This window comes from Lynx rufus, unplaced genomic scaffold, assembly GCF_022079265.1.
Source record: "Lynx rufus isolate CCGP_SWC_20201006 ecotype Redwood Valley unplaced genomic scaffold, mLynRuf1.p SCAF_4, whole genome shotgun sequence".
Classification (NCBI taxonomy): Eukaryota; Metazoa; Chordata; class Mammalia; order Carnivora; family Felidae; genus Lynx; species Lynx rufus.
Genome location: NW_025814856.1, coordinates 134,987,242 through 135,131,420, shown reverse-complemented (window position 1 = coordinate 135,131,420; position 144,179 = coordinate 134,987,242). Strand labels below are relative to the sequence as shown.

At 34.2% G+C, this 144,179-nt stretch overlaps 1 protein-coding gene across 4 annotated transcripts; it reads left to right on the top strand.

Annotated features, from left to right (window-relative positions):
* The first annotated feature begins 50,888 nt into the window (after window positions 1–50,888).
* Window positions 50,889–122,151, top strand: TFEC (transcription factor EC). Of its 4 annotated transcripts, XR_006965164.1 has the most exons (9): window positions 50,889–51,005; window positions 76,392–76,640; window positions 86,350–86,436; window positions 105,164–105,278; window positions 107,452–107,508; window positions 111,142–111,217; window positions 117,540–117,687; window positions 118,570–121,458; window positions 121,654–122,151. XR_006965164.1 is itself a non-coding variant. In XM_047096233.1 (8 exons), the coding sequence occupies exons 2-8, from the start codon at window positions 76,461–76,463 to the stop codon at window positions 118,948–118,950; spliced, it is 1,044 nt and encodes a 347-aa protein (XP_046952189.1). In that variant the 5' UTR covers window positions 50,889–51,005; window positions 76,392–76,460; the 3' UTR covers window positions 118,951–122,151. The 4 variants fall into 4 exon arrangements, 3 of the variants coding, with proteins under 3 accessions (XP_046952189.1, XP_046952191.1, XP_046952190.1); XM_047096233.1 differs by having other exon boundaries at window positions 118,570–122,151; XM_047096235.1 differs by lacking the exon at window positions 86,350–86,436 and having other exon boundaries at window positions 118,570–122,151.
* The last annotated feature ends 22,028 nt before the right edge of the window (window positions 122,152–144,179 follow it).

The window sequence follows — 144,179 nt, the reverse complement described above, 5'->3', positions numbered from 1 at the left end:
TGAAGTCGGACGCTTAACCGGCTGCGCCACCCAGGCGCCCCTATTAATTGATTTTTAAGTGTAGAACCAGTCTTGCATACCTGGGTTAAATCCCAGTTGGTCATGGTGTATAATTGTTTTTATACATTGTTGGAGGCAATTTGCTAATACTACAATTTATTGAAGATTTTTGCATCTATGTTCATGAGAAATCTTGGTGTGTAGTTTTCTTTCCTTGTAATGTCTTTGTCTGGGTAATGCTGGCCTTATAGAATAAGTTAGGATATATTCCTTCTGCTTCTGTCTTCTGGAAGATATTATAGAGAATTGGGATAATTTCTTCCTTAAATATTTGGTAGAATTCACCTGTGAGTCTATCTGGGCCTAGTCCTTTCTGTTTTGAAAGGCTATTAATTATTGATTCAATTACTTTAATAGGTACAGGTCTCTTCAGATTGTCTAGTTCTTGTATGAATTTTAGCAAATGTGAGGATAGAGTTGTTTATAATATTCTTTATTGTCTTTTTAATGTCCTTGGGATCTGTAGTAACATCCCTCTTTCATTTTTGATATCGATAATTTGTGTCTTCTTTCTTTTATTCTTAGTTTCACTAGAGGTTTATTGATTTTATTGATATTTTCAAAGAGCAAGATTTTGGTTTTGTTGTTTTTCTGTATTAATTTCTTGTTTTAAAGTTCATTGATTTCTGATTTAATTTTTATTATTTGTTTTCTTTTGTTTACTTTGGATTTAATTTTGTCTTCTTTTTCTAATTTCCTAATGTGGAACCTTAGATTACTGCTTTTAGATCTTTCTACTTTTCTAATATATGAATGCAGTGCTATAAATATCCCTCTAAGCACTTAATTTTCATTTCATTTGTTGTATGTTAATTTTCATTTAGTTCAAAATATTTTTAAATTTCTATTGATTTTTTTTCTTTGACCTATTGTTATTTACAAGTATGTTGAATCTCTAAATATTTTGAGATTTCATGCTGTCTTCTATTATTGATTTCTAGTCTAAATCTGTGGTCTGAGGGCATACAATATATGATTTCTATTCTTTTAAATTTATTAAGATGTGTTTTATGGTCCAGAGTGTGGTCTATGTTGGTGAATATTCCATAAGAACTTTAAAAAATATGCATTTTGTTGTTTTTGGATGAAGTAGCCTATAGATGTCAATTATATCCAGTTGATGAATGATATTGAATTCAAGTGTGTCCTTAGTTATTTTCTGCCTGCTGCATCTGTCCATTTTTGATATATAGGTGTTGAAGTGTCCAAGTCTAATAGTGGATTCATCTATTTCTCCTTGAAATTGTATCACATCTTATTTCATGTATTCTATAGTTAAATCCATACATATTAAGGATTATTATGTTTTCTTATAGAATTGACCTCCTTATCATTATGTAATGGCTCTCTTTATCCCTGATAATTTTCTTTGCTCATAGATGTACTATGTCTGAAATTGATGTAGCTATTCCTACTTTCTGTTAATTAGTGTTAGTATGGTATATCTTATATTTTTTGTCTTTCATTTACTTTTAATCCATATATTACATAATACATAAATATATGTATATAATTATAATCTTTGTATTTAAAGTGAGTTTCTTGTAAACAACATGTAGTTGGGTATCGTTCTTTGATCTACTCTGACAATCTCTTTTGATTGGTACATATAGACCACTGATATTCAAAATGATTACTGATATAGTTGGATTAGTATCTACCATATTTGTTACTATTTTCTCTTTGTTTTCCTTGTTCTTTGTTTCTATCTTTTTCTTCCACTCTTCTGCATTTTGTAGTTTTCACTAAACATTTTGTGTGATTCCATTTTCTCTTCTTAGCATATCCATTATATAATAAAAAACTTTTTTATTATTTTCCCTAGAGTTTACAATATACTTTAACAACAAATCCAAGTCCACTTTGAAATACCACTATATCACTTCATGATAGGGAATGTACTTTATAATAACAAAATAATCTTAATTTTCTCCCTCTTGTTCTTTTATGATTGCTGTCATCCATTTCACTTGTACATAAGCATTCTCTCTCTCTCTCTCTCTCACACACACACACACACACACACACACACACACACAAGTGTACATAATCAAGTTCATTGCTACTATTATTCTGAATAAACTGTTTTTCTGTTAGATCAATTAAGAATAAGAAAACTACAAGCTTTTATTTTATCTTCACTTATTTATTCTCCTATGCTTTTCCTTTCTTTATGTAGATCCAAGTATCATTTTCTTTCTCTCTAAAGAACTTCTATTAATAATTCTTTTAAGACAGGTCTACTGGCAACAAATTCCTTTATTTTTTGCTTGTTCGAAATAGTCTTTATTTTTCCTCAATTTTCAAGGATAATTTTGCAGGTTGCTAGGTTGTTGTTTTTTTCTTTCAACACTTTAAATATTTCACTCTACTCTCTTTTTGTTTGCATGTTTGCTTTTGCCCTTGGATAGATAAGGTGTTTTTTTTTCCCCGTTGTGGCCTCTTTCAACATTTTTTCTTTATCTTTGGGTTTTTAAAGTTTGAATATAATATGCCTAGTGTAATCTTTGAAGCATTTCCCTGTTTGGTGTTCTCTAAGCTTCCTGGATCTATGGTTTGGTGTCTGACATTGATTTGGGGGAAATTCTCAGTCATTATTGCTTCAAATATTTCTTCTGTTCCTCTCTCTCTGCCTTCTTCTGGTGTTCCCATTACGTGTATGTTATACCTCATGTAGTTGTCGCACAGTTCTTTAATATTCTTTTCTGCCTTTTCCAATCTTTTATTCTTTCCTTTTCAGCTTTGAAATTTTCTTTTTTTTTTTTTTTTAAATTTTTTTTTCAACGTTTATTTATTTTTGGGACAGAGAGAGACAGAGCATGAACGGGGGAGGGGCAGAGAGAGAGGGAGACACAGAATCGGAAACAGGCTCCAGGCTCTGAGCCATCAGCCCAGAGCCCGACGCGGGGCTCGAACTCACGGACCGCAAGATCGTGACCTGGCTGAAGTCGGACGCTTAACCGACTGCGCCACCCAGGCGCCCCTCAGCTTTGAAATTTTCTAATTGTCATATCATTAAACTCAGAATTTCTTTCCTCAGTCACGTCCGGTCTATCAATGAGCCTGTCAAAGGTATTCCTCACTACTGTAACAGTATTTTTGACCTTTAGCATTTCTTTCTAATTCTATTTTAAGATTATGTTAGTCATCTGTTCTTGCATGTTGTATACTTTTTCTACTAAACCCCTTAGCATGTTAATCATCCGTGCCATATCTGACTCAGGTCTTATATGTTACTCTCCTCAAACTGTGGGGTTTTTTGCCTTTTAGTATGCCCTGTAATCTTTTTGTTGAAAAGTGGACATGATGTATTGGGTGAAAGAAGCTGCTATAAATAGGCCTTTAGTAATATAGTGGTAAGTTATAGGGGGGGAAGGGAAACATTCTATAATCCTGATTAGGTCCCAGTCTTTCGGTGAGCCCATCCATGCCTTTGGACTGTGAACTTCACACCTTCTCAATTCTCATTTTCCCATACCATACGTGGGACAAGATGTCTACATGGGGCTGACATTGGGTATTTCCATTTCCTAAGTAGGGTAGGATCTGGTAAAATAGTTTCTCCTGAGAGAAGGTCTTGTTAAGAAAAACAGTGCTCTGGTGTATTTCAAATGGTTGTTTTCCCCTACCTTTTGTTAGAAATAGAAGGGAATTTTTCTCTGATTATTCATTGTGAGAGCCTGGTAGAACTCCTGGAGATAAAACTGATAAAAGTGGGAGGCTCCATATGTCTGGGTACTTCTAGATCTCTTAACTCTTAGTCTTGTCCTCACTGGGCCTCCAGCAATTTATCATTACAGTTTAGGTTTTCCTTCCATGCTACTGGTTCCCAAGAAGTTTTCTGCTTCTGGATTTCTGCTTGGGTAAGTTGTGATTCTCTGTATCTGTTTGTCTGTCTCTCCAGTTTGGAAGGGGGCAACAATTTTCCCTGTGACCTCACTATTCTGACAGATCTCAGAAGAGTCGTTGAGTTTTTAGTTTGTTTAGTTTTTAACTTGATTGTAGGATGAAGTAGCTACTTTTAAGCTCTTTACATTCTGGACCAGAAACCAGAAGTCACACATTTACTTTAGTTTTGTTTTTGCAGTTGGTATAGTAGCATGAGTGAAATGTTTTCCATTTTCAATAAAGCAGAAGCACTTCATAGAGAAAGTAGGTTTTAAGGTGAGCTAAGGCAACAAAGTTTTGAAAATTCAGTGGTTTTATGGCCAAATATTAGACAGCATTTTGAAAAGGTCAAACTCTAAAAGGAATAAGTAACAAACTCTGTATTATAAATTCTGTAAATCTTGGATACCATTTTAATGATATCTTTGCAAGTGGGTATTACACCTGTTAATTAAAGTTGAAAAAATAACCAACATCCTCATTATTAGTATCTATAAGTAGCAATTCATCTGCTGGGTATCTCAGCCATATATATTTAAAGCACAATGTGCTACATAAAATCAGTGATAGTTTAATTAGCATCTGATGGGAGTTAGCAATTTAACTTCAATTTACAGCATAAAGGTTAGGTGTGGTGAACTCATTCTATAATACTATGCTATTGTAATAATGAACAGTAGATTGACCACAGAATAAAAAAATAAGAGTAGAGGAAAACCAAACACAAGTTTGGTAATCTGTAAAGGTACTATGTTCCAACAAAAACCGTACTCTAATTTTTAATTTTTAAATACTTTTGTTATTATGTGTTAGTGCTTATGGGAAGCTAAAACCTGAAGTCTAGTCTAGACCTAGGCATAATGAGAAAAAGTAATCATATTAACAGCAGTTGGTCTTACCCACCTGACTTCAAACTAGTTCTGATTTTTATAAAACTTTTCAGGTTACCAGATGCTAGGGGCAAATTCTTTGTAGTGTTTATGATTTCACACTCAGAAATCAAGATTATTTATGTCCTTTTCTACCTTCTTAATGTATTAAAACTACCTTACATATTATTTTCTTGGTCTTCAACCTGTCTCAGTGGTTTTGATATTTGTTCCTAATGCTTTTAAAGCGTTCTTGTGGTGTTTGTTTTTATAAACTCAACTCACTTTTATAATAAAGTCTATCAATTTGTACAGCCTGGGGAAAAATAGAAAATGAAACAAAACAACAACAAAACCCTATGTACAATGTTTTTGCAAACTGCCTTTGAAAAGTTCTATCTCAGGAATACAAGAAAAGTGAACATAACCAAATTTCTGATACTGATTTTTTTCTGGGGGGGGGGTTATATCTATACAAACTTTTAAAGCTTGCATTTTCTCTAAGGTATATCCACCTATGAATATATTTTTCTAACATCCTCTTAGATCTTTTTTCACTACCAAGGCATCAGAAATCAATGAAGTCATATAGTTGGAAAGGAAGCAGAAATATTTCTATAAAAAGCAAGAGATTATTTTAGCCATAAACAGATGTGAGAAAAAAAAGTATGGGCCTTGAAGTTACAAAGGCAATATGCATTTGGTAAGAGCACAATGACAAAGTAATAAAATTAAACAAAAAAAAAAAAAGCAAAACAAGAGCAAATTCCATCTAAAACTAACAGGGTAAGTCATATATTATATTGTGAATTAGGTAAATTTAATCTTTAGAATTTAAAACCTCAAATTCTGCATTTTTAATTTTTTTGTCCTAAAGCCCTATCTTGCCCATTTTGTTGCCCTGTGCCTTTATAATCTCTCTTCCTCATTGTGTGTCCCTGGGAAATTTTTTTTTGCTTTAAACACAAAAATGATGGCCTCATCTATGAGCTGTACCTGTAGGTTTTTCTACTTTCCGCTTTTCAAGCATATACTTCTGTAGACGACACTGCAGACTTCATGTGTCTCACTGGTTTCATGGATGTCACGTCTTGCCTCTTACTAGGAAACTTTCCCTTGAGGACAAGGCCCAAGACCACTGCTTTCTTTGAAACTTCAAAGTATTCAGTCTGCTGATGTGTTAACTCAATAGATACTCAGTAAATGTTAATTGGTTGAATACAGGAGCCAATGAAAGGAATGCAAATTCTTTTACCTTTGCTAGGAATGGTTAATCTATTCTATTTTAGGAAAGGCTTAAATTGCTGTAAGGGCATTTGTTGGAGCTGTTTATTAATTCAACTTGTTTTGTTGTTGTAGAGCCAAAAGACATTGACTGGCTTTCTGGTAATGATCATACTCATTCTATAGTATACTTTTTGGACACAAGATTAGAGATCTGACAATTAGAGTAATCTGACAATTACTCACTGACTTCTGAGGTGACCTACATTTTCTACATTAAAAAAAAAAGTGAGGGTGGGCTGCCGTAAGGGAGCAGTAGTGATGATCACAGACATCTATCTTGTGTTTTTGGTGGAGATTTTCCAACTTAAACAAATTAATTAAATTTATTAATGTGGTGAGTCTCTCCTTCAGTCATGGCCCTGATTTGAAGTCAATTAGAAGAATACTATCAAGGAAGAATGTATATTGAGTAAACTTTAATTTATACACACACACATCAATCTTTCTTTTTAAGCTATGGGTTTTAAAACTTTACCATAATAGGAAATAATTCTTTAGTTGAAAAATAAAATGTTAAAACACCTGATTATGCTTATTTTGCCTCAGGTAACATATTTATTTTAGAAATGATAAGATACATGGAAGATGTATTTGTCAAGATTTTTGTCTGTTTAAATTTGCAGTTCCAAGGCAGTGTTTCAATCCTATTAAAGCTAATTGAATGGAGTCTGCAGGCTTTGTCAGTTAGGTGAAGTTCAAGTTGTAACTACTATTAAGAAAAGAAAAATGTAAGAACCAAACAGTAACGCCTAACTTCTGCCATTTATCTTTCCACTTGAACCTTAGGGCAATGTGAAAGAATGCTTTCTGAATTCACAGGGCAATTCATTGGAGACATTGGGATGAGATCTGATCTCTGAAAGGACAATTAGCCGGTTAAAAAAAAAAAAGGGCCCCTGTGTTTAGGAGTTTAAATATTTCTTTATGGGGCATCCAGTAGCTCTACTGGAGATTGAGGTTTTACAGTGTTTCCATTAAAATACCACTTTCCAGAGCAAACACTGTCAATAAAAAAATTTGCTCCAGGCTAAAGTTGGCATCAAGATTCTAATCTAGAAGCTATTTTGTTTTAGAAATTCATTTGGACCAGTTTAACTTAATGGTTAAGGGTATGAATAAATGTGTCCAATTGCTTTTTTTTTTTTTTCAGCATAGTCATGAAATTCTTTTTTCAATGTTCTTTCCAACTGGACAATTTTTTCTCTACGCATCTAAAACAGGCATGTGTTTATAAAAAGAGCAGTTTGGAACTTGGCACAGTTTCAATTTTGGATGATTTTGTAAATTGGGTTAAGTGATTAGTTCTTATTTATTATTATTTCAAAATTTCATGTCTAAAATGTTTAGAGATTTTGATATTTATTGAAAGCCAAATATCTTTGTTTATGTAGGGTCTTGAGTCTCTGTTCTTATTCTCCCATAGGAAGATTTTATAAATAAAGAATGATGAATTTTTAATGGCAGTGATACTATAAATGTTTATGAATTGCTTATATTAAAAATCTATTTGTGATGACCTAATTGGGGAAAAATCCTAATTTTTTTTTATAATTTTTTATTTTTTTTAACGTTTATTTATTTTTGGGGCAGAGAGAGACAGAGCATGAACGGGGGAGGGGCAGAGAGAGAGGGAGACACAGAATCGGAAGCAGCCTCCAGGCTCTGAGCCATCAGCCCAGAGCCTGACGCGGGGCTCGAACTCACGGACCGCGAGATCGTGACCTGGCTGAAGTCGGACGCTCAACTGACTGCGCCACCCAGGCGCCCCGAAAAATCCTAAATTTTTATGTGAAAGACAACAACAACTTATTTCACCATTTACACAATATTTGCTTTTTAGGATCTTACATTATTTAATAAGTTTTCAACAATTAAAAGTTCTGTGTAGCCTAACCATGAGATTTCAGAAAAGATATCACTCTTGATTCTAGTTTAGATCTCCAGAACAGCTTCTCCAGTTTTTAACATGGCATGATTCTATTGGTAAAACATTTTTGAGCACCTGCAAATTATGTATGCCTATTACATTTAGAAATTTATACTCATGATATTGTACTAATATATTTTCTGATAAAAATAGTTTTGTATTTGTGAAAAAATAAGCAATAGTAAAATTCTAGTATTTCCTACTTTCACCCCACTGGTAAGACCTCACTTAGAGACCAATATCCTAGATAGCAGCTGTCAGTTTGTATCTGGGAGAAGTCATGCTGGATCTCTGTGGTTGGGGACCTCTTCTCAAACTTTGACACCCTTGGCTTCTGGACAGAGGAGAAGTTCCAGGGATACTGGCAGAAGGACAGAACTTATCCCTTATTTTAAAATCCGCTTCTTCAAATTTTCCTATTTGTGTGCATTTTACTCCCATAGCTAATGATTGACATCTACCTGTTCTTAAGGCCCAACTTCAATGATCCTTCCTCAGAGATAATTTTCTTAGTCTTTCCACCCTCAGTGGGAATTAATATCTCTTTTCCTAAATCATTATTCACATTTATGTTTTAAGACTAGTCATAGCTACCTTTATCAGAGTTTAAAAATATATATTTACATATTTTAATTCACTTATTTATGTTTTTTAGCCTATGAGACTATTGAATATTTCATCATTGTACCCCCATCAGTGCCGATGATTATTTGTGCATCATGGTCATTCAGTAAGCACTTTTGGCTAACCTCTTGCTCATGCCACTGTAAAAATTTTTAAATGGTCCTCTTGCTCAAGGGTCAACCCCTTCCCATCATTTTGCATATTCTAACACATTACATTTCTGAAGTAGAGCTCCACTTGTGTCATTCTTGCACTAAAAAGCATTCATTGGCTACTTTTCCAATTAAATATATACTCTTCATCCTTACATTCAAGGCCTTAAATGATCTGGTCTATTTCCACTTTTTCATTGTTAGTTCTTTACTATTTTTTATGCACCATATTTTCGGGTCCAAGCATTATGCTCATTATTCATCAAATGTTTCTTATGACAAATAATATGGAGTAATTATAGGTCATAAGATAGATATTGTTTCCAGTTACTATAGATTTAAGCAAATACATGCCAATGTTATAGTGAAATATTGACTTAGTGACAATGCATTGTGGTGAATTTATAGTTGGCGAAATATTTATAGATGAAGAGATTTTTAAAAAATATACAATGTTATATTACTTTCAGGTGTACAACATATTTATTCAACAATTCTATACACTGCTCAGTGCTCACCATTATAAGTGTAGTCACCAACTATAGTGTTATTATAATATTATTGACTATATTTCCTATGCTGTACTTTTAATCTCTGTGACTTACTTTTTTTTATAACTGGAAGTCTGTACATTTTAATACCCTTTATTTAATTCAATTATCCCCTCATTCATGTCCCCATTGGCAACCACCAGTTCGCTGTATTTGAGTCTGTTTGTTTTGCTCTTTAGATTCCACAGGTTAGTATACATGAAAAGATTAAAATATAAGACAGTGAACAACTTTTTCAAATTTGTACAATCATTACGTAAAAGAACTGATACTTGGACCCATGATTGACTATGTCCAAAGTTCTTGTATTTAATTAATACATTTCCCTCTCTATATGTCCTGTTTTGTCCCTGTCTTCCCACACCCACCTCTGTCTCTCTGTCTCTGTTTTTGTGTATGTATATGTATAATATGTATATATATATATATATATATATATACACTTCATACATATAAAGCTTATATATTATATATACATACACTATATATACATATATATGTATATATATGTATATATGTCTATTATTTATATCCTTGATGGTGATGTTAAATGGATATATATTTCAGTTATCTGGAACAATTGACAAGCAATAAATTGTTCCAGCTATCTGGAACAATTGAAAAGTAATAAATATAAATGTTAAACTCTTCATTTATATTTAAAAAATCAACACTGTAAGTACAAAATTGCATAGACATAGTTTAACATTAGCTTATGTGAAAAAGTAAGGGTTTTAGTTGACACAAAAAATAATGATCAAGTTTTATTGAAACCTTCCTATATACTAAGGACTTTTCCTAGATTTTCATATATACTGAGTAAGTTGATATTTAAAAAAAATTTTTTTAATGTTTATTCATTTTTGAGAGACAGAGAGAGAGAGATCATGAGCAGTGGAGGGGCAGAGAGAGAGGGAGACACAGAATCCAAAGCAGTCTCCAGGATCTGAGCTGTCAGCACAGAGCCTGACTTGGGACTCGAACCCATGAACTGTGAGATCATGACCTGAGCCAAGGTCAGATGCTTAACCGACTGAGCCACGTAGGCGCCCCATCAGTTGATATTTATAGTAACCTCAAGAGGTGGATACCATTCTCTTTTGCATTTTATGTATAAAGAAACTGAGGAACACAGATGTTCATCATCTTGCCACATTCTTTGGTTTTCCAATTATTTCACAAATATTTAGCTGACTTCTACTATGTGCTCAGTTTTGGAGATGTATCAGTGATTAAGTGAGTTCCTGTTGAAAGAGAGCTGTCAGTCGAATTGGAAACACAGAGGAAAAATAAGTAGAATTACAACACACTATGAAATGTCCCATAGTGGGTCAGCACACATTTCTATAGCAACACTAAAGGTGGAGGGGTGTGGTTATCTAACCCATTCTTTGAGTGTTTAGAGAAAGCTCCTGGAAGAAAGTTACTCCTAGGTTAAGATCTGATGAATGAATGAGAAACAGATAGCCTGGATTAGTAAAGGGTCAGGAAATTGTGGTCCAAGTAGAAGGAACAGCAGGTGCAAGAGCTCTGAAATGTGAGAGATCATGAAGAGCTTGACAACAAAGTCATACAAAGAAGGATGAAAAAGTATGTTACATGTTTATCTCAGAGACTGGATTTCAGGGAATTGTGATAGTATTTCTGAAGGATTGTTATATGGAGAAATAGTCTTAGTCCACGTTATTCCAGAAAGAAGAATGACCTACAGAAATTAACGTGTAGGAGTTAGAATGTGGTGATTTACAGTTTAAGATAAAAAATAAACACTTAAGCTACTAGATTGATCCGACAGCAGAATGGGTTTGGAATTCCTGTTACTGGAGGCATTTAATTACAAGTTGGAAAATCTTTTTTTCATGAATACTGAAAGGTTATTTTTTTCTTTCATTGGGAAGAAACTTAAATTGTTCTCAAAGATACTTTCTACCTTACCCACCACTGAAACCATTACTAGATTATAAAGGGTGATGTTAAGAAAAGATAAACAGTGCAAGGTAGCTTTCCAATTTGCTGAGTACAGAATTTGTAGAAAAGGAGATATATCTGATAATATTTGAAGTTCAATTTGTGAGCAATCTTATAGCTCTTGTGTCAAAACCTTATGTACTTTGGAGAAGTAGTAAAGGAATATAAAATGATGGTCTTTTATTATATACATTTTCAATTTAGATATGGAAAGTAAGGCAGATATATCCCAGGCAATACTAGTCAATATCTCCTAGTATCCTAGATGTTCTATTTTGGTAGGTTACATGTTTTAGGAACCCAAATATTAAATGCAGCAAATTTTATTTTTTAATTTTCACCTGAAACACTTTCTTGAAAGAGAAATAATTTTGTTGAATCTATGAAATGGTCTAGTAAAATATTTAACACCATTTTTAATATCATGTATTCAAAATAGATGTATTTTAAGCAGAGTTTCTTTGGAATAAAGTTTTGGACCCAAGTTTGTGAATTGGTGGCATGTGAGCTTAGTTGGAAGTTTTTAATATTGGCTGAGATATCTTTTATTCCTTGACCTCCAACTAATTGTGGGTCATGTTTCAAACAATTTTGCCATAAAAGTCCCAGTAACAGTCCAGATAGTGGCAGATTAAGTCAGAGAGTTAATAAATTTACCAAAGGAAAACATCTCACTTATTACTGTTGCTGCTTTAAGGATGTCGCTTCGCAACTTTGACAAATTTGGCAGATTTAGAACTATCTCACCTGTAGATCCAGAAGGGAATATTTTAGAAGAATAATTTTGTGAGATATGGTGAAACAAATGTGGGAGCAGAAATTACATAATTGTGTAATTTCCATTCTGTTTTAGTGCAAGCAGTTTACTAGTAGCACAGATAAGGGAGGGAAGTTTAAAATCATGAATGGCAGAACATTCTACTTTTTCTCTTTCCTGTTAAATGCCAAGTAACCATTATTCCAGGATCTGATTCCTAACAGTAAGATCCAACTGTCTCAAAGTATAGTGCCACTTTGCATTTGGTGCAAAATAAACAATTCATCGAGAGAAATGCCGTATCTTGGAGCATTGTAATTTGGGAAACAGTGGGGAAGGTAATGGTAAAGAAATATTCAAGATTCTAAAAAATTAGTACAAGAACAATTGAATGGTCATTTGGAGTGGCTCTTCTCAGATTCCCTGGTCCTCAATATAGTGTCATTATTTTAGGAAAGTGCCCATTATTTGATAGCTAGAAATAGAGACAGATAAATATTTAGTTTGACAAACTGGGCTGGGGGAATGAAGGGGATTGTAATAAAGCAAATAAGTCTTTTGAATCCTTGGGCAGGGGGCTAACATCAATCCAGAGCACTCCTCATTAATGGCGGAATTTGAGTTAAGAGAGGAAAATTATTAGAATCAAGCTACTTTTTTAAACGATCATTTACCTTTAATTTTTATTAAGGAAAATAGCTTAATATCTTAATAAATCATGTGTGAAAGAAGTTAAATTTAAAAAAGAATAATTGTCATTCTAAAAATGAGGAATAGGCAAGCTACAGGCTTTGCAAGATGTATTTTTGCAGATGTTATGTAAGAGTCAATTAATTCATGGGACTATTTTTGCCATCTGAATGTTAATGTTAGAGCATCTTATGAAAGAGAGGTTAAAAGGATACATTTAATAACTTTGGAATCATGGTTGGTTATTTTTGTGTTAGCTTTATCAAAAGGTCAATCTGAAAAGTTCTGTCATCGATAACACTGTGAATGAACTAACCAAATACGTTTAATACACAGTTCCAGCTAAAGGTGATATCTATGTAACTTTGAATGAATGATTGGTCTAACTTCACTGGAACTAATTATTTCATTTTAGCTTCATCTTGGGTTTATTTTATTCTTGTGACATTTAATGAAATCTATAAACAAACTTTTAAAAAATCTTATTCAACAATGACATACTTTGGGATTTGAAACATATTTTTATTTAAACCAAGAAGTTATGGGCCTGTTCCTTTGATATAATTACTTTGTGGAGTATAGCATTCTATCATCTGCTTAATAGAGAGTAATAAATGCATTCCACGTGGTCAAAGTAGTTCTATAATTAGACTTTTAAGTAAAGTTTCATCAGCATATGCAAAAAACTCTCTCTACCACAGAAGTAATTAGAAGATTTATGAAATTTCTACTTAGAAACTGATCCCTGGTTTCATTTCTCTCTGATTTTAAACCTCTTTGGTGTATTCTTCTCAGTAGTGCAAAAATCAGCCACATTCTAAAACACCCTGTGTGATGTGGTTGTTATCTTCTTCATCTAGTTTTAAGCCATTCTTTCCCTCTCCCTATACTGCAAACTGGGCTTATATCAGTTCCTCAAATCATCCAGGCTTACTTCCTATGAGGAGTTTTTGCATATGCTGTTCCTTCTGCCCTACTCTTTGTATGCCTGCCTTCTCTTTCTTCTTGAAGTTAATGATCCTGTTTGTTAATGAGTCTCTTCCTTCTTCAAGTTAGCCTCTGTTTATTAGAATTTATACTAGAGTTTATGTGTTGATCTTTTGACAACACCATTAGACTAAGCTTCTGTGAAGGCAGAGACCCTGGATGATTAATTCACCCTCTATCCACAGCAGCCAGAGAATGCTTGATATTTAGTAGCTGCTCAATAATTACTAATCAATGAAAGCACAACCGCAATAACTGAAAAGAAGTCAAGTACTTAATTATTGGAAAACTCTTGATGTAGATACTTTCAAACAACTGTCAAATGCTTCTTAAAACTGAAATATATTGAAAGCAATGGATTCTTGAAGATCTTTTAAAAACACAAGGAAGTATTAGGCATGATATACCTTATACATCCCAGGAAGCACTGTGAGGCATGATTATTTATTTTTGGAATTGTACTTCAGAAATATAATAATGGCCAAGTATTGAAAATTTCCAGAAAGTCTGGAGACTCACCAGTTGATTCCATTAAATATCCCTGATACTATTGGGCTACAATTTAGTTCATATATTATAGAAACCTTACTAACATGCCATATAAAAACTGAATCTTCTCATTTCAGATCTTAGCTGACAAAAGGGTAAAAAAGTCATTTTTATTAACATGGGCTATGGCTCAGTGTAGGAGAATGGAAGAATAATTTAATATTATTAAATGTTCAGCAACTGACCGGTTAAAATAATTTTATTTGTTATAAATAATATTGTGCTTATGACATAATTAGTACAGAAGAAAATTTAACTGTACTATCTTTAGAAGTTCAGGAAAGATATTATCATGAAGTAAAGCTTTAATCACATCTTAAAGTTGCCTTGGTTTATTGTGTAGGCAACCTAGTGAAAATATTTTAGGCAAAATTTGAAAAGATGCTGGAAGGACAAGCAAAAATGCCAAGAATTGGGTTAATTGGCATAATACAAGGTGGTTGGGCACAGTTGGGGAAAGTGTCAGAGTAGGGAGAATCCCTACCAAGAAAGACGGTTTGTGCAATTAGCTCTCTGAACTTTAACCCTTCGAGAATAATTAATGAGTAACAGAGGGGATCAAGACAAAGACACAAAGTGATATGGTGGGTGCTAGCAAGTAATACATCAAAGAATGCTCGTAATTGGCCCTGTGGCTTTCATTCTTTGCCCTATTTCTTTCAATTCATTGACTCAAAATAATGGGTTCAGGTTCATTATCAACAGGTTTTTAGCTGTAAGACTACAACATTACAACAAAGCTTGCATTGTGGCAGTGTTGATGGCAAAGTAAGAAGTTGTGTTTGGCAACCACTCCTTGAGAAGAGAAAATAGCAGATTCTTTCTGAATGAATCAACAGCATTTAGACACATATTCAGAATCTTGAAAGCCTTATATTTTCAACACTACAATGCTGGAATATGGTTGGTGTGGGCAGGTATGTATATTTCCATTTGAATGATGTGTGAAGCTGTGGTGAAGGTTTATGTTCCCTGTATTATCTTAAATGAAACTGAGTTATTGGCACATGACACATAAAGACACCAAGGATTTTGGCTCTCCAAGCATGTAACTCTGGATTCTTTCTTATATTTTTTAATTATACAGTTGGCAGAAGTTTTGATTCTTTTTATTTACTTTAGATCCTAATGAGGGAAAAAGTGGAAAGTTTCTCAGGAAATTTCTAAGACAAGTGTTCTGAATTCTTCTAATTTAGTAAGCCAAATTTGTTTCATATATGGATATGTCTTAATAACAGCTTATATTTTTGTGCACAAGATATGGAAATATTTTAAAGATTTGTCCTTTGTTATTTAATTTTGTGTGGATATTCAATAAGACAGGGTAAATTTTATATTTTGCACTTGGATACTTGAAAAATATCTTTCTTTGCTGATCACTCCTAAGTCTCTAGAGGAAGTTATCATTGTAGTTATTAATTTACCTTATTTAGTTAGTACAACTAATTTCAATTTTAGAAAATAGACACCATGATGTAATTGAAATATTATAATTGCAAATATCAGTCTAAAACTAATTAATGCATGATTATTTAAAATTTCATATATTTTCATCATACTTAGTATTATCATTTTATCTAAAAAGTTTGTTATATATTTTAAACTAGAATTTTATCAAAAGCTTCTATATTCTTATTATATTCAAAAAAGCATACTGCATATTGGTAAATATACCATACATTTGTTGTTAATATTTCAATCAAATTTATCTCAAACTTTAAAGACAAATGGAAGTCAAATACCAAATATGAGATTGAGTTAGGTCTTTAGTTTTGTGATTTCCATTAATTAAACATCTATTAAAATGTATTGAAAATGATTGATGGGTATGAGGCTGACTGGAAACATATAATTTCATTATCTCACAATAATGAAATCTGTACTAATTACCTAGGATGTATCTGCCAACAAAAAAATTTATGACATCATCACTAATTAATATGAGCATATTGTTGGAAAATTATTATGATTCACTATAATTAATCCATGAATCTACAAATTTAGCTTTTACATTTCCTGGTGGACAGTTTTTAACTTAGCATATTTTCTTTTGTTTTAGATCACAATAATATATTAGATTTTAAATGAAGAAGATACTCTTTTTTTTTCCTCATAAGTAACAGAAAGTCCCCTTTATATTTGTTAATAAATGATTTGTTAATGCATAATATCAGCCAAGTATTTCCTGTGGTGAGTTAAATTTTTTCTGGATTTATAATTTTAGAGTTAAGAGTACTTAGAGAACATGTTCTGACTTCAGTTTACCAACTTGAACTAGCAAAAGGTTCTCCTAATTCTAATATGCTGTGACAAATCTGGGTGAAGCAGTAAATTTAAGAATGAGGCTTTTGAAGGATTTGCCTCTCAGTGTTAATGTCTCCACTTACCCTGAAGCAAATGGGTATGTAGACACACAGTTTTTAAAAATTTCTGTATACATTCCAAACTTTAATAAATATTAGCTAAACATTTCCTGGTATAACAAGAATTGTAACAGATACATTGGAATATCAACGATGATAAAAGCATCATCACTAATCTCATAGTCTCTTGGAGGAGACAGATGTGTAAACAAATAATAACAATATTAGTGTTTAATACCATAATGAAGATATGAATATAATTCTTCCCAGCAGAAGAAAGGCATCACTAAATATGCCTGAGGAGTCTCCTAAAGGACTTCAGAGAAAAGGTAGCATTTAAACATGAGTCTTAATTGATAAATAAACATTAATCAGGCAGGAAAGGTGAAAGATGGAGGGGATGTATTATATGAAGTTACCGAGGCTCAAAGAACATACCGTGTTCAAAAAGCGCAACAAGTTAATTTGCTTGAAAGATTATCTTGAGTACTGAGTACTAGTTGGAAATTTGCAGGGCATCTGGTTAATTTATTGTGTGGGGTCAGGCTGAAAAGTACCTTGCATCTCTGCTAAAGGTTTTGGACTTAATTTTGGGAGCTATGGGGAACTTGGAATTAAGAGTAGGTACTTTAGGAAGACATGTGTGGAGGCAGTGAGTGAGTAGATGGTCTGAACAGAGTAGAGACTGGTGGCTTGCAGGAAGAACTTTGGGGAAGAACTGTGACTCTTTCTAAAATAAACTATTACATACTCAGCTGAGGCAGGGGCAAGTGAGCATGGAGGAGAATAGAGCTGATTCAAAGAAGATGGCTGAGATAGATTCCACTGGATTTGATAGTGCCAAGTGAAGAAGTCGGTGGGAAGGAGTTGAGGGGAAGTCCCAAATTTTAATATTTTTGGTGTTTGGGACAATGTAAGTGTATTAGTTCTTTGTAAGAAGATAATAAGATGAATATTAAAAAGAACAGCATCACTGAGATATCATTCATATACCATTTACCTCACCCACTTAAAATGTACAATTCAATAGTTTTTGGATATTCAGAGTTGACCAAACATCACCACAGTCTAATTTTAGAATGTTTTCATCATTCCCCAGAGAAAAAACATCACACCTATAAGCAGTCACTCCCTTTTATCCCCATTTTCTCAACTCTGGGCAACCAGTACTCTGTTTCTGTTCTTGCATATTCTGACCATTTCATATAAATGGAATTACACAACATACAGCTTTTTGTGACTGGTTTCTTTTGGTTAGCATAATGTTTTCAAGATCCATCCATACTGAGCACGTGTAAGAACTTCATTCCTTAAGCTTTTCTGTTGGCAAGTAATATTTAATTGCATGGACGTACTAATTTTATTTATCCATGTATCAGTTGATGGACATTTGAGTTGCTTTTACTTTTTATCAAATGTAAATAATGCTATTATAATATACATGTATAAGATTTTGTATGGATATATGTTTTCATTTCACTTGTGTGTGTATACATCTAGGTGTGGAATTACTGGGTCATACAGTAACTCTACGTTTAACAGTTTAAGGAACTGCCAAATTATTTTCCAAAGTGGCTGCACAATTTTATGTTCCCACCAGAAATATGTGAAGGTTCCAATTTCTCCACATCCTTACCAATACTTGTTATTATTTTGTTATGGCCATCCGAGTGTGGTTGAAGTCATTGTGGTTCTGATTTATATTTCTCTAATGAATAATGATGCTGAGTATCTTTTTGTGTGCTAATTGGCTACTTTTATATCTTTTCTAGAGAAATATCTGTTCATATCCTATGCCTATTTTTAAATTGAATTCTATATTTTTTTTATTTTTGAGTTATAAGAATTCCCTATATATTTTAGATAAAAATGATTTGTCAAGTATATGGTTTGCAAGTACTTTTCTCCCAGTATGTGGGTTATCTTGTCACATTCTTCATGGTGTCCTTTGTTTTAATGTTTATTTATTTTTGAGAGAGACAGAGAGCGAGTGGGGGAGGGGCAGAGAGAGGGGGAGACACAGAATCTTTTTTAAAAAAAATTTTTAGGGGCGCCTGGGTGGCTCGGTCGGTTAAGGGTCCGACTTCGGCTCAGGTCATGATCTCACGGTCCGTGAGTTTGAGCCCCACGTCGGGCTCTGTGCTGACAGCTCGGAGCCTGGAACCTGTTTCAGATTCTGTGTCTCCCTCTGTCTCTGCCCCTCCTCTGTTCATGCTCTAACTCTCTCTGTCTCAAAAATAAATAAACGTTAAATAAATAAATAAATAAATAAATAAATAAGTAAAATTTTTTTAAATGTTTATTTATTTTTTGAGAGAGAGAGACACAGTGTGAGCACGGGATGGGCAGAGAGAGAGAGAGGGAGAGACAGAAACTGAAGCAGGCTCCTGGCTCTGAGCTCCGAGCTGTCAGCACAGAGCCTGATGTGGGGCTCGAACTCACAAGCTGTGAGATCATGACCTGAGCTGAAGTCAGACACTTAACCGACTGAGCCACCCAGGTGCCCCTTGATGGTGTCCTTTGAAGGACAAACATTTTTAATTTTTAAAGTCTAGTTGACATGTATTTTCTTTTGTCCCTTGAGCTTTCAGTGTCATATCCAAGAAACCATTGCCTAACTCAAAGCGATAAATATTTCTCCCTATGTTTTCTTCTGGGAATTTTATAGTTTTAATTCTTATGTTTAGGTCTATGATCCATTTTAAGCCAACTTTGTGTTTGGTGTGAGGAAGGGGTTCAGCTTGATTCTTCTGTGTGTGGATATCCAGTTGTCTCAGCACTCTTTATTGAAAAGATTATTCTTTACTGTTTTATTGTCTGAGAACCCTTGTTGAAAATCAATTGACCATAAAGGTAAGGGTTTATTTCTGGACTTTCAATTCTATTCTATTAATCTATGTCTATCCGTGGCCAGTGCCACCTGTATTGATTATTGTACTTTTTAAATAAGTTATGAAATTGATAATTATCAGTTCTTCCAACTTAGCTTTTTTTTTTTTTAAAGACTTGTTTTAGCTATTCTGGGTCTATTAAATTTCCATATGAATTTAAGTATCAGCTTGTCAATTTCTGCAAAGACAGCCTGCCAGGATTTTGATAGGGATTTCACTGAATGTGTAGATCAATTGACGTGTAGACCAATTCAATTTTATTGAATCTGTATAGCAATCTTAACAGAATTGAATATTCCAATCTATAACCATGGGATATCTCATCAAATATTTGGATCATTATTTTCTTTCAACAATATTTTGAAGGGTAGGATGAATGTCTTGCATTTTGTTAAATTTATTCCTAAGATTTTATTCTTTTTGATGCTGCTGTAAATGGAATTAGTTTTTTAATTTCATTTTACAGATTGCTCATTATGGTTCATGGAAATACAAATTTTTATTTATCAATCTTGTATTCTGCAATCTTGCTAAATTATTTCATTCATTTTAATAGTTTTTCAGTGGATTTCTTATAATGTTCTTTGTACGAGATTATGTCATTTGCAAATAGAGACAGTTTTTCTTTCTCTCCAATCTGGATGCCCTTTATTTTTCTTGCTAATTCCCTTCGCTGGCCTCTCTAGTACAATGTTGAATAGAGGTGGTAAGAGTAGACATCCTTGCCTTTTTCCCAATCTTAAGGGGAAAACATCCAGCCATCCAGCCGTTCTTCATTAACTATCAGCTTATCTGCGTTTCCCCCACCAAAGATAACCTTCATCAAATTGAAGAAATGCCCTTCTATTTCTAGTTTATTGACTGTTTTTTTTTAATCATGAAAATGTGTTGGATTTTTGTCAGATGTTTTCTCTACATTTATTGAGATGATCATGTGGTTTGATGAAATGGTATTAAAATTTTTTAAATTTAACAGCCAATGGATATGTATCATTACAACATTTATAAGGCTGCTTAAATATTTTTGTAACAAACTTTTATTTTTAAAAATATGTATCTTTAAGAAAAACCTTTGGGACCAACTTCAAAAGCATGCGGTGTATCCCATACTTCAATATCCCATACTCAGTATATATTTTTGTGTGCAAGACTTTAAATATATTCTTTCTATAAAATAAAAATAACTGAAGTTATCTCATACGCACACACAAGTATGCCCCCCTCAGCTGTATTTTTATGCAGTTTCAACAAAGATAAGAATAGGGGATAATCTTTGAGAAAGAAATAAACAATGAATAAATTCACTTCTTAGAGTCATATATATTTCTATTATGAGAAATACACATTTTCTAGTTTAAGTAATACTATATATTTTACTAAAAATGGTGGCATACATGACTAAAAATGGATTTCACATTTGATATGGGTTATTTAAACTTGAGAAAATCTGAGCACATATTGTAGACAGTGAAAATCATAAGCAGATGTTTACACCAGAATAGGAAGTTATTAGCATTCATAAGAGAATTATTTAAAGTAAGATTTGTGTATGATGTGGCAACTACAGAATTTCTGTCACTGTATCCTTTACATACATATAGCAATCAATATAAATAGACTAAAGAAATCTCTTTATATCTAGCCAAATGGACTTTTTAGGAAAAGGAAGGAAGGATATTTTTCAAATTCAGCAGTTTTTCTTAAAATTATGTTATTTCTTAAAAATACTTTTGATTATGTAGTATATTAAAATCTCAGTTCAAGATAAATATTTCTGTATTGCTGCATACCTGAGTTGCCCTTTAAATGCCTAATACTTTGATTCATATTCAGTTTTTTTTTAAACTTTAGTCTGCCTGCTGTGATGAAAGAGTCATCTCATCTTGTATTAATTTCATTTGATATATAGAATATCATTATGTCACAGCTGTTGGGAAGCTTAAATTTCTGAAAATCTCTAAACTCTAAAAGTAATATTTAAACTTTTTTGTGTTGGGAGTGTTTTTCTTTTCATTAAATTGACTATTTTAGCATCCCCTACATATAGTAAAAATGTTAGCTTGTTGATCATAAAAATATATTTTTAAAAAAATTCCCTTTCTTATACAATAACCAAATAAAGTAGCTTAAAATGTGTGTGTATGTATTTTATCATTTGAATCTTTGTCTTTTTTCTTTAATCATTCTGCATAAAGAATTGAGATCATGTTCAGGTCTCAGCTTAGAGGAATATTTTAAATGAATTTCATTATGTATTACTTGAGTATGTGTGTGTCTATGTGTTATTTGGGGGTTTATGCCCTCACTTTTTTTTCTGTCTTGTTCTTCTTAGGGATTATTTCTTCAAATACATTTCTGAAAAAATATTTTTTTCATTCTTCTATGATAAAGGTAATATAGATAGTTACATTATTAAATTTGACTTTAACTATATGATAAAGGTATTTAACTGTTCCATAATTTGGTCATAGGGAAACTTCATTACTTTAAAACTAAGTTTTGTCATTGAAACTTCAATTTAGATCTAATAGAACATGGTGTTTATTGTGATATGTATTAAAAGATGACATTTTAACCAATTACCAAAAAGAATGTTTACAATGAATGTGGTTTTCTTTTTCATATCCAAATGAAGGTATATATAAAATAATATAATATAACATAATATAAAACAATGTAATATTATATTATATTATATTTACATTATATACTATAATAATATAAAATATAATATAAAATAAATATATATTTATATGTATGTTTTCTTCAGATTTACGTTATAACTCAAAGATTCTCCTTTCTAAGGGTATAATATTTATTCTTAAGTACCAAAATACAAAAACATCTAACACTATGGTTCTACATTAGTTGGTCTGAGAGAATTTATTAGTTCAACATTTGTTCATAATTATTAGATTTATAAAAATTCTTATTTTTCAAATAATTACATCACAGATAATTTTGTATAAATAAACATGATCCATTTGTGTTAGGGATTAATGGATCTCTTGCTTTGTTTGGTGACAGAGAAATAATAAATAAATATACTTGACATTTTGCTATAAGAAAGCATATTGAATTTTATAGATTTTGCTAAGAATTAACAAGTTTGGATTTCTTTGGAGATTTTGAAAATGTCTATATCCTCACTCACCTATTTATATTGCTTTATATATGCATATTTTTATGTTTATAAATAAATATATGTATATTTATATTGCTTTAATATGATTATATACATGTTTATATACATTTACATTTTTTTAAAAGGAGGAGAGCTGAGAGTCAGAGTACATATCATCACTGGAGGCTAAAAATGGTCATGTATCTTGACAGATTAAAATTAGACCATTAATTTGAGATAAATTTCTAAAAGTATTTTAAAGTTTATTCGTAGAAAGATTAATCGTGATTGTCAAAAAAAACATTTTGGAAGCTTTCATAATTTTTGATACAAGAAATCATTAACCTATCAACTCAGGCAGGGGCAGTGAGAAGGAGAGAGATTTTTAACTACTGATTAACACATTAGTGGTATAGGATTAATCATTAATTATGACCTCTGGAAAAGGAAGCAGTTCTTGCTAAAAACCTACAAGAATAAATCATGTCAATCTAAAATTATTGCTAAGAATCATGACAGACATCTGTTACATTGTTAATTAATAGTGTTCTCTTAACCTGAAGGTGAGGTTCTAGCAGCATTTCCGAGAACAGAGTATTTGAACTTTTCGCTTCAACATTTTTATCATTAACATGAAGACGGAATATGTATCAAATATGTGTTTAAGATTACTCAAGATCTTCATTTCTAACTGGGTCAATTCTGATGAGACATATTTTTTTGTAATTTGTAAATTTTGCTTTCAAAATCATTGCCATATAGGTACTAATTTTAGTCTCTTATCTTTTTAGTCTCTTCTTTACCTCTTTTATTACATTATGTCTTCTCTGTTGTTTTGATGAATTTTGCCAGAGATTTGTCTGTTTTGTTAGGCTTTTTTTCTTCAAATAACCAAATTCAACTTTGTTGATCTTCTCTAGAGTACTCTGGTTATTATTTTATTGAATTTGAAAAATTACTACTCTTTCTTGTATGTGAGCTCAGCATGTTAGCCAAGAATCAAGTATGGAAAAATGTAATGTATACAAAGCCCAATTTTAACACATGTTAACAAATTATATTTATCTATTTTTTTCTATTTTATTTTATTTTATTTTATTTTTTTTATATATATATGAAATTTATTGACAAATTGGTTTCCATACAACACCCAGTGCTCATCCCAAAAGGTGCCCTCCTCAATACCCATCACCCACCCTTCCCTCCCTCCCACCCCCCATCAACCCTCAGTTTGTTCTCAGTTTTTAACAGTCTCTTATGCTTTGGCTCTCTCCCACTCTAACCTCTTTTTTTTTTTTTTTTTCTTCCCCTCTCCCATGGGTTCCTGTTGAGTTTCTCAGGATCCACATAAGAGTGAAACCATATGGTATCTGTCTTTCTCTGTATGGCTTATTTCACTTAGCATCACACTCTCCAGTTCCATCCACGTTGCTACAAAAGGCCATATTTCATTTTTTCTCATTGCCACGTAGTATTCCATTGTGTATATATACCACAATTTCTTTATCCATTCATCAGTTGATGGACATTTAGGCTCTTTCCATAATTTGGCTATTGTTGAAAGTGCTGCTATGAACATTGGGGTACAAGTGCCCCTATGCATCAGTACTCCTGTATCCCTTGGATAGATTCCTAGCAGTGCTATTGCTGGGTCATAGGGTAGGTCTATTTTTAATTTTCTGAGGAACCTCCACACTGCTTTCCAGAGCGGCTGCACCAATTTGCATTCCCACCAACAGTGCAAGAGGGTTCCCGTTTCTCCACATCCTCTCCAGCATCTATAGTCTCCTGATTTGTTCATTTTGGCCACTCTGACCGGCGTGAGGTGATACCTGAGTGTGGTTTTGATTTGTATTTCCCTGATAAGGAGCGACGCTGAACATCTTTTCATGTGCCTGTTGGCCATCTGGATGTCTTCTTTAGAGAAGTGTCTATTCATGTTTTCTGCCCTATCTATTTTTTTTTAAGAGAGAAAGAGAGAGAGAGGGCTCAAGTGAGTGAGGTGCAGAGAGAGAGAGAGAGAGAGAGAGAGAGAGAGAATTCTAGGAGAGGCAGACAGAAAGAAAGAGAGGGAGAGAGAGAGGAGAGAGAAGTAGGGCTCATCCAAAGAGGACCTTGTGTTTTTACCTGAAGCAGGGTATTTTTTCCTGTTTGTAAAAGTTGTGTTCTTATTTCTATTGTTTCTTTGTGTTCAGCATTTGCTTTCATTTTTATTACTTCAATGTGTTCAAGTTCATTATATTCTATTTTTGGAAATATCCTTGAAAAATATAAATGTTGTAGTAAAAATGAGAGAGTGAGCCTGTGTAAAATAGCCTTCATATAAATTGAAGAACTAGATATATCTAATAGATTTTCTGCAGTTGTTTTATGACCTTGGGATATATTTTTTATCTTTTACTTTTAGATTTATTATTTATATTAAGACTTTTGAAGGCAAAGCATTCTTTTCTGGTAGTGTTAAAAACTATTAAAATTTTATTTCATAGAGAAATTGTTTATATACAAGTCAACTTTTCTCTCACTTTGTTAATTATTTCAAGAATCTTCAGTCTGGGGCGCCTGGGTGGTGCAGTCGGTTAAGCGTCCAACTTCAGCCAGGTCACGATCTCGCGGTCTGTGAGTTCGAGCCCCGCGTCAGGCTCTGGGCTGATGGCTCAGAGCCTGGAGCCTGTTTCCGATTCTGTGTCTCCCTCTCTCTCTGCCCCTCCCCCGTTCATGCTCTGTCTCTCTCTGTCCCAAAAATAAATAAACGTTGAAAAAAGAATCTTCAGTCAAATTACTCAAAGAATTATAACTAAAATGTATTGTACATATTGTTTGGACTATTAGAACTTTTCAGGGCCAGGAACTCAGACATAGATATGTTTTTCAGCTTTATGCTTTTGTGTTTACTTAACATGTACAAATCTAATTTTATCCACCCAAAAATTACTCTCCTGTCTTTTTAGTTATTTAAAGTCAGGTTCTCTGAAAGCTTATTTTCAGGTTGCACATAATGTAATACTTAAACTATTTCTAGACTTAGCAAAGTTGAAATAGTTATTTGCCCAGGTTCAGGGAGATCAGGGCTGGGCTTATAGAAAAAGAAGTAATTCTGTCTTACAGTGTAAGGGAAACAGTGACCTCCAAGTCTCCTCAATCTCTTCAAAAATACAAAAAAGAAATTACTTCCATCTTGCTTGAAATCCTAATTTTATTTCGCAAGACTCCCTGAAATTCTACCAGTTAAACATTCATTTGAGATACTAAGTATTCCCTTTCAAAACAAACAAGAAAAAAAATCTTCAAATGATGAATGCTTATGTGCATTTGTTCTTCTTAAAATATCTTAGATACATTGGAGAGATAGAGTTGAACTTCTGAGGAGAAAATGGCGAGACAATTCTAAGTCAAGATTTCCAGTGAAGTACCAGATTTTTGGTGACTACCGTACTTTACGTTAGAAATGAGACAAGAGCTCCTCCATTTCCCTTCTCCCTCAGGAATCTGATTTACTGAAGATCAGACTGACAGCACTGAATGCTGCAGGTTAATGGCCAAACATTATTAGAGAGAGAATGAATGTAGAGTAAGTGGAAGAGAGACTTTAGTCAAGGATACAGTCCACTTTGACTAAAGATGGATTATTTTAAACTGATTTTGGGAGTAATAGCTACAATTAGCACATAGACATTAATAAATATTTGCTAAATTAACAATAAATATATGATCAAAGAGGGTAGAAGCAGGTGTCAATATTCAAAGCAATTAAGGCAGGACAATATGCCATTAATTGCCCTGTGCACCTGGTCTAAGCAAAATAAGGTGAAATTCAGTCAGGCTGAGGGCTCGCAGTCATGGATATCCAAAACTCTTGGTCAATTGCCTACAGGTTTCTCCACATTACTCTTGTCCTCATTTCTTGTTTTGCCTTCTATTCCATGATTCAGAGCCAATAATGATCAATATCTTTCTGGAGATGCCATTTTGTTTTTGCTGAAATCAGAGACATTAGAAACATTCTCAGATTTGCATTTGAAAATTATTGATTCATCTCTGTCTTATACATGAAACCATCCATGAAAAATAGGTCTTCCCTAAGCATCTGAAAATGAGTAAATCAAAGTTTGTGAAAAATCAGGGAATCTTTAGTACTATAAACTATGAAAGATAAAATTTTTCCCAGGTCCTGCCTCATGTTTTATGGCTTTATCCTTCTGGGCTACAGGGGTTGTTGCAAGGATCCTTGTAACTCTCCCCTTATAAAATTCCATATGCAATAATTAGAATCTAAAAAATTTTAGTAGAAATATCAGAAATTAAATGTTAAGATGTGCTTTACATTTTACACAAACTAATCTCAAAGCTCATGATACCATTTGCAAATTTTTTAACTGTATTTTTTTTTTACAGATTTTTAAAAATTTTTTTTTTAACGTTTATTTATTTCTGAGAGAGAGAGAGAGACAGAGCATGAACGGGGGAGGGGCAGAGAGAGAGGGAGACACAGAATCGGAAGCAGGCTCCAGGCTCTGAGCCATCAGCCCAGAGCCCGACGCGGGGCTCGAACTCACGGACCGTGAGATCGTGACCTGAGCTGAAGTTGGACCCTTAACCGACTGAGCCACCCAGGCGCCCCTAACTGTATTTTTTAAAATACAAACAATTCTTAGGTGAGATGATGAATGAATTCACAATATTTAACTTGAAATCACCTCTTGGACAAGATGGATTATTGTCTTTACATAAATTGTACTTTGATTTTAATGGGTCATATACTCCTACTGTGTAAACTGCCTAGGGAATAATTTAGTAAATTGTAAATTGCATTATCTTCTCAAGACTACCAGGGTGCTATTGAACTTACTAAATATGCAATTTTACAGTAGACATAATCCATGTTATATATTCAGGTCCAAATATTTTTTTAATAACATTTCTTTAACGTGTATTTTGAGAGAGACAGAGAGAGAGAGAGAGCAGGGGAGGGGCAGAGAGGGAGACACAGGATCTGAAATAGGCTCCAGGTTCTGACCTGTCAGCACAGAGCCTGATGCGGGGTTCAAACTCACAAATTGCGAGATCATAACCTGAGCTGAAGTGGGGCACTTAACCGACTGAGTCACCCAGGCATCTTTAGATATTTTTTTTTTTATTTGTAAGTCTGTTTGATGTATTCTTTATGTAAGATAATAACCTCAATCAGGTTGCATCCAATTTTTTTTTTTTTTTTGGCTAACTGGGAAGCCCTTTTCTCACTTTAGGATGACACTGTGTAACTTTAATGTGATGTTATGTCTCAGTTCTGCTGCAGAAGGCCATCTAATGTCCCTAGCGGAACATCATCCATTCAAATCCATATGTAAGTGTGCAGATATGTAGAGACACCTGTATTTTAGCCACCATCATACAATGGGTGATGACTGCCACAAGTTCAAATGGTAAAATATTCTTTGCTTTAAGAATCAATTTATAATCAATTTAAAATTCATGACATAGTAAGTTAATGTACTATAATTAAAAGTGTGTCCTTAATATAAATCCTTTTGTTTGTGTCCATTTTTATCAAAGTTATACATACTCAGCTCAACAAGACTCTTATAAAAGTCAGTATTCTACCCCTTCCCCCTTTCCTCCATTGTCTCTATCCCAGAAGCATCTCCATTCATGATTTTAGGTTATTTGTTTCGTACTAGTCAAGTCTCTAAATAGTGTATTCATAGGATGAACTCCAATAAGTCATGATTACTTTTTCCATTTGATATCTTGCTGGATTCAATTTGCAAAATTTTTCTTTAATATACTTGCATTTATGTTCATAGAAGGTATTGATTTGTAGTTCTCTTGTTTTGTACAATCTGGTTTTGGTTCAGACTTTATAGAATGAATAGGGAAGGATTCCCTCCTTTTCAATTTTCTGGAAGAGTTTGTATGGTACTAATATTTTATCCTTATCAGTGAAGTTATCTGAGGTTGGAATTTCCTTTTTGGGAAAATTTTTAACTTCATTTTTTTTCTTTAATAGATAAAGGCTATTCAAGTTATCTATTTCTTCTTAAAATCTTGTTTCTGTCTTTTAAAAATTTTACCCATTTAATTTTTAAAAATGTTTATTTATTTTGAGAGAGGGGAAGAGAGAGAGAGCACAAAGGGTGGAGGAACAGAGAGAGGGAGAGGGAGAATCCCAAGCAGCGTCCGTGCTGTCAGTGCAGAGCCCAATGTGAGGTTCAGTCTCCTGAACCATGAGATCATGGCCTTAACTGAAATCAAGAGTCGAACACTTAACTGAATGAGCCACACAGACACCCCTTCATTTAATTTCCTTAAAGTTTTTAGTTTTTTGCCATAAAGGGTAATCATCCTTTTACTACTTTTAGTATCTGTAGTGATGCCACCTCTTTCATTTTCTTTCTTTCTTTTTCTTTCTTTCTTTCTTTCTTTCTTTCTTTCTTTCTTTCTTTCTTTCTTCTTCTTTTCTTTCTTTTTAATGTTTATTTATTTTTGAAGGAGAGAGAGAGACAGGGTGAATGTGGAAGGGGAGAGAGAGAGAGACACACAGAGAATCTGAAGCAGGCTCCAGACTCTGAGCTGTCAGCACAGAGCCCAATGTGGGACTTGAACTCACAAGCCATGGAGACAAAGTTGGATGCTTAACCAACTGAGCCACCCAGGTGCCCCTTTCATTTCTTTTCGATGGTTTTTATTTTCTCTCTCTTTTTTCTGCTCTGCCTCATTAGGATATTGTCAACTTTACTAATTTTCCCAAATAACCAGTTTTTGTTTTCATTGATTTATTTCTATTTCATTAATTTTCACTCTGATCTTTAATATTTCTTTAATATTTAATTTTTACTTACTTTGGGCTTAATTTGCCTTCTTTTTCTAGTTTCTTAAAGTAGAATCTGAGGTACCTGATATGACATGTTTCTCCTTTTTTAATATAGGAATGTGCTAGTAAAAATTCCTCCCTAAGCACTACTTTGCCAGAATCTCATATATTTAGCTGTTTTATTTTTATTTTCATTCAGTCCAAAATACCCACTTTCTCTTTTGATTTCTTTTTTGATGATGGATTATTTAGAAGTATATTATTTTGTTCCAAATGTTTGGTGATTTTCCAGAGATCTTTCTGTTTTGATTCTGTTTTGATTACAGAGAACATACTTGGTATGACATTTTTTTTTAATGTATTGATATTTGTTTTGTTGCTAATACTATGTTCTATCTTGGTAAATTTTTCATCTACACCTGAAAACTGTGAATTTGTTGTGGTTGGGTGGAATGTTCTATAGACAGCAACTAGATCAAGATGGTTGATAATGTTATTTAAGACTTCTATATTCTTCATGATTTTCTGTCTTCTACCAATTATTGAGAAAGAGCTATTAAAATCCCCAAGATTTCAATATCTTCCATTTCTTATTGTAGTTCTAATAGTTTTTGCTTCACATATTTTGAATTTGTCATTAGTTGCATGACTGTTTAAAATCATTATGTCCTCGGGGAGCCTAGGTGGCTCAGTTGGTTAAACATCAGACTTCGGCTCAGGTCATGATCTCCTTCCTGGTCTGTGAGTTCAAGCCCTGCATCGGGCTCTGTGCTGACAGCTCAGAGACTGGAGCCTGCTTCAGATTCTGTGTCTCCCTCTCTCTCTCTCTCTGCCCCTCTCCCACTTGCACTCTCTCTCTCTGTCTCTCAAAAAATAAACATTAAAAAAAAAGGAACTGCTTAAAATCATTATGTCCTTGAAACTTTCCTTATTGTGAAATAGACTTCTTTATAGTTGCTAATATTCTTTGCTCAGAAACCTACTTCAACTGGTATTAGTTTTCTTTTGACTAGTGTCAGTATAATATGGCTTTTTCCATTCTCTCATTTTTAAAGGATTTTGCTTTATATTTAAAAGGTATTTCTTGTAAGGAGCATACAATTGGATCTTACTTTTTTTTATTAAAAAATTTTTTGATGTTTTTTATTTTTGAGAGAGAGAGAGAGCGCGAGGGGCAGAGAGAGAGAGGGAGACACAGAATCCAAAGTTAGGTCCAGGCTCTGAGCTGTCAGCACAGAGTCCCATGTGGGGCCAGAACTCACAAACTGGGAGATCATGACTCAAGCTGAAGCTGGATTCTTAACCGACAGAGCCACCCAGGTGCCCCGGGTCTTAAATATTGCAATCTTATAATCTTTGCCTGTGAATCTAGGTAATAAGACCATTTACATTTAATGTAGATTAGTAATTATTAATTTGCATCATTTAAATCTATCATCTTAATATTTGTTTTCTTTTTTCCATCCATTTTTTTGTTTTCCTTTTCCTCTTTTTCTGACTTTTTTTTAGAATAATCAAATTATACAAATAGTGTTTATGACTTCATTTTATCTTTTTTATTGACTTATTCATTATAATTCTGTTTAGTTATTTTAATTGTTACTTTAGGGTTTATAGTTTATATCTTTGACTTACCAGAGTTCAGTTGATATACCATTTTATGTGTACTAATAGAAACTTATAATGGTAAATTTCTATTTCTTCTCTCCCCATTCTTGTGCTGTTTTTCATTAATTTTACTTTTATATATATTATACACCTTGCTTTGTATGTTATAATTTTTGTTTAAATAGTCAATTATCTTTTAGAGAAATTTAAATAGAAAAACAAATCTTATATATTTGCCCATAAAATACTGTTTGTAGTCCCCTTTTTCCTTTAACATTTCTTAAACTATGGATTTTCTGGTGATGAATTCTTACAGATTTTGGATGTCTGGAACAGTATTTCACTTTCATTTTCAAAAGATATTTTTGTTGAGTTTAGAAATCTAGGTTTATCATTTTTATCTTTTAATACCTTAATGATGCTATTTTACTGACTTCAGTGACAGAAATCTGCTGTCACCTTTATCTTTGTTCTTCTGTACATAACATGTTTTTCTTCTCTATTTTTAAGATTTTGTCTTTAGCACTGACTTTGAACAATTTAGTAATGATATGCCATGGTATTTAGGGCTTGGGGTTAATTGAGATTCTTGGATCCATGGGTTTACAGTTTTTATCATATTTGAAAAGTTTGGGGTCATTATTTTTCCCAATATTTTTTTCTATTCTCTCTCTCTTCTTAACCGTGGGGACTACAATTGCACATATTTCAGTCTACTTGAAGTTGTCACGCAGCTAACTGACATTGTGTTCATTTTTATTGTTGTTGTCATTCTTGTTTTACTCTGTGTCTCCTTTTGGATTGTTTCGTTAGGACTTTAAGCTTCCTAACCTCTTTTTCTCAGCAGTGTCTAATCTGCTGTGATTCTAATCCAGCACGGTTTGCATCTCACAGACTGTTGTTTTCATCTCTAGAAGTTCATTTTGAGTCTTTTTTATGTCTTCTACAACTTTACATAATTTTTCAAACTTACAATACAGTTATAATAATGTTTTAATGAGACTTTCTTCTAATTCTTGAAGATTGATTTTTCTTGATTGATTTTTCTCTCATGGGTTGTATTTTCCTGCTTCGCATCTTTGATAATTTTTTAACAGATGCCAGACATTGTCAATTTTACCTTATTGGATGCTGAATATTTTTGTATTCTTTTTTTTAATGCTTGTTTATTTTTGAGAGAGAGAGAGAGAGAGAAGGGCAGAGAGAGAGGGAAATGCAGAATCTGAAGCAGGCTCCAGGCTCTGAGCTGTCAGCACAGAGCCTGAGGCGGGACTGGAACCCATGAACCCTAAAATAGTGACCTGAGCTGAAGTCGCACGTTTAAACAACTGAGTCACTCAGGCGCCCCGATAGTTTTGTATTTTTATAAATATTTTTAAACTTTTTCTGGGACACAATTTAGTGACTTGGAAAGAAATTGAAAATTTTGGGTTAATGTTTCAAAGTTTTCTTTTGGGTAGGACCAGAGCAGTGCTAGACCCAGGGTTAAGAATCCTCATAATTGAGGCAGGATCTTTCTGGGTTCTCTACCCAAAGCCTGTGAATCATGCTTTCCAGAATGGCTGCTATCTCTAATCACTTCAGGTGGGTTTGTTTTTGCTTTACTTTGGTTTGGGTTGGGTTGGGTTATTTTTCTGACATAAATGCACAGATCAGTACTTAGCTGAATACTTTGAGAGGGATACCTGCAGATACCTGGAGTTCTTTCTCTGTATAGCTCGTTTCTCCCCAGATATTGTCTTGAGAACTCTAGCCACCTATGCCTCCCCATATCCTCATTTCTGTTTTCTCCACTCATTGAGTCTGCCAGCGTGTACCTGGGTTGACTTTCTCTGCACCACAACCTGGGAACTCTCATAGCAGTAAATTAGGGAAATGAACTTACTTTTTTCTTAAATGTCTCCTGTCTCTCAGGGATCATTCTCTTACTGACTCATGTCCAGTCTCCTGAAAGTTGTTTTATCAAATTTTTTTTTTTTGGTCATTTTTTGGTTGTTTCTGTTAGGAGGCTAAGTCCAGTGCCTGTTTCTTTGTCTTTGTCAGCTGCAGAAACATTCAGTTTATACTTTCCTAACAATATTTCTACTACTGTTTTAATGAGGTTTAGCAATGTGCTAGCAATAATTATAAAGTAATCTAGGGGCGCCTGGGTGGCTCAGTCGGTTGAGCTTCCGACTTCGGCTCAGGTCATGATCTCACAGTCTGTGAGTTCGAGCCCCGCATCGGGCTGTGTGCTGATGGCTCAGAACCTGGAGCCTGCTTCCAATTCTGTGTCTCCCCTCTCTCTCTGCCCCTTCCCTGCTCATGCTCTGTCTCTGTCTCAAAAATAAATAAAAACATTAAGAAAAAAAATTAAAAAAAATAATTATAAAGTAATCTTTAATAGCTGTTAATTAGAATATCAATGAAAACAGAAACAATATGGTACCATATGTACTGAATAGAAGCACCTAGGAATGTAGGTTATGTAGTAAAAAGATCATAGAAACAATAATAAAAATATCTGGTCCTTGAATGAAACTTCCAATTGATTAGTTTGTCATATTTTAGGCTTTCTGTTTATTATTGGTATTCTTATTTGCAAAACAGATATTACTACAGCTGTTCTATATTCTTCACAGAATGGTGAAATCTTTGGGATATCATGTATATAATATTACTTTGAAAAATCAACATTTTGTATAAGATCTCTTTAAGAGTTTTACATTTTATTTTATAAAATATTACAAATGGTTTTGCAGTATTTAGTCCATGTATATTTCCTATGTTACTTACATATTTTGCAGGGAAAGCTCGTAATATGAAAACACTAAAGAAGTCTGAATAGACTATAAAATCTATTACAAAATATTTGTATGTTTAATTCATTTGGAATTATATTTCTATTCTTTTTTATACATACATATTTCTATCTTTTTTGATAATATCTACATAGTTAAATAAGGATTAAAATTAAAGATGAAATAACATGAAATAGCATTGGGAAAAAAAGCCATATTTAAATGACAGACATTACTGTAGCATTGATTCCAAACTGTGGGGCCTATTGCTTTTAAAAGCACAACTTCAAACACAATGCTAAATTTGTTTTAAATGTAACTATGGAATTGCTGAGAGGAATCTTTTCCCATTTATGTCAGAGATGAAAGATGATTTGTGATAATGCATAGCTATTTTCCTGTCATCATAATTGGACTTACTCGGTAAACTGAATTAACAACATAGATGATCAGGGAGCCTGCCCATTGATATCTAATTACACATATAACTAGTGATAAAAAATTTTAGATCGCAGTTTGTGCTTTTAAAATATAAATACTTTTCTTTCATAAAATGTCATATACATTTATATATTCACATGAATATAATATTGTAAGATCATAGAATGAAATTTACTCTAATTTGGCAAACTAGGAATATAATTTTGACTTGGTAAAACTTATTTATTACTTTATTTGCTTAAATTTATACTAATGATAAAGATATATTATATCAAGTTTAGGAACTTAATCTGTGAGTAGGACAAATCTGCATTCAGATGCTGGCTCCATTAGTAGGCTTGCCAGATAAAATATATGATGTCCGACTATATTTGAGTGTCAGATGAACAATACATTTTTTTTTCCGGCATATGTACGACCCACACATACATACATTTGGGACATGCTCACACTAAAAAAAACATCAGTTTTGTCTGAAATTAAAATGTATCTGGGCATCCTGTATTTTTATTTGCTACATCAGGCAGCCCCATCCACTAATCATCACCTAAGTATTGATCCTCTTCATTCTCAGGTCCAGATCTGTCTCATTCTTTCTAAAACTGATTTTGTCTTGGTCATTTCAATACCTGTATGGGTAATATCTTTAATACTTTGGTGTTCTAATTTCTTGATCTATTTTCCTCCAAGGAGTCTTGGACTTTATTATGTTAACCATCCTTTTACATGATTATATTCTAGACATCATTCCAAATACAGGCACATCTTTCATGATCTTTAATTCCATGAATTTCATCACCAACTAACACATCTTTTTTTTTAAATTTCATATCATTGAAGACTCCCAAATACAGTATTATTATTATTATTATTATTTACTCCACTGGGACCTACAGCCCATTGATCCTTCCACCATTTCATTGTCTTTATCCTTTATGACCGTAATTCTCTCCTTATTCAATAGATTCCACAGTTCTTCATGGCAGTATAGAATTACTGTTATATAGAGCTGGACTACCTGGAATAAAAAGGCTTAAACCCTGCCTTCACCATTTATTAGCTATAACCTCCAATCATTTACTTAATTTTCTGCTTCTGTTTCAGGTTATTTATCTATAAAAGAGAAATGATAACAGTTATACATGCAACAGAAGGTTATTGTGAAGAAAAAATAATTTATATAACTTACTCAGAACACTTCCTTCTTGGTACATAGTCTACACTGTAGAGTTAGTTTTTGTTGTTATTGTCACCATTATTAACATTATCATCATTGGCAATGTCAAAATGCCTTTGTTCACACTCTCAAATTCTTTGTCCATCTATTCCTTCACTTTTCTTGTCTACCAAAACGTCAATTCTATTTAAATCCAACTGTATTCTGGACATGCCCATAGAAAGTAAACAGGAAAAAACCCAAACAGGCTGTCTGGTTTCACTTTAAGTTAATAACTGTGAATTTCAATTTTTTTTCTGGTTGTCCAGAAATCCAATTACATGTCCAAGATTCATTCCATCTCTGCTTCAAATCTCTCCTTTCTCACCTACCTTGAATGACTCTCCCCACTCTTATATTCTACTTCACCAAAGAAATGTGAACCATCAGAAGAGAACTTCCCCAAACTCTCACACCCATGTTTCCAAGCTCTCTGAGTCTTTAACACCCCCTGGCTTCTCTCCCTCCACTCTGAATGGACTCTTGGTGCCCCTACCATGACCAGTCCTCCCATTTATGCACTGCATCTACTCTCCTCCTGTATGTTTGCATTTATTATCTAATAGGCACCTCAAAGTTAACATGTCCCAAAAAACACTGCTAATTTCTCTAGCAGATTAATTCATCTCAGGAAATGGCAACCCCATCCTCAGGACAGTTCCTTAGGACACAGCACTTGGCTCCTCCCTTCCTCTCACAGCCCAGATACTTTGCATGAGGCTCTAAAGAGCACCTGACATACCAAAAGGTTAATTTTCCTAGTCCTAGTTTTATAATATAGATTAAATAGATGATACATAGTAGCAAATACCCAAAATTTGGGGAAGAATTAAACCAATAATGCATGAAAAATGCTAATCACAGTGTCAAGTAAATATTCAGTAAGGGTATCAATTCTTTTTACCCAATTATTAATATGGTTCCTTTTTCTGTTCCTTCTTATCCAGACTATACTAATGTAGATCAATATACATACACATGCACCTGAATATAAAATACCATGGACGTAACTGTTATCAGATGTGTATTAATACAAAATAATACTATTTGCTCCAGTTCTGTAGAAGAGCGATTCCTTTTGGACTACTTATATGAGTTTAGTCTGAGAAGTACCTAAAATATCTCATCACTAGGGGTAATGTTTTATGATGTTAAGAGTTCAACTTGAGCCAGACCTCCTGAACTTAAATTTTGCCTCCAGTGTGACTTTCTTACTTGAACTCTACGCCTCAATTTTCTCATCTGTCTTATGGGCATTATTAGTACCTCCTCATAGGATTGTTCAATTTTTTCCATATTTGTGTAGTTTTTAATATGATTACTGAGATACTAAAAGCACTTTATAAGTGTTCATTTTTGTTTTTATTATAATGAAGTGGTTTTCTCCATATGAAGGTTCATGGCATAAATTCAAAAGATTATATAATCCTTTGATTATATAGGATTTCACAACTTCAAAATGTAAATCACAGTGTGATTTTGCCCCAGATCCTTTGTCTCTCTCTCTCTCTCTTTTTTTTTTTTTTTTGTATTTACATCTTTCTGGAACAAGACAGGATGATTGTAGCTGCACTTAAAGTGCAGGGAATATCATCAATATGTTTGTCAATTTAATTTAGTCATTAGAGAGCTATTAAGCACTAATTGTATGTTGTGCACTAAGTTTTGTTGGTAGTGTTCAATGGTGATTAAGCTGAAAAGGATTTCCATTCTCTTTGAACTTATGAAACAAGGAAGAGATATTTTCACAGAAATTACTAGAAGCTCAACTATTACTTTTATTTTTTATTCCTGTGTTAAAGATCCAGCCAGATTCATGGCATCATATGGTGCCAATTTTTAGGCAGCGCTACAACAACACTGGGATACATTGGCTAAAGAGTGCTAATTTGCTCAGGTTTCTTCCATGCAGTTCCTTACATAACTGGTAAAATCTAATTTGGTTTCTCTTCCACTGAAGTAGCCACTGTTGCTCAGTGGAAATAAATTTGAAAAAGAGAAACCCTGGGCCACCTGGGTGGCTCAGTCAGTTAAGCGTCTGATCAGCCTAGGTCATGATCTCACGGCTGGTGAGTTCGAGCCCCGCATCGGGCTCTGTGCTGACATCTCAGAGCATGGAGCCTGCTTTGGATTCTGTGTTTCCTTCTCTCTCTGCCACTCCCCCACTTGTGCTCTGTCTCTCTCTATCAAAAATAAATAAATGTAAAAAAAAACTTAGGAAAAGAGAAACCCTTCACGGATGCTGGGGTGACCCAGTTGGGTGTTTTGCATCTTATGTCGGCAGGTTCCAAGTGGAACTCTAGATTATGCCTCCAAGCCTGAGACCAGGCAGCTGTCAGAGGTCTGAAGTCAGCAGGTGTAGGCAGTCACAAGGCTGAAGGAGAGAATGCCACTCAGCATCTGGCTGTTTACCAGAAGCCAATGATTCACTTTATTACCTACTGTTAAATATGCTTCCCACATGTTTGTTGCTCAAAAAACTGAGGAAAACCCAACAACTAAAGAAATTGAAGAACATTTGGTTGATAGAGTAGGCAGAAGAAAATAAACTTACATTGTGATAAGATTTTGTAACAAAATAAGTGTAGGTTAGTTACATCTATTCTTAGAGTCTATAGTACTGTGAAAGGCAAGAATATTCCAAATAATTGAATTTGATGTTTAGAACATGTAGTAAATCTCTTATTTTGAGTATAAAGAAGATACTACCCATACTAATTAAAAGAAAATGCTTATTTTCATTAAATAGATTTTGTACAAGTCCCTTAACATATTAGTTAGGAAGGGGTAATGCATTATTGGCCTGTGGGGTAGCCCATAAGACCAGCTCTGGCCATAATAGAAAATATGCATAGAAAAACCTTACAGTATTTTAAAAATCCACTCCTGTCTTCTTTGGAGCGACACACTTCTATGTTTCATATTTAGAGGCCTGAGTTCGTAACTTCTGAGGAAAACTTTGTATTATTCTCATTGGAAGACTTAGGTGCTAATTCTTCCATAAATCTAAATGATCTAATTTTAGAGAGTGGGTTACCTTTTTATTTTGAAGCAAATAATTATGCATTATATGGCAGCTGAGAGTCCCAGAAGTTGGGTAGTAGCAGCTTTGTAGTTCTTATTCACAGGAAGACCGCATATGGAAGCCAAAAGAGGCGTTTCATAGTATTAGCATTCCCACCCATATGTTCTCCTTCAGTAGTCAAAGAACTCAGTAGTGTTTGGTTATTTTTATGACCCCCACAGAGACCAAATATGCATGAAAAGTTGACCTTGGGTTTGTCAGTGTATGAGTAAACCCACTGGTGACCTCCCATGACTTTTCTCAGTAGTAGCATCTCAAATGGTCGCACTCTCAAATACTTAGACATGCATTTTCATATGGGTTTCTTTTCCTTTTTCTATTTAACTATTATTTGCAGGTAAAATTATGTTTGTCTTTAATACTTTTTCTTTGAAAATAAGAAATGTTTTATTTTTAACACATTTTTATAAATGTAGATAGGTTTCTCAAATTTGATCATAGTTTGCTGGGCCAGATTTCCTAGATAAGAACTGCCTATTTTTACTTAAATCCTCATGTACTGTTACTCGGTTTTAACAATTCATGTTTTAGCCTACCATTTTCTCATAAGAATTCGATGAGGGATTTTTTAATGACTTTTCCATTCATAAGCATATTCCCCTTTGTATAACCTTCACTTACAGTGCATATAGTTTTTCAAAAACTTTGGTCCTCTGTTTGTGGAGTGTAGGCATCTATTATTAATAAAATATTGGTAGATTTTTTTTCTGAATTATCTTGAGAGAATAATGTTCTATTACTCCGAAAAGAAGTGCTTCAGAATGAGGTATTCTTACAGAAAAATCATTATATACACATATGTTCATAAGATACACTATTAAATTTAGTAGTCCCATCACATGTAAGCTTCAGATATTGTTGCTTTAATGCATTCCCTTACTACTTTGATAAAAGCCTTAAGATGTTGCCACTAGTTCTTTGATGATTTCCTCTGATGTTACAGTACCTTTCTTTTTTCCTCCAAAAAATCTGTTTTGCATAAACATGAGAAGTCAAGGCAGTTTGAGTTAACGAGTAAAGAGATTCAAGTTTTAGCAACAAATGTACATATATTTGTGATCAGTTCTCTCACACATTATGGCCTTCTATTCAAAGTAAAGGAAGTTTATTTTAGATTTCTGAAAAATATAACCATTATCTTTAAAAGAAGCCCAAATAAGCTATTTAATTTTATAATTTTGGAGGTTATTCAGCCTTTTTTGCATTGAATTAATGAGATTTATTAATAAAATTTAGAGAGAAGAGTCATATTGACCTAGATATTGGCTTACTCTTATTCATTTCCTCCATCATTCCTGCCTGACTTCTGAATGTGTCCTGCATTCTGTTGGATTCAGGAATGGATGGGTTTCTTTTAAATGTTTAGTTCTAGCTTCTAAATCGGTTTGTGGCAATTACCTTTAACAAAACCCATTGCAGATTACTTATTATGTCCCTAGTTAGGTTTCATGTTCCTGTAGCGATGCACTATTAGCAAATTAATAATGAGCTTTACTTTGTTCATGTAACTATGAAGTTCTGCTTTCAATTAGACTAGAGTTAATGATATGGTATTGTGTACTTGAAATTTGATGACAGAGGGTAGCATCAGTGTTTTCACTATAAAAAAAAGGAGTTGACTATGTAAGGTGATGGATGTGTTAACTATCTTGATCATGGTAATTATTTCACACTATATAAGTACATCAAACCATTACATTGTACACTTAAATGTATACAATTATATTAGCCCATTATTCATCAATAATGCTGGAAAAAATAAAATAAAATAAAATAATATTCAGAATTAAATAATACTAGTCAAACAACTCCAAATTTACTTTTGATACCAGGTGGTGTCCATCTTATATCACTAAATCAACATCTTGTCAAGGTTATAGGTTGTGAATGTTTCCCTGAGCCCATGTAAACCATTTAGTTGTTTCTTCTTCATATGTAATGCAATCCTTCTAATGCTTATGCTGTATTATATATATATTTTTTGTAACCAAGCATGTTCTTCTGTGGCTCTATTCTAGAAAAGAATGCAATTCTACCAACTCTCAGTGGTACCTGTGGGATTGCATTTATCTCATTGTGCTAAAATGTCATTTTCACTTTGCTACCTCTACTCTGTGAATTGATAATATAGACATCTAAAACCTAACTATTGTGCCTGATACTTTTACCTGTTTTTCCTTTTCTCTAAAATTAAGGTTACAGGTACCACTTTCAGTGTTGTTCCTTCTTGTCATCCTATTGTGTCTCTCTAATACTTGATTTATAGCTTTATATCAGATTGCGAGCTGAAGGTGAACAGTTGTAGGTCTGCATATTGTGTGAGAGATACATCTCTTGCCCCTTGTTTTGTGAAACATCTGATGTGATCATGAAGCTCTGTCTTGTGGGAGTTAGAGTCACCAACAGCCATACTAGTGTGTGTGTGTGTGTGTGTGTGTGTGTGTGTGTGTGTGTTCTCTTTGTTTCAGAGCTGTTATCCAAAACAGGAGAGCCTAACAGAGAACACAAAACCTGTGAAATTCCTGGCTGTTTAAAAGCTCAGCTTTGCCTGCTTTGAATTGAAGCCAGACAATGAAGTACAGTTTTCTCCCTGATTAGCAAGATCTATACACAGGAGAAAAGAATCACTTCTGAGCACACCATTACTTGTCACAGATTTTCAGATATACCAACATGGTTACTGACATTTGCCAACTCTTTTTTTTCTCTTACTTAACATAAGGAGTTCTCAAAGGGTTGAAGTTTACAATATTCTAACTTTTTAATTTCTGAAGTGTATTACCTCTTTTTTTTTTTAAACCACAATATTCCATTATATATGCAAGCAAAAGCACCTAGCACAACTTCTGGTGCTCAGTACATATGCCCGAAATTACTTGAATCTAGAACTGATATTTGAGGAGAGTTTTGCTTAGATTTTATGATAGTTTACCCACCTTCGCTAGCATTTTCGTTGTTTATATTTTCATTTCTTTTTTTTTCCTTTGTATATCTTCCTCCCTTTTCCTCATTAGTTTATCAAAGAAATGAAAGGAAGCACAATCGTATGGGAAATGTAACACATACAAATGTTATATGGAAAGATAAGGCAATTCGCATAGCTTACACCCAGTGCAATAGTGTTTTTACATGCTAGTCTAGACACACCCAGTTATTTGCATCTTGGGAAATATTCCAGTTAGCAGATTTAACAGATTCTTCTTGTTTAAATCTCACAACAGGAGATAGATGCTCAAGCTACATATACTAAGTATCTTGGGAAATTATTAACATTCCCTTTAGGGAAGCCTCCACAAAATAAGAACATATTTCATTCTAAATTTCCTAAGCCATAGCAATGTATCTAATCTCTTTTGTCATTTAAACTCTGTCAAAATAAAAGTGAATAACCTGATGTTAATTCTTTAACCATTTGACATAATAATACTCTCACAAACGCAAAGGCCATGCATGGAGTATGGGGAATGTGGGTTAATCTAAATTGTATGGGTTCCAAATGGCAATAGTGGGGTTGGGAAGGTGGTTTGGAAAGTGTAGGATGGTTTTTGTTGGCTATGATATTAGTGGATAGATGTTGTGAATGTGACTCCATGTTTGTACTTGCTGAGTTCAGTGCCATTGACCCAGGCACTCAAGGCTGACTATCACAACACTGTGCAATTTCTGCATTAGAATAGATTCTTAATCTGGAGTAAGAAAAGAAATAAAAATGGAGTGCTTGAAATGTGATTGTAAAACAAAAATAGGATTAAAGTATCAATCTTTCTATTTAGAATTTCTGATTTATATGTCCTTGTAAAAATTTAAGGGAAAGGACTTTGCAAATGATGATTTGGGTATTTATTTTGGCTTCTCTCTTCGGCACCCATGTGAACAAACATATACGTATGTATATACATATTTATTTTTTAATTAGGAAATAAGAGCAAATCATGTTGGCTATTTCCTAATATACTATCCATTAAAAAACACTAGTCCTGCCAAAGCAATCATTTTATTGGGATTTGTTGACATCCTTACTGAAGTTTTATGAGCCTCATTTTCCTTTCCTTTCCCACAACATGAAGTATCTATTGACCGAAGTGAATTTAGATAACATTGATATTTCTTGTTACCATGAGTATGAGATAAAAGTCTAACAGGGGCGCCTGGGTGGCGCAGTCGGTTAAGCGTCCGACTTCAGCCAGGTCACGATCTCGCGGTCCGTGAGTTCGAGCCCCGCGTCAGGCTCTGGGCTGATGGCTCAGAGCCTGGAGCCTGTTTCCGATTCTGTGTCTCCCTCTCTCTCTGCCCCTCCCCCGTTCATGCTCTGTCTCTCTCTGTCCCAAAAATAAACGTTGAAAAAAAAAATTAAAAAAAAAAAAAAAAGTCTAACAGAACATTTATACTTTGCTTTATTCTACTCTTCTCATTCAGTTCATATCTAGATCTTTCCCCCCTTCCATTTCTTCTTATTTTACTTTGTCAGAATATAGTTTTATATAGTTAAAAATGTCAATGAAAAATCATAAATTAAAACAAGAAATGTGCATTGATGAGTCCTTTGTATGCATGGGATTTTTTTTAAACCTCTAAAGGAATTTTAAAAATACCTCAAAATGAAAACACAGAAAAATATTTCCACAAAATCTTCTTCCACATCTCTGATCTTATTACCCTTTCCAAATTTTCTTCCTTTAAATGTAAGTGTATTGTCAATTATTACAGTTTTGGGGTGCCTGGATGGGCTCAGTCAGCTAATTGTCTCCCTCTGCCCCTTCCCTTCTCATGCACATGTGCACATTCTCTCTCCCTCTCTTTCTCTCTCTCTTCTCTCTCTCTCAAAAAAGCATGATTATTATAGTTTCCTCAGGAAAACTTTGTTTACTTGCAGTGAAATATATATTTGTGAAATGTCTCTCTCATCTTTGTATGTTTCTCTGAAAGATGACTATTTCCCCCTTGTAGATAGATTCTGGAAGGTGTTTTTTGCATAGATCTTAAGAACAAACATCATAATACTGACAAACGTACATACATTCATACATAGAGTTTGTCTTTATTTTAGTTCTTATCTCTCCAAATCATGATGATCAGAATTATCATCTTCAACTACTCTGTCTGTCTGTTCCCCCTCCTATTCTTGTCCCTATTCTCTCTTCTTATTTGTATTTATAGTGAAATGGCTCAGAATAAAGCTCACAGCTCTTTACTGGTGGACTGAATTTGTTTCTTAGGTGACATTATGGAAAAACAAACCTTCATTAAAGAGTTATTCCTTGGAAAAAGTTGATATGTTAAAGGATATTAGGAGAATGATACAGTTTTCGCCCTAATAGCAAAAATCTCAACATATGAGAGAATTGCAGGTTAATTTCCTTTAAATTAACCGTTGATAGCTTTAGTCAGTGAATGATAAACAGAAGTGATGAGGGTCACTTCTTGCAGAAGCTTTAAGAACCTCTATCCACATCTTGTTTCCCTGCCTCAGTGGTATTGGAAGCTTGTATGGAATTGGAGTCTCCATTATCAAGGATCCTTTAGAAACTGTGTGGAACAGAGCTCTCCACTTTTCCACACTGGTCACGTAGAGTTTAAACAGCATTTTGTTTTTAACATTCTGGTTCTTTTTGGAATTGTTTGTTTCAACAAAATACCCTATCCTCCCCTGTCAGACAGAGATCAACTGTACGACTTTGGCAGACTGTAAAGACTTGTCATTTTTCCAATCTCTAGGGAGTTGCAATGTCAATCATTGGACATGCCATCTCATTTGGAACATCCTAACATTACAAAGAAAGAAGCTTTATGCTTTTATTTATTTTATGGATAATACATCGTTCAATCTAACAGTGCTCAGATTAGATGACAGCCTCCATGGAATATTATTGATTTCTGGAATTTTATTTGTAATAATTCTTTCACAAATTTGAATATATCTTCCCTCTTTACCTTAAAATTCATTACATTCCAAATGCAAATGCTTTGGGGAAGGAGAATATTTTAAGTGTTATCATTCATTTATACCTTAGTGAATAAAGTATGTAATGAATTAATTAGACAGTCTTCTAAAACTAGTTTTAGCAGCAAAGTGGGCAAGATAATAAGGAATCTCGGCACCTATCGGCAAAAGGGGAAAGGACATAGAGAGTTCATGTTAAAGACAAGTGTTGCCTACTTCATAATTTTCAGAAGGGCTGGTTCTTGTTGAATACTCTAGTGTATGCCAAGATCAAGATCAGACATAAACTCTAGGGAAATCTTAAAGCCTTTGGCGTCATAGAAGAATTAAATTATATTAATGCTTTAAAAGTTTCTAGAGACCTCTTATTCTTCAAAATTGAATTGTTGGGGACAGAAAAACTTGAAAAAGTCATTCGATTCTCTTGATAGAGTTTACCCATTTTCATTCAACAATGATAAGTCCATGCACTTCTGCTGGTACTGGTGGATTAATGACTTGATATTTCTGAAAGTTAACTGAGGTAGATTAAGAGTATTTTTTAAATTATGTTTAATTATTTTTAATGTTTATTTTTGAGAGAGAGAGAGAGAGAGTGGGGGAGGGGCAGAGAGCGAGGAAGACACAGAATCCGAAGCAGGCTCCAGGCTTGGAGCTGTCAGCAAGGAGCCCGATGCGGGCTCACACCCATGGACCATGAGATCAGGACCTGAACTGAAGTCAGGCGCTCAACCAAATAAGCCACCCAGGCACCCTGATGAAGAGTATTTTAGAAGAAAGAACTAATACTTCAATTGTATAATGGTATGCACATTTTACAGGTGTTCCACGGCCCTTGTGCCTGGTTGCCTTTTGTTAAGGACATAATAACTTTTATAGAATAAAACTTAAGTTCAATTTTATATTTTAAAAGTTTACAAATATTATACTTGCTAGTGTGCTAATGAAAGAGTAGAAATAAAAATAAGTTTCAACGTTCATATTTTAGTGGGATTGACTCCTAAATGTTAAGTAGTCTGTAGTTCTTAAATGATATCAGAATTCAAGATCAGATTTGATATTTGGTGTTTGTTAAAGTGCTACTCAGACAAAGTCTGGGGTTCTGATATAAAAACATGGAATATTCACTTTCTGACTTTTGCACTTCGGCAAACTGAAAGTGAAATCAGAATTTTAAATAATCAATGCCAATTATTTGCCAAGTGACTTAAATATAAAATTAATCTCTTTAAAAGCATGATTCCTCTTCATGAGTGACATAAATTTCAGTTCTGCATATTCACAATTGATTTTGTTTGCTTATTTTCTATGGTAATATTGATCTTGGGCTTTATTTCCAAACTTCTTAGGAGAAATAGATCTTTCCTTTGATTTATTTGATTCCTTCTTAAGAGAGAAGCTGGGTTTCTTCAGTGTTTTTCAAATTGGAAAATTTCCATAGAGTAATGATTGTCTTTAACTAGGCTACTTGTTGGTAAGAAAAAAGTCTATTTATGGGCATAAATATCTTCAACATCCCCAGTGTATAGGTGTAAAATCAATTTCCATTAAAATTTTTTATTTTATGGAATAAGATAAATGTTTTTCTTTTTTTGAAGGGCTAATATACTATCTTCTACTCTGCTTTTTACCTATCTGTAGAATTATTTTCCAAGTCCCTTTCCAAGAGTGTGTTAGCTGCCATTTGGCAAGAGACAGTTTTTCCCTATATGATCTGTTAATATATTTTAATGTTTAATCATTTATTTTGAGAGAGACACAGAGTGTGAGTGGGGGAGGGGCAGTGTGTGTGTGTGTGTGTGTGTGTGTGTGTGTGTGAGAGAGAGAGAGAGAGAGAGAGAGAGAGAGAGAGAGAGAGATTGAGAATCTAAAGCAGGCTTTGCACTGTCAGCCTAGAACTAGGAGGACTAGATCCTACAAATGTGAGATCATGACTTGAGCCGAAATCAAGAGCTAGATGCTTACCCAACTGAGCCCCAGGCGCCCCTGATCTGCTAATATTTTTAATGCAAACATTATTTAACTTAGATATTACCTGTTATTGATTACCTTGGTGCCCGCAAATGTGTTTGACTTTAGACACCAAACAATCTCTACTTTCATGGTATTTCTTATTGAAATATCCTATTTCTTATGAAAATCAGATGTAGGGGCGCCTGGGTGGCGCAGTCGGTTAAGCGTCCGACTTCAGCCAGGTCACGATCTCGCGGTCCGTGAGTTCGAGCCCCGCGTCAGGCTCTGGGCTGATGGCTCAGAGCCTGGAGCCTGTTTCCGATTCTGTGTCTCCCTCTCTCTCTGCCCCTCCCCCGTTCATGCTCTGTCTCTCTCTGTCCCAAAAATAAATAAACGTTGAAAATCAGATGTAAAAAAAAATCCTTTTATTCCTTACATCATTTTTGTTATTTTAAATACTCCTCCATTAAATTAATTTTTCTGTCTTTAGCTGTTTTATTTGAAAGAGAGAGAGAGAGCGTAGGAGCACAAGAAGGGGAGGGGGCAGAGAGCAAAAGAGAGAATACTAAGGGCTCCACACTCAGCAGGGTTTTATCCCACGACCCTGGGATCATGACCTGAGCCCAAATCAAGAGTTGGATGCCCAACCTCCTGAGCCACCCAGACGTCCTATTTTTAACTGTTTTAAACCATGGGTAATTTATCTTCCAAATTCTACTAGACTGTAATTTTGAGGGTTAAGAACCATAAGTGTGTATCTTTTTATCCTAGTGCCTGATCAACTGAAGGCATTCAATAGAAGCTTATTAACAAATGAATGAATAAATAAATATGGTATTACTTTTGATGGGAAGATTAATGTAAAGAACATTAAAACTTAGTACTTAATATAGACTGTATGCTGTGTGACAGGACCAGTTCTAAAACGTTGGAGCGGATGCTGTTGGTGTTGTCTATACTTCCATATACCCCTTACCATTTCAGCGAATGACAGCTTGTCTTCCAACAGCCTGCACTGGAGATTTTGTCAGAGGGATGCCCTCGCTGTGACAGAATCCACTTTGCTTATGTGAAACTTGGGCAGGATGTGTCTGGGAATTAATTTTCCTTGGAGGCAGACTGAAAACAGTGATTGATAGATTTGGGGGAGTATAACTATCCTAGATCCTTACTCCCTGCCAAGGATAAGTCAGAGATATGTATTTTACATAACTTTCAGCATCATAAACTAAGACAGAATATTACTACTAATAAAAGAAGAAATTCTTATGATCCAATCCAACAGTACACACATTTTCAGGTAAGAAGACAAAAAAATAATCAAACATTTGTAACACAGTGTTACAATTAACTATATACTATATGCTTTGAAGCTATAGGGGGGAAAAAGCATTTTACCAGTTTTTATTTTGTCAAATTACAAAAAATGCTTCTTTTCTTAGAGAGGTTTTAATATTTATGTGATCAAATATGCAATATTATTCTTTGTTGACATATTACTCTGTGGGTTATAAAATAATCACTCATGTTTTTCTAAATGATGTTTTGAAATTTTTATATTTAAATCTTTAAGATTTTAAAATTGAATTTTTGGTGTTGTAGAGGTATGGGTCTCTCTCTACTTTTATTTCCCTCTTTTTCTCTCAACACAGTGTTAGTCCCTTACCCCTAAAGTATTCATTGAGAAATGCATCAATTTCCTACTAATGTGGAGTACAATTTTCAACATATACTAAATTTCTAAAAATGTAGAAGTTTTGAGTTTTCTATTATATACCAGAAATAAACTGTTTTGATTAGTGTAGTTTTATAATGTGTTCATTGTCTTATATTTCAAGTATTTCCTTACTATTTTTTATTTTAAAAATATTTTGCCTATGCTTTTCATTTGTTATTCTTAGTAAATAATAGAATAAATACCCAGTAGAATGTAACTAGAATTTTGATAAATATTAATATTGAATTTATAAATTTATTTGGTATTAAAATACATTGGTATTCACACTTAAACTAGAAATATGTGGAAATTCCACCTGTTCACACATACACACAAGTACCTGTAATTCTTATCTTTCTTTCTTTCTTTTTTCTTTTTTTGGGGGGGCTCCTTATCTTTCAAGGAAGATTCAAGGAAAGGTCAGATATGATCTAGACTTTGAAAAAAGGAGAGTCTTGCAGCAAGACATTCTAAGCAGAAGGAAAGGAGACTGTTTCTAATAAAGCTTGAAGTCCAGATGCAGATTTGGTTGTGAAGACTTTTGTAAGCTATTCTAGAGAATTTGGAATCAAAGTGTAGGCAGTAGGAAGTTTCTGATCGTTATAAACAAGGAGAATAAAGTGATAAAATCTGTGACTTAGAAAGATAACCTTCTAATCACATGGTTGGTTCCTCTGGCAACCAGCCTCCATCCTGAAGCTGTTTAGGGGCCTAGCAAGTTACCTCATTAACATAAAGCCATATGTGGTTGAGAGGGACTCTATGAATTAAAAAAAAAAATGCTTCTCTCACCCTGATCAGGAATTGGGAACCAGGGTTGAAGACCAAACATGTATTTCTTATAATACAGTATTACATAAGTAGTATGCTATCCCTAAGTGTTTTGATGTATAACCTAATTTTTTAAATTAAAACTATATTTTAGCCCAAATAACATACATGTTTATTATATTAAGTATAGAAACTCTAGGTAAATAATTTTTTGATCATAATTATTTTGTTGGACCACTTTAAGAGATAAGCACTGTAAACACATAGATGCCTATTTCTTTAGGTCTATGTAGCCATGTGTGTATTTACAACTTTTCAAATCCAACATGTATGCCCATATAGTAATACAGCTTCAAAACTTACCTTCTGAATCAAAAAAATGTATTTTAAACTGTTAAATGTATTTTAAACTGAAGTAGTTTCCAATATGAGTTAAAATCCCAAATGTTTCTCTTTCTTAACAGTGTTTCTTGTTAATCTTGTTTCTTTATTTCTTCTATTCATCTAAGTGACTTTTACTCTCAATTAAATATTTACTCCTTCCTATCACCTTAGGAGATTTAAATGTATGACAACATCATTAGAAAATGTAAATTGCTATTGACAATGAGAGCTTTTTTTCTTAATAATTTTATCATTCTTGAAGCAATATATAAAGTGCTGAGATATTTTCACATAACTTCCACTCCTTGAAAAACATAAATGTCAATTTAATTGCATGACTTTTCTTTTTTTTTAATATTTATTTATTTTTGAGAGAGAGAGACAGATTGCAAGAAGGGGAGGGGCAGAGAGAGACAGAGACACAGAATCTGAAGCAGGCTCCAGGCTCTGAGCTGTCAGCACAGAGCCTGATGCGGAGCTTGAATTCACAGACCACCAGATTATGACCTGAACCAAAGTTGGATGCTTAACCAACTGAGCCACCCAGGCGCCCCAGCTGCATGAATTTTCAAAGCACAGTAACCTTTGCATTAAACCTCAGTAATTAATGGGAATGCTTTGCTTCATATATTGTTTTAAAATATAGATTTAGATAGAGTAAGCAAATGGTGTTACTGTTATATAATAAATGCAGATTTTCTCTTTACATATTATAGTGTGGGAAAAAAGTTGCATCTTTAGATTTTTCAGTTCAAGCAGATAACTAATATATAAAGTGAAATCTTTTCAAAAGTTTCATTTGTAAGGGCAGTAAATAAGTAACCAGTGCTTCTGTTGCTTAAAACTACAGATCACAGTAGAATATGAAAAATAATTATTATATTATTGTTAGAAATCTTATAAGCTGAACTGTGTATCTTCCATCTACATAGGAAGATAAAATATTCTTGAACAAGATGAAAATCATCCTGGAGTCATTTTGAGAACAAAATCATACGTAAGGTAAATGTGACTATATGAAATATGGGGCATTTGATTGCCTTAAGCAAAAACTCAAAATCTATTAATACTCTAAACAAAACTGCAATTTTTAAAATATGAACATTGGTGCAGGTTGGTTTGTTGAAGACATGTTAAATATGAGACTTTACATGTTGCAATAAATATGGGATCTTAGTCCATTTTGATAACAACCATGTACTGCTTGTGTATATTCTGGGAAGAAATGTTAATTACCGGGCAATAACGGGATCAACGAGAGCTTTTACTGTGGCCACATTACTGTGGAGTACTTTTGTTGGAGTGCTGTTTCTCAAATTGGTAGCATATTTCAGATAAAGAAAGGAAGTCCCCCTACTTGAAACTGCTGTGTCATTTCTTCTTCCTTAACTGAAATTCCAACCAAGTTTCAGGAAATGCCCTAATGAGCCACTTCTCTTTTCTCTTTCCTCAACTAAGTGGATTCCAACCAGCCCTAACTATTCATTATTCATGATCAGATCATTTACTTTGGTTGTCTCTTTTGGCATGGTGCTTATGTTATGGGAAGAGGGATTATAATTTGGTGCTGTTTATAGAGGTGATAACACTGATAGAATCCAATCATTGCTGGTAGGTAACTAAACTGGCAGGTTAATTTTCTGTACTTTAAACAAACTGAAGACAAGTCTAATCAATACTTATTTTACTTTGATATGTGTGGCTTGCTTATAATTATGGTTTCATCTCGCATGATCATTAGATATCAGGATGTTAGGGTAGTTGCACTGTGATTTGCTATAATTTGGGTAAAATATATCTGAAACTTTATTAATGTCTTATTTTAATCAAGATTTAGAAATTACCATTTTTGTTCATGATAACTGAAGCAATTTCCTCTTCCAGTTTAATATTCTTGGATATTTACTAAATTGGACTGATTTAACATTTTATTGCATTTTATAAGTTATTTTATGAATAAATGTTAATTTCTGTTTACATCTTAGCAATATATATGTTATCAGCTTTTAAAGGTAAGAAAATATGAGTTCTGTTCATAGCTGAATTAACACCAGATAGTACTTTAGTGTATGTTATTTTTCCAGCACTAATTATTCTGTTTTTTTTTTTAAATAAAGATTTGGATTTGAAAAGTTTGTGTAGGAGATGTCAAATATCCAGCAATAAATTTTTATAGTAATAGTTTTCAATTGTAATAACTAATGGAGTTGTAGTAGAGACTTGGATTATCTATACATCTGTATACATACACACATATGTACACATCTATTTTTTATATATTTGTGTATGTGAATTATATTCCCATACTGTCTTAAAATGTTTCACTGGGAATAGACATTTTGAGAAAAAAAACATGAAGTAATCTTGAATTCATCTTGGGTAGCTTATTAGTAACTTATTTACTAGAAACTTTATTTAACATTGATACCAAAATAACCTTCACAATTCTTCCCTATTCAGAGACAGTATCAACAAAGCAAAGTGAAACAGAATGTGGGGTGTATTATCAAGATTATTCAGACTATTTTGCTTTGCTACTATTTTAGATGAATCTGAGTGTAGCTTTACATTTTCAAGTCGCTTTTGAATGAATAGTAAATCTTTTACCCTTTTTTGGTAGAAACTACCTTGAATATGCTGACTTTGTGATCTCCATTTTGAGAATAAAAACTCTTTTTTAGCTATCAAACAAGTGGAGTGTATATAATTTCCATGTTGTTTATTCCTTTGGTGTTGATTATTATTGTTATTTAAAAATTTTTCAGTTTCATTACAAAACAGTAGAACAGTTAAGTGCATGAGTATATTTTATTGAACTGAAACTTGGAGCTGATGTCAAAAATGAAACAAGCTGAAAAATGTTTCTTAAGCGTCAACTTAATTTTAATGACTATGGCACAAGGTTTGTTATAAGTTCTAGATAACCAAAATAATTATGAGACATTTAAATATGATGCAAATATATAGCATAAGTGAAGTTTTCAGAAACTGTAGTAATTGACACCGTGGAAGTAGGGAACAATTTTGAAAACAGTGGTTTGAATAGTCGAAAAGGAGAAATAAGGAAAGGAGAAACTGAAAGAAATATTCTTACACAATGGTTTCAAATGAATTAATAAAACATGATTCAAAGGGGATAATGATGGATACTGATAAAACAATAATCATATTATACATGTGGAAATGCAATCATTAAACTCTTTGTAAATCAACGTACAAATAAAATTATCCAAAGTTTATTAGACATGCCATACTCTTCAAGGAGATGTTTAATTAACTCTTTTAGTATAAAATATTGAATTAAGCAGTGGAATGATAGCAGATCTTGAAAGATAATGTTTACAAATAGCACAGTGCAAATTTTACAGTCTTCGGCAAACAAAATAAAACAAAACAAATGTAGAGTGCAAATTATAGTTTCTGCTCAGATTTTGCTGAGTGGGTTTACTAAGATCAGGAAGAGTCTGTGAGGCACAGAGCTGAGGAAAGCATTAAGAACCACCAGTGTCTTACAAAGCATGAGCCAATCTTAAGAGGAGAGCTTAACAATAGTCTTATAGAAAAAGACTATTTCTTTATCAAGAAACTAATGTATAAAAATATTCCTTATTTTGTTGTGAGCTACCAGCCAGTTAAGGAGTCTGTGGCTTGGGGTGCAGGTGTTTGGAGACATATCAAGATTTGGCAGACATCACTTTGAGAGCTTAGTGGATAGATAATTATGTGATTCCATTAAAATGTATTTATTGGCGCATGGGAAGTCTGGATGCTTACTCATTAGCAAAAAAAAAAAAAAAAAGAAGAATGGTATGAGAATGTATTACAGGTGGTTTGTGTTAAACATCAGAAAAATTGAGGGGATCTGTATTATTAAAAAGTGAAATAGTAAGGTTGTGGAATTTCCTCAGGTGACCAGTTACAGGAATAGGTTGGTCAAGGAGAGAAAGCCCTTGCTAAGGATTTTGTAATTGCTCTCAGGATATAATAGGAGGTTGGGCCTAATGATCTTAAAGATCCATTAGGTTGCTGTTTTTCTTTTTATCTCTGCAGATTTGAAAGAGTAGGTAAGAAGTAAAAAAAAAAAAAGGAATCTAGGAAGTAGAGGTTTAGTTTTAATAAGGATTCCCATGCTCCCTTATGTTCATTCCTAACAGTTACCATGGAAGAGTATTTGCACATCGTCTCTTGCCTTTCCTGAAACACTCTCCTCCACCAGCGTACTAAAACAGATTATGATTCACTTTCTGTGTTTTTCTACTGGGCCAGAGAATCCTTCTATCCCTCCCTTTCTTTCTGTATTTCTTATTTTGTGACCAAGTTCCCAATACAGAAGTTCATATGCACATTAACAAATTAAGTTCTGAAAGATACTCAGCTTCCTTAGATGTATTTCCATACAAATAAGAATTTGAGCCAGGACTCTCTATCTGTTCAGTCAGATATTTCACTTTTATCTCCCCTTTGCCAAAAACTCATTCTATCTAACATCTTTCCCCACTCCCCCCAAAACTAGACCAGTACCTACTACTTTGAAAATCTGTCTAAAGGCAGGTAATGATCTCAGCTAGTGTCTGCAAGGAATATCTCAGCAGCTAAGATGTTTATAATGTCTGCTCCCTTTGATCCTGTGCAGACTTAAAAGGATTTGAACCTACTGAACAATCTGAGGTCTGCAATAGAAATTTTGTCAGCAGCACTTTTTACCATCAAACTTTAAGTTCTGGCCAACTTTTAGGTTTCTCCTTAATTAATCTTAGGTCAAAAGCCATTGATCTTTTGGTCATATTCTCAAAAGTTTCTCTGTTTCCATTTAGACAATCAGTTTTTCTCTTCTGTAGCTTATGATTGTCCTTCACGTGTAAGGATCTTTTCACATGATGTATGATTTGCTTTTTCCATCAGAATTATACCTACCATTAAAGATATTTCCCCTAAGTGTATTCTACCGTGTTTACATTCTCTATGCTCCCAAATTGTAGAACATCTATTGTTTTTATTGCAAACAACCATTTTTTTTTGTCTTAGTGACCTTTAGAACATTTATTGTGGACATGTAGGGATATAGTGTTTGGAAAACTCTGAGCGTATCCACTCTTAGGGTAGGAACAAACCAGTGGTGAGTCTTCCCAGTGAGGTGACTGATGACACCTTCTGGAGAAGGTAGAAAATGTGTAGTTTTGTCTTGAGCAATGACTTAGTTAATATCTATGTAAGTTGGGTAAGTTGAAGGTATATAAGTAGAGGAGTGTACCAGGTGTAGCACTAAGTTTTAAGGATGCTAAGATGCCAAAGATAGCATACCTGCCAATGAGCAGGTGAGGCATTTCAACAATTAAACACACTGGCAAGTTATAAAAGTATATATCAATTCCCTATGAGTCTGGGGGTTTGGGAAGGGTTCAAAGAACCCTTGAAAAATAATTAGCTATTCTTTAGGCAGGCAAAGGATAGGAGAAAAGCATCAGACCAAAGACTAGCATGTGCAGAGTTGTGAAAAGCATGGCACATTCAGGGGTCTTTGATTAGAGCTTGCGATCATTGTGGGGAATAACATAAAGTAGGGCTGGAGAGTTAAGATGGGGGCAGACCATAACTATGCTTTTAAGGTTTTAGGATTTTAACAAGAGGAGTAGCTTGATCTAATTGTGTTTTAGCTGGATATCTCTGGCCATTTGGAACACAGTTTGGGGGGATGAAAGACTAGAGCCATTAGTTTTAGATTTTGTTTATAGAGCACTCCTGTATCTGCTTTAAGAGAACAAGGACAAGTGTGTGCCTCTGGGTAATACTTTGCAAAGCGGTTGTACCTCTGGCAAGAACAGAAGGCAAGTGCTTTGCTAAAAATATGATAGAACCTACTTCATAAGAAAATCAAAGGTGGTGGACGATGTCATTTTCCACGGTGGAAATAACCACTGAAAATGAACATGGGTTAGCTCCCAAACTAGTGGGCCAAGCAAATATTTGCAAGTGATTCAGTGATTTCTTTGTGGTTGCTTGGTTTAGTGCTGAGAGAACACACTGAAATGGGAAGTCAGAAGTTTAGTGTTTTTAGCTTGCTACTAACTTGCCATGTGACTTTGAATAAGTGTGTGTGTGTGTGTGTGTGTGTGTGTGTGTGTGTGCGTGTGTGTGTGTGTGTGTTTGCTGAATATTCTGAGTTGAATTAATATCTGGTGTGGAGAGTGAAAGGCTAGGGCTGGGACTGAGTGTGAAGGATGGGGGTCTGGTGGTGTTAAAGTTTAGGTCTCCTGTGCCTGAAAAGTAGTTCTGAATTCATGCCTGGGATATCAAACTTAGACTGGATGTGGGAACTCTAAGATTGGAAATCTAGGTCAGAGCCCAAAGGGAGGACCTCTCTCCTTCTCCCTATGAGATCCTTGATCTCACATTTCTGACAGATTTTCAGAGCATGAAATGGGCTACTATATCATATATCTGGCTTTCTCCTCCCCCCCGCTTCGATATCCTCTCCTAAATACAGCCTCAGAGGAGGCCTAGGACAGAGCTCTCAGAGCAAAATGAAGTAGAGAACAAAGCAACTCTTTGTGTAATTCAGGAGGTAACTTTTAATTTGCCTTTCTTCATAGGTCATGTCGATGTACTGCCAATTTATTCACATTTCTATTTGTTTCAAAATGAAATACTGGTTGTACTAAGTAGTATCTAAATTCACCTATATTCAGTCTTACTGAGCATGTCCAATGAAATACATGACAAAACTTTTGACCAGTTGCTTAAAATGTATTTCTCTAAATACGAAACACATGAACAGCAACAAAATAGCAAGCAAAGATATTCCAGAATATGCTAGAAGGAAAGAATTTATAAAATAAATGCATAAGCCAAACTCATATTCTACTTGGGGATAAAAAGGAGACTGTTAACTACTTCTGCTTGAGTAGCAGTCATCTTGGAAGAGTTTGAATGAATATCAAATGCAGCTCTGTTGCATGAAGTCTTCTCTTCTCCAGTTGATAATAGCTGACATTGATTGGGCTCTCATCAGGTGCTAAAAACTTTGCATGTATCACCTCATTTGAGGCTGACAATACCCTTGAGGCTCTTATCTCCATTGTTCACTAGAGAAAAGTGAGATTTTTGAAATATAGGTAAATTTTCAAAGGTAATCAGTGAGTAAGTGATGGGGCGAGGAGTTGGTTCTAGGTCTGGATGGTGCTTAGACCTAGGTGAATTATACAATCTTTTTTTTTTTTTTTGGTCACTTTCAAATTTAAATTGTATCTTTGTTGTTCTAGTTCATTCATTTTGAACAAGATCCCATCTTTATTTTAGAGAAGGGGAAACAGTTCAAGGGAGAAAGGTTGGGGAAATCAGAAACCACAGCTATACTAAAAATGGTTTCCAGGCTTACACATGGATAACGAGGTCTTTGACTGTATTCGATTTGCAAAAATAGCAGTTGCAGAGGTAACAAGGGACCAGAATAGATGGCTCTATTTCATAAAAGAAAGGGGCAAAGTGAAAAGACTCATTAATGTTGAAGCAGTAGATGGATAACCAGTGACAAATATCAAGTAGATTTTCTTCAGTTTGGTCAGAGAAAGGTCATTGATTATTTTTGGTTAAACTGGTTCACAGAGGCCAGGTCTCTACTAAAAAAGGGAATTAATTGCTTCCATTTCCCACTAATTGCCTCAACATTTCCCTTTGCTTTGTCATTGGAGATTTGGTCAGAGAGGCAAAAAGTCAAAAGTCAGAGTGTGATGGAATCTACATAAAAAGGGAATCTGAGGAGACCAAATTATGGCATTTGGTGTAATAATTATAATGATATTTAGCATTTTTCCCTGGGAGTGCTGTGGATTTTTAGAGACCTTTTCAATCTTTAATCAGACCATAGGGCACATTTAAGAGAGTTCACTGTTTTTATTTCTATCTAGAGGATAAGGCATCACAGAGAGATGAACTGACCTCGGGCAAGTCTCCTGAGATGTTAATCCTATATGTTGGATTGCACCCTCCAATGTTGAGTTTTAGCTAGAAGCCTAGGCTCTTCCCAGAAGTATCATTCATTCATGCTCCTTCAGAGTCTTTAGGCTTTTTTTGCATGTTATAATCTGGGATTACTACCTCTATCAATGACAGAAAAATCACCCAAGGAAACCAGTATGAAATGGTCTAGATGTCACAACAGCTGCTTAGTTTTCAGTCAGTGGGTGCCATCTTCAATTAACAAGACCTTCTACTTTTGTTTTTGTTGACTGAACCGTCTTTGAAATCCTGTCTAGTTCTAAGTCCTTTAGAATATATGAATTTTGTGTTCCAGGCATTTTTTTAATTGTTTTGAAACCCAAAGTGGCAATAAAGGAAGTTGAAAGAACATGAGCTCTGAATATGATAGGTCAGTGTTTACTTGTAATACCTTCAGAAGCCCAATAGACAAATGTTTCTCTTGAGGAAGTCCCAAATCTTCAATATCAACTACTCTTCTTTGCTAGAAGAATGTTATTCTTTATTAGATATTTATTACATTATAGGCTCTTAGAAACATGGTGTATTAGAATGAGTGTAGGTTTTAAAGATGGCTAGGTTTTTTTGTTTGTTTGTTTGTTTTTAAATTTTTTTTTCAACGTTTATTTATTTTTGGGACAGAGAGAGACAGAGCATGAACGGGGGAGGGGCAGACAGAGAGGGAGACACAGAATCGGAAATAGGCTCCAGGCTCTGAGCCATCAGCCCAGAGCCCGACGCGGGGCTCGAACTCCCGGACCGCGAGATCGTGACCTGGCTGAAGTCGGACGCTCAACCGACTGCGCCACCCAGGCGCCCCAAAGATGGCTATGTTTTAAAACCAGCTCTGTTAAAACCAGTTGTTTGATTCCAGACAGATCATGTGATATAATATACCTAATATACCTCATTGGGTTTCAAGATTATTAAATGAGAAAGTGACTAAGCTGGCGTTAAGCATAGAATGAGGACCTAGAAACTTCAGCCTATGCTTATTAGTGTTGTTATTAGAAATTATAAAGATATCAAATGATAAAACTATTATTTGGGGCAAGACTCAAAACAAACATAAGGGGCAAATATAAAAGAAGTCTAGTACTCTATAGAAATACTTTATTTGAGCAAGATGTTCTCACAGTTATGGTGAGCTTGAGCTGGACCATCTTCCTCTGGTGGGATGCCTGTCCATGGCAAGTCTTCCTTACTTTATCCTATTGAAAGTGCTTTGCTACCATTGTTATTTGGTAATCAGAACAATCCTGAGAATTGAGTAGTAGTATTGTGCCCATTGTATAGATAAGGTTATTTTACATACTGGGAAAAAAACTAACTGGCCAGAAGGTGCACAGCTTGTCAGTGAAGAGTCCAGGTTTGAAGCCAGGTGGGCTGATTCCAAAACCTGCAATCCCAACTGCTGCTCTAACAGTGCTTTTGAAATATCAGCCTGCAATTTAAAGTTGTCATTTGTGCAAGCTGAGAAATTAAATTGCCGTCACCCCCATTTTTAAATTGATTAAGGGGATTCTTATCATTTTTAATGTTTATGTATTTACTTTGAGGGAGAGAGAGTGCAAGCAGAGGAGGGGAAGAGAGTGAGGGAGAGAGAGAATCCCAAGCAGGCTCCTCACTGTCAGCACAGAGCCCAATATAGGGCTCCATCTCATGAACGACAAGATCATGTCCTGAGCTGAAATCAAGAGTTGGGGGTTTAACTGACTGAGCCATTCAGGCGCCCCTAATTAAGGGGGTTCTTAAAGCTTATCCTTCTTCTGACAAAAATGGCTGTTCACACTAAAATGGAAAACCATTGTCAAGAGTGACATCTATGTCACTAACCCTACACTGGGTTCTTTTTAAGGGTTTTTATTTAATCTCAAAAAGTGTAACTAGCCTAATCCCTTGTCAGGACACGTGTCAGTCCTCTAACCAAACAATATTGGGAGCTGGGAATATGGGTCCTTATAGCTTCCATGATGCTTGTCTGTTGTCTGGCTCTCCCCCTGTCCCCTACTGTAGCTATCAGGCAGGCCCAACGAGCCTTTTCTCCCTGGTACTGAAGCAGGGGACTAACTCTGAAGAGAGCCCTAATTGTCAAACTAGTTAGTCACATTTTTGACTTGTTTCTATTAAACAGTGTAACTTAATAAAACTCCTTTAAAATATATAAACAAGGCACACCTACTAACACAGGAAGAGCTAAGACTGTGTATACATGGGAAATCTGGTTTGACTGTTTTGATTAACGTGACTGCTCAAGTCAGTCAGAAAGTAATCACCAGTTAAGCAAACCATTTTGACAGGTTTTTGGCCCACTGTGACTGCTTATTTGACTGGCTTGCCTGTCAGGTTGAAGTGGTCAGATTGACTGGAGACAGTCTAACTGGGAAATTTAACTTTGGAGGACGTGGGTGTCTGTATACCAGAATCTACTTTAAATAACTTTATTTGAAATATGTACCTATTTTCCTGGGACCAGTGAGAGAAGTTTGAAAGTGACACATTGCGGCATTTGACTTTCTAGAGTGAGATGTCTTGTCGCTTGCTAGAGCTGGCAATATATTTATAGGCTACAAAACAATCCCATTTTTCCCTATGCGCATATAGAGTTCAATAAGATTGAAATTCTATCCTAACTTGGCCAAGTCTTAATAAGACATTGTACTCTTACTCTTCTGAAGGGTTGGTGATAGATATGTGACAGCAAATGACTTCTCAGATATCAGGATACCAATTCAGTCATTAGTGACTTGTGGTAAGACCACATTGACCTTGCCACTGATGGTAGTTGTTCTAAGAAGAATTATAAGAGAAAGGAAAAAATCAAAATAAAACACCAAACAAAACCCTTAATGAGATGCAAGAGAATCTGGTTGACATTATTATTTGAGCTGCTTTTTGAAAGCAAGCCCCTTTACACATCTATGCTTGTGTTACTTTTAGAAATTTACTTTGAAATGAGCTCCCAGGTTTGGGCAAGACAATACCGTAAGGATGGAAAGAATAATTTATTCTCACATGATAATATTGGATTTTTTTTCCATATATGAAGTTTATTGTCAAATTGGCTTCCATACAACACCCAGTGCTCATCCCAAAAGGTGCCCTCCTTAATCCCCACCACCCACCCTCCCCTCCCTCCCACCCCCCATCAACCCTCAGTTTGTTCTCGGTTTTTAAGAGTCTCTTATACTTTGGCTCTCTTCCACTCTAACCTCTTTTTTTTTTTCCTTCCCCTCCCCCATGGGTTTCTGTTAAGTTTCTCAGGATCCACCTAAGAGTGAAACCATATGGTATCTGTCTTTCTCTGTATGGCTTATTTCACTTAGCATCACACTCTCCAGTTCCATCCACGTTGCTACAAAGGGCCATATTTCATTCTTTCTCATTGCCACATAGTACTCCACTGTGTATATAAACCACAATTTCTTTATCCATTCATCAGTTGATGGACATTTAAGCTCTTTCCACAATTTGGCTATTGTTGAGAGTGCTGCTATAAACATTGGGGTACAAGTGCCCCTATGCATCAGTTCTCCTGTATCCCTTGGGTAAATTCCTAGCAGTGCTATTGCTGGGTCATAGGGTAGGTCTATTTTTAATTTTTTGAGGAACCTCCACACTGTTTTCCAGAGCGGCTGCACCAATTTGCATTCCCACCAACAGTGCAAGAGGGTTCCCGTTTCTCCACATCCTTGCCAGCATCTATAGTCTCCTGATTTGTTCATTTTGGCCACTCTGACTGGCGTGAGGTGATATCTGAGTGTTGTTTTGATTTGTATTTCCCTGATGAGGAGGGATGTTGAGCATCTTTTCATGTGCCTGTTGGCTATCTGGATGTCTTCTTTAGAGAAGTGTCTATTCATGTTTTCTGCCCATTTCTTCACTGGATTATTTGTTTTTCAGGTGTGGAGTTTGGTGAGCTCTTTATAGATTTTGGATACAAGCCCTTTGTCCGATATGTCATTTGCAAATATCTTTTCCCATTCCGTTGGTTGCCTTTTAGTTTTGTTGGTTGTTTCCTTTGCTGTGCAGAAGCTTTTTATCTTCATAAGGTCCCAGTAGTTCATTTTTGCTTTTAATTCCCTTGCCTTTGGGGATGTGTCAAGTAAGAAATTGCTACGGCTGAGGTCAGAGAGGTCTTCTCCTGCTTTCTCCTCTAGGGTTTTGATGGTTTCCTGTCTCACATTCAGGTCCTTTATCCATTTTGAGTTTATTTTTGTGAATGGTGTGAGAAAGTGGTCTAGTTTCAACCTTCTGCATGTTTCTGTCCAGTTCTCCCAGCACCATTTGTTAAAGAGACTGTCTTTTTTCCATTGGATATTCTTTCCTGCTTTGTCAAAGATTAGTTGGCCATACGTTTGTGGGTCTAGTTCTGGGGTTTCTATTCTCTTCCATTGGTCTATGTGTCTGTTTTTGTGCCAATACTGTAATGTTGAATTTTATGGGGAGAATGCATTGAGGTTATTGTCTGCTGTAAGCATATTTTTTTATGATCTGTTTTATGTTGGTCGAGTATCCTATGTGTTTAACACTGAGAATTTGAAATATCCTGTTATTGTTTGAAAGACTTATTCACATGCTGCTCTTTAATCCTCCTAAAATTCTAACTTTTCCCATGGAAATGGAAATGTTTAGTAAATGTTCAGAACTTTGTTGCTACCTTATGTACTTCTATTAAATATATTCAATTATAAGATTAGATAGAAGTTAGAGCTACAATATTAGTAATGACATTAAAGTTATGGCACTTTTCTTAAAATAGCTTGCTTAATAGTCATAGTTTCCCTTGTATGTCACCTGATGTATCATTCTGTTTTTTTAAAATTTTGTGATTATTATAGGGAAAGGAAACTACTTTAGTTTTGTTTTCAAAGTTAATACTTTCTAGTCATTTTATGATTAACTGTTTTTAGCAATAAAGCCCTTTGATCTGAGTAAAAGAGAGAGCTAAATCAAATCTCAGAGTTGAAAGCATGCTATAGAGACACCATTGGGATATATATTTAAATTTGATATTTTCTCTATATTATAGAATCATTATTAATAATGTTTCAATGATCAGCTTGATGCTTCAGGGTTTTTACACATTTAGGATTATTTCCTTAAGCTATATAAATGTATTGCACAAATTTACCTCCTTGGTAGCAACTCATGCGAGTATCTGTTGTGTTGTTCCCTTCTCAGCACTAGGTATTAAGAATTAAGACATATTTGTTAATTTGAAAGGCAAAAAGCTTTGCTTTAATAATTACTTCTTATGAGGAACAGAGACTCAGTAGTGATGCCAGTGAGGATTTGAACTTTTGTTTTGCCTCAAAGCTCCTAAACCTATCCTCTATTTTTACTTTCTCCTATGGAGAGAATTAGGCAGCTCACCTCAGTGGCTTGCTATGAAGATTACCTGAGACAAGGTAAACCAAGCTCTGTGCCTGACACAAAGCAATACTTACTATACTTACTAGAATTTATACCATTATTATGATAATTATTAGTATAATTTTTAACTTTGAAGAGAGTATAATGTAAGCAGATCTAGATTGCTTTTTTTAACTGTGCTGCTTCTATAACTTGGTTGACCCCTCTGAGCATTAGTTCATCAGTAAAATGCATGAAATAAGAGATTAGAATCATAAGGGATGAAATATGAAATCATAAAAGGGTTAAGTAGGTAAGAAAGTGCTCTGTTGATAGTAAAATACTGTATAAATATAGTGTACTGTGTCCTATTCATTCTATTATTATTGTCTTTGGATTCCATGGCAGTTGTCTGCTTACCTTATAATCTTGTGGCTGCGTACTTAAAAATTCAGTTTCAATGACAAGGAAGACTCCCATAAACTGTGACAATAAGTTATTAAATTATAATAAGTTATTAAATGGTAGAAACACTTAGAAACCAAATTAGCTATGCAATGTATCACTGTACTTTGTTTAGTCTCATGGAAACATCATATTTAAAGTGAACAAATGTCCACCATTTGGTCATTGTAAGATTTTCTCCAGGCAGTAAGGAGGAAAATTAAAACCATGTCTGATGTTGCAGTTTTGGAAATGATTTCTCACTGATAAGAAGAAGCATGGTTGATAGACAGTATACTTTACCAATAAATCTTTTATGGTAGAATTTTTGCCACCACCAAGCAAGTGACCTGTAGTAACGATCAGGGAGGGACATTTATGGGAGTGTCGGCTGGTTTCCTTCAGTTTAGGGGCAGTGAGCAACTGACAGGAAAAATGAAAACATAAAAGTTGACAGGGGCAGATTCTGGAGTACCTTGTTTAGGGGATTTCAGAGGATGATCCAGTGTCCTAAGCTCGGGCCCCAGCCTTCCAGCTTTCTTGCATTCTTACTCTTTGTACTTTCTCTTTGGTGTAACTGAGTCTTTTAATCCATTGGTTACTCCATCTTCTCACCTTTAGGCCTTTGTTCCCTTCCCCATGCAGCTTTTACTCTACCTATTTCAGTCAGCTCACACTGTGAGAATCACTTCTTGCCCATCATTCTGTTATCCCTGAGCAGCCTTGACCAGCGCAGCCTCTCAGCTGCACCTTAGTCCTTAATTTAATCACACTTTCAAAATCTCCTTGTAACATAGGGTAACATATCATAGGTTCTGGGGATTACGGTATGGACATCTTTGGTGAGGGAAGCATTGTTTTATTTGCCATGGAATAATTTAAAATAATTGGTAAAAGCTTAAAAAGACTAAAATAATATATTTTTTAATTATGTATTTTTTTCTTTTTAAATTTCAATGAAAAAGTTTTATTTTAGTTGGTTTATCTGCTCAAATTACAACGGAAAGAGAATCCTAGATCTTCATCTCTGAAGTTACAGTAAATATTTTCCACATATTCCAAAGTTACAATACTAACTAGAATTCTAGAACGCTCAAGATTTTTATTCAGAATAAGCCAAGCTGAAAATAATATTTTCTGCCTTCCTTTCCTCCTCCCTCTCCATCTACCTGTTCTGTCTCATGAAAAGGAGTTAGACGTTTTCAGGAAAGAAACATTTAAGTAACAGTAAAGATGATATAAGGAAACTAAATCTTCTCCTGGGAAAAAGGACTAAGACTCTTCAGAATTGTGTACCTTTAATACACAGATCTAGAGACCAAAGTGGAACAAAGAATCTTTAAAAAAAAAAAAGGAAACATTCATCTAAAGTTAATATTTTCTGATGATAGATATCAAATGCAGCATCGCTCCATACTGGATAGAGAACCCAGATCTTGCACCATGTGATGGTTACAAGACAGGAAAAGCAAAACACAAAAACAAAATCATGAGCGAGCCAAGTCAAAGTTAACTAATCATGGGGAAGCAACTCCAAAGATTTTTCCACCAGAGTGGAACCAGCTGATTGATACTTGTATACAGATATAGGACACAATTTGTTTTCTAATAGTGGAGGCTGGAGTTCATTTTTATTATCCTTGTGAACTGATAATAAATACCTTGTAGTTGAAAGAATACCCTACTTGCAATCAGAAGACAAGAAGCAGAGTTCACTTTTTTTTTTTTTTTTTTTGCCTGTGTGATTGTGACCAAGTCCGATAACCTGTTTGAGCTTTAGTTTCTTCATCCATGGAATGAGGACAAAAGTCCCTACTTCAACCATTGGAATGTTTGATTCTATGTGTGACAGTGACTACTATTATTCGGCATTCTGGGGCTTTCAATTAGTCCATGAGGTTCTGTGATCAGTCTTCTCAATGAATTCATGTTTCATGGCAATGTACTTTCTGTAACTCCAAAAAATTTAAGATGGGAGTGTGTTTCTTTGATTCTAAAGAAACATTGTTCTTCTGTGACAAGGAGAGGTGAATCTACACCTATGTACTGGAAGGCCTTTCCTACATGAAGGCATGATTACTTGAAAAATTTGATTAATGTAGATAAAGTAATAACACATGCATTTAAAACACAAAGAGCCAGAGATCATCATATTTACTAGTTAAGTAAAACAAAGACAATGCAAATTTTACCTTTTTTTCCCAGAAATATGAATAATAACTGTAAAAATTAAGTGATAGAAATGTACGTATGAAACAAAGCCATTTTCTGCAGTTTGTCAATCAAAATGAATAATCTCATAGTCTCATTTTCAATTAGATTATTTTAATATTTAACTACCTAAAATGCCCCAATCATATTCTTTAGAAAGTGGTTAGACTGGAATACTGCAGTTCTAATGATGACATTTTATTATGATAAAAATGACTTCATTAATTGATGATCATATATCAACTCATAAAGTAGATAAAGGATATAAAAAGTTTTCAAACCCGAGATAGGATAAAACCACTTGAATTGTTTAGAATTTTTTTTCCAGGAATAAACCTTTATGATCTTTTTAATCTCACAAAATACACAAATTTCTTTGTTATAAATTCAACTACCTTATGTGGCCTGTGACTTTCTTCTTCAAGGTCTGTATAAGTTGATGATATATTAATATTATCCCAAATCTAACCATTAGCTATATTAAAGATGAAAAATATAATGCATTTGTAACAGAATGATGCAAGAAACGACAAGAATTAATAGGGAGATTTGGATTTTGGTCCCAGGTATTCTTATTTATGGTTTTGAATCTATTTTAGAACATGTAAAATTAAAAATAAATGCACTGATGACTTTCCAAGGTATTTGAAATAAGACCTTTTAAAGAAGTCAGTCTTGTTGCTCCTTTATTCTGTGAATCCTTGAAAGAACATTTACAACTTCATAATGAAAATGATTTAAGGTCACTATACTGAGGATGAAAAAAAAGTACATTTAACTATTACATTAGAGCTTTGTTTTAAGTTGAAAGTAACTGTGAAGTATAAAATATCATCTAAGCCCAATTGTTGACTTCTGAAGCAAAATGTCTTTTGCTTTATAAAAGTCCTCTTATTAAATATTAATGTTTAAGTTTAAATGCAGTCATATAAACTTTTTAAAAAAGAAATTTAAGACATTTTAATGAATCTAGCTTAAATAACTAACTTGTATATTTCTACATTTATGGAAGGCAAGTTAATTGTATGAGAAACTTCTGAAGCTTCCAAGAGTAGTATCAACTCATTTAAACACAGCTATAGGCACTACATATAAATATGTCTAATAATATCAAAAATATAATGTTACACCTGAACAATTCCTTCTTATTAAAGGAAAAACACATCTTTCATTCATTCAGTTTGTTGAATCAGAAAGCACATTTCTTCATCGCATTTCTTCCCCAAGAGATAGTATATGCTCAATTTGAATTTTGATTATTGATACATTATAATTTCAGAAAATAAAATACAATTAAATATTGTGCTGAAGTTTTAAAAAATAATAGTGCAGGGCTATTTGAATTTTTAATTTATGATGTTATAAGATTAAATAAAATAATTTATGCAAAGCCTATAGCATAGTCTTTTCTACAGGCTGTTCACTCAATAAACAAAAAGAGTACAAAATCTATTATCCAGAAAACTAGGGCTAGGTGTGTTTTAGAATTCTTAGTACTTCAGATATTGAAAGGTAATGTGGTACATTACTACTCATACTTTGACAACCCCAGAGGGGCCCAAGACTGCATCCCATATTCAAACACATTAATATATCTGCAGAAATTCCTATGAATATCTACTATAAGTGAGATAAAGAAAGATTATAAATAGCCTTACTTTATTTCAGATCGGATTTTGTCACCAAATGGGTTTGCACCAGACTTAAAAAAGCAAACAAAACAGCAACAACCACAAAACTACTTCTGGTTTTCAGAGCTTTTTGGATTTTAAAATTGCTATTAAAAAGTTGAGAACTGATAATGAGAGTTGTGATGCAATTGGATTAAGAAATAAGTCTGTATCTATATCAATGGGTTGAATGCATGACTTTGGAAATATAAAGAACTAATAATTATTTAATTTAGGAGGATTTACTCCCATATAACCCATACAAACTTTGAGTGAACATTTTGTAAAATATGTGAAAGAAATCCATAGGATCCATAGGACCTAGGGGAAAAATACAAAATTGATTGTTCCACGTGTAATTAGAGCTTGGGAGTCCACCATGTTTAGTTCTAGGCCCTCTTCTAATTCTGTACATCCTCCACAAATCATCTCATCAGTTACCATCTAAGTGTAAATGTCAAATTAGTTGTATCCATGGTCCATACTTGACTTCTGAGTTCTAGAACCATTTGTCTAGCTGTCTACTTCACATACCCTCTTGGATATCTTCAAAACTTCACAAACTCAATGTGTTCAAAACCAAACTTAGGATTCTCTGTCCCTCCCAAACTCCAGTCTTCTCTGGGAAGGGCATCACTATTCATTCAGTTACTTAAGCCACAAACTCAGGGGTCATTTCTTAATCTATTTCGGAACATCTCTTAAATCCAGCTACTTGTTTCCATGTGACTACCTCACCCTTGTCACCTGATCTTAGTTCAAACCACCCTTTTTTATTTCCTGCACTCTCCTTTTACCCCCTAGGATTCATCTGGCTGAACTACTACTCTCCCCTTTGCTGTCATAAAGAGAATAAGACACATTTATATACCTGCAGGATTGCATGGACTGGTTGTGCTGGCCTCTTCTGTCCCACACCACACTGTCAGCTCTCTGCTCCAGTTCTTTAATTCCTCCCAAGCATTTTTCTCATCTTGCTTCCTCCCATCAAGGTCTTTACACATGCTGTTCCATCTCCCTGGAATTCTTTCTCGGAATTCTTTCTCTATACTCTTGCTCTAGTTACTTCCTTGTCATCTTCCAGATTCAGTCCTATCATCCCTTCCTCTAAGCCATCCCTAACTTCTGTCTAAATAATTTCTGTCCACAGGCTCATAGTCTTAGGTATCTCTCCTTCCTATTACAGAGCTTGAGAATTTACAATCATTTGTGCGATAGTTTGATTAACATCTGTCCCTTTTGCCTGTCCAAAAGCTGCATGAGGAGAGAGACCATGTTTCACTTTGCTCACCACTGTTACCTACATAAGTATCTAGGCACACATGTTCATTTGAATAACTTGCTTCCCTTTTGTCTGGGTCATTCTGCTTGCTTTTGTGATACCTTTTACTTTCACATAGTTTATCACATTGTGTTACAATTATGTGTTTAGTTATCTATCTCTCCTAATAAACTGTGAACTCTTTGAAGACTGGATTGTCTGTTTTGTTCATAATTATATCCCCAGAACTTACTATAGTTGAATAAAATCTTATCTGTAGTAGGCACTCAAAAATATTTGTAGAATCAGTAAATGCTAAATCTCTGAGTACAGATGTTCAAATATATTTTGAAGTATTATGGCTCAAGTTATCTCCATGTTTCATATGAACATATTTTAGTCATTGATGTTGTTGCCAGTTGACTTGAGTGTGTGCAGGTCCTTTTGTGTTGTTCTGAAGCCAACATGAGGTGGTTAGACTCTGGATGTGATTCTTAATTGATGTTTGTGGCTCAAAAACTCCAAATACACATGCTCTTAAAAACCGATCAGCACAAGTAAGCCACGATTATTGCTGATATTTGTTCTAATTCTTTTAAAGGTATAATATAGTAATTCTCCTGAGATGCTAACATCAACAAAACAAATCAGTGCAAGTATAGATGGAGCTAGATTGAGTTATAAGGGAAGCTTAGACTTTTTGGTGTAAATACAAGTGTACATGGAGTACAAGCATTTTTACTGATAGAACACTACTGAATTAAACAAACTCTGCTTAATAATATTAATGCCTCTTTAAAGTCTTCTAAGTGGAGGTCTCTCCTGAAAGACATACCATTGGAATTATCCAAATTCAGATGATTGTGACTGAAGGAATATGTTACAATCATATTTTACATTATTATCCATTAAATAGCTTTGGATTATATAATACTCAGCTGAAATATGCTGACAGTTATTCAGAAACCTAAGTAAAACTTTTGATGAACCGGGCCCTACTTTGTTCAATAGTTATATCTCAATCAGACAAGCTCGACTGTATAATTTTAGGTTTAGTCAAGATGAGATTTATGGATATATCATATCCAAAGACTGCTATGAAGAAAGTAAGATTTGAAGAAATGAGTTATTAATCTTTACTGTGTAACATTAACAAATGTCATGTGGCATTTATGAGTAGGTACCTAGAGGTAGTAGATTCATAAGCCCCCCAAAATAGATTTCTTCTTATATACCTCTGATGCTAGGAACATAATGAATAGTTACCTATTACTCACTTGTGAAGTCCAAGCTTTTGCTTCATTTATTAAATTCAAGCTTAGTACAAAATTAACAAAATTAAATAAGGACTGTCATGTTGTAGTGAATGGTATTATCTGTGCTCCTTTTTCATAGGGGTGTGTGAGTGTGTACATGCATGCAAATGCGTGTGTTTGGTGGCAGTGTATATGTTTTTATTTACTATCACAGAGTACTATATTTACTCTAAATATATTTCTTGCTGAATAGATTTCTGTTTCTCTCCTTTCAGATAGTCTAAACATGCTTATTAGGTTAGGTGTCCATGTTTGCTTGATTGATTTGTTTGGCTAGTCAAATTAATGGTGATAAAGTGTCTTGTTATTGAGATAATTGCTCATATGATGTTTGCCATCACTTTTTAGTTTTGAGTTTCAAAAGGCCAGTACCCAGAAGGTGTTTTATCTCCTCCCAGGTCCTGTGCCCTCAGTTTAGATAAGTGGTCTCCAGGTGGATAGTGACACGTGGGTCATAGACCTGCTTTCTAGAGAGGAATGACTTTCCCTTGGGACTGGCTTTAACAAAGAGCAAACTCTCATTAAATGTTAAACTCTCAGTAAATGTTGAAAGAATTAGCTGAGGGCTTTTATCATTATCTTATGGTTTCTCTATAAAAAGATAACATTTTAAAAGAATCTTATATATGTGAATGGATCATATTTATAAGTATTTATATGATGGATGGCAGTATTAAGGAGGTAAGATACAACTATGTATAGATGGAGAATCACAGGGTTGGTGGAGTCCTTCAAAGATTTTTTTTGGTGCAACTACCTACTTACTTCTAAAATTTCTTTGTACAATATACTCTCTCTGTTGTTATCCACTGATGGGATATGAAACCCATACAAGAACTAGGTCAAAAGACTACAGTGTAGAACACTGAAAAGTAAATTGGAGCAATGAACTCATGTATCTAGGAGCATAATTTGAAAACCACTGTGTGAAAGTAAGAATGACTCCACATGGGGGCAGAGAGAGTCCTTCTAGCCAGCACTGCATGGCTGGCCCACATTACTCCACAGTCTTCTACCTACCAAGAGATCTTACACCCAAATGCAAATAAGGTCAATTAATAACATTTTGTTAACATTATTTAATTTCTAATGAAATCTTTGCTGATTTGTAAATTTGAACCCTCACAAGCTTGATCTAAATTCTGAGACTTAAAAATTTTTTTTATTAGATTATCAGTTACCCTAAATCATCTTTTGTTTCACCTACTATTGTCAGAGAATGATAGCTGACTTTTTTTTTTTTATGACATTAGGCTGCTTTCTCATGGACCTCCATCAATTCTCTCAGTAATAAGGATTCCTGCATCTATTCTAGTCTAAAAACAAACAGAAAAAGGAAAACAACAACAACAACAACACAGATACATGCATCTTGCCTTTGTGAGGTGATTCTCCAATCATGTGTCCTGAAACCAGGAGTACGCATTTTTTGCTTCCTGACCAACTCCATCCCTTTAGTTTATTGTATTTGCAGGAGTTTGTGTGATTCTGATTTTTTAAAAAATTGTTTACCCATTAAGCACATTGCTCTAGTTCTCGCATTAGTGGTTCTAAACATTTGTGTAGCTCACTAATACGTTATTTCTAACTTCTTAAAAGATCATATCCCTTTATAAGAACATGGGAATCTAAACTGCATTTGAAATCTTAAAAAAATAGACTTTTAAGCTGGCCTTTTTCGTTTTTTAACTCCAAATAATGGAACTTCTTGTTAACACCATCATTTCTATCTAAAGGTTAGTTTGAGACAATTGATATCAGGATGATGATCGTATCAGGTGACCCTCTGGATCAGTGTATCTGAACATGGAGTCTGCAGTGTAAATTGCCCTGGAGGCTGGAAGTGCTAAGTGTCCAGTCACAACTGTACAAGTTAATGTATTTTGGACGTTTCACTTGCACTGATGCATATTATGCTTTGGGCCTTTGACCCGAAATAAACATAGTGGATGTGATGGTGCATCGCCTAGATGGTCAACTTCGCAACTGAGCCACTCTTCCCTGTGCCTGATCCTGCTTTCCTCACCCTACTGTGGCTCAGGTTCTGAAATCACCCACCACCCCCCGCCCCATGAAACCTCTCCTAGGCAAGTCTTAGGCTGTATTTCCTGGATGACCCAAATTAAGAAAATATTTGTTTAAATATGGGGATATGAAGAATTTCATTGCATATTTTACAAAAACTGCTTATTGGAATTTTGTTCAATATTTTGTTAAAGTCATCCATGAAAATATGCAGCTTATAAATTCTCAGGTATTAGTCATAAAAATATTTGTTTCTCCTCAGAACTGGTATGATCTAATTACTTAATAAGAAATATATATTTGGTTGACCCACATGGGGCAAACACTACAGATCAAAAATGCTCAAATGTCTGCAATATCACAAGGTTCCACCTTATATAATATATATACATATATTAAACTTCCCATTTTCCCTTGGCTGCCAGGATGCTCGTGGATAAATTTTTGTACTCAATTGAAATATTAATCTTCAGCCTACACTTCCTGGTATAAGTATCTCTTACCACATTCACACTTTATATTTATTTATAACAGTTTGGAAAATACGGAGACTATAAGTACATACATTCTTTTAAATGGAATAAAATAGACTTCTGCGTATAGACAGAAGCTTGGATTTGAGCATCGTTATGTTTAGTTTGCAATAGCAGCGTGTCAGAGTGATAGTGTTCAAGCATAGTACAGAGTTCTGGGGATATGATTTACTTACTGCTTTTGTAAGCAAAAATTCCTTACATTTGGATGGTCTCAATCTCTTTGAAAGTCCAATGAACTAAATCACAGTCTACAGCTGCTCCAGCATTCTAGGTATAGAGTTTGGTATTCTGGTCATGGTTTACCAGCTCTTTTAGTGGATTCCCAAAGCTCTCCATGGTACTATGAAAGTTATTAAAACACTGTACTTTAATGACTCATTCATTCATTCATTGAACACATGCGAACACAATTTTAATCACCTGCTGTGTGCCATTCTCTGGGTTATGTACAGGATGAATGGCAGTAAAGCAGCCAGCAAGGTAAACACAGTCCTTGCCCTTAGATATCTCATATTTTTCTTCTCTTTCTCCTCATATCTTTCTTTTTCACTAATTTTTTTTAATGTTTATTTAGTTTTAAGAGACAGTGAGAGAGAGGGACAGAATGTGAGCAGGGGAGGGACAGAGAGAGAGGGAGACACAGAATCTGAAGCAGGTTCCAGGCTCTGAGCTGTCAGCACAGAGCCTGATGTGGGGCTTGAACCCATTGACCATGAGATCATGACCTGAGTTGAAGTCGGACACTTAACCGACAGAGCCACCCAGGAGCCCCTCTCCTCCTATCTTTCTAAACTTGGACTAGACCACAACTCTATGAAGGCAGACACTGTGGTTAGTTCCCTTCTACCTTCAGTGTACCACTCAGTGCATATGCATTTGGCACTCAAAAAAATATTCTTAAATAAGTGGATAAATGAAGAATGGCAACCTATCATTTCATCTACTTTATCTCACAAAATACTGGGGCCTTCAGTAAAGAAATCCAATAGCTGTGTGGCTGTGACTTCAGGCCAGGCAATTTAAAAATATTTTAAAATAGGTTGCATGTGGTTTAGTTGCTGCTTTACACTTACCTGTCTCATTGTTCTGGTATCAGTTCATTATTGAAGGAGATGGAGATTTTCTGGGCAGTAGTTTTTTTCACATCCTATTATTATCTTTCCCTGCTCCACTAAGCTTTAATCCCTTATGCTTACCGAATGGATGTTCTATAACTGTTCTCTGACTGTCCCAGACAGTCTTCACTTTTGCCTACTAACCCATTGTAATTCTCTGTAAAAAACAAAAAAAACAAAGAAACAAAAAAAAAACCTCCACAATAATTTAGGCATAATTAGAGTTGATCCCATTTTATATTTTATTCTGTATCTGTATAGAATGGTCTAAAGAGGAGATGGTAGTCTTGCTTTGAGAAAGGAAACATACTCATGTGAGTTCTTTTCGACAACTAACATTTGTGACCATCTCCCAACTTCTTGTCTTCTTTCTTGTTTGCTTTGATCTTTTGTATTTGAGATTTCCTTCCCTTTGCCACATGTACAGGGCCATTTCCTTCCAATACCTGATTTATAACCACTTTCTCTTATAATTCATTTTAAAAAGCCACTGCTTTTTGTGGCATTTTTAATTCATTGTACGCAACCCTAAGCTTTGGCTTTGCACTTTAGTCACTTCAATTATTTATTCAAGGGCCAAGATTGCATAGTGTTTAAGAAGGCAGGTTCTGTATTCCAGCTCCATCCCTTACTAGCAGAGTGAGAGGAGGCGTGTCATTACATCTCTCTGTCTCAGTGGCTTCATCTACCTAGTGCAGTGAGGATACTAATGATACTTCCCTCCTAAGGCTGTAACAAAGATTAAATGAAATAATGAATGTAAATAGCTTAGCACAGTGCCTGATACCTGTTGCATATTATTATTATTATTATTATTATTATTATTACTGTAATTGTATATTAATACTACCCACCTAGATCATAATTATTATTATAATAATTATTATTTTTACTGTAATTGTATATTAATACTACCCACCTAGATCATAAGCTTGTAGAGCCCTGGGATCACATTTACGACTTCTCTTGTACTCTTGATGTAACACCAAATGCAATAAGTACTCTAATGAAGGCTCTTAGAGTCAATGGATGCAAAGTGCAAAATGAATTAGTTAATGAACGTTGTAAATTCTGATTCAACATACCTTTCTCAGAACGGGAGGTATTTTTCATTTGTAGGTATACAATGTTCTTTAGTCTTCTGTCACATTGTATGATTTGTAAATCTGAAGATGCTATTTATAATGTATATTTTGTGTGTATATGCAGATTAAGAAGGATTAACTAAAACTGTAAAATAATCTAAATAGCTACCCTAAAAAAATTACCACTGGCATTTTAATGAAATGTTATTTTACAACTTTAAAGCTCATAGCAATATAATTAGTAATATGTGTAATCTTTATTACCAATCTTAATCTTTTTTATATGACTGAAAAATTATTTTATGGAGGTACAATTAAAATAATGCTAAAAATGTCAGCATAACAGAATTAAACTAAAGTAACTACTACAATATTGTACCCCAAACCAGCTAATTTAAATGCAAAATACTTTGTAAAGGCTATTTATCTGAGCTAATGCATGTTAAGGGATTTAAGGAGTAGTTTGTGTCGCTGAAATAAAAGGAAAAATAAGCACTGTACCGCAGTCTTTACTATTGTTTAACATGAGGGAAATATTAAATAGGTTTATATATAGGCCACTTGAGGAAAATGTATTAGAAGCCACATCACAGCATAGTAAATATAAAGAGGACAGGCAGGCAATACTACTTTCAGAGTCTTCTACAGGAAAAGCTTGATGCTTACAATTGCCCTTGTGCAATTAATGTTAAATCGTCAACTGTGATAACTAACAGAATTTTAAGGCCGTGTTTTGAAAAGGGCTTTCAAAATACTGGATAGTTGTTTAGTTGACACATGACACTGGTTAGATTTTTCTCTGAATGGTTCCTTCAATTCATAGTACTCTACATGATTATTATTAAATGAGAATATGGAAAGGTTTAAAAATAAGATGTTATTTGTTAATTAATTAATTAATTTATGGAACTCTATACTGGGGCTTGAACTCATGACCCTAAGATCAAGATCGAATCAGATGCCCCTAAAAATAAGATTTTTAAAAATAAAAATAAGTCTAGCACAGAAACGTTAAAAAATATGGAAAAGTAAAAAAAAAAAAAACACCTACATATTCACCACCCATAAAGAATCACATTTCATATTTAGTATATATATTTCTAGTTCTGCTCCATCTTGGATAATTTTTTAAAATATTTAATAATGAGGCACCTGAGGGGCACCTGGGTGGCTCAGTTGGTTAAACTTCCGACTTTGGCTCAGGTCATGATCTCACAGCTTGTGAGTTCAAGCCCTGCGTAGGGCTCTGTGGAGACAGCTCAGAGCCTGGAGCCTGCTTCGGATTCTGTTTCTCCCTCTTGCTACCCTTCCCCCGCTCACACTCTGTCTCTCTCTGTCTCTCAAGAATAAATAATAAAATATTAAAAAAAAATAATGAGGTGCCTGGGTGGCTCACTCGGTTAAAGGTCTTGGCTCAGGTCATGATCTCACGGCTTGTGAGTTCGACCCCGCATCGACAGTGCAGAGCCTGCTTGGGATTTTCTCTCTCTCCCTCTCTCTCTCTGCCCCTCCCCCATTGCTCTCTCTTTCTCAAAATAAATAAACAAACGTAAATATATATATATATATATTTAATAAAAAATCGTTGTGATTACGTCCCATAGAATATTTTTTGTAATATAAAAAATCCAGGAAATACATATTATATGAAAACTACTAATAATAGTGAATCAGCTATATTTTCCTTGTATTATTTTAGGCTTTCTTTTCTGGAACCTCAAAAAGTATTGGGGCTTATGTGTTTATTCCAAATTTTGGTTCGGCTGCATATTATTTTGAGGGCTATTCTTTAAAAAATGAATTAGCACTAAAAATATTTTAGTAAGTTTAAATTACTTCTTAAAAACTATCACCTACTAGTATCTTGTATAAATTATGACAGAAGCACGAATCATAAATTTGAGAGAAGCAGATATTGTGGTGTGTCTGTCATAATTCAGTTGTTGAAGGTGGAACTCGAATTCACCAAATGTTACCACACGTTTGTTCTGTTTCTATTTTGTAGGTCTCAGCACACCTGGAAAGTCCTGCGAAGTCCCAGCTACAGAAAGTGCAGAGACAAGTAAAACCCTTCATGACCCTTGACTACCAAATCGTCAACCAGACTCTTAAACGGTCACAGCCTCCAACGCCAAGCAGTGCGCTTCTGCTACAGCATGGGCACCCTTCTCCCGAGAGTGACACTGGCCTTACTGGAAATCCACTCACCAAGTTACTAACTCTTGGGAAAGAAGATGACAATGTGGAATGGCATGTATGTCTAATAGCTACTTATGAAAACCTATAATCAGGTTTTGAGGAAAAATGTAAAGAAATTGAAGTCTACATTTTTATAGTAAACATTCCAAATTCAAATGCATTTAACACAAGGAATGTCTTCATGGATTCATATATAATAGTTAGTTATGCACATCTTAATTACTATGCATAATAAAATATAACAACTCATTTTTCAATACTCGTTTCAGTTATGTATCATTGTGAGTCAAACTAAGCTCTAACAGTAATTTATATTAGAGAGATTTAGCTTTGTAAAGATTTCCTGGTATATTTAGTTAAAATATTTATCAATAGTTATATTATCTTAAATACCCATTAAAATAAAATAGGAAGAAGTTTTTTAAACAGAAGTCAATATGTGCTCCGAAATAAGACTAAAAAGCTTATTGCACTTAACATTTTATGGAATCGTATCTGGATTTCTTACTATTAATTATTTACTCATTTATAGTTTTCGCAAATACATGTCTACCATTTACTAAATTACAGGAATTTAGAGGTGCCAGGGATACAAAATGAATAAAAATGTGTGATGTCATGGGGTTTATATTTATGGTGACCTGCTTATGAATGAATCTTCAAAAAGTACTGAAGAATGAATTGAACTGACAAACCACTAGACCTGGGGAAAAAGACTTCTTTTAATATCTCAGTGCAGAAAACTACATTCATAGCTGAAATTTCTATTCCTTTCTTTTTCTTTTTTTCCATTTGATTTGTTAGATGGAGCCATGATCCTATGATCTCCCACGTTTAATCTCCCAATCTACATTCCTGATGATTACTGATTTCAGGTTGCTGCTTTTTAGCTATTAAGTCTGTAGCCTCCAGTCACCAAAGAGTAATGATCAGTATCCCATTATGTGAATTACAAGTGACAGAGGAAGATTTCATTTTTTGCCAATTTTACTTTAATCTGGAAAAGGGAAAATAATAAGGATCTGGTAGACTGTTTAATAAATATAAAACAACCATAAAACAGGAGTCTTTGAAATCCAAAACTGAGCATAAATCTTTACATGTATATTTACTTAAACTTCTCAGTAGTAGATATCTAAGGAATTTTGTTTAAAAAAGTGAATGTAGAGGTAGGTTTTCTATTCACTCTAAGAAGATCATAAAAATATATGTAGGATGAAAATCATCTGTATAGTAAATATTAGAACTCAACCAATACAATTTATCTTATAACCCCCTTCTTCCCAAGTTCATTTCATGGTGCAGAAGATTGATTTCTAAAGGAAAAAAAAATCCCAAAGGATATGCATATGCCAGTCCTAGGCAAAACCCAGAAAATTATCTTATCATGTATCTTATGAAATATGTTTTCTAAAAAATAAGAAAGGATAAGTAACATATATCAGTGTTCTCAGTTTTTCTTAGTAAATGTTTTTATTCTCTAGACACACAGGTTACTTTTTCTTTTATAATTTTTCACGTTTTAAAGGAAATTTATTTGATCGTAGTGGTCTTTTCGATGGTGTCAAAGTTGCATGTCTGAGAATGGTTGAAAGCCTCAAGAGGTGTGGAGTTCTAGGGGCGATGTGCATATTGGCTACAGAAGATTTTTTCCTGTTTTTTTAAACCGTTGTATTTTCAACTAGGTATATAAAGTTTCTTCTATCATTAATGTCTATTTAATCATAATGTTATCCAGTGTGTTATAGTTTTAATCAGTGTGTGTTCTCTTTGATTCGGCTTATCAAGTGCGCATTTTCACATCTGGCCACCATTCACGGTCTTGTTATCTTTCATAGCTAAGATGTATCCTATGTTGTTGCAATTTCCTAATATTCTTTGATTCGTGCTAGGCGTCCATGTCACAAAGCAGCAAGTGTGCAGTCTTTAGAGTCAGACCGTATGGGGTTAGAGCTACCACTTACTAGCCACGTGGTCTCAATCCTTAACCTTCCCAGCATTTCTACGACTTGAAGAGTTGTTTTGATGCTTGCATTTTTAAAGTTCAAAACACAAAGGCAGAGTGGGGGCTCGGGAGAGAGTGGCTGTTGCCATCCTTTGGTGTTTCTTTCTCCTAGGCTTGTCTTCCTATGACATCAGAGAGCAGTTCATTAATTCAGAGAAGACCTCAGAAAATATAGTTACCACAGAATAAGTCTGTGTAGAGCATCCTTAGATTCAGGATTTGGGGGTTGGTATTAGGAGTAACTTGATGATGATGAATGGTTTCTGAGACAATGAAATAGAAAATCAAAAGAAGCTTTTTTTTTCTTTTTATCCTGAGCCTTTCCAGGATAAAATCCAAATTTGTACTCATGGCGCACAGGACCCTTCCACACTTAACCCTTGCCTCCTGATCCAGATTTACCATTTGGCGGCCGCATGCCACTCTGTGCTTCAGTCATATGGGTTCACTAGTGATTCTCACTAGTGGCCCAGGTTCTCTCCTCTCCTGTCCTTTCTTTACCAACTACTCATTCAGTCTCCAGCATTTGGCTAGATAATTGTAACTCTTCAAAATCCATTTCAGGTTTCTTCTCTAAGGTGCTTTTACTGGTGGTTCTCTGTGTAGAAGAATGCTTATTCTCTGCCTTTTCATGGCAATACCTATATCATATGGACAAAAATTGCACTAATCATAGCATTTTCACAGCACATGCTACATTTTAATTATTCATTGTCTTGTTTTCTTATCTGTTGTATCTCGTAGGAAGTATAAGTTGAAGGGGAGAGAAAAAAAAACATTAGCAAATAATTATGATATTATGTAGAAAGGACAATGGTATAAATAGGAGCATGAAAGTGCTGTTCTTATTCAGAAATGTCAGTAGTAAAACTTAGTCAGAGAAAGTGGCTAGTGGGGCATTTAGCTAGATGAGATAGCACCAGTGAAGAATAAAGATGGGGAACAGAAGAAAATGAGGTGAGCAGAAAAAGAGTAGGCAGATTGTGGCAAAAGGTGACACCAGAGATATAGGCAATGGACAAATCACGGAAAGGTTGGCACTCTATGCTCAGCATAGAGTGAAAGGTTTAAATGTGGGGTTTGGGGTGACATAATTGGATTTGACTTTAATATCATTGTCAGCTCTGTAGGGGAGGGGTCCTGGAGGGAGAAAACCAGTTGGGAGGTTATTTCTATGATGCAGTGAGAGGGGATGAAACCCTCTATTAGAACATGTTAGAGTTGAGGTATCTGGGAGACCATATATATATATATATATATATATATATATATATATATATGCCATTACTTCTTTATCCATTCATCAGTTGATTGAAATTTGGGCTCTTTTTTTAATGTTTATGTATTTATTTATTTTTACAGGGGGAGAGGGAGACAGAGAGAGAGAGAGAGAGAGAGAGAGAGAGAGAGAGAGAGAATGAGCAGCAGAAAGGCAGAGAGATAGGGAGACACAGAATCCAAAGTAGGCTCCAGGCTGTGAGCTGTCAGCCCAGAGCCCAATATGGGGCTTAACCTATGGACCATGAGAGCTAAAGTCAGACACTTAACCGACTGAGCCACCCAGGCTCCCCTCAACCTTTTTTTTTAATGTTTATTTTTTTTTGAGGGAGTGGGCTCTTTACATAATTTGATTATTGTTGATAATGCTGCTAGTAACACTGGAGTGCATGGCCCCTTCAAATCAGCATTTTTATATCCTTTGGAAAAATACCTAGTAGTGCAATCGCTGGGTCATTGGGTAGTTCTATTTTTAACTTTTTGAGGAAGCTCCATACTATTTTCTAGAATGGCTGAACTAGTTTGCAGTGCAAAAGGGTTCCCCTTTCTCCCCATCCTTGCCAACATCTGTTTTTTCTTGAGTTACTAATTTTAGCCATTCTGACAGGTGTGAGGTGGTATCTCATTGTGGTTTTGATTTGTATTTCCCTGATGATGAGTGTTATCTTTTCATGTGTCTGTTAGCCATCTGGATGTCTTCTTCAGAAAAGTATCTATTCATGTCTTCTGCTCATTTCTTAACTGAATTATTTGGTTTTTTAGGGGTATTGAGTTTGATAAGTTTTTTATAGATTTTGGATACTAACCCTTTATCTGATATGTCATTTGAAAATATATTTTTCCATTCCATTGGTTGCCTTTTAGTTTTTTTGACTGTTTCTTTTGCTGTGCAGAAGCTTTTTATCTTGATGAGGTCCCAATTTCATGTTTGCTCATTTTTCCCTTGCCTCTAGAGACATGTCTAGTAAGAACTTGCTGTGGCCAAGGTCAAAGAGGTTGATTCCTGTTTTTTCCATTAGCATTTTGATGGTTTTCTATCTTACATTTAGGTCTTTCATCCATTTTGAGTTTATTTTTGTGTCTGGTGTAAGAAAGTGGTCCAGGTTCATTCTTCTGCATGTCGCTGTTCAGTTTTCCCAACACCATTTGTTGAAGAGACTATCTTTTTTCCTTTGGATATTCTTCCCTGCTTTGTTGAAGATTATTTTTGGGACCATACATTCTTGGGTCCGTTTCTGGGTTCTCTATTCTGTTCCATTGAGCTATGTGTCTGTTTTTGTGCCAGTACCGTACTGTCTTGATGATTACACCTTTATAATACTGTAATACAGGTTGAAGTCCAGAATTGTGATGCTTCCAGCTTTTTTTTCTTTTCAACATTACTTTGAGTATTTGGGGTCTTTTCTGCTTCTATGCAGATTTTAGAATTGTTTGATCTAGCTCTGTAAATAATGCTGGTGTTATTTTGATAGAGATTGCATTGAATGTGTAGATTGCCTTGGGTAATATAGATATTTTAACAGTATTTGTTCTTTTAATCCATAAGCATGGAATGTTTTTCCATTTCTTTCTGCCTTCTTCAATTTCTTTTATAAGCATTCTATAGTTTTCAGTGTACATATCTTTGACCTCTTTATTTAGGTTTATTCCTAGGTACCTTACAGTCTTTGGTGCAATTATAAATGGGATCCATTCCTTTATTTCATTTTCTGATGCTTCATTATTGGTGTATAGAAATGTGACAGATATCTGTACATTGATTTTATATCCTACAACTTTGCTGAATTCATGTATCAGTTCTACCAAATTTTTGGTGGAGTCTTTCATGTTTTTTACATAGGAGTATCATGTTGTCTGCAAAGAATTAAAGTTTGACAACTTCTTTGCTGATTTGGATGCCTTTTATTCCATTTTGTTGTCTGATTGCTGAGGCTAAGACTTCCAGTATTATGTTGAACACCAGTGGTGAGAGTGGACATCCCTCCTGTGTTCCTGACCTTAGGGGAAAAGCTCTCAGTTTTTCTCCATTGAGGAGGTTATTAGCTATAGGTCTTTTGTATATGGTTTTTATGATGTTGAGGTTATGTTACTTCTATCCCTACTTTCTTGAGGGTTTTTATCAAGAAAGGATGCTGTTTTTGTCAAATGATTTTTCTGCATCTATTGAGAGGATCATGTGGTTCTTATCCACTCTTTTATTAATGTGGTATAGCACGTTGATTGATTTGTGGATATTGAACCACCCCTGCAGTGCATAAATAAATCCCACTTGATCATGGTGAATAATTCTTTTTTTTTTTTAATTTTTTAATGTTTATTTTTGACACACAGAGAGAGAGAGACAGAGCATGAGTGGGGGAGGGGCAGAGAGAGAGGGAGACATAGAATCTGAAACAGGCTCCAGGCTCTGAGCTGTCAGCACAGAGCCCAATGCGGGGCTTGAACTCACAGACCGCGAGATCATGACCTGAGCCGAAGTCGGACTCTCAACCGACTGAGCCACCCAGGAGCCCCTGAATAATTCTTTTAATGTATTGTTGGATTCGATTTGCTAGTATCTTGTTGAGAATTTTTGCATCAATGTTCATCAGGGAAATTGGCCTGTGTTTCTTCTTTTTAGTGGGGTCTTTGTCTTGTTTTGGGAAGAGTGTTTTTCAAAGGTCTTTTTGCCTTAAAACCTCTGAGTTTTTATGCCTAAGAACAATTTTATTTCACCCACCTACTTATAGGATATTTTATTAGTTATAAATGTTTAGGTTCAAAGTTCTTTAACTTTAATACTTCAATTATCATCCCATTGTCTTCTTGTACCCAGTGTTGTTGAAAATTTTCATTCTAGTCTTTTGTAGATCTTTATTTTTAAACTTCTCAAACTTTATAAATGTTCTTCCTTTGTCCTCAAACCTCGTGCTTTCCATACCTATTATCCCCATTTTGATTGAGTCAAAATAATTTGTTCTTTCTTGCATTTCATTATCTTCATTTATCATTTTGAGGATGCTTATTCTGCTGATTTGTAATTCTTTTTTCTCTTTTTTTTTGCCTCATATGTTATTTCTGTTTCATCTGATCAAAATTTTGCGTTTATTGTCTTTTTAAAAATAACAACTGAATTCTTGTGATTAATTATAAAGTTTTCTAGAAGCTGTGGAGCGAAGTTTTTGAATGGATGTTAGATCTCAAAATCAATTTACATAATGGAGGAATCAACGTCATCAATAAATTAAGGAAAAAAGACTGTGATGTAGGTGGATGGCAGAAATGAAGGTAGAGGTGTTAGAGAAGCAAAGAAGAGCCTCCAAGGAGGGTGAACTTTCACACGTAAGAAAGAAAGGTTTTCTATTGAAATAGGAGAAACCTAAGCATATTTACAGGCAACAGGGAAAAATTAAAGATGCAAGAGAGTGGGTCATTTGTGATGTAAGTTTCCAGAAAGAGAAGAGATAAATGATATATATAATTTTTGGTGAAAATATTAGAAGTTCCCAATAGAAAAGCATTTACCATGAATTGTGTTTAACATCCTTCTTTCCTCTGGTCTTCTTTACATCTGTTCAGTACAAATTTGCTGTCCATGAAATGGTAAACATGAATGAGAGAAATATCATGAAATTAAAATTTGAGTTTAGTTACAATCAAGAATATATTTTAAAGCTTTCACAGACTGTACTAAACAAAATAAATAAAATACGCATATTTATTATCCTAGGTCCTTTAAAGATCTCTTGATGCACATGGAATAATATGTTAAATGCAGACCATATGTGAAATCTAAAAACAAAACAAACAAATAAACAAACAAACAGCAGAATCAGACTTATAAATACAGAGAACAAACTGATGGGTGCCAGAGGAAATGGGAGTGGGGGGTGGGTAAAATGGGTGAAGGAGAGTGCAAGGTATAGGCTTTCAGTTTTGGAATGAATAAGTCACTGGAGTAAAAGGCAGAGTATAGGGAATACTGTCAATGGCATTGTAATAGTGTTGTATGGTGACAGATGGTAGCTGTACTTGTAGTGAGCATAGCCTACCATATAGACTCATCGAATCACTGTGTTGTACACCTGAAACTAATGTAACAGTGTGTGTGTCAACTATACTCAAATTAAAAAAAAATAATAATAAATAGATAAATGAAATCCAGACCATAGTCAAAAGCTGCACTCTTGAATATGGTACTCACTAGCCACATGTGGCTATTTAAATTTAATTTTCAATTAATTCAAATTCAATAAAATCTTTAAAAATTAAATCAAATTAAGTATTTAATTCCTGAGCTTAAATGTTCATTGAGACAAATGAATGGATACAGAAGATGTGCTATAGATCTATATCAATGTCTATATCCTCTATTTCAATACAATGGAATATTACTCAGCCATAAAAAATAATGAAATCTTGCCATTTGCAGTAATGTGGATGGAGCTAGAGAGTATTATACAAAATGAAACAAGTCAGTCAGTGAAAGAAAACTACCAGATGATTTCACTCACATGTGGAGTTTAAGAAACAAAACAGATGAACATAGGAGGAAAAAAAAAGAGGGTCAAACCATAAAACAGACTCTTAATGATAGAGAACAAACAGGTATGCTGGAGGGGAGGGAGGGTGGATGAGTTAAATGAGTGAGGGGTATTGAGGGCACTTGTTGGGATGAGCACTGGGTGTTATATGTAAGTGATGAATCACTAAATTCTACTCCTGAAACTAATATTACACTTCATGTTAACTAAGTAAAACTTAAATTAAAACTTGAGAAAAAAGATTTAATTCCTCAGTTAAACTAGCTACATTTCAAGTGCTCAGTAGCCATTATATGCAGGACATTCCTATACTTGCAGAAATTTTTGATGGAGACCACTGGCCAACCTAGAGGGCCGAATTTTCAACTTCATCTCAAACCTGACTCCTGCTCCATTCCCACTGACCAACATTCTTTCTGAACATATATGTTCCTATATCAGGGTCTTTGTATTTTTTGCTTCCTTCCCAAGGACTGTCCTTCCCCACACTCTTCATGTCCTTGTTCAAATATCCGTAAATCCTCCTCTGACCATTTTCTAAAATAACATTCATTCCCATCAAGCTCTCTCCCCACCTGCATTAATTTCTTCAGGCCACTGTTTGTTATGAAGCTGTTTATTGTCTGTTTTCTCATTAGAGTTAGGGCTCCAGGAGGGCAGAGACTCTGTGCTGTTTCCTTTTACAGCTCCTGTGCTTACAACAGGGTTTTGCAATAAGTATCGCTCAACAAATCTTTGTTAAATTAAGATTAAATAGTGTTCTGATTTTTTGGCATATCAACTTTAAGGTATCTTAGTAGAAGTCTGAATATTTAATTCTCTAAGGTTCTCAGAAATCACGCTTTGATGATAAAATTAACGGAATCATAAAATACTTTTATACATCTCACCAAGTTTAGTTCTGGTTGTTTCTGCACAAGTTTTTGGAAATTAAGAGTGCTACAGTGTATAAATTCAGCATTCTCATTTTCTTTGAGTTTACATCATATTTTGAAATGTCACTAAAGAGAATATAGTGGGAGAGAGGAGAACTACAGCTAGAGAGAAAAGTAGGGGGCAAGCATGGTATTTTTAATATACAAGCTTTTACAATCTTCTCCGGCTAAAGTAGAGAAGGGAAGGAAGATATTTTAGAATGGAATTGAGAAAGGAGTGAAAAACTGATTTAAGTTAGGACTTTAGGGCCAGATTTCCAGGATTTCAATCCTGTCTTTGTCACTCACTAGCTTTGTATCATGGAACAATTTATTGTGCATTTTTTCCTCTCCCAGTTTCCTCATCTGTACAATGGAGGTAAGGATAGCATCCACTTCTCAGAGTTTTTGTGAAGATTAAATGGGCTGATGTATGCAAAGCACACAGAACAGTGCCTGGCATGTCTCCCACTCTATATGTGTTTGCCATTGTTACGATTTAAGATGTCGGTGATTATTATTGTTGTCGTTATTGCTGTTATGGTTATTAGCCATTAGGGAGAGTTAGGTAACATTTTTCCATATATTCTGTATCCACGTGGACCAATTGGCTGGCATGACCACTGATATTTGAATATCCACCTGTAAGATGCAATCAAAACATTTCAAAAGGAAAGTAAAGTTATAGGAAGTCATCTCTCTACATGTTAAGTACATGGGCTCTGGCTTGAGGCACTTCATGATAACCAGTCTATTTATATAGATACTGATTTCCAAGGGACTAGCCCAGGGTGATTTGCCCAGCCATCACCTGCCAGCTGGTAGTAGAAGCAAATTCATGGGAAAGCAACACAGATCAAAGAGTGTCAGGATCACTTCATTTTAAGTTCTAAAATATTCTCGGTTTTGATATACATATAACCTTAATTTAAATATTCTTAAAAACTTTAAAAGATTGCTAATTTTTTTTCTTTCTGAATTCAGGCTGAAGCACAACTCTTCTCATTATGCACAGTATTCTAAATGTATTATATATTTTACTAGATGGAAGACGTTATTGAGGATATAATCGGTATGGAATCAAGTTTTAAAGAGGAAGGAACAGACTCTCCTCTGCTAATGCAAAGAACAGTAAGTGTTTCCAGACTTGAGGAGGTCAGTGAGACCAAAATAAATAGTAGCATCTGATAATATAAAAAATAAATTTAATTTGATTAGTAAATGTTTTTTTCCTACGCTTTTGAAACAGACATAAGATAACAGATGAATAGTAGAAAATATCTATTGGTGCAGAAAAAAAGATTATATAATGTTACTTAGGAATAACATTGTGATATTCCATCTATCTATCTATCTAATCCCTATAAACATCCATCTAATTATATATGTAATCTATTACAGCATTTTCAATGAGTGATTTAATCTTCAGATTTCCTGAAACACAGCATATAATCAAAACACTCTCATAAGCTAATGGCTAAATTTGGACTATTTTACCATGACTAACAACTATCAGATTCAGAGGGCTCTACACCTTGTAGAGACAAGAAAAATATTATAACTATAAAAAATCTGACTTCGCTTCAGACCTAATAACTAGAGATCAAAGATGAACTTACGAAAAGTAGAACAGGCCTCACCCTACTTTAAGGCATGTAGACAGATGTCTATGTTGCAATCAGCACAAATTCCTGGAATGATATGTAATGAAGGGATGGTATCTTATCTCCTGGTTTGATTGCTGTTGCCTTCTCGTCTCTTATTTATTAATCACTAAAAATGTTATTTGTAAAGGGTGTGCAAGGTTTTTCCACATACTTTTAAGGGTTATTGTTGGTTTGTTTTCTTATGTTTTTACACCTTTTAGAAAAATGAGACAAAATATGAGAGATTGTGACTGAGATGTTATTTTAAACATTTCATTTAAAGAAAGTGAATTCTGACTATATTGTGTAGTATGATTTTTCGTCAGTAAATAAATGAGCTGGGATATGTTAGTGATGAACATTTAAATTTAAAATCATAAAAGAAAATTGAGAAAGCACCCCGTTTTTATTTTCTGTTTTTTCTTTCCCAGATAGACTATCCAAAGACAGTAGTATCTCTTTCCTCCTTTTCTGTGGTATGCAGGACCTCCACTTTAAAACAGGTCACTAATACTGGCATTGTCTGACAAAGGTCAAATGAGGTTTAAAACCTTGCATTTTTGCAGTTTTAATTTTTATTTTATTATTTATTATTATTTTTTGTTTATTTATTTATTTTGGGAAGTCAGGGGCAGGGTGGGGGGAAGGGGCAGAGAGAGGGACGGGTTCCACACTGTCAGCACAGAGCTGGACACAGGGCTCGAAGTCACAAACCATGAGATCATGACCTGAGCCGAAATCAAGAGTCAGAGGCTTAATTGATTGTGCCACCCTGGCGCCCCTATTTTATTTTATTTTTATTTTTTTTGGATGGACTGACAAGTCTATCTCTTCTCTCTTCAGATTTCAAGCAGCACAGTTACATGAAATCTGACTAATTCTCTAGATAAATATATTATTAATGCTAATTTCTCCCTGTCTAATTTCACAGCATGAACATGCTATTTTCTTAACCAGTATTCAACCTCTGGGTTTCAGAAAATGATATTAATTTCCTACAGTCTTTTCTTTGTATGTGGTACTCATTAAAATTGTATACTGCAGCATTCTCTTTGTCAAATTATCTTATGTGTTTTGTAGAGGCTGCACAAAATGGCTTACTCAGTACAAATTGGTGGCAATAACTATCTGGAATTTGCTTTTGATATCCAGAATGTACTTTTAAAAAGATAGATACTACTGGTCTACCTATACTTATACAAAGAAATATCTCTGTTGACCAATCAGCAATCATTGATAAATCTAGATCTACACATAAAACCAAAGAGTTCAATTAACCAAATCTCTTTATTCAATACATATTATGTGCAAAGTGTAATACATTTACCATAGGCAATTCAGTTGAATAAGACACAATTCACATGTCAAGGAGCCACATGATAATAGGGGAGTGGAGTGAATTGTACCTGAGAGACAGGGAGGGAGAGTGTGGATCTCGGTGTTAAACTCAGGGTCTAATCTAGACTTTGTGCATGTTACTTAGCCTCTCTTTGCTTTCTTCTGAATTACAAGAATAATTAAAAATATTTATCTCCAAGGCTGTTTTTTATATTAAATCTTACTTAGTAGCCTACATGTGTACATTTGAAATGCTAGTCAGAGAGTGGCTCTGCAGTTCAAGTGAAGGAGAAACCATAAAAATCGAGATTTTTTTGGAAATGCTTTAGGAAAAGATGATGTTTGAAATATAGTTATGAAGAATAGTTAAGCTTTTAAGAGGTATCTGTGAATGCAGAAAAGTAACAGGTTAAGAGAACAACATAAGAAAAGGCAAGAGGTGAGAAAAAGAGAACGTATAAGAATAGCTGGTATAACAGAGATAGGAAACTCTAAAGGACGTTTATAGTTCATGTGAATGAAAATACAGACCTGTTGGATCCAGAAGAATGCTTTGAGTAAGCGTTATTATTAGCCAGTGAACTTTTGGTGCAGATGGTAGAACATGGCTCATCTGGGGCTTAAGCATGAAAGAAATTCGTTGGTTCATGTCATGTGTAAATTCCTAAGGACTATCACATGTGGGCAGCCCTCCATAACTTCGCCTTTGTTTTCTTCTGTGCTGGCTTTATTCCCAGCCGTTGAGCAAACACTACCATAACCTATCCCTAGGTACGCACCTAGTTCCTTCTTGCTAACCCAATTTTTTTTGCAGACAACTACTTCTTCACAAGGAAGAGAAGTTTCTGATTAACTTCAGCCGATCCTGGTGGCCCCGTTTCCTCTGCCAGAGACAGTTTTAAGAATAGGCTTGTGGGGCGCCTGGGTGGCGCAGTCGGTTAAGCGTCCGACTTCAGCCAGGTCACGATCTCGCGGTCCGTGAGTTCGAGCCCCGCGTCGGGCTCTGGGCTGATGGCTCAGAGCCTGGAGCCTGTTTCCGATTCTGTGTCTCCCTCTCTCTCTGCCCCTCCCCCGTTCATGCTCTGTCTCTCTCTGTCCCAAAAATAAATAAACGTTGAAAAAAAAAATTAAAAAAAAAAAAAAAAGAATAGGCTTGTGTTGCAATTCTGACATGTTGAGCAGCTTTCTGGGAATTTTCGTAAGTCTTTAAAGTAGACCCAAGAAAGAGGTTTTTGCTTCTCCATGATGTTGTAGGACAATGTGACTTATATAGTCATTTTATTGCCCGGAAGGTAAATAAACTAAGAAAAAACAAAACAAACAAACAAAAGGGAGAAGAAAAGCCAAGAGAAATACAAAAAAATGCTGTTTTATATGCCCGCTGGAGAATTTTTGACCTGTGGCTTTCACATTATGTAAGATTTATTCCCTTTATTTTATAAGCCAAGTATGTTGGGATTTTCTGATTATTATAACCAAATTCATCCTAATGGATACATTCAGTTAGGCTTGGCAACCTTTTCCCCTTGGTTCCAGCTAAATCTCTGGGATAATTCTTATTGGAACAATTTCTGACATGTATCTCTTCCTGAGCCAACTTCTCTGGGTCTTGGGCCCATGCTAGAGCTGTGTGAGCAGCTCACACAACAAATTACCTGGACTAAGAGTGAGAACGAGAGCAGGAGTTGTCACGAAAATAAATGTAAGTGAATTCTACTGGGGCTAAAACAATAGATGTCTATTATGGTAAGCTTCAAAAGTGAGATATTTATCAACTAAAAATAATTATTATTAATTTCTCACCTATTATGTGAAGGTCACTTTTCCATGTGTTTTCCATGTATTTTCTCTAGTTCTCATAGAAATATGCAGAATCTCAGGGGCAGTCTATTGAGTGTGCTGTTGGCCATTTTACCAGTCCTTTGCTGTGGCATAGGCAGAAAACCTCGGATCTCACTCAGCTAAGATTTATCTCAGGACCACTGCATATAGGCTTAACTAAAAGTCATGCTATAACTTCTGTTGATGGGAAACTTGGAATCTGCTGAGGGGAATCTTGGACCACTTGTGGTGGTCCTTCACATTTATCCAGCTTGAATGAAGTACTTCAGGGTCTTCACAGATCAATTTAGCCCAGGTTTTTCTGATCCAGAAATGAATGGGGACTGATTAGTGACTAGAGTCAGTATTTCTTTTTTTTTTTAATTTTTAAATGTTTATTTATTTTTGAGAGAGAGAGAGACAGACAGACAGAATGCAAGTGGTGGGGGGGAGCAGAGAGAGAGGGAGACACAGAATCTGAAGCAGGCTCCAGGCTTTGAGTTGAAAGCCCAACGCAGGGCTTGAACTCACACACTGTGAGATCATGACCTGGGCCGAGGTTGGATGCTTAACTGAATGAGCCGCCTAAGCGCCCCGCCTGTCAGTTACTTCTTAGTTCAACAACTGTGTAAACTACATTGGAAAAGAGACAAAGTGCAAGAAACATTCAGCCAAGTCAGTCATGATTTTTGTCAACACTCGAACCTGTCAGTTTCTCATTCTCTTTAGAGTCACTGTATTTATTTTCTTCCCTGCTTAGCCCTCCCCTCACATGATGATATCCCAAATCTTGTCATTACCATTTTTTCTATCCCATCACATTTTTTTGTTTCACACTTTTTGACCATTGCATTCTATTTTTTCACTGCATCTACTGTAGTGTTCTTATTTCACCAATTTTTCAAGCTTCAAATCAATGGACTCTATCACTAATATTTTCAATACCTACTACTTCACACTTGCAGTGAAAATTTCCTTAACCTGTCTAGAGTCTGATCAAGCACTATAACCAATCCTCTTGCAAACACTCCTAACATATCCCCATTTGTTCCTCAGTTTACTTCCTTGGCAAAACCCCAACCCTGATTAAACTTCTCTCTCATCCTACCCCATGTCTCAACCTGAGCAGCTTAATGGATAAAATTTCACCACATTGCTCATAGTCCTCATCTCAGATACATCACCAAAATTCCACAGGGGTTTTCATCCCCACCAGATGATACACAGCTATTCCCTGGTTAATGAAACCATTTTTTATACCTTCTTTTCTCTCTTCAAATCTCCAGAATTCATTGCCCTTTCTTTATTTCTCAGCTGATTTCTCTCTTACAACGTATTTCAAAGAGCGAATGTATGAGAACTCATTCATTAAGTTGGCATCACCAATTCTACTAAACCACCTGTATCTGTTTTCATTTCTACTGTCATCTTTTCTGTTAGAATAATTACTCCAGTTCAAAATCTAAAGCCATTCCACCACCTGTGCCCTGGATCTTCTTACCTTCTCAAGGACTTTCCTTCTCTAAATAGTGACTCCTTCTCCTATACAATCAGTCTATTCTGATCTATTGGATTATAAATATCAGCAATTACACTAATCTTTAATAACACTCCCTAAAAATAAAACCAAACCAAAAAACTCCCTTTGAACACATTTTTTCCTCTGGCTGCCACACTATTTTCATGATTTACTTACACATAATTTTCATTAAATGTTTATTTATTTTGAGAGAGAGAGAGAGAGAGAGAGAGAGAGAGAGAGAGAGAGAGAACGAGCAGGAGAAGGGCAGCAACATGGGGCTGAAACTCAAGGAACTGTGAGATCATGACCTGAGCCAAAGTCGGACACTTAACCAACTGAGCCACCCAGTAGCCCCCTTGATTTACTCATACATTAAAAAAAAAACTTACTGCGTCAATTTTCACCCTTTATCCATATACTCACCTCCTGTTTTCTAGGTCCAACAGAGCTGTTGTTCTCACAATCCACAAAGAGCTCTTAAAACCAACCAAAGCAGAAGCCAATAGTAAGTTCTCCTTACTTGTCTTGGCTTCTCAGTGGTATTTGCCATGGTTCACCACTTTCCCTTCTTGAAGTACTATCTGGGATTCTGTGGCACCACATTTTCTGGTTTTCCACCCACCTTGATTGTGCTTTCTCTTCTAACAGATGTCTAAATGCTAACGTGTTCCAAGACTCACAATTCAGCCCTCTTTTCTCATGTATCTATACATCCTACAGGTGATCTCAACCCTTGCCCAGCCTAGATCTCTCCCCTAGATGTTAGACTTGTATATCCTACTGCTTTCGTCTCATCTTTTCTGCTTCTAACAGACATCTCAAACTTAACATGACTGACAGAAAGCTTTTGTCCACCCCCCACCCCACCCATCCAAATCTGCTTTTGGTTCATCTAGAACCCTCATTCCAAAAGAGTCATTTTTCTTCTCTCTCTTACTCCCACACCTCCACATCTATTGGTATGTCCTGGTTAACACCCGAGATTTCCTGAACCTCACAGCTTCTTATCAGCGCCTCTACTAAATCACTTTTCCAGTCTCTCTTGGACATCAGAGACAGACTCCAGCCTAACTTCCCTGCTAATTCTTGCCCCTTTACAGCTGTTCACACAGTAGTCAGAATGATTTGCACAAAGCAAAACTCAGATTCTCTTTCTCCTTGTTTAACATTCTGTCAACTTCCTGAAATCCTCAGAAAATAAGCCAGACATTTTACCATTGTCAGCACTTCCCTTTAACTTTAGGCTCTGGCCTCAATGGCCTTCTTCCTGCTCCTTGAACATGACATGCATACTAACATTTTAGGACCATTGAACTTCCTTTTTTTTTTTTTTTTTTTGCTTAGAATACATTTGTCCCAGATCTTCACATGGCTGCCCTTTATGCTCCCAATGTTTAGTCAATATCACCTTGTAGAGAGGCCTTCCACAATCAGCCTAGCTAAAAGACCCCATCTCATCACTCCCTAAATCAATATCTTATTTTGATGCCCTCTGACACTTATGATTAGAATTATTATTTTATTCACCTATTTATTGTGTGCTCTCACCCCTAGAATGTGAACTCCTTGAAGATAACAATTTTGTCTGTCTTGCTCACTGCTGTGTCCCTGTAGACACAGAGCAGTAACCTGTTTATTATTTTATCAGGTTACCTAGAGCAGTAACCTGTTTATTATTTTATCCTCAGCACCTAATGCAATATCTAACACATCACAGGTGTTCAGCAAATGCATGTGAAATAAATACTTTAAAATCTGCACATGGTATTGAAAAGATTGTTCCCATTATACATTAGTATTTCAGAATTTTTAATGGAGAAAAATCAGTAGCAGCAAGGATAACAACAATAATAATAGCCACTGTGATTTGGGTGCTTGCTATGTGACAAGGATTGTGCAAAGTGCTTTTTTGTGTGTGTGAAAAATTACATTGATCACCACAACAAACCTATGGGATAGAGACTAGTATCTAGTATTACCTGTTATCACTTTATAAATGAGAAAAGAGGCTTAGAGAAGTTCAGTAATTTGCTCAAGTTATACACTAAGTGAATGGCAGGGTAGGGTTTGAATCCAGTCCTGTATGATACCAGATGCAGTAGCAATCCTACCCACCTTGCTTGCCAGCAGCCTCAGAAGGAAGCGAGGTGTCTCCTACAACTGTAGACTCATAAGATTTGAAGGGACCTTAGGCTGATCTGATTCTCTGTCACACTCCAGGATTGATTTTTTAGTCTGTGAGTTTAGATCTGTCTCCCTATAATTTCTACCCATTGGTCTTAGTTTCACCCCTTGTCTTCAGAGACGTGGTTGTGCATAGTAACTCATTTATTTTATCATATATAGCTATTTTTTCAATCATGTGTCTGTAAATGCTGGTGGCATTTGGCAATCTCAGTAAACTGTTATAGTTCAAGACCATTCCAGAGATGAGAACTGAGTAAATATTAACAACCCTTTGTGCTTCGTTGGAACTTGAAAGAACTGCATAACATCAACAAGCAAGCTTTTGTCAATCACAGTCTAGACCAGATTAGTCTTAAAGTCCAAGGAAGAGCCAAAGTTCACCTTGGCACAGAGTTTTCTGCACAGTTCTCTCAGCTATTGTTTGCAAGTTTTTAAGGAAAAGAAAATGATGAAGTAGAAAGAGAAAACCATTGCTATTGTGAAGGTTATAGACACTTCAGAATTAAAACTGGTGAGCAAGTGCATTTTGGAGTTCTTTCAATGTTTGGGGATGAAACCACCTTAAATACTGAATATAAACTTTATAAACTAATAGTAAAATAAGGTATGTAGAAATTGAGCTTTGAAATGTGTATTATATAATCTGCTGTATTGACAAGCTTGTTTACTTACAGGATAGTTTTTGTGTTCTGGATACAGTACAAATATTTTTGTCTCTTTAATAAAAAAAGTTGTTAAAATGTTTAATTATGATTTTTCTATCAAAAAGTGAGGGTTCCAGTGATTATTTATTACAGTGTTTACATTAAATCAATAACTATTTTTATTAATTTAGTACTAAATAGATTATATGCATATAAAGTATATGATGCAAAAGTATGTATAAGTTACCATCTCTGTTTTGTGTTTTATCTTTTCTACTTGAGTTATAAGCCAGCTGGCCAAGGACAAGGGATCCTCTACTCCCGCCCAACACATTATTTGTATTCACTCATAATAGAAGAAAAATAATAATAACTCAGTGGGACTTCCCTACTCAATGTTTGTCATTCAAACCTCATAGCCTACTTTCACAAATAATATAAAGCAGGATATTCAATGGTGTGTGTCTTAAAACTGGAAAAATCTAGTTTACTACGTTTAAATGAATAAATATCCAAAAGAAAGAAAATAATCTTTTAAATGCCAGTTTTTTATGTATGCAGACATTGTGTGGTATATGCTCCCCTACAGCGTTCTTTCTTTATGTCTGATGTTTATCTTCTTTTTATGTCTACAGTTATTCTGATAATCTCATGCCCACTTTTACCATTTTAGTGAATGTCTTCACAGAAAAGAAAAATAGATGATCCAAACAACTCCAAGTATTCCCTCAGTTTCCCATGAAACTTACACTAAATATGTGATATAGACATAGATCTACAGATATCACACACACACACACACACACACACACACACACACACACATATGTGTGTGTGTGTGTGTGTGTGTGTGTGTGTGTATGGTGGGGTTTTTTTTTTTTTGGCTTTTAGTGTTTATACTGAAAAACTACCTGAAAATATAAGATATAATGGTATGTATACACTATTTTCTTTCCTATTTTGTATTTATAATGAGATTATCTGAGAGATAGACATATCACACACACAGACCACACACACACATACACACATATACACACACACACCCCTTCAGAAAATTCTCAGGGTTTTAGATAAATAATCAATTTTCACAAACGTGGTAAGTAGTATATACTATTGTGCTGTCCTTGCTGAGTAAATATAAATGAAGAGGGGTAAAACAATAAATATAAACTAGATTATTAATTTTATGGTTGAGTTTATTAGGCCTATAGTGTTTTGGTGAAGAGAAAAATAAATCAGACTGCCTTGAAGGAGCACGCTGGGGAAGGTTTGGCCTGTTGGCTGCCCCTAGAGAGTAGGTTGGATTTTGATACTTAAATAAAACTGAGAAAAAAATAGTTCAATGGCTTCCAACTTTTTACATATTCAATTCACTTCTTACTATTAAAAGTGTTAAGGCAAGGACCTACCCAGAATGGGGTAGGTACGAATCCAGCCTTTGTTTCAGATAGAACAAGGATTAAAACCTAAGCCCTCTATTTATACAACTGCATGATCTTGAGGTAGTGATTTAATTTTTCAGTTTTAATTATTTTATATTTAAAATGGGAAGCATCAAGCTCATAGAGTTGTTATAAAGATTACTTGAGATAATATTATTATTATGAAACATACTAGCTTAATAATTGGCACATAATATATACTCAATTATCTATGACGTAGTATATGTTAGGATAATGCTTGTATTTTACAATCTTTTTTTAAAATTACCAATATATAGATTCATATGGTCCTTGTGGCAACACTCTTTCCCTCCACCCCCTCTCTCCCACTGGAGTCTGAAATCTATTTTTGGAAAGCATGCCATATATATACATGGTATATAGGGGCAAATAATGTTGACTAGATAATGTGGGGCCACTTAATTAGATTTTCAAAAGCTAGACACAAGAGTTTGACCTTAATGTGGAAGATAGAAGGGAGAGAAATTTTTGATTTTTGATTTTTGAGCTGGGAGAGATCAGAAGGAAGTTGTATTTTTAAAACATGAGTTGGTCTGAGAGGGGAAGTTGGGAATTAATTGAGAGGGATGAAGGGATACTAGATGGAAGGACATAATTTATGTTTAGGATCCTGAAGAATTTATACATGAGAACAGAGAAGAAAATATAAAGGATAAATGATTTAAAGAAAAAAATCATACTGGGTGGTAAATCGGACATGGTATATGAAGAGGGAAGAAGCCAAAACAGTCAGAAAAACGTATATGGAATTTAGGTCAGATTATTTATGTTGTCCTTTATTATACGTAGCCTAATAGGAATAAATGGATATATGAATATTTTCATAGCTTATTTAGATTTTCTACAATATGCTTGGATCCAGATTTTATTTTCTTATAGGGCAGCATGATTTTAAGCATAGGCAAATCTATATTTTTCTAGGGTTATGGAAATTCATTATCTTTTCAAACACTTAGAATTTTATCATAAGTAGGATTGAATTTTATCAGATATTTTTTCTGAACCTATTGATATGATCATAGATGTCTTTTTTCCTTTTTGACATCATAAAATATATTTATGAGAAGCCTAACTTTATTATGACAAAATATCTTATTTATATTGTCTTGGATTCCTATTGCTATTGTACGTTTTTATTTAGGTACAGTTGACACACAGTGTTACATTAGTTTTAGGTGTACAACATAGTGATTGGACAACTCTATATGTTAGGCTATGCTCACCATAAGTGTAGCTACCATCTGTCACCATACAACACCATTATAATACCATTGACTGTATCCCCTATGCTATGCCTTTCATCCCCATGACTTACTCATTGCATCACTGGAAGCCTGTACCTCCTTCATTTAGCTAGTAATATTTTGCTTCAGATTTATAGTCATGAGTGAAATTTTCCTTTCTCATAATGTCTTTGTATGGTTTCAGACTGAATGATTTAGTGCATATTCCCTCTTGTCTCTATTTTCTGGAAATGTGTGTTCAAAATTAGGATGATATGTTTCTTGAAAATGTAACACTTTTGCCCATAAAACCATCTAGTCCAGATATTTTCTTGTGCAAGATGTTCAAAGTCTGTTTTGATTTCTTCAGTAATTATGAGACTGTTCAAGCTATTGATTACTTTTTCAGTCAGTTCTACTAAACAGTATTTTTCTAGAAATTGATGCATTTTGTGTAAGTATTCAAAATCATTGGCAAATTATTATAGGTAATATAATTTATTATCTTTTTATTGTGAAAGGTACATAAAAAATTTGCCACAGTAACCACTTTAAGTGTACAATTCAGTGGCATTAAGCAGATTCATAATGTTGTGCAACCAGCACAATATCCATTTCCAGAGCTTTTCCATCATCTCAAACAGAAATTCTGCACCCATTAAGCAATACATATTCCTTTCCTCCTGTCCCAAGTCCCTAGTAAACTTCTATTCTACTTTTTGTCTGCATGAATTTGACTATTAAAAGGTAACTTTCATAAATGGAATTATACAATATTTGCCCATTTTTAAATGTTTATTTTATTTTTGAGAGAGAGAGAGAGAGTACGAGCAAGGGAGGGTTAGAGAGAGAGGGGTACAGAGGATCCAAAGCAGGCTCTGTGCTGATAGCAGTGATCCTGATGCAGGGCTCCAACTCATAAACCACAGGAACATGACCTGAGCCGAAGTCTCAATGCTCAACTGACTGAGCCGCCAAGGCACCCCCCATATTTGCCCTTTTCTGTCTGGCCTATTTCACTTAGCATGATATTTCCAAGATTCATCCATGCTGTAGCATATATCCGAATTTTATTCTTTTTAAAGCTTTATGGTATTCCATTATATGTATATACCACATTTTATTTATTCCTTCATCTGTTGACAGTCATTATTAGCTTGTTTCCACCTTTTGGCTTCCTTGAATAATGCTTCTATGAACATGAGTGTCTGTTTAAGTCTCTGCTTTTAATTCTTTTTGGTAAACACTTAGAGGTGGAAGTGCTGGCCATATGGTAATTTTATGTTTAACATTTTGAGTAACTGTCATACTGTTTCCCACAACAGCTGCATCATTCCTAGAAGCAATACACAAAGGTTCTAATTTTCACATCCTTACCAACCCTTGTTATTTTCCTTTCTCTTGATAACAGTCATCTTAATGAATGTGAAGTGGTATCGCATTGTGGTTTTGATTTATATTTCCCTGATGTCTAGTGATGTTGAGCATCTTTTCATGTGCTTATCAGACTTCTGTAGATCTTCTTTGGAGAAATGTCTATTCAAATCCTTTGTCCATTTTTTTTTAATTGGGTGGTTTGTTGTTACTGCCATAGTTGTTGAGTTGTTGGAATTTTTAACAATCTAATCTGGCTATTAATCTCTTAGTTATATGATTTGTAAATAGCTTCTCCCATTCTATGGGTTATCTTTCACTATTTTGATAGTGTGCTTTGATGTACAAAATTTTAAATTTTGGTGAACTCTAAATTCTGGTTTTTTTGGTTGCCTGTGATTTTGGTATCATATTCAAAAATATCATCACCAAACTCATTATCGTGAAGATTTTTCCTTTATCTTTTTTCTAGAACTTTCACAGTTTTAGTTCTTATGTTTGGGTCTTTGATCCATTTTGAGTTAAATTTTGTATGTCATGTAAGATAAAGGCCAACTTTGTTCTTTGCATGTGAGTATTCACTTTCCCCAATACCATTTGTTAAGGGACTGTTCTTTCCCTATTGAATGATCTTGGCACCTTTGTCAAAATCATTGACCGTATATTTGAGGGTTTATTTCTGCACTCTATTCCACTCCATTGGTCTCTGCCTGTCTTTATGCCAGTACCACACTGCTTTGATTATTGTCATTTTGTTTAACACTTTAAAATCTGGAAGTATGAGTCTTCCAACTTTGCTCTTTTTCAAGATTGTTTTTGCTATTTGGGGACTCTCGAGATTGTATATGAATTTTAGAATGGGTTTTTCTTTTTCTGCAAAAAATGCTTTAGTGTTTCACTTGAATCTGTAGATCACTTTGGGTACTGTTGTCATCTTAACAATATTACATCTTCTGATCACTGAATATAGGATGTCTTTCCATTTATTCATGTCTTCTTTAATTTCATTTAGCAATATTCTTTAGTTTTCAGTGTACAAGTCTTTTGGCTCCTTGGGTAAATGTTATTACTAAATATGTTATTCTCTTTGATGTTATTGTAAATAGGGTTGGTTTCTTAATTTTCTTTTCAGATTGTTCATTGTTAGTGTATAAAGATACAACTGAATTTTGTATGTTGATTTTGTATCAGTCAACTTTGCTGAATTCCTTGTTTAGCTCTAAGAGCTGTGTGTGTGTGTGTGTGTGGGCACGTGTGTGTTTAATCTCAGGTTTTTCTAAATATAAATTCATGTCACCCATGAGCAAAGATCATTTTACTCATAACTTTTCCATTTTGGATGACTTTTAATTCTATTTCTTGCCTAATTTCTCTGGCTAGAATTTCCAATACTATGTTGAATACAAGTGGTGAAAGCAGACATTCTTGTCTTGCCTGTTCCTTATCTCAGGGAGAAAATATTATTTTTATTTTATTTATTTATTTATTTAATTAAAAAAAAATTTAAAACATTTATTTATTATTGAGAGACAGAGACAGACAGAGCGTGAGCATGGTAGGGGCAGAGACAGGGGAGACACAGAATCTGAAGCAGGCTCCAGGCTCTGAGCTGTCAGCACAGAGCCTGACGTGGGGCTCAAACTCACAAACCAGGAGATCATGGCCTGAGTGGAAGTTGGACGCTTTACTGACTGAGCCACCCAGGCACCCCCAAAATCTTATTTTTAAATACAACTTGTACTCTTAGTTATATCCTCCTTTTTGAAATATTATTTACTTATTCTCCATTCTTTTTAATAAATCTTGCAGGAAACATGCCATTCTTGTTAATTAAAAAAAAATTTGCCTTATGGATTCTACTTTTATTTTTTCAATAACTTATGTTTTTATTTTATTATCAATCCTACTTTATTTGGGCTTATTTGGTTATTTTTCTAGCTTCTTGAAGATGTTATTTAATTTATCACATTTCAAAATTGTATCTTTTTTTCTCATATTACTTTTTAAAGGCATAACTTTCCTTGAAAGCATTGTTTTGTTATATCCCAGAAGTTTCTTTATGTGTATTTATATTATCTTTTATTTATTTCTAAATTCCAGCATGATTTTGTCTTTACCCTTGAGTTATTTCAAAATTTCCAAGCATTTTAGAAATCCAGGTCTCCATGAAATACATTGAAAGTTTTTTCTTAACTGAGTTCATAATCTATATTCTTATATGTTCCATATGTACTCAAGAAAATTGTGTATTCTCTACTTTTTGGATATAGAAGTGTACATATGTCTATTAGGCCAAGATTTGAGTTTTATCATTCAATAATTCCATAACATGACTGATTATCGTTATCTGTTTGACTTTTCAAAAATGAGGAGAAATGTCAAAATTTCCGAATGCATTAGTGGATTCATTAATTTTGCCTTGTAGTTCAAAACATTCTGTTTCACATATTTTGAGGTTATTTTACTACATGCATGAATACTTATAATTACAATGCCTTTTTGGGGAATTGAACTCACTATTATATATAGAATCTCTCAATCCCTCATAATTTTTCTAATTTTAAAACTTATTTTCTCTAATATTAATATAACTACATAAGCTTTCTATGTTTATCATTTGCTGGCTGTATCGTCTTCCATCCTTTAATTTTCAATCCTTTGTGTGTCCTTTTACTATGTAGGTGTGTCTCTTGTACTGTATTACCCAAACTGTCAGCCTTTTTGCTTTGACCTATTTATGTTGATGTATTTCCACCTGTTTCTCTCAAATTATTATTTAAGTGTGCCCATATTTCTCCTCAGTACTTTTTAATTACATTTACACCCTTTGGTTTCCTTTACTCCACCTCAATCATACAGATATTATTTAAATTTTAATACTGAGTTACATGGTTATATATTTCACTTTATTTTTGACCTGGTTCTCTTCATCATTTTTGGCCTACAACCACTTACTAAGGTATTTGATAATTTTTATTTAATATTCTTAAAGCATATATTTTAAATTTATTTTATTTAGGTACTTCATCCAAAATTGTTTTCAATGTTAGTCTTTCTGGGAAAACATTCTTAAGTATTTTATGCCTCTAGGAATATTTTTATCATGGCCTCATTTGTGAATGACACTTGGGCTGGATATAAAAACTCATGTTTTAAGTTCTTTTCTTTCAACATTTAAAAAATACTGATTCACTTTCCTCTTTAATTCAATTTTGCTATTGAAAAGTCTTATGTTAATCAGATTCTTATTCCTTTGGACGTACTCTTCTTTTTTCTTCTTAGGCTTTTAGATTTTCCTTTTTATCATTGTATATTCTAAAATTTGACTATAATATGTCCGGGTGTAGGTTTTTTCTATCTGTCTTTGGCATTCTATGGGCCCTTTGAATTTTAAATCAAAATAAAATAATAATAAAATAAGATACAATAAAATAATAGATTTTGTCTATTAGAAGTGTATCAGAAATGTTTCTCCATTATTTCTTAACATATTTTCTTTCTTCCAGTTTTATTTCTCTTTCTCTCTGAAACTTCTAATATCTGTATTATATTTCTAATAAATCTATCCTCCAAACTGATTAGGTTTTTTTCTCATATGTTCTATTTCTGGATCCCTTTCTTCATCCTCCTGAAAGATTACTTCAATTTGATTTTGTAGTTTACAAATTCCATTATTCCTTTCTCAGTGTGTTCATTATGCTACTTTTCCATTCCATAATTTTTATAACACTTTTTCAAATACTATATTTTCAAACCTCCTGTTATTCACTTTGGCCATTTGTACATTTGTTTGTTCTCATATTATAAATTATTATGAACATCTTTTTTTTAAGAATGTACATTAGACTAATTTAAGAAACTTGGTTTAATGTGATCTTTTTATTTTTTAATATTTTCTTCTGATATTATTTCTCACACTGCATGTTGTTTTACTTTTGAACTAGTCATTTTTCTCAAATGTTTTGATATTTTGACTGGTTTGCTTATTTTCTTCAGGGAATATTTGCTACTGTGAAGGGCAGTATATATGAGGGAAGGTCAGAGCACAGTCCACTTCAGTCTCTATGATCTCAGTAGTGGAGATGTGAGTAAAATCTAGAATGGAGAACCTTAGATAACAGGAACCACTGGCAATTGCTCCTCACCTCAAAGAAACTTCTGAGATCAGGAGTTCATGTTTCTTAACCAGAAATTAAGTATTGTCTGGAGGAATATGTTCTGCCTCATTGAAAAGATTTTATGATAAATTCTTTATTATATGTCTTTCAAATTTGTGATGTTATTAATATAATATGTTTCCCTATTGCCATGTCAAAGGTTTTGCTTTACTGAGAAAGTAATTTTTTAAAAACCAGAATGATAAATATTTCTTCATAAAATATCTATCCAATTTCCTACTAATCTACAAAATAGCACATTAGTTAAGTATCGTATACCTTTGAGAAAAGTACATATAATTTGGCTTTGTAAGCCTTTTCAAATGTGTATGTAATTTTTAAATATTCACTAACATTGTATTCTTATATATTTTAATGGAGAAAAGGCACTATAGGTAACATGAAGTATAGTACATACTTTGAAATTGAACCCAATTGTCTAATGATATTCACAAAGTGATCAGCCATTTGCATGAAATAGAGTAGTACCTACAGCATAAAATTAAATAGGATATTAATCATTATGCTTTAGGGTATAAATTAGACTATAATCAAGGTCAGGAGTTGATGTAATATACCTATACTTAAGCAGGGTTATATTCATTATCAGATTTGCAGCCCCATTTCTATTTTAGGTATAGTCTGACCAGGTAATATGGACCCAGAGTAATGCTATAGTTAGGACCCTATCACTTTATTGTTGCAGTGTATATGTAATATGGCTCCTTTTCTTCTTAAACATTTTTGCAATTTGCCACTGCTGCATTGAAATCCATCTGAATTCAAACTCTTCAGAGAAAAGTGCCCTTTCCCTAGTTCCTTCCCTCTTCCTTCCCCCTTACTCCCTATCTTTTTTGTTCAGCACATCCATTATGCTTCTCAAAGGCACAGCGGAAATGTACAATTCAGGTTGGTGGTGCCTCAGCTTATAACCAAAAGATTTTCAAAATGGTCTTGGAAACTTAACTTTTACAATATGACTAAGTGACTCACATGTTAGGGAAATATCTGCTTTTATGATTTCTTCCTAATTGTATTGTTGTGATATAAGCACTCATCATCTATCCAATTTGATGAACTTCATTCCTATTTTTCAGATGAGGCAATGAGAAGGAATAAATACCCAACTTAAGTATTCCCTTCCAATATTTATGAATTAAAAATATATTTTAAAACGAGTTTATATAAAATAAAGATGAGGAGTCTTAATAGAGAAAATAATGAAAAGAATCAGTATATAAAAATATATATCAGAATACCACATGCCGTCTATGATGTCCTTATTGAAACACACATTCACATATATTAGCCTGATTTCCACTGTATTTTCCAACTTCTTTTCCCTCAGAAATACACATTTATTACATATAGTTTAACAGGTTGTTATGTCAGAATTAATTTTGGTGTTAAAATGTTCTTTCTTCACATTTATTTTCAGTCTCATTTTATAAGTATCAAAAAATTTCCCTCCGTTTGAATTGGAGTTTTACAGAAAATAGGAATAAGGAGTTACGGTCTCTGTAATAATCTGGTTATAGCTTTATTTGATTACTTGTATTGCTTGTAGTCCTTAAGGAAAGGAAAAAGTGACTACTTATTCAGTTCTTAGTTTACTGCCCCAAAATGAAATACTTAGAATGGAAATATTTTAAATATTCAAATCCTACATTTTAAATGTGGCTTGCCCTGGAATATTGAGCATTAACTTGAATTATGAATATTATTTAAATTAAATTTTCTTGGGAAGTCAAATCAATAAGCACATTTTAAATAATAAATTGGTACAATTTTCAATTGTGTTATAAAGCATCTTAGTTTTCTGAAAAATTGTTCTCAAGAAGCACATTAAGAATTGCAGTGTTTCTATAATTAGATGTACCCTATATCCACTAGAGGCAAAAGTAGTTTTAGACTACTTTGGGTTACCAGCTGGGATATTTATAATAATCTAGAACATTAAGTGTGCAATGAGAAAAAGTATGCCTTCCAGGAAGGAAAGAAAGTTTCTCACTTAATTACCAGTGTAAAACACCTCTTGACTGTGAGTTGCTGGTAGCACTGATGGTATTAAGAAGGCTTCCAAAATGTTCAACCATTATACCTAATTTATGGTATGCAACGAACTTTCCAGCTTTGCTAATATGTGTATTGATTTTGTCAAAATGATTTTTAAAATCTTATTCACTTATAACAAGGTAATGTGCAGGTCAAACTTCTATAACTTTGTAAATATTAATCAGAATTTCCTTTTGTGAATGAACTCATTTCTCTTTTTGCTTAAATACAGATAGCTTTTTTCAACATATCCATAAGCATCCCATAATGATTTTAAAAAGTCAATGTATACTCACTCTTGTTTAAAATGAAAATGCTATTTACAACAAATTATTATTAATTAAGTGGAAAATTTTAAATATGCATCTAAATATATCAATGTCCACATATGGTTTGATTCATCTTTTCTTTCCTTTCCTCCAAAGTTATCTGGAAGTATTTTGGATGTGTATAGTGGTGATCAGGGAATTTCTCCAGTTAATATGGGCCTTACAAGTGCTTCCTGTCCAAGTAGTCTGCCAATGAAAAGAGAAATTACAGGTAATGTTGCTTTTATAGTTTTATCCCTTTTTAGGTCAACTACTTAAGGTATAAGTGACACATATTACCAAGCTGAATACGATTTTTAAAATATTATCAAAATAGTTAAAATGGGATAGTTAAATGTAGATAGTAAATTCACCTTTTTTTTTTCCAATGACAACCAAACAGCACGTTAATATAACTTATAATCCAATTGAATTGACTATTTTAGGAATTGGGGAAATATACACATATGCTCTGTGTATATATGTGTATATAACAACTTGACTAAGTTGTTCACTTAAAGTTGGTTCATTTTGATATTGAATACATGCAATTTATTAACATGGTTGCAAAACAATTGATTAGGGGAAAAAGTTTTTTCTGTATGTAGATTTGATATAAAACAATTAGACTGCCCCCTTTTTACCCTGTTTTATGAATTTCATGATAGACACACATTTAATTTTCTCAAGTAGGTAAAAAAAAAAAAACTCTCAGTTTTCAATAGTACATTTCAAATTTGCTACAACTCAAAAGAATTGTAGGGGAACTGTCAAGTTCCTCCAATATATGGATGAAGAAATCAAGGGTCAGAAGAGTTATTTTCACAGTCATACAGCTGATTTGAAGCAGATGTGCATCAAAATAAGAATTTACTGACTTAACAATGTCCAGTGTTAGTTCCTCCATAAAAATAAAATAAAAAGTAAGTTGAAATTTCTGTAATAAGTTTTTAGTTTGGAGCCCAAACATTGATCTTTAATAAGTTTTTCAGAGTTAATATTAACAAATTTAGTAAGTGTAATATGTCTATTCTTGGGGTCTAGCCAATATCTCAAAAATTTCTATGCATACAAATTATTTAGATTAAAATGAATTAATATAGTTTTAAATAAATTAATTTAAATAATCATATTCTTATGTTACCTGTTTTAAAAACTAGGGTAATGCAAGAAACACTGCATTAATCATTTATGCTATATAACAAATTATCCCAAAATTTAACAGATTGAACTAATAAACATTTATTATTTCATATAATCTCTATGGGTCAGAAATCCAGAGGTGACTTAGAAGATTGGTTTTCGGAGCACCTTGGTGGCTCAGTCGTTTAAGCATCTGACTTCAGCTCAAGTCATGATCTTGTGGTTTGGGAGTTCCAGCCCTGCATCGGGCTCTGTGCTGACAGCTCAGAGCCTGGAGCCTGCTTCAGATTCTGTGTCTCTGTCTCTCTTTCTGCCCCTTCTCCTGCTTGCACTCTCTCAAAAATAAGCATTAAAACATTAAAAAAGAAAAAAAGAAAATTTGTTCTCCTTCAGTCTTTCATAAGGTTGCAGTCAAGATGTCATTCAGAGGTACAGACATGTGACACTAGGTGGACTAGAGGATGTGCTCCTAAGACAGTTCACTCATGTGTCTTGCCAGTTAGTCCAACTAGTGATCCAAGACACACGAAAGCAGAGGCTGGACATACCTTTTATGACCTAGTCTTGGTCCACACTGGTCTTTTCCACAATATTCTGCTGGTGTCACAGGTCATCCCTGTTCAATGTGCAAAGGAACCACTAAAGGTGTGAATGTCATGAGAATCATTGTAGGCCATGTTGGAGACTATCACAAATGCTTAAAACCATGTAGCACATAAAATATCATTTCTTGGAAGTGTGGAGTTATTTGATAGGAATATCTGAGAAGTATAGCTAGTTCTAGCTCCAGGGATATAGAAATCATAATTATTTATGAAAAATGTAGCTTGTAAAAATTTAGGTTGGAATAATTTTGAATAATCTTAAAATTCTTAAAATAATAATAATGATTGAGCAGTTTAACATTTGCTATGCACTGTACCTCTTTTCATCATGACAATGATAATCAAATAGGTATTAAATTATACCAATTTTGCAGATGAGGAGTTGAGACACAGAGAATTTAGGTAATAGATTTCATATCTATGAAATGGAAGGCCAGAATATAGATCTAGGTTTTACTACTCAAAGTTTAAAATGCTCACTATTACCTCTTACTTCAAGAGTACTTGCTCCAAATTTCTAAATATTTGCATAAAAATATTATTATGGCACTTGGAGTAGGTAATATAGTATTTTCACCTACTATTTCTGAATTATATTGACTAGAGAGGTTGTAAAGTATAACTAAGTACTCTCTGAATTATCTTCTTTTTGATCAGAAACAGATACACGAGCTTTGGCAAAAGAGAGACAAAAAAAGGACAACCACAATCTCAGTGAGTATATTTTCCTTTTTTCTAAAATTAATAATAATAATAATAAAGGAGGAAATGCATAGAGATTAGAATATGTGGTCTTTTATTGTCACTCCATAAGTATTTTGAGATCACATAACCAAAATTAATAGTATATTCTCACTGGTTGAGCTATTTTAGGAAATTTAAATGATGTGAACTCTCAGAAAAGCTACATATTTTACAAAGTGAAACATCTCAAATGTCTCCTTGATCACTCTGTCTGTCAAGCAGGCTGGGTGTGACAGAGACTAGTGCATTTAGTTACATTTGAACTCTAGTGTGACTCATTGACTGAAGGAGATAAAAGTGGCTTTAACAAAATGTACATCACTTAAAAATCAAGAAACAACTCCATGTTCTCATCTTTCTGTGTCAATCTGCTCCTCCCTTCCTAATGATAAGTTATCTGGAAGGTATTGCTTATGTTGTACTGCTGAATTCTACCTCTGCAAAAAATGTCTCTGATGCCTTCCTGGGGGTCAGTTTGACTCTGATAAGGGGTCACATGAGATGGAGAAATATAAGCAAGGGAAGTAGTTTAGCAGCAATGTTGAGCTTGATAGTGTTTGGTCATGTCTTATGTACTTAACTGTGTCAAGTGAGCTTGACTAATTGAGTGTGAAGCCTTTCTGTTTTGGAAGCCAAATAAAAAAATGACAAGAGAATAAGAATAAAAATAAATAAAAACATTAAAGCTCTAAAACAAACCACGAATGTTCTTACATGTGGTTAGCTGAAATTGATTCTACATGTACCTGTGAACCCTGCATCATATTGCACTTCCTGCATCACAGAGCGATCAGAGTCTTCTGACTATGAGATTGTGAGGGAAGAGCTGACAAGTGGTTCTAACTGTCCTCAGGGTCGTTGTGGAATGACCTGATTCTGATAGCCCTTAGTGGTAGAGCAGATAAGCTTTGGTCCAGATTATGAGACAAGTAGAACATGAGTAGGGGTGGCTAGTTGTTGATAGAAGGGATTCATGCAGCAAGGAACTATGGGCTTCTCTCTCAGTTTTAAACCTGTTAACTCATTATTGCTCTCCTGTTCTTTGCTTCTCTTCTCTACATCTGCAGTTTAAATAACATAAAGTATGATAGGCATGTGGTATGTCCATTGTCAAGTGTTTTCTAATCTGGATTCCCTTACCAGGATATGTTGCTTTTTGGAGATATCAATGTTAAAAAATTTTAATATCATATTTTGAATATGATGAATCTAGAACAATCCCTAAATTTGTGAGGATCATGTCAAGAGGACAAATGAAAACACACTTAGCAGAAATCTAAATTTTAAAAGTTGTAGGTCAAGCTCAATTAAAATATGCTCTGTTCTTTCTAAAGACTGGAAATCCAGGTGTGAATTCAGAATTCTCAGATCATCAGAGCTCTGAGGGAAGATGTCAGGGTGAGGCAAAGCCAGCCTTCAGCCATCAGCCCATCTCACTTCTCTCCCCACTCCTTGTTCCATTCTGTGCCACCAGTGGCCTCAGACATGAACGTGAACACTCATTTTCTACATTTTAGCTCCACACCCACCTGTTTAAATAACTTCCCCTTGTCCACATCTTGAGCCTAGAGGTGAGCACACTGGTGTCATGGTCCTCACTCAGAAGGGTGGACTAAGAAGTGGCCTGCACAGGCTCTGGAAGTGGGCTCAGGGCATTGGGAGGATATTCCTGGAGAAAGTTACCCAATGTAGTTTGACTCTGTGGCTAACTTGCTCACTGGGAAAGGATGTGGTGAGTATGGGTCCAGGATAGGGGCCTCTCTCACCCTGACCTAAGGACAGGAATGAATGAATATATCCAAAGTGTGAAGAGTGAAACCACACATGGCATAGAGTAACTTGGTAATTTCTTAAAACTTGACTGCTTTACAAATAACTACTACTGGGTATGAAAACATTGAGGAACCAAAGTTCTCATTATAATTAGCCATTAAAAATTTATCAAGCACAATCTAAGAAGAGTAGAGGAGGAACTTCTGATATTTTACATAAGGTGCATTTAAATAATAGATTTGGGAGAAATATTCTAAAACTAAACCAGTTCCCTATTTTGAGGTAAAACTGTGAACATCCTTCATAGCTATTCTTCATCTTATATTTAACAGTCTGTTTTATAATATAGAAGTGAGTATGTGTGAACATAGAATTATTAATAATTCTTACTGTGAAATATGTATGTATTTCTATCAGCTGTACCTTTGTTTATTTTCTTTTCTTGTTTTTTAATGTGGTATCATTGTTTTTTGAATCACATGCATAGGGAAAACAGGATCAGCAAAGAGGGAAAACAAACTCTCTCAAGAATCAATTATATTCTAATTTTAGAGTAATCCCAATATATTATTACTGAAGGTCAAATCCATTCATGGTGAATTGCTTTGTACAGACAATTGTTATTCTTTCATGACTTTCCTTGTTTCTGGTAGCAGATCTTAATTTTTAGCATGTATAAAGTATTTTCAAATATTTTTGATATATAATTTTCTTCTTCTTCATGACCTTCTTCTTCCTTCATTTCCTGGAAAACTTTTAAAATGTTACTTTTAGAAGAAAATATTATACAGAAGAATATGTTGTAGTTCTTGATTCTAGGAATATAGCGTAGACTATAAGACTACATACACTATACTCTGTGAAACTGCTTTTGATAGGGGTCAATATAGGAAACGCTCTACTTATTTGTATATCTGACATTTATTGAACATTTATTAGATGCATACAATTTCCAAAAGTAATGAATTCATGGAAATGCAAACAGAGAAAACAGTCTCTGAATAAGAATTTATACCAGTAGTTCTCAAAATGTAGGCCCTAAACAAATAACATCAACATCACCTGGGAGTTTGTTAGAAATGGAAATCCTTGGGCCCCAACCCAGACCTACTAATAGGTTTGGGATATAAATCCATTTTAACAATCCTTCCATATATGTCTCATGCCTGCCAAAGTCTGAAAACCACTATTCTATATATTATTGAAAATTTTTAGGTTAGAAAAATAATAATATTTACAGTCTTATCAACATTTGTTTAGCACCTCCTATATGCCCAGCCCTCTGAAGACAGAAAAATGAGGAGTAAATTGCCCCTGCCTTCAAGGAAGTTACAGTCTAGTTGGGCACACACGCCTACCATGTGCTAAACTTTGTGTCAGGCCTTCAGGTATTGTATGAGAAGAGTAGGCATGATGTAGACCTCAAAAGATTATGATCCTAATGGGCTAATCCGTATGTGAAGTGATGATCCAATAGGATATATATATATATATATATATATATATATATATATATATTATATATATATAAATGCAAATATATTTTTCAATATGGATAAGTATTACAGCTTTTCAAAAAAGTGAAAAAAATTGTTTTTGAGAGAAAATGTTTTGAAAACATAGTCAACAATAGAATCACAATTCTAATATTGTTATCTTTATTTTTAGAATTAAATATATTTGAATTTTTATTTTATTTTTGAATACTCTTTTGACTATATGGAAATTATTTTGCTAAATGTTTTTTCAAGATTATTAAGAAAGTTTACAGCTGACCAAAAGTGAATTGTGCTTTAATGAGAATAATCAATGATATTTCTTTTTTAATAGTTGAAAGAAGAAGAAGGTATAACATTAATTACCGAATCAAGGAGCTTGGCACTCTTATTCCAAAGTCTAATGATCCGTGAGTTCGACAGTAATTTCTATAATAATGTTATGGTTTGAATAACTCCCCCCCCCCAAAATGGATCGGAGGGAGCAGGGGGACGGGAGAACCAATTACTAGGAAACTAAGCAGCTTATGGTAAAAGTAAGACTACTGCTGGTCGTCTTCAGTATCTATTCGAGACTGATGGTTATTAGACGTCAAGGTTGTTACTAACATTTGTCCTTCTGAGACATAGGAAATAGTGAAATTATTTCTTCTCAGTTCATAGCAGGTCTTTCTATATGACATCAATATTGGCAAATTTAGTGGCAGTATCAAATGTTGTTTATGACACTGGTATACTCAATTTATGGTTATAGCAATCCTTCCAGCGTAAAATTTATATGCACATGGACATTGAATTGTTGGGTTTTCAGTGGTCTGAACGTTCTGGAGGCAGGCAAGTAAAAAAAAAAGAATTGTAAAAACATGCTGATTGATGCCAACCAATAATTGGTTATTGTAATTAAATTTTCAGCCATGTTTTGGTGTCATCCACACTCAAAGTTTAATAAACAAGACATTTGAGGTTGCAGGAACTACCTAATTAATCAAAGCATCAAGTTAGAATGTTAAACGTTTCTCTAAAATATAGAAATATGTTGTATTACATTAATAATGACTTGAAAATGTTTCATTCAAACCGAGAACTGCTCTCTCCTGATACTGGAGATCATCAATTATTCAGAAACAATGATTCGATATGGTGATATTAGTGAAATTTGTAAATACTCTTTCCCTGAATCCAAATGTGCCAATTCATTTAGACAATTCAATAACTTGTAATAGTAAGAAGTGTAATATTTATCCTTACGGGCATATTAGATAGAGAAGGCACCATGTGGAATGACAGAAAGGCTCTGGATGGAGAATCTGAAGAGCCTGGTCACAGTGTAGGCCCTACTGGTAACTCTTCAAATCTTTTAAAGTCCCTAAGCATGCAACTCTTTCTATTAGTAGAAGAGAATACCCATTTTCCTGATAGGTCTTATTTTTTTTAACACGTAACATATAAATGCACATTTATTCATCAAAAATTTAATCCAAGGCCAAGCTTTTTTGTTTGAATATGTGTTGTAGCTTTTATTTCTTACATAAACTGCACTAAAATGTATAGTCTATTTTAATTTCTTTAAAATAAAACAAACACGTACACAACCTAAGTACAGATGAACTTTTAAAAATGCTTATGCTTTTTGTGACAGCATGTTTTTAAGCAAGCAAAGTTTACTGACACTTTAATTGAGTTTTTCTAAGGCTTTTAATATAATCTTCCTAAAACAATAACTATTTTAAAAAATGTCTTCTTTTATCAGCATTCATATTTCATTAGCTAATGTACCTATAATTTAATTATATTATCATCATAATAAATACAATAGGCATTAATTTAATAACTTATCAGTAAGTACACAGCACCACAATGATAACAGAAATACTTGGACATATCAGAGGGTGGCCTATTGCCCTCTATTACCTACTTTGTCCTAACAACAGTCAGTGAGTGTCACAAAGGAAATGGAGAACATTAATTAATCTTGAAAGCGATTGGATAAAAGTCAATTAAGAAAGGTTCTAACTGGTGGAGCTAACCCACAGTGCCAGGGAATAGTTATATGCAGAAAGCACATGAGACTTTAAGACTGGATTTGGAACCCTAACTGACCATCTTTAGATGTCACCATGCCTGTAAGGCACCAATTGTATGATTGGGTTTTTATAAACATAAAACCAAATAATATATATGAGAATATCATACACATTATAAATCTTGTGTGAGGGATTATTATTCTATATATTTATAGAAACTTTGGTTATAAAAAGGCTTCTTTCTACTTCTAATTCACTGTCTAGAACCGAAAAGGCAAGCTTTTCCTGTAAAGGGCCAGATATTTCTAGCCTAGAAATAAATATTTCTAGCTTTGTTGGCCATATAGTCTGTGGCAACTTTCTAACTCTGTTATTGTAGCATGAAAGCATACATAGACAATATGTATATGAATGAACATGGCTGTTCCCACTGAAACTTTATTGACAAAAATAGACTGTAGGTTGTAGTTTGTCTACCCATGATCTAGAATATAGAGATTAATTTACCATAGAACCATATCTGAAAGAGATTATCATTGGGAAAAGTTTATTGTAAGCATTCTTAAGTGTTTTTCTCTTCTTTATGGATCTCAGAAAGAGGTATGATTATTTGTTTTAATTGTATTATGTTATATGTATGGAAATGATATTTATTTTGGGTCTAATTGAAAACACATTAATTGATCAGATCGTAATGATATCTATATGTGGCTCTGCACACATAGCATAGACAGAAGAGATGCTTAACTGTTAGCTCTGTTATTCCAGACATCCGATACCATTTCTGTTTCAATGCATCTTATCCCTTGGCTTTTGGTGGCCTCGCCTAATACCCTAGTTCTTCTTTTTAGGGTCCGCCAACATGAGTCCCACGGTTGAATCCAGAACATAGCCTCTTTAAAACTTGGATCTATGGGCCTAAGGGGTAGTCACTTGTTCTATGAAACTATTTTGGATTCATTTGTTGAATTTTCAGACACTACTATGGATAATCTAACAAGTTATAGAAAATTAATTAGTGGAGATAGAGTGTGGGAATAAAATAGAGGAGGCAAGTTTCATTTTGAAGAAATGTTATTACTATGTTGTGACAATTCTGAAATTAACAAGAAGTGGATCAAAAAAAAAATAAAACAAGATTTCAGTTTGAGTTTAATACGTTTCATACTAATTTGTTGTACCATTTCAAACCATTTGTTTGTAACCATTACAATTCATAAGAATTTTTAGGGGTGTTTGGGTAGCTCAGTTGGTTGAGCATCTGACTCTTAATTTCAGCTCAGGTCTCAATCTCACGATTCTTGAACCCAGAGTCAGACTCATGCTGACAGCATGGAGCCTGCTTGGGATTCTTTCTCTCCCTCTTTGTCTGCCCCTCCCCAGCCCATGCTCTTTCTCTCCCTCAAAAAAAAATAAACTTAAAAAAATGAAATTCATAAGAATTTTTAAAAACAAGAAATATATCAGATTACACAATTATCTAATATGGGATTTTTCAGATGTGTGCTATAACCTATTAATGGATCACAAAATCAATCACATGAGAAAGATTCAGCATTTTTAAGAAAAGAAGGAAGAATAGTATTGGTAATATTAGAGTATTACATATTACACCTAAAGGGAATAGTAATATGTGGTGAAACATTTTTTTGCAGATTTATGCACTGACAATACACTGGTTCATGGTAGAAAACATAGTTCTTATGGGAGACACATTTGAGAAAGTGTGAAATCCACAGATTTTCAAAAAGAGCATTGAATTAAGTGAGGAAAACTGGGTCTCATCTTCTAAACACCACGTGCTCTTGGGCAAATAGCAGAAACCATGAAGTGGTTGACCTCTGAGGACCTTTCCAGCTCATGATTAGAATAAACTTAGTGGTTGGCTTAGGGAATCGGAGCCAACACCTAGAGACATTTTGAATTCTATGAAGTTGCCATTTTTATGTATAAAAAAACATTTGGAAATTTGTATTTCATTGCTAGGTCAGAAGGGTAAGGTCAGAAGGGAAAATAATATAGTGAACAGCTATAGTTGAAAAAAGTTATATGCTGAAAAAAATTAAATGAGAAAACAAACAACCAAGGAACGACAATCTCTTGATCATTGATTGGAAAAGAAACGAAAACCAAATGAAACTAACAAACATGAAAAGTAAGAGCTTCCACAGATGTGTGGTAGTGGTCCACCTCATATATGCCTTATATAATCAAAATTATAAAAACTCATATTAGTGGAGATAAAATATACTGTCAGAGCATGAATTATTCTATTGGTGCTAGCAAATTACTCTTGTTTTTCTGCTTTGTTATTTATAAACTGGATGACAGTTTTTTAACTAAATTGATCTGGTTTTTTCCCTCTGTTGTCAGAACTTGCTCCTGCTTTTGTATAAGAATGGTGGTTGAAGCAGTAAATGAGACTTAGGAAGACTTTCTAAATTAGAAGTGTAAAACGTTGATTGAAGGAAAAAAATATCAAACTTGTTATGGTGTCTTCTTTCTTTCTTCTTTATTTTTTAGTGCTTTTAGGTGGATATGCTCTCCTAAGATGACAACAGACTGTATTCTCCATAGTTTACCCTGGCCACATTCCTAATCTAATGTGTGCATTAGAATGCATAGCTTTTAACTCCTAAAAGTTTTAAGTTCTTCAAGGAGAATCATTTTGTAGAAAATGAAAAGCCAGTATCTACATTTATTCCTTAGGCATGCCTTTATGTGTATTAACGTTGCTGTCATAATCAATGTTTGTAATGCCTAGCTGCTTGAAATTATCTTGAGAGAAAAAAATCTCCTTAATAAATTTGGAAAACAAACATATTTTTTAATGTTTATTTTTGAGAGAGACAGAGAGACAGAGCACCAGTGCGGGAGGGCAGAGAGAGAGGGAGACACAGAATCCTAAGCAGGCTCCAGGCTCCGAGCTGCCAGCACGGAGCCCAATGCAGGGCTTGAACCCACAAACCACGAGATCATGATTTGAGCCAAAGTCAGATGCTCAACCAACTGAGCCACCCAGGCACCCCAAAAACATTTTTAAAAGAAACCTCATACATTAAAATGGTTTTAAAATAGAGTGAACTTGAAAAAAAATAATGCAAATGGTATCAGGTAGAAATTGTTGGAAGACCCATTGTGTGACTTCTACAAGCATTTTGAAGGTTTATTTTAGACCTAAATAAACATCACCTTAAACTTCAAAGTTGACCAGAGGTATCCTTTTCCTGTTATTTCTTCTGTTCTTCAAGTTTTTCCTCCAATGAGAAGAAATGAAACAAAATTAGTACCATAAGCCTTCTGCTGATGCTTAGAGTTTTAATTCAGGAATCCAATACCTTTTTGAGTTACAGGTACTTTTTTAGTTTAATGACAAAAGTAGCCTCTTTCTGCATAACCTTCCCATCACCTGCTAAGTCACTGTGAGTGGATGAGACCAGCAGCTCTTAGACAACTGGCAAAGCATTTGCACGCTTTAGACAGACTCTGGTAATAGGTTGGTGCCTTCTAACAGAAGATAGCTTAACCAGGCCCTAGTAAGCATTTTCACCTGCCGGTAGAAAAATGCATCTTCCTTTAATTTGTTATGGCTAATGGAATTATCATCTAACCTGAACATGCAAAGAGGCATGTACAAGTCAGATTTTTCATAAACTATGTCTTCCCACTTCCGATCACTTAATGAATACATATTAATTTCAATATGTCTCATATAGATCATAGAAACCAAAAGTACATGCAGTATAATATCATCTTAAAATTTTCCTACATGCTCACTGTATGTTGTATTAAAAATAATCTCATGACTCTAAACTAAAACTGCATCAAGGTTTACAACAGCTCTGGTGAACTTTTAGCGATTAGCTTGGCCTCATTCTCCACATGTATTCTTAATTCTCATATAGGATCAAATTCTTCGATGTATTTTTTTCAGATGTTAAAATCGGTAGCCTATTTTGTGATTCCAGATTTATCATTTCTCCTGTCTTAAAAATAAGTTTTAATAAAATATTTTTTCTATGCTATAACCTGAAAGGTTATCTGGTTGTATTTAATTATATTTACTTATCTTAAACTTATTTAAAAATAGTCATCCGGTTTTGTAAAAAAGTATTGATGGCTTTTGTGCAGAAAAATTTGCCCAACGATTCTAGAAAGTTTTGCTCTATTGCTTAAAGTGATGTTGCCAAACTCTGATTTGTTTCACAATCACTCAGGATCACTATTCAGAAGAAACCTTTTTTTTTCTTAGAAGCATAAAAGCAACCTTATTAGAAAGTAGGTTAAAAGATTGGTACATTTGAAATGATCTTAAAAAATTTAGGCTTAAGTCCTCAGTAATGTACATTTCCTAGTTCATTAATGCAGAAATACCGCACATAGATTTTAATCTCGGAGTTAATAATAAAAGCAATTTTCACTAAAAATATAAAAACTGTAATGGTAGAATCATGATATTGCATTTAGCTCTCCCACAAAAAGTCACTTTATTACTTTCTTTTGACACTTATTTTCATTCTGGGATTAATTTTACTATATAAGGGCTTCTTAACTATTCTATTAAAATTTCTATTCAGAAGCAATAATATCTAAGAGTGAATAATAGTCATGTAAATCATTATTTCATATTAATGTAAAAGATTTTGTAAGTTCTTATGAATTCTGCTGACATGCACAATTGTGAAAAGGTTATCTCTCCGTTCTGTAGTGATACGCGCTGGAACAAAGGAACCATTCTGAAAGCATCAGTGGAGTACATCAAGTGGCTACAAAAAGAACAACAGAGAGCTCGAGAATTAGAACACAGACAGAAGAAATTAGAGCAGGCTAACAGGCGGCTTCTACTCCGAATTCAGGTTTTTATAAAAATGTTGCCATGAACCACATAGCTTATATATGACTTATCCATCATCGGTTTTATTCATTGCCTCATTTATTTTTTTCTTATTAACAATTATTTTTCCTTCTGAAGGATTATTTTATTGCCTTTTAGAAGCTCATGAATTGGGTTGTTTCAATTAGATTTTGATTAGAAGTCCAGGATCAAGGTGGCTTTGGAAATAAGTGAATGACAACAGCTAATTGCAAATGCAGAAAATAGAACAAATTTTATAAATACACAGTACTATCCCAGCTGAAAAATAATAAGTAAAACATTTGTATCTCTAGATAAAATTGGACACTAAGGACTAAATTCTTCTCTCTCCCTTTTATTTCTTTAGTAACATTGCTATGGATTTCATTGCCCCAAGGCATATTGTGCCAGTATATATTAAGTCACTCCTCATCTGTTCATGTGACACAAAATATCAAAATATGGGTTTTCATAACTCCCAATATTTTTTATGTGAGCATGCTTATTGCCAGGTAAAGCACTACTCTGTTTCCATGAAATGGTCTTATAGTGAGAAATTAATCAGGAAGAATAAGTGAAATATTTTCCACTATCTCCAAATGGCTGTATTGTAATCTGAGCCACTATGAACCATTATATGTTATGCATTCCTTAGACAACAATGGGAGGAGAATTTTTTTTAATCTGTATAGTTTTCTCAGGGTTATTTTTCAGGTACTAGAAATATACTAGATTCCATTACTTTGCAAAGAATATTATAGTATGTATTACTCTTCATTTTGAATGCTTGTTAGTATTTTGTTTCTATTTCTGCTTTTCTGGTTTTCTAGAGTCAAGTTAACCTTCAAAGTCATTATTTAATTATTCTCATTTGAAATTGCAGGAACTAGAAATACAGGCTCGTGCTCATGGTCTGCCAGCCCTGGCTTCACTTGGCACAGTTGATTTAGGTGCTCATGTCACCAAACAACAGACCCATCTTGAGCAGAATTCAGTAGACTATTGCCAACAACTGACTCTGTCTCAGGGGACCAGCCCTGAGCTCTGTGATCAAGCTATGGCCTTCTCTGATCCTTTGTCACACTTCACAGATTTATCATTTAGTGCCTCTTTGAAAGAGGAACAAAGATTGAATGACATGCTACTGGATGACACAGTATCTCCATTTGGAACAGATCCTCTGCTGTCTGCCACTTCCCCTGCAGTTTCCAAAGAAAGCAGTAGGAGAAGTAGTCTTAGCTCAGATGATGGCGATGAGTTATAAAAAACAGACAGGCTCGATTCATCAACTGGGAAGCAATTCTATGCAGGTGCTATGCAATTACGTTCTGTTTCATATATTGCTTTGGCTTAATTTTTCCAAAAGGAATATACCGTTCAAGAGAAACTGATTATAAACGACAGAAGAATTCACAGGAAGAAGAAACATGGTGTTGAAGATTATTGAGAACAAAAAAGGAATTTTTCCTCTTTGACTAAGATGTCCAAATCTGCTTAAATTTTGTTTTCCTGGAAAGAGGTACAACATAAGAAATAGCTCTCTACTGATGTTTTAAAAGTAGCAATGGAGTGATGTAACATTGGAACTAACACACTGCAGGGAGTAAACCTACTGAAATATACAAACCTTTTCTTATTCGCTTCTAACTCCTTCCTAGTCCAGTCTTACCTTAGTTTTCAAGTATCAAGCTCAACAGACTTGGTAGTTCATTGCCTTTCTCCACTATCTAATGGGATGTGTTGGTTAAAGTTCAAATTTGATAGAGGAAATAGTTAAAAGACACTGTTATCTGTCACTTCTAATTGAAAAGTGAATCTATAATGAACATTAGAATTTTCCGCAATAAAATACCAAAAATATATAAAAACTTTGCTTTCTAAAATTAGGCCCTAATTCCTTTAGTCAGTTCAATTATAGTAATTCTAAGAATATCTTTGCATATTTATGGAGACATTCTATGTTCAAAGAAGGAACACACTGAATACTTTCCTTAAGAATCTGCACTGAAAATTTACCACTTCACACAAACATACACTTACACACAGGCACACAATGTAGGTAGTATATTTCCTTTTTGTTTTCCTTCACTTTTGTGATTTTCTAATCAGCATCAGAAACCACAGTCCAAATCCTCTCTTTTTCAACAAAAAGAGATGTTGGATAATCAATTTCAGTAAGTAAAATACACACACACACACACACACACACACACCCCTACTAGGAGAATTCCTCAGCTATCTAAAATTTATCGCTGTCTCTAAAAATGCATGTAAATTAATTAGGTGACACTGTTTTGCTCCAAATTGACAACATGGAAAATTAGTTTTCCAACTGACAAAATCATTTATAAAACAGACTCTTCGTTATTACGTTGAGCTCTGACTGGAGGACAAATCTCCATTCCCGTAAGTACTTAGAGCACCCTCTGACTTTGCTAGCTATGTTAGTATTTGTTAAAAATTGTGTGACTATAATGCTTTATTCAAAATTTTCTCTTTTGAGCTTGGGATTGGGGTTGACCTACCAAGGCTGTTGCTCAGTGCTGGACTTCTATGATTGCTCATCTGATCAATGAGTATTTTATGGAGAGATACTCAAACTGCAATGCATCCTGTGAAAATGTAGAACACATGAGCAAGATATGGTCTTACTCCTCAGAGAGTAACAAGACTGCATGAGAAACAACAGCAGAAGATAGAAGACACACGAATTAAACTCTACATGGTACAGTATAAGCTGTAAATATAGAAAGTCAGAGAAAATGAAAACAAATAAAGGTTGGAGAATCACAAACCTCTATGGGAAGGTAGAATGTAACTTATTTTAAAATCATAAATTTGGATAAGGGGAAGGCATATTAGAGAATAATATCAACCAAATGGTAAAAGTGAGAATAAGTTGAGGATGTGTCTTCATGGGACATTCGTTAGAAAGTTCTGGCCACCCTAGAAGATGCCAGCTTGAAAGTCCTGGAAAATAATATTGGCAACACGTTGTACAAGACCTTGAATACTAGAATGAAATGATATGGTATAAATTGAATTTTTTTTTTACTGGAAGAGATAAGCCTAAAAATTAAAATGCTACTGTACATTACTAAAGTAATTTGGAGATAATCTTTCTTGACTATTAACTTTGGGATAAATTTTTGAAAGGGTGCTTTAGGTATTACATATAGGGAACTATGTCATCATGAAATTTGAGACATAATGCTAATGAAAGTGGGAACATATTAAATTCTTATGGTCTAATAATTACCTCAGGCTTAGCTTACAACATTAGACCAGAGTTTGGAGAATTAAAATGATTTTTATTGTTTGACATGGAAAAATAATTCTAAATTTATGGGAATAGTCATTAGAGCCAGATAGATAAATTCATCTGAAATATGCCATGTGAAAAGAGCAATAAGATACATTTCCTCAAGAATTTTCAAGATAACATAATATACTTCTCACTTTATGGTAAAATCCCCCTTTATTATCTGGGTCAATAGTTTACTATTACAATATAAATCATAGAAAAGGAATATATTTTTGAGTCCATGTAAAACACATTCCAGATAGAGGCTGATCTCTATTTTCATTTTATCCAGTATTCTCATTTCTTCATATTCTGAGAAGACTTGCATTCATGATGTCATTACTCCGTCATTATTTTCCATTTTGTTAAAATACTACTGCGCAACCCTGAAACACATTCCTCATAATCTTAGCTAATGGAAGAGCTTGCCACAGGTGGTGGAGCCTGGACAAATGAGATCTGGAAAGGGTACGACTAATATTTGCTGCTACTTTCAGATTGTAATAGCTACCAGGGGACTGTAGAATAGGTAATGGATTTTTAAAAACTGAGTAAAGAGTGGTGCTCTGTCACACTTAACTGAAATAGATTAAAAAATTAATTTTAATGAGTTCTTAACTTTTTAATGTGTTGAGAATCTAATGAAAGTTATCGACTCCCCAGAAAAATACAGAGTTGTATATACAGCCGAAAATTTGCATGTGCCTGAAGGTTTTACGAACCTCCTGAATGTCTCATTGAATGCCAGGTAAAGAATTCCTCTATCAGTTCTGTTACTTTAATGGATAGAATTGTAGCTATGTATCTTTCAAGAGCTAAGTGAGTAGTTAATGTTATATACAGTGATGGAGGAGGGAGCCCTAGTTATCTGTATATCACTCTCTCAACTCCCAAAGTGAGGAGGTTGCCTAGGAAAGTGAAAGTATACCAAACACTAGACTATTCACAAAGGAAGTAGACCCCTTCTTATAAAGACCCCTACTTATAAAGTAGACCCCTTTCCCTGTTGTTTATATACCTCCTGTTATATACTCATGTTATATATTCATAGGCCAGTTTCTCTATGATTATTGGATATTGTAAACATCTGATGTTAACATTTTATTTTTTATTTTTTTTTTTTTAATTTTTTTTTCAACATTTATTTATTTTTGGGACAGAGAGAGACAGAGCATGAACGGGGGAGGGGCAGAGAGAGAGGGAGACACAGAATCGGAAACAGGCTCCAGGCTCTGAGCCATCAGCCCAGAGCCCGACGCGGGGCTCGAACTCACGGACCGCGAGATCGTGACCTGGCTGAAGTCGGAGGCTTAACCGACTGCGCCACCCAGGCGCCCCTGATGTTAACATTTTAAAATGAGCATATAAATATCAAAAATATATAAATCAAAAGCAAATTATTTGAGTACCTAAGAATCAAGAGAGATCCTGGGGAAACTGATGGATGTCTAGAATATTTTTGTAGAAATGAGACTTACTACAGTAAAACAGGTATATTATTTATCAAACAATTTTGTTACAAAAAGCATCGGCTATCGCTGGACTCTAATATACAATTAACCAAGCTTTGTTCATTCAAAGAATCAATGCATAATTGTAATTATAATAAAGTTTGTTTAAAATAAGATAAAAGTTTTATTTTAATTACTTTCTGTTATCTTTTCAAGATAATGTCTCATTCAATCTTTTGTCTCTACTTATTATAAAATATTGGCTATCATCTTTTCATGGATTCACATTAAGCAGCCTTTCTAATTCCAAATTATCTTGAAATAACAAGTGCCTCCTATGAGTACCTCTTCATATTGTTTTCTTTATTAGTGTCCTTTCCCATAACTGCAGAATTTATACATACAGACTAACTTTTCTCAGTTTACGGACATGATATCAGTGACTATAGCCTTCTTTCTGTGGGTACAAAAGCTCTAAATAATAAATACCCAGATGAGCTAGGGACATTGAGAAATAGCCTTCCTCGTTTTTTTTAACTCATTTTTTTCCACTCACATGACTGTAAATAAAATATTTAATAGCTCTTACTTTAAAAAAATTAGGCATGAGTTTCTTGATTTGGCATGCTCATTTACCTTTATGTCAGGGGAGAAGTTAGATTTCTCAACATTAAGAAGAATGTATTTTTTCTTTGTTTTGCTAGATTGAGTCATATTTGAATTTTATTATACTTCAAAGTGTCATGAAAATACTTTTTTGCGGTTCTGATATTGTGGAATTTTGATGTTTAAATTAATAAATGTCATAACTATAAGTGTTTTAATGTTTTTACAATATCCCTAGGCTGATATTTAGTGATCTTATAATATCTAAGATGTAGATGAAAACTGGAATCAATTAATCATTTGCTGTGTTATCAGCACTAGATCAACCATCTGGGTTTCTTGAAAACACCTGAAGGATTGAATTTTGCTTCAGTATTGATAATGACACAGCCCATATACGCTACATGGAATGACATCATTTGCCCTTCCAGTGGCCCGCATGTTGATAAGTATAAGATGTCAACTTGAGTTAGTGTAAGTTACATATACAGAGATTTCATTAAATGTGCTTAACAAATACTGAACACATTTAGAGTGTTGCTGATCTAATGTGTCATATGACCTTCCTATAATCATTAGTCTTTGCATATACCAATATTTTTCATTTGCATAATATTTAATTTGTAAACAAGGAAATGATTAAAAAACTGATAAAAATAGTTATCTTAAAATTTTTGTGTTACCTTTTTTTCTGTGAAGTTCATAGAGAATTTGAGTGTATAAGAGATTATCAGAAAATACTTATTTTGATTAAAAAAAAAAAACAACCTCCCACTGGATTCAACTAATTGAATCATGAAATGCTACTATTCATTGTTGTATACATAAAAGGGAATGTTTTGTCTTCTTCTTGTGAAAGGATTTGTGTATGTATTTCTACATATCCAAATTGTTTCTCTTAACCCTCAGTAAAATGTGTTTTTCCTACATTTATTTAATAGGCTTCAAGAATAAAGCTAAAGACTTGTGTTTGCAATGCTACCTCCCCCATTCCTGCACTACCATTTTTTTTTCAAAATTTCTGTATTGTCAACTTTATTTTTTCCAAAGAAATAAATTCTATCTCTGTGTTATTTAAAACTGGTGGTTATATGTAACAAACAAATGAGAAAATATGCAAAAGAAACGGTAGATTATTATTTTGCTGAAAGAATTATATACGATCAGAAAGTTACATGTTATGTTAATCTTTAATATACTGAAGTTTAAAAACTAACTAAATTCAAGGATCTTATCTAACAGCACTGCAGTTGCTTATGGCATACAAGGCTAAAACTAATTTAGCTATTTAATCTTAATAATAACAATGTAGTTAAAAATCTTTGACTTTAATAGTGTTCTATATATATGAATAGCTAAAGTAATGTTCCTATAACTGTAATCTAACATTGCTTAGATCAAGAAAACATTGCTAGTGTAATGAGACCATAGGATTTGTAATTATTGCTATTTTTCATTTTTAATAACAAAGTATGTGTCTTATTTTATAGGAAAATGAAGAAAATTGGTGTATACTCTAATACATACATAAATCTTTGTGCACACGCTTTAAAAAATGTACCAATATTTTCTTCGTATATATTAAATGAATGCATACACTTATTAAATGCTTTAATGTACTTTTTACTCTGCCTTTGTCTATAGACTGCACTGGAAAATGCAGAATGTGGGTTAATCATCCGAAAGGATACTTAACAGCCCCGAGACTTCACAACTGACAACTGCTCACTACACAGTCCATGCTGAAAACAGTGATCCAATATTTCCCTATTAATGAAAATAATTGTTACATTCTTTATTTTAGTCTCCTGCCATCTGCCTTTCCATGCTGTTATGGTTTTGATTTATGGGAAATATTTATCAAACTCTTGCAAATTTGCTAACAGGCATAATTGTAAGTGAAATCACTAAGAAACTCTGCAAAATATTTTAATATACTAGATGGTCCCCAGACAATCTAAGATAAATAGAATACTGTATTTTAATATGTAAAACATTTTAAAGCTGCTAATTGGTATTGACTAGACCTATCCCTTGATAATGAAATTAATAAGGATTTCAGTTAAATGTTAAGACACTGTGATATTTAATACCATGTTTATGAATTTTCTTCTACATACCTGCTTTAAAAATAATAAAACAGGATACCTCTGAGTTGACTATAGAAAATAATATTTTATATTCAAATACAGGTGCATTCCTTTTTTTAATTTTATTTTTTATTTTTTAAAATTTACATCCAAATTAGTTAGCATATAGTGAAACAATGATTTCAGGAGAAGTTATATCATATAAATATTTTTAAAGCATTAATCAATGCCAAAAAATATTGATCAATATAATAATTTATGTGTGGGAAGAAATAACCAATCTAATATAGATTTAAAAAGTCAGGATAACTTTTTGGCCCTATACAGACTGAAAATTTGGATGACTAAATGGATTTTATACCTGACTGTTTATTGTGTACGTACGTACATGTGTGACGTGCTTGGGTATGGATATATGTGTGCCCACATGGGAGCTTATAACAAAATTTTCTAATGTCAGGATATTGGAAATGACGCTACATATAAGAATATATTATCTTATGTTATTACTTATTGGAACCTACATATAGGCAACATTGGAAGCCGTCCCCAAATCTTGCATATTGGAAACACACACACACACAAACACACCCGTTGCTCGGAATTGGGTCAAAAAGCTGGAAAAGATGAAGACAGCTGTAACAGGTTTTACGATTTTTCGTTAAAATAAGTGATACATGTAGGTATCAACCATTTAGATATAACATAAGCATTGGGTTTATTGACCACCAATATTATTTATCACCCGCAGAATTCTAGCTATGGAGTGGTTAAGTGGTAAAATACAACAGGGCTTATTGGTTAAGTAGTGGATACCCTTCATGTAAAATATATATCAGTTTCATTAATTGGCAACTAGAAGACAAGAATACAACATTCTAGATGGTGATGATTTTGATAGGTCCGACCACATTGCGGTTAAGTATATGATTCACGTAATAAGAAAAAGGTGCCTGCAGGCTATTGTTCCTAGCATGGATTAAAATTTACATATTGCTTCTCCTTATGTCAAAACATCTGGTGCCTGCAAATGCTAACATTTCGTTAAAAAGTTTCACAAGCCAGGAAAAGTGGATTGGAAACATTGCACGGGAATCATTCAAGCATTATAATAGAATAAGAGCTATGTTCGGAAAAAATTAAATTGCTGCAAACAATACTATAGTCAAGATTGTAATTTATTTGCTTACGCAAGTGAAAGGTGATGCTGTGTGTCTGTGGAGAAAAATAGTGTTTGAGTTATATGGTTATCTCTTCAAAAATACTTATTTCATATAATTACATGGAGCAAGTCGGTAAGTCCTTCAAGATTTTACAATGACTCTTAACAATTTTAGAAGCCGCATATAGTTCTATGAAAGCCATTCTGATATACCTAAGAACAGCAAGAGGGGGATATCTGAGAATTGACACATTTTGGCATTAAATTTTTATTTATTCATTGGTAAATATAAAAGGTAGATTTAAGGTGTAGATGGATTACCTTTTCTACACAGGTCCCCAGATCAATAAAAATAAACATCCTTGCACCTTCCATCATAGTCCAGCCTTCTGTTCTGTCATCTAACAAGCCCACTTCAAGATTTTCCTAGTTTTAAAGATTTCTTCACCACCCAGTCCACAGTTATCCTTATTATTATGGTCCTTGCTGGCTATACTAGCTGGCTGCTACTTAAAATCTTTGTAATGCTATTTATTATACCTAAGCATAGATTACCCTCCTCATCAAATGGATGAGCATTGCAAATAAAACTTATGCCTTAGCTTTGTCTATATCCCCCATTACTTAACACTGCATCTTACTTGACATGTTATTTCCTTAATAAATCAATAAGTTATGGTTAATTTTAAGTAAGGGAGGTGTGCAAGTGTCAAATAATTCAGATAATGACATGATCTTCACTCAAGGCTGTGACAATTCATTGAAATGAATTTCTTCCAATCTCTCCTTCAATTCTTAAAATTGCAGTAAAATAAGTGTTTGTTTCTTTTGACTTATCCAAAATATGAGTTCCAGATATGAAAATAGTATCAAATGTTGCAACAATGGATTTAGAGAAATCTTATACTCTAGAATTCATCAATTTATTCATTCACTGTTCCTTTAATAAGCATCCCCCAAGGAATAATGGTTGTTGCTGAGGGGAATGTATAAGACAAAAGTAACTGAGATCTTTTGATAAAGTGTAGCAAAGGCTATTCTGGCAGAATTAAGGGTGCTATGGAAGCACAAATCAGGCATCTGTACCAGTATCAGGGAAACTGAGTTCTAGAGGCAGACTAGGAGCTGAGCCTGATGGAAGAGGGAGTGGTGAGGGAGAGAAGACATCTTTAAGCAGAGGCAACCAGTCAGATTACTGTTACTAATTCACAGGGCTCATCAATGCTTTCAGTACATGGAATGGTTGAAACTGTGTGGGGTCAGAAATTTTAGACTTATTTGGAGTAATTGGTCTTAAATTCTTATTTATCATACAAGATCTGGGTTATTCAGGTACTTGGTCAGAGGACCCTTGTGTTACTTCTCCTAGGCCCAGAGTAAGAAAGCATATATTATATGTTTCAGTGTGTGTGTGTGTGTGTGTGTGTGTATGTGTGTGTGCATGTAGGAAGAGCTGGAGGAAGTATACTGATATGGTGCACCAAGGTATAATTTCTCACATAGCTTTACCACTATGTGGTATGAGACAGGTGATGAGCTAGTTTTTTCTTATTAGTATGAAGCATGTAGTAAATCCTATGCTTACAGCAGTAGTTCTGCCTCTAAGTACCTCTCCCATACCGTGTATGGATGCCCAGCACTACCCTATAACACCTTGTCCCTGTCCACTAATATTACATATATATTATTTAAGAAATCTATTGTGAAGAGAGGCTGCAAAAGTAGAAAGGCATACTATATCTTAGGTGGGAAAACCCAATATAATAACAATTTCAATTCTCCTTAAATTAATATATAAAATGTTTTCAATACCAATACATTTTTGTAAACCAGACAAGGTGATATTAAATATTATAATATAAATAAAATATAATAAAATATATAAATATAATATAAATAAAATATATAAATATATATAAATAAAATATAATAATAAGAGGGGTGCCTGGGTAGCTCAGTCAGTTACGTGGCTGACTTCAGCTCAGGTCATGACCTCACGGTTTGTGAGTTTGAGCCTCATGTCAGGCTCCAGACTGGCAGTGCAGAGCCTGCTTGGGATTCTCTCTCTCTCCTCTTTCTCTGCTCCTCCCCCTCTTGAGCTTTCTCTCTCTCTCTCTCTCTCTCTCAAAATAAATAAATAAATAAATACACTTAAAAAAAATTAACAAATAAGAGAAAAGGAAATTGCTCAAAAAGAAGAGCAATGAGTAAAGACAAGGGCTACTAGATATTAAAACATACCCTGAAGTCTCACTTCACAATTAAAAATCTGTGGTATAGGACATGAATAAACAGACTGTCCAAAGGACAGAAATAACGCTAAGTATATACTGGAATTAAACATAAGGAAGCATTTCAAATCAGCAGAAACAAAACGATTCTATGAATGGTGTTGAAATTATACCAGTGCCCATCTATATGAGAATTACAGAGTGTCCATGTAATGGAATACTGTGCCCCTGCAATGAGAAATAAAGAAAAAAAAACCCACTCTGAGTTCTGATATGGAAAGTTCTCTATGAAAAGTTTTTTACTTAGTAATATATAGTATTGAATTGCATGCATAGGCTAGTCTCTTGGGTGATAAGGAAATATAGGAATATGTGTTTATATTTGCTGTGTATGCAAAAATGAACTTGACAGATATACAAGAAATTAATAACTGTTAAAGAGGGAGTAGACACGGAAATATTTTCACTCAGAATCTTTTAAAAAAATTTTGAAGCAGCGGTATAATTTTGGTAGAATTGTTTCCATCCTGAGTTTCAAGTGTGGGTTCTTGCAGTAGGGATTTGTTCAGATAACCCAGGCATACGATTGGTTCATGACTTTTCCTTGGCAACATAACTGGTTCAAGGGTGGTAAAGTTCGGGAAGCTCAGAACTTTTGTTTAATGGTTTTGCAATGTGATTTGCTTGCAGTGTCCCCACGTTTGTGAACAGGACAGCATGTGGGACCAGTTAATGCTGGCAGCCGTCTCGTCTTCTGGAGGAAAGTCAGCTTGAGGACAAAGCAGACATATGTGGGGAGGGAGAAGCTTTGAGAATTCTGGAGGAACAACTGAAGCACTAATTGAATCCCACCCAAATCCTACCCTATCACATGTCTTTTTAAGTTTTGTGGTTAAAAAAAAGTCTCCTTTAATGTTTTAGCCAGTTTGGGTGGGAATTTCTGTTACTGGCAAACGAAAACATGCTAATAGATACACCAGAACTAAGACAACATTGCCTAATCTTCTGACAGACTTGGCCATGTGTGTGAGACAGGGTCACCTGCAGAGCATTAGAGCATGACTCCCATGTGTTGATGTTTAAGACAGGAGCAGGAGATTGAGAGCCTCCATCTGAGCTCTTTGCAGGCAGCATGGAATTGCTCACATCTTGAAACCACCAATGGCCATGTTTAGGACACCTATCCAAAGTGCTAAGTTCCTCTAGCTTGAAATCTGTGTGGGAAGACATTTAGGTGTGGGAAAGGGCTCTTTTCCTTCTCAAACAGAGTAGAACTTGGTCACAATTCTTTTTTGCATCACCCATAATGTAACTGGTACCTCTCATTGCTGAAAATAAGTTAATTTATATCATTTGAAAACTTTATGTTTACCGAAGTGCAAGTAATTCTGAATGCAAAATGGACGGGATCACCATGAAAATGTAGTTTCTGACTTTCACCCATTTATCCATTTATCGAATGCTTGATTTCCTGCCAGGTGTCCCTTATTTTACATCTGTCAGTGGTTGACAGAAATTAGGTTTCCCTGGTTCCCATCCTTAAAAACTCATTGGTGGAGAAGAAGAACCAGTATTCCCACGATTAAACACAGAATCACATAAGAGGCGCAAATATCCAGACTTACGGGGGTCAGGAAAGGATTCCTGAAAGAAAACACTTCTGCCCTGAGTTTGTGGTGAGTGTTGCTATTCCAAGTCACTGCAAGAAGATTGCTTAAATTTTTTAAGTAAATTAGTTTTTTAAAATAAATTAATATTTTTAAAGAAATAGTTAATAGCTAAATAGTCCCAATATATAAAATAGAATAAACAGTATGATATATAAAGATAAGCTATACAATTGTATATAATAGCCCAAACTTTTAAAATAACATACAAGTATGATCTGTTCATCAAAACGTACAAAATAAAATTCATATACGATCACTCATATTCCCACACTGTAAAGAAATATTTGTATCAATATTTTCTTATGTTCTTCAAGTCTGTGGATGTGTTTTTTTTGTGCATGTGTGTGCATGTGTGTGTATGTGTCTCAGTGTACATGACATGTGTAAGGTTTGTTTTTGAAAAAACAAGATCATATTAAGTTTACTTTTTGACTCATTTTCTTGGGGATATCTTTCTTGTCATGGAATATTTTCTACATTGTTACAAATACTTCATTGCAAAGATGTAACCAATTTGATTTAACCATCCCGTTGATGAACTTCAGCTTTTCGCTTTTATAGAAGGTGAAGGAATCTATATGTGCATGTCTCCCAATATGCATGCAGAACTTTTTCACTAGGGTACATATCTGGACAATTAATTGCTAGAGGATGAGGTAGTGTCTTCAAAAATAGGAGTATTTATATCCCACTTGAAGCGTTTGATCATTCTTTATGGCCACAACTGGGCCACACTGGATTTTGTCTTCTATTTTATTTTTATCCATTTTATGGGATAAAATGTTACTGTTTTGCCTCAGTTTACATGTCATTACTCCTACTAAGAATTCATTTTGCTTGGCCATTTGTGGTTTTTGCATGTGTATTCTCCCTATCCTTTGCCTCTTTTCCTGTTTTGTTGTTTGTCATCTGAAAGTATTTTTTAATTGTAAGAATTCTAAGTATATTCTGGATGCCAATTCTTTGTTGCTTATACCTTTGCAGATCTGTTTTGTTAGTCTGTGGCTTTTTTTTTTAAATTTTAACTGTTGTTGATACATCCTTTGTAATGGAAATGTTAAACTTTGACGTAGTCAAATTTTTCAATCACTCAATCACTGAGTCGTATTTCATATACTTACCTAGGAAATTTTTCTGTACTTTGTTAATTGTATATATTACCTTATAATATTACCTTATAATAGTTAAAAATCGTTATTTTATGCATTTGAATCGAATTCTTTTGGAGTTATTCTTGTATATGTTGTAAGGCAGTGATCAAATATTTTTTATTCCAAGACTCCAATATCATTTTTTCAGTCATGTCTCCTTTATAAAATGTACATATACCATATACTGTGTTATATGTGGGTATTTTCTTGTATTCTTTTATCCATTTCACTTTTTTATTACATATCTTTTGTCAGTTCCATCCTTGTTTAATATTGCTTTAATGTAATCAGTAATATACAGAATATGTTCCCATACTCCTTCAGAATTGTCTTTGCTGTTTACATTGTCATGCGGTTTGCATGTGAATATGAAACATATTTTTCTAGTTTTGTAAATTATGGGCCTATATTTTTAAATTGCATTTCATTTAAAGATTAATTTGGGGCAATTTATATCTTCAGTATGTCAAACCTTTCCCTCTGTGGCAAGTTTTATGTGCCTAACACTGTTTGTAATTTTTTTCTAAGGACTTGCACATCTTTAATTATGTTTTTACCTCTGTTTTTAATTTTTCTTCTATTACAGATCCAGTTTTTTTACATTAGAAGTTTTCTGTGCTTATATTTGCAGTAGAGGAAAGTTATTAATTTTTATGTTTCTAGGAATTTGTCCATTTCATCTCAGTTTTCTAATTTCTTAGTACAAATTAGTAGTTATTTGTAATATTCTCTTATAACCCATTTTATTTTTGTAAGATTGGTGGTATTCTCTTTTATTTCTAATTTTAGTAATTTGAGTCTTCTCTTTCTCTCTCTCTTTTTTTTTTCTTGGTCAGCCTAAGCTATTTTTCTTTGTATGTTGACATGTAATCCATAATTTTTGCTGGATTTCTTTTTTAGTTATAATACTATGTTTGTAGATGTCCTTGAATTTTCTATACAGACAGTCTCTGAAAAAATTTTCTTCCTTAGTAATGCACATATCTTTTAGTTCATTTTAAAAGTGTTAATTCATTGACTTCTGTTACTAGGACAGTGTTAAATTAGCAATGATAGGGGCTTCCTGACTTCAGTGGTGTCAATAAAAATTATCCTTTCAAGAAAAGCTATTCAAAATTGGAAAAATGTGAAAGAGAACATGGAGTTCTTTTTCAGTGCTTGTAACTTTGACTTTTTATTTACTAAATGATTTTATGATTCTGAAGGGGTAGGTATGAACTTGCAGAAAATTGATTGCAATGTGTTTGTATGACAGTTATGTTTTAAACTTCTTAAAACTATGCTTCAGCAATGAAAACGTTTATATATATTTTTAGCAATAAATACTAATTTTGCCATAAGTTTTTACTAGATTGTTTTTATCAGTCTAAAGAAGTTCAATCTACTCATATTTGTGTGTGTGTGTATTTCTTTATTTTATCAGTTCAGTTTTTTCTTCTATCTTTATTTCCTTCTTTTATTTTAATTTATTTTATATGGATATCAAGTTTTTCCAGTACCATTTGTTAAAAAGACTCTTTTCTTCCACTGCATTGTCCTTTGTTGAAAACCTGCTGTCCATATAATTGTAGGTATATTTCTGGACTCTCTATTGTGTCTTATTGACTTTGACTAATTTGTGCCAATAGCACATTGTCTGGATTACTGTACATTTTTAACATAACTTGACCACACATAGTGTAGGTTCAGGAATTTTTTTTTAATTTCTTTACATTTGCATATGAATTGCAGAATCAACTTGTCAATTTTTGCAAACAGGTGAAATTTTATTTTATTTTTTTCAAGTTTACTTATTTTGAAAGAGAGAAAGAGACAGAGTGCACATGGAAGGGGTAGAGAGAGGGAGAGAGAGAATCCCCAGCAGGCACCTCACCATCAGCACAGAGCCTGACATGGGGCTCACACTCAAGAACCGCAAGATCATGACCTGAGCTGAAGGTGGACGCTTAACCAACTGACCCACTCAGGCACCCTGACAGCTGAAATTTTAATTGAGATTGTTTTAAATCTGTAAGTCAACTTTGGGAGAAATGGTGAATGGTATTTTTTTATTTCCACTTCTAATTTTTTTGTTTCCAATACATAGAAATATAATGTTTATAAGTTTATCTTATAGTGTGCAATCTTTCCAGTCTTACTTATTAGTCCTAGTAGCTTATTTTTTAGACTCCATCAGACTTTCTACATAAATGATCATGTTGTCTGTGAGTAAAGACTGTTTTACTAATTCTTTTCCATTACAAATCCCTTTTATTTCTTTTCCTTGTCTTACTGGTTCAGTGTCTAGAACCTAAGGTACAAAGTGAACAGTGGTAGTGCAAGCAAACATTCTTGTATGTTTCTGATCTTTGGGGAAGAAAATATTCAGTATTCCATCATTAAATATGTTTGCTGTAGGTGTTAAATAATGCCCTTTATCAGGTTATGGAAGTTTCCTTTTGTACATTATCTATTACCACATTAAAAATGACAATAACATGTATTGTCCTGTACATGGCTTGAAACAACAACAAAACTTAGTGGTTTGAACAACAACATGTATTATCCTATAGTTTCTGTGGGTCAGGAATGCAGATACCCACTGTGGCAAGATCTTACAAGTACTCTACACAAACACTGTGACAAATGAGTTTTTTCCAATCTGCTTCAGAAGGGAGACAGTGCCGTAAAGAAATTAAAGTTCATACCCTATTAAAGTGGAGAGTCGTTGGTAAACATCTTAGGTTTATAGTTGAGAAAGTCTAGAATAAGGATTACACCCTAAGAGTAATGGCTCTGCCCTTAGAGTAATAACAAAGCTATATCACACTCTCTTTAACAAAGCCTAAAAGTGTGTCTTGTCAGCTGCAATTCACCTTCCAATAGTTTAACACTTTGTCAAAACAAAGTTTTACACTCTCCAGAGGAAAATAACATAATCCAGAGTTTACTTACTATAATTTTTACAATGCTTAGAACATAATATAATAACATCACTAGGCATGTGAAGAAGCAGGAAAAAGTTACTGATAAACAAGAGGGTCTTTTGGGTATTTTTAAGTTAACAGGAGAAAGCCCAGGAATAATCCGGATTTTGGATTTAGCAGAAAATTACTTCAAAAATAACTTCACTTTCCAAATATTTTTACTTTGCAAAAAAAAATTGTATTTTGGGGCGCCTGGGTGGCTCAGTCAGTTAAGGGGCTGACTTCGGCTCAGGTCATGATCTCGCGGTCCGTGGGTTCAAGCCCCGTGGTCCATGGGTTCAAGCCCGCGTTGGGCTCTGTGCTGACAGCTCAGAGCCTGGAACCTGTTTCGGATTCTGTGTCTCCCTCTCTCTAACCCTCCCCCGTTCATGCTCTGTCTCTCTCTGTCTCAAAAATAAATAAACGTTAAAAAAATCATATTTTGGATTTAGAAGCTAATTAAGGACCATTCTCTTTTTATTTCTGTGGTAACACATTCATTATTCATTATTATTCATTACTATTTCTGTGGTAACACATCCATCGGTAAATGAATGGCCTTGTGAGAGTAGGAAGATCAGTGTAAGGAAATAAAAAGGAGAAATTTCATAAATAAAGTTAAATAATAAATTACCCTTATTGGAATTGCAATTTTAAGGATAAATTGAATTCAATTTGTGCTTATCAAATTAAGAAAACTTAAAATAAGTATCAATATAACACTTCCTTACTGCTTAGAGGGTTGAAATTACATATACTCAAGCAACACAGCATTATATATCAGAAATCTTAAAATCCTTAACATATTTGATACTAATTTCATTTCTAGGAATATATCTTAAGAACAAAGTTTCAAGTACAGGCAAAGATTTCTATGTAAGTGTGTTTATTCTAACCTTATTAACAATAGTGAAGTATCAGGAGCATACATATTTCTCATAGAGTTGAATGATTAGTTAATTATTCATCCTTTTCAAAAAGCATGAAGTCTTTTAAAATATTTATTTAATTATTAAAAATAATATGTAAATCATATATGTATATGACATATATACACATATGCATGTATGTCTGTAATAACATGTAATCATATATATAATATAGACAGTACACTCTAAATTAATCAAAATTATGGGCATAAAACAACTAGAAAATATATAATAATATTAGTATTTATTATTTTTGGCTGCGAGACTTTAATTCAAAGTTATCATTTTCTTTTTTTTTTTAATTTTTTTTTTTAATGTTTATTTATTTTTGAGACAGAGAGAGACAGAGCATGAACGGGGGAGGGGCAGAGAGAGAGGGAGACACAGAATCGGAAGCAGGCTCCAGGCTCTGAGCCATCAGCCCAGAGCCCGACGCGGGGCTCGAACTCGCGGACCGCGAGATCGTGACCTGAGCTGAAGTCGGACGCTTAACCGACTGAGCCACCCAAGCGCCCCAAAGTTATCATTTTCTTATATACATACTTCTGTATTTCCCAACATTCCCACAGTGATTGAGGGTCTCATACTTCTCTTTCGAATATTCAGAATTTCTCACTTTCCTACCCTTTGGACCTTGAATAAACTCCTCTAGAATGGTCACCATTTTTATCTCTTTATGCTGATTAATCTTCATGGATCAAGTTCAAATTTTATCTCCTTCAAGAAGCTTCCCATAGGACCTCTAGCTGGAAGTCATTTTTATCATTTCTGAAGTATCATAGCACATTATCTTTACCTTCTTTATCACATTCCATCTTGGATTGTAACTATTTATGTATATATTACGATCTGATGGGTAACAGAATTTAAGTTTGTTGAGAAAAAGAATTTTTAAAAACTTTTTTGTGTATTTCATAACATCTAGCTTAGTGCATTGCATGTAGGTGTTTAAAAAATCTGTTGAATGAATAAATTTAGGAAAAGATAGGTAACAATCAAAGCCAATAATTCAGTAATTCAGCTTACTATGTAAATATTTGTGTACATCCTTCAGGATATGGTTAAATAAGCTCTTTCTTCAAAAACAATTTACTATCTGAATGACGAACATACCTATGATGCTGCTTTCTGGTTAGTCATTGCTGTGGACACTTAATAAAAATTAAATTACTAAATTTTCTTAATTATCCTATGAAGATACTTTGATATGGAGATGTTAAGAAACTTGACCAAAGTCATATATAGCTAGTAAGGACTGGAACCGAGGTAGTCTGATTCACAAAATCTTAGTCATATTATAGTGTGCTAAGTTTTCCTTGAGTCTTCTGATATATTGTATGCCTCTGCAAATCAGTGGTTATGAAAATCCTTTCATCTGAGTGGCATCAAGTTTTGTGGATAAATTATAAACATATACACGTTTATATTTATTGTAAGTATATGGATATGTGTGTATATGTACAGGATGAATATACTTCATTGCCAAACAATTCAAATTAAATGCTCTCCTTGGCTTGCCATGGTACCAATTGCCCATTCTACTTGCCTTTATATTTAATCCTTGGATTAATTGACTCTAGAGTTTTTCCCCAGAAACTCACTTGAAAATAGTCTACATATAGCAACTGCTGTCTTTGCAAATGAATGCAGATAGTCTATTAGGCAATTGTTAACTTTGTCCGGAAGGATAAGGTTAGAAGAAATTTGTTTCTGTGGAAAGAGATATATGGCAGGAACAAGTCTAAAATGATGGGACTTGGTTCTGACAGGTGATAATCCAGATGAATGATTCTGGAGGCCCTATTTGATTCTTAGGAAACTAGGGATAAACTTGGGGGTTGATGACCATTGCTGGTCAATATATGGGAGAGAAAGGTATGAGATGCTTGAGTCTTAACCTATTTTAGAATATTTCTTGGGATTGACTGCATTTGGAGAAATTAATCTGGAGAACACAAAGACCTACCTAGAATATTCTAAAATTACTTGTGATATCCCACTATATGTTATTTTAGTTTCTTTGAGAAAAAAAATTTTAAAATAGCAGATGGAAGAATTGTTTGGCATCAATCCAGGCCATCTGGTTTAGTCACAGAGACACATCCACTAGGACAATTTACTCATAGTAACAGAAGGATACAGCTAAACAGGATAGAAGACTGGAATTTCTCTCCATCATCAAAGACATGCCCAGAATAGTTGAAGAACTGCCATTGTAATTTTATCTTCCTAGAAAAGAGACTGGTAAATACAGATTATTTGGGAACTTAGAATGGCTATGTGTCTACCAAAACCAGTCAGTGCAGTGGAAAAATAAGTCCATCATAATTGTAACCTTCTTATAGAGAGCACTAGCAGGTTGACAGATCTTTTATACTTTTCAACACCTTTTTAGAGCATCACACTATCATGGTCATTGTGATATTACGTCTTTGTGTACTAATACACCTTATCAAATTTGCTGGTAGCCCATATGTAGATAGTCTTTTGTGCTTCTAGCAATTGGGTTATGTATGACCTGTCAGAATATGTTCTAACCATTATGGTCTACTCTGAGAGCCCACAAATGCTTTCTCCAGAATGACAGGTATTCTAAAACCTTGGATTTCTTATTTTATCCCAAAACATATCTTGTATAAAAGAAGTCTGTAAATAGCAAGAAAAATGACATTTCCATATACGTGTTTTGTAATACTTTATCCCCAATTACAAACAATAATACATGTATGTAATACATAATACTAATGATATAATCCAGTCTTAGTGTTTTACTGCCATTCATAAACTGCTTCAGCAGAACTACTTGTGATTTACAGCATCAATAGAACCCTTTAAATTACATCCTATATTATGTCGTAGGGCATGTATTGCCCTATGGTCTCACAAGCAATGTCAGAGACAGAGGGAACAAGAAATGGAGAATTGTGATTTCACTATAAATCAAAAGCTAAGTGTTGTTTATGAGCACTGGGTTTTAGCACCTGATATCATTTCACCTTTTTTTTCTTATAGCAGTTAACCTAATGTGAGCCAAAAACTTAAATCAACAATTATTTATACTTTAACGTCTTTGGCATCATTATGTAAAGGCAAATAATAAACATATAATTAATTCTCCTAAAATTACTGTTATTTTAAAAATTGGCTGGATTTTTACTGTAAGAATGAAAAGAATATTGAAAAGGGTGTATGCTTACCCCAATGCTTAAAAGTACATTGTTAGGTACTCTATAAACATTTGTTGACTTTTCCATTAGTTATGAAAATGAAATTTCCAAATTAAATTAATTTATTAATTTTTATATAACTGATAATGTAAAACAAGATTATTTTGAGAAGCCATCTACAATTACCAATAAATTTGTTTATTTTTAAATTTAGATGATATGCTTTAACGAGTGAAGTCACAGTCTACCAAACACAAAAGTTAGATTCAGAGGAGACACTAAATTCATTTCATGGCCAAATACTTGAAGTTTCATATCATCTTTAGTGATTTATTTTGAGACTTATGATGACAACTGTGATTTTTTTTAAAGCACTTCAGGGTAGCTTCACCTTGATGTTTTACAGAAAAATATGTCTTTTGACCTCAGATTTCCTCACAAAATCTGATCCTAGAAATAAGTAGTTAGAGATAAAAGCAGTAATAATTTGTAATTAATGCAAGCATTTCATCTGAGCATAACCAGATTTACTTACCTGGGAATATAACAGTATAAATAAAACCACAGTGAAAGGGCAGAAAAAACAAAGACTTTTCTTTCATCTTATAACCATTATTTAGCCCTAACTCATATGTGGGGAGGTATGCTTGCTTCCAAATGAATGTATTTCGTCTCTTCCATTTGTGATTTGATGTCTCCAAGTCCTGTTCAAACCATAGGCAGCAACTCCGAAATTTCGATCAACAAAAGATGAGTATACAGATGAGAAAGAGTCATTTAAAAAATAGATTCTCAAGCCCATTAGGATTCAGTTAATTTCTAAAGAGACTGGTTAAGAAATCAAAGAAGTAGATGGGGTTATTTCTATATTCTATGCATCTAATATTTACCTGCAGGCAGATATGAAATAATTCTTAGATAACTGTGGCTACTTAAAATTTACAGAATTGAACCTATGCAGGGAGTAGTTGATCTTAAACTGACACAAACCAGATAGTCTCTTAATGTTACTCTAAGGAATTTTAAACTGACTCTGTTAAAGCTGAGGTTATTTGCCTTGGGGATGCCTAATGGAAGGGTTATTATAACACTGTCCACAAATAGGGGCCTTGAGAGAGTCAGGCCACAGCACTCCATTGACAGCTAATACATTGGACCATTGCCATGTCATAGGGATCTCCAAGGCCAAAGGTCATATCTCTTCCTTAATATTTAAATAAAGATACTTGACAAAGCAAAAAACACCTTATTGCCTGTGATGGCTGCTGCTCAATTTATAAGAACCTTTACAAAGCCATGCTAATTCTTGGCCTCCTTAGAATGCATGGTAACCTTTCATAAATCCATCTTTTCCAGATGTCCTTGGAAATGACAGTTATAAAACTACAAATGATTTGTGATGCAAAATGGGACTGACAGACTTGAAGATTAGGACTCCATGTACTAAAATGACTAAGATTATGGCTAACAAAAGGCATAAAATGCATCGATAAATAGCTGCTGAAGGAGCTCAAGATTATTTTAAACATCCTTAATAAATGCTAGAAAAAAAAGAGAGAGAGAGAGAGAAAAAACTTGTGCTTATAATGTTAGAAGTAGCACTTTACTTCATGAAGATAGAGAAACGGAATTTCTCTGTGCGGGTCAGCTGGAAGACAGAGAGCAAAGCAGTTATACTTTTTTTTCTAGGCAGTAGAATTTTTTTTCTCTTATGTCACTTTTTTACTTGTAAACATATGAACTTGATTTTTAAGATCATTCAGGAATACTGGACTAGTTGAACTTAATTATTTATTCTCTTTTCTTTAACTTCTAAAAGATGAATCAACCAAACGCCTTATCCTCTTAACATATCTAAGATGAATCACAAATTAAAACCTAATGAAAAACAATTTTTGTACTTCATCTTTACTGCTGAGATGACTTACTCAGCAGGAAGTTGGATAAGTTCGGGCTACATATTTAAGCGGCACGTATCAATGGATGTTTTCAATTGCCTGTTTTCAGGGAAACTGAAAGTCAGGAAATAATTTGAAGCAAAACTAGAATGTTGTAACCTGAGCTTTTGAATAATACTTGAGGAAGTGACTAAATACTACTTTTCGTATAATTTTGAATAACCTATATGATAACCCACCTGCCCTGTTGCACTTTCAAATACCAAGGGTCAGGTCTGCCTCTGAAGCCATCAGGACAGTATTAAGAGCTTCGACTCAACACGACCTTCTACCTTCTGGAGAGGAAACTTACAACTGACCCATTTTCAATGTTTTGGTTCTGTTTGATTCTTATCCCTCTTTTCTCCACGGTCCTCTACTTGAATTTAATTTATTCCATGTTAGTCTAACTTCTCCTCTTCCTAAAGACTGTTCAATAAAAATAAGACTGAGTCCAAGGCTGTGATTCTGCTAGGAAAGGGGGGAGAAACCTTAAAAATTAGTTGCAACTTTCAGAATTCAGTCCTTTATTTGCATTCAGAGAGCTTGAAAGTGAACTATAGCCTTCCAGTACTAGTGACCTAGAACTAGAATTCTAGTAAAGACTTTTTGTAGGGGAGCTAATATATCTTTGAAACAGGAAATAATACATTTTCAAGGAATCTCTAAGTTTTCTATGAATAGTTGCATTCATTAGTCAAATTTACTCAAAAGAGTAAGTTCATTTCTAAACATTTCTGGAAACCGTATGTGTGCTAAGTTTAGTTAACTATAAAATATATTTGACCAAAGCATGGAGAAAGGATATTTCCTCTTCTTGCTTATTTTTCCAGTGCCATAAAATATGCTATCATGTTTACAGTATGTCAGGGTGATGTCATATGCAGAACACTAAAACAGATGATGCTTTCAGTATGTGGGTAGAAAAACTCTCAGAGCTCACTAGGAGCCCTAAAACCAAAACATTATATTGAGACTAGGTGGACTATACTGGAAAGGCTGGGCCCCTGAGAAAACCAAGGCATGCCTTACTCGTCACAAGGTCGACTTATTCTCCTTTCTCACCCAGTTCATCTTATGAAATGCTAGGTTGCTGGGTGAAAAAAGCGATGCAGTGTGGCGTTCAGCTACGGAGCCAAGAAAACTGGCCTTTTCTGGATGGTTTGAGAATTAGACCTACACCGTTAATATCATTCATTCACCATTAGCTTAACATTTATTTATTCACTGGAGCCAGGAGAACACCGTTTTTTGGATTCTTTGAGAATCTGACCTGCAATTTTCATTTCACTCACTCATTCATTAATTCATTCATTCACTCACTTGACATTTATTGTCTTCCATGTATCAGCAACTCTTCTAGACACTGCAGGGCATAAAGAAGTGAGTGCCTCCTTCTTTAAAGGCCTGATAATCATTTTGGCATTATACCATCTCAAATGACTTGACCTTCTTCATCTTCGTTCTGACTCTCTTCTTCAATATTAACTGATATACTTTCACTGAAAGAGATAATTGCATTTGTCTTTCTTAACTCACTAAGATGTGGATTTCTACGGAGAAAGAGCTAGGCTTCATCATTTTTATAAGCCCAGGGTAAATGTTCAGTAAAAAAAAAAAAAGAGAGAGAGAACGAATGAATGAATGAACAGAATATATAGCAGCAGAATTATACTTTGTGATCTTCAGCTAGCTAGTCTTCAGTCTAGGATACACAATGTTTTCAATCACCTTAAATACTATTTGATACCAAATCTTGGTTTGGGAAAACTGAAAATAAAAAAAGCAGAAGGGGAAGCTTATGACTGAAACATGGGCCGGAGGTGCCCCTATTTACTGTGTGGTTTATACTTGAGAATAAAAGAGACCCAAAGTCAACATGAGATCCACAAAGCTTTCTACATCTATTACCAATCAAGATGTATCATATTGATATTTGCAACATGTAGCACTGTTAAAATGATTCCTCAATTGATAATTCCTCATGCAATATCTATTTGTTTACTCTAACATGCATATCATAAGGTCTGACTGTCTTAAATGATTTGTTATAGTATTTCCTTAGTACACACAAGATGCTATCATCACCCTAACCCCCTGACACACCACCTCTGTTTGCAAGACAGAAGCTTTTTTTTTTTTTTTGACTAACATGTTATTCTTTTTTCTCTTTTTAATACAAATTCAGGCTGGCAGGCACAGTGCTATGTGTAGAATGGATTGAATCAAAGCAGCATTCTCCTACTTTTCCTGTGCATAGGAAGTGATACTAACAAGAATCAGATTTTCCTGGACCTGTAACAGAGTAACAGAGGAAACAACTTCTGGCACAGTAATTCTTTGAACTGGAACCATGAGGGCAAGTACTAACCTATCCTTGTATTGCACGCAATGCTTTATGCACAAAAGCGGTTTTTTTGGTTGTTGAAATGGACTGAATCAGATTTGCGGCACTAAATTTTTTAGGGTATGAGAATATTTTGATTTATTTTGAAAGATTCTATGTTCACAATTCATCTGGTCAGATGAGGGTTTCAGTTTTGATTCCATGTAATTTACTTATGGAATGGATTTGAGACAGATGTTTAGGAAGATGTTTTATAAATATTTTCATTTGATCAGAAGAGGAAGCAAGACAACTCGTAATCCAACAATATTAATGCAATTAATACAATCTTGTGTTGTTGGATTATTGTTAGTATATATTAGGCACTCATAGTATTTGTAATAAGAAGCTGGGAGCCTATGATCTGCCAATGATTAGTTGAGTGACCTAAAGCAACATAATTAACCTCTGTGAAACTTTCCTCATCTGTAAAAATGGGGCTAATTACACCAACCTCACATGGTTGTTAGGTTCAAAGGATATCAATGAAGTAAATGTGTTTTTCAAACTGTATATTTACTAAAGTTATATAATATTTTATTTCCATTAGAATGCGAGCTGTATTAGGACTAGGGTCATCTTCATAAAAATTTCTACACTTAACACTATTCCTGGCACATAGCAGGTACTCAATAAATGTTGAATGTATACACAAATAAATTGATTAAGGATGCCAGAGCTATAAAGATTAATATAAGTTTTCTTGCCCTCAGAAAACTTATAATCTAGTAGAGGGAAGGATATATGTACAATATACTATTACACAATTTAAAGTTATATTTGTACAACCTCACCAGCATTAGAGTGATCTCCTGTTTGGTAATTTATCTGTTTCTTATTTTTGTATGCAAACATCTGCAAAACAATATTCAAGAACACATTCAAGCTCACACTGACATATACTATTTTTAAATTCCTATGAATTTTACTGTACGAACAAAGAAAAAGTTTTTAGAACTGGAAGAGGTACTTTAGATAACATATCTAGTGAGGAAGGTAAGCCCATATTATACAGCTACTGTTTTAGAGAATGTAAGTGAACACCCCCATTTTCTATTTCCCTGTGTTTGATGTAGGAAGAGCGGACTTACAGAAAAACGATAATGACCAAACTCGGTGATTTCTCATGAGGGAGGGAAAGTAAGCCTAATGTTTAACTGCAGTGAAAAAATGTTGAAAAATGTTTCAATTAAGATGTTGGTTATAGGAACTTATGTCTCAAGGATATTTTGTACCAGAAATATTTTTGTTGACAAGCCAAAGAAAGTTCTGCTGACTTAGTAGGTACTTAAATAATTCCTGTTGTGAGAATGGACCAGATGACCTCACAGGTCTTTTTTTCCTTCTGAAATTCCTTGAAGAGGAAAAGCCTAGAACAGACAGAGGTTAACCACTCTAGCCTTCTTTGGTGCAATTACACCTGGAACCTGAAGTCACTTATCAGCTGGAAAATAGTGTTGAACA

Coding starts and splice junctions, on each gene's coding strand:
- TFEC (XM_047096233.1), top strand. CDS start 76,461: ATGACCCTTGACTACCAAATCGTCAACCAGACTCTTAAACGGTCACAG. Junction 76,641..86,349: donor ATGACAATGTGGAATGGCAT/GTATGTCTAATA, acceptor ATATTTTACTAG/ATGGAAGACGTTATTGAGGA. Junction 86,437..105,163: donor CTCTGCTAATGCAAAGAACA/GTAAGTGTTTCC, acceptor TTTCCTCCAAAG/TTATCTGGAAGTATTTTGGA.